General features: G+C 33.1%; 17 protein-coding genes, 1 long non-coding RNA gene and 5 other non-coding genes across 24 annotated transcripts; 14 read left to right on the plus strand and 9 right to left on the minus strand.

Annotated features, from left to right (window-relative positions):
- Positions 1 to 1684: 1684 nt before the first annotated feature.
- Positions 1685 to 4216, plus strand: LOC108831593 (septum-promoting GTP-binding protein 1). The gene is made up of 6 exons (XM_018605114.2): positions 1685 to 2351; positions 2680 to 2803; positions 2916 to 3012; positions 3106 to 3145; positions 3546 to 3629; positions 3737 to 4216. The coding sequence occupies exons 1-6, from the start codon at positions 2001 to 2003 to the stop codon at positions 3899 to 3901; spliced, it is 861 nt and encodes a 286-aa protein (XP_018460616.2). The 5' UTR covers positions 1685 to 2000; the 3' UTR covers positions 3902 to 4216.
- Positions 4217 to 13877: 9661 nt separating this feature from the next.
- LOC130494833 (secreted RxLR effector protein 161-like) lies at positions 13878 to 14657 on the minus strand. Its single transcript, XM_056985638.1, has one exon. It carries the CDS (start codon positions 14655 to 14657, stop codon positions 13878 to 13880), a length of 780 nt encoding a protein of 259 aa, XP_056841618.1.
- A 3043-nt stretch (positions 14658 to 17700) lies between these two features.
- Positions 17701 to 18767, minus strand: LOC130512674 (uncharacterized). Its single transcript, XM_057010888.1, has one exon. The coding sequence runs from the start codon at positions 18765 to 18767 to the stop codon at positions 17733 to 17735; it is 1035 nt and encodes a 344-aa protein (XP_056866868.1). The 3' UTR covers positions 17701 to 17732.
- A 5253-nt stretch (positions 18768 to 24020) lies between these two features.
- LOC108860098 (isocitrate lyase) lies at positions 24021 to 29220 on the minus strand. Its single transcript, XM_057010277.1, has 5 exons — positions 29088 to 29220; positions 28556 to 28962; positions 27273 to 27875; positions 24506 to 25098; positions 24021 to 24386 (listed from the first exon to the last, which is right to left on the minus strand). The coding sequence occupies exons 1-5, from the start codon at positions 29115 to 29117 to the stop codon at positions 24289 to 24291; spliced, it is 1731 nt and encodes a 576-aa protein (XP_056866257.1). The 5' UTR covers positions 29118 to 29220; the 3' UTR covers positions 24021 to 24288.
- Positions 29221 to 32732: 3512 nt separating this feature from the next.
- On the minus strand, positions 32733 to 34320 carry LOC108857345 (APO protein 4, mitochondrial). Its single transcript, XM_018631325.2, has 3 exons — positions 34170 to 34320; positions 33705 to 33982; positions 32733 to 33640 (listed from the first exon to the last, which is right to left on the minus strand). The coding sequence occupies exons 2-3, from the start codon at positions 33968 to 33970 to the stop codon at positions 32890 to 32892; spliced, it is 1017 nt and encodes a 338-aa protein (XP_018486827.2). The 5' UTR covers positions 33971 to 33982; positions 34170 to 34320; the 3' UTR covers positions 32733 to 32889.
- Positions 34321 to 45154: 10834 nt separating this feature from the next.
- Positions 45155 to 46894, plus strand: LOC108837470 (UDP-glycosyltransferase 71B1). Its single transcript, XM_018610511.2, has one exon. It carries the CDS (start codon positions 45370 to 45372, stop codon positions 46783 to 46785), a length of 1416 nt encoding a protein of 471 aa, XP_018466013.1. The 5' UTR covers positions 45155 to 45369; the 3' UTR covers positions 46786 to 46894.
- Positions 46895 to 56446: 9552 nt separating this feature from the next.
- Positions 56447 to 58216, plus strand: LOC108856832 (UDP-glycosyltransferase 71B2). Its single transcript, XM_018630725.2, has one exon. It carries the CDS (start codon positions 56570 to 56572, stop codon positions 58028 to 58030), a length of 1461 nt encoding a protein of 486 aa, XP_018486227.2. The 5' UTR covers positions 56447 to 56569; the 3' UTR covers positions 58031 to 58216.
- Positions 58217 to 61160: 2944 nt separating this feature from the next.
- On the minus strand, positions 61161 to 61353 carry LOC130495395 (U2 spliceosomal RNA). The gene has a single exon (XR_008934666.1). It is a non-coding gene; the product is annotated as a U2 spliceosomal RNA (small nuclear RNA).
- Positions 61354 to 75687: 14334 nt separating this feature from the next.
- Positions 75688 to 77384, plus strand: LOC108862038 (peroxidase 30). Its single transcript, XM_056986738.1, has 4 exons — positions 75688 to 76012; positions 76239 to 76427; positions 76512 to 76674; positions 76761 to 77384. The coding sequence occupies exons 1-4, from the start codon at positions 75779 to 75781 to the stop codon at positions 77174 to 77176; spliced, it is 1002 nt and encodes a 333-aa protein (XP_056842718.1). The 5' UTR covers positions 75688 to 75778; the 3' UTR covers positions 77177 to 77384.
- Positions 77385 to 77569: 185 nt separating this feature from the next.
- On the minus strand, positions 77570 to 79429 carry LOC108833164 (UDP-glycosyltransferase 71B6). Its single transcript, XM_018606596.2, has 2 exons — positions 78565 to 79429; positions 77570 to 78354 (listed from the first exon to the last, which is right to left on the minus strand). Exons 1-2 carry the CDS (start codon positions 79294 to 79296, stop codon positions 77608 to 77610), a joined length of 1479 nt encoding a protein of 492 aa, XP_018462098.1. The 5' UTR covers positions 79297 to 79429; the 3' UTR covers positions 77570 to 77607.
- Positions 79430 to 80206: 777 nt separating this feature from the next.
- LOC130495352 (small nucleolar RNA Z157/R69/R10) lies at positions 80207 to 80309 on the plus strand. The gene has a single exon (XR_008934623.1). It is a non-coding gene; the product is annotated as a small nucleolar RNA Z157/R69/R10 (small nucleolar RNA).
- Positions 80310 to 80374: 65 nt separating this feature from the next.
- Positions 80375 to 80463, plus strand: LOC130495355 (small nucleolar RNA R11/Z151). Its single transcript, XR_008934626.1, has one exon. It is a non-coding gene; the product is annotated as a small nucleolar RNA R11/Z151 (small nucleolar RNA).
- A 47-nt stretch (positions 80464 to 80510) lies between these two features.
- On the plus strand, positions 80511 to 80623 carry LOC130495358 (small nucleolar RNA Z152/R70/R12). Its single transcript, XR_008934629.1, has one exon. It is a non-coding gene; the product is annotated as a small nucleolar RNA Z152/R70/R12 (small nucleolar RNA).
- A 77-nt stretch (positions 80624 to 80700) lies between these two features.
- LOC130495370 (small nucleolar RNA snoR80) lies at positions 80701 to 80826 on the plus strand. The gene has a single exon (XR_008934641.1). It is a non-coding gene; the product is annotated as a small nucleolar RNA snoR80 (small nucleolar RNA).
- Positions 80827 to 82818: 1992 nt separating this feature from the next.
- On the minus strand, positions 82819 to 85878 carry LOC108862037 (histone-lysine N-methyltransferase ATXR2). Its single transcript, XM_018636057.2, has 14 exons — positions 85706 to 85878; positions 85508 to 85583; positions 85341 to 85426; positions 84958 to 85271; positions 84752 to 84864; positions 84640 to 84671; positions 84348 to 84481; positions 84068 to 84155; positions 83879 to 83927; positions 83728 to 83782; positions 83508 to 83647; positions 83343 to 83419; positions 83164 to 83220; positions 82819 to 83078 (listed from the first exon to the last, which is right to left on the minus strand). The coding sequence occupies exons 1-14, from the start codon at positions 85787 to 85789 to the stop codon at positions 82962 to 82964; spliced, it is 1422 nt and encodes a 473-aa protein (XP_018491559.1). The 5' UTR covers positions 85790 to 85878; the 3' UTR covers positions 82819 to 82961.
- A 2358-nt stretch (positions 85879 to 88236) lies between these two features.
- On the minus strand, positions 88237 to 90565 carry LOC108805293 (peroxisome biogenesis protein 22-like). The gene is made up of 8 exons (XM_018577302.2): positions 90274 to 90565; positions 89820 to 90029; positions 89686 to 89733; positions 89454 to 89510; positions 89265 to 89366; positions 88861 to 88926; positions 88672 to 88773; positions 88237 to 88579 (listed from the first exon to the last, which is right to left on the minus strand). Exons 1-8 carry the CDS (start codon positions 90388 to 90390, stop codon positions 88475 to 88477), a joined length of 807 nt encoding a protein of 268 aa, XP_018432804.2. The 5' UTR covers positions 90391 to 90565; the 3' UTR covers positions 88237 to 88474.
- A 1281-nt stretch (positions 90566 to 91846) lies between these two features.
- On the minus strand, positions 91847 to 92950 carry LOC108859821 (cyclin-U1-1). The gene is made up of 2 exons (XM_018633733.2): positions 92449 to 92950; positions 91847 to 92224 (listed from the first exon to the last, which is right to left on the minus strand). The coding sequence occupies exons 1-2, from the start codon at positions 92832 to 92834 to the stop codon at positions 91978 to 91980; spliced, it is 633 nt and encodes a 210-aa protein (XP_018489235.2). The 5' UTR covers positions 92835 to 92950; the 3' UTR covers positions 91847 to 91977.
- A 17276-nt stretch (positions 92951 to 110226) lies between these two features.
- Positions 110227 to 111493, plus strand: LOC130512545 (putative cysteine-rich repeat secretory protein 17). Its single transcript, XM_057010643.1, has 2 exons — positions 110227 to 110739; positions 110927 to 111493. Exons 1-2 carry the CDS (start codon positions 110422 to 110424, stop codon positions 111377 to 111379), a joined length of 771 nt encoding a protein of 256 aa, XP_056866623.1. The 5' UTR covers positions 110227 to 110421; the 3' UTR covers positions 111380 to 111493.
- A 2363-nt stretch (positions 111494 to 113856) lies between these two features.
- LOC108858169 (putative cysteine-rich repeat secretory protein 17) lies at positions 113857 to 115043 on the plus strand. Its single transcript, XM_057010584.1, has 2 exons — positions 113857 to 114359; positions 114553 to 115043. Exons 1-2 carry the CDS (start codon positions 114036 to 114038, stop codon positions 115021 to 115023), a joined length of 795 nt encoding a protein of 264 aa, XP_056866564.1. The 5' UTR covers positions 113857 to 114035; the 3' UTR covers positions 115024 to 115043.
- Positions 115044 to 121114: 6071 nt separating this feature from the next.
- LOC108856988 (sterol 3-beta-glucosyltransferase UGT80B1) lies at positions 121115 to 125022 on the plus strand. 2 transcript variants are annotated; one of them, XM_018630905.2, is made up of 14 exons: positions 121118 to 121459; positions 121543 to 121694; positions 121781 to 122026; positions 122235 to 122346; positions 122452 to 122622; positions 122748 to 122811; positions 122893 to 122950; positions 123030 to 123207; positions 123414 to 123544; positions 123831 to 123933; positions 124023 to 124099; positions 124199 to 124246; positions 124362 to 124511; positions 124660 to 125022. In XM_018630905.2, exons 1-14 carry the CDS (start codon positions 121351 to 121353, stop codon positions 124870 to 124872), a joined length of 1812 nt encoding a protein of 603 aa, XP_018486407.2. In that variant the 5' UTR covers positions 121118 to 121350; the 3' UTR covers positions 124873 to 125022. The 2 variants fall into 2 exon arrangements, with proteins under 2 accessions (XP_056842432.1, XP_018486407.2); XM_056986452.1 differs by lacking the exon at positions 124660 to 125022 and having other exon boundaries at positions 121115 to 121459; positions 124199 to 124281; positions 124362 to 124510.
- Positions 125023 to 126502: 1480 nt separating this feature from the next.
- Positions 126503 to 127625, plus strand: LOC108831599 (putative cysteine-rich repeat secretory protein 17). Its single transcript, XM_018605120.2, has 2 exons — positions 126503 to 126962; positions 127120 to 127625. The coding sequence occupies exons 1-2, from the start codon at positions 126639 to 126641 to the stop codon at positions 127579 to 127581; spliced, it is 786 nt and encodes a 261-aa protein (XP_018460622.2). The 5' UTR covers positions 126503 to 126638; the 3' UTR covers positions 127582 to 127625.
- A 2726-nt stretch (positions 127626 to 130351) lies between these two features.
- On the plus strand, positions 130352 to 131670 carry LOC108831598 (putative cysteine-rich repeat secretory protein 17). Its single transcript, XM_018605119.2, has 2 exons — positions 130352 to 130805; positions 131081 to 131670. Exons 1-2 carry the CDS (start codon positions 130488 to 130490, stop codon positions 131525 to 131527), a joined length of 765 nt encoding a protein of 254 aa, XP_018460621.2. The 5' UTR covers positions 130352 to 130487; the 3' UTR covers positions 131528 to 131670.
- Positions 131671 to 132103: 433 nt separating this feature from the next.
- On the plus strand, positions 132104 to 133276 carry LOC108831596 (uncharacterized). The gene is made up of 3 exons (XR_001946403.2): positions 132104 to 132461; positions 132739 to 132816; positions 133056 to 133276. It is a non-coding gene; the product is annotated as an uncharacterized LOC108831596 (long non-coding RNA).
- Positions 133277 to 142601: the final 9325 nt, after the last annotated feature.

Raw genomic sequence — 142601 nt, forward strand, 5'->3', positions numbered from 1 at the left:
TTTTCTTTTCTTTTTGTCAACTGCTCTTCTTCTTCAAAAATCGTTTTACTTTTCATCATCAATTGGGAATAGAATTTATTATTTTGTAAAAGATTAAATGTTTTACATGATGCATAAAGAAAGAAGAGCAATAACTATTAGTTTACCAATCCGCTATGTTAATGTTCTTCTTTCTTTATGCATCATGTAAAACGTTTAATCTTCTATAAAATAATAAATTTTATTCCCAATTGATGATGAAGAGTAAAACGATTTTTGAAGAATAGCAGTTGACAAAAAGAAAAGAAAAAGTACAAAACGATGTATTATCCTTTTTTATCAACCTAAAAATTAAACCGGCTATCCACTTATCATAAACTAAGTTAATGTTTAAATAACACAATTTACGATTTTAAGGGAATTAGCTTAAAATTGATAGTTTGTGTATGTAATTCAAAAAATAGCGTAGTTCATGTGGTTTTTGGCAAAGTTTAAAAATTTATGTGTGAAAAAGCTGGAAATAATTAGTTCATAAGGGAATAAGTAATATTTTCATTGTTCGTGTGGTTTTTGGCATGGCTTAAAAGTTCATGTGTGAAAAAACCGAGAACAACTAGTTCGTAAGGGAATAAGCCATTTTCCCGTGGTCGGAGGCATGTCTTTGAGTTGGCTATTTTGTTATTAACGTGGCTTTTAAATCCACGTGGGTCTCAATTATTAACCAAAACTTCATCATTTGAAAGAACACTTTTAAAACCGAATTAAATCAACAGCTTTTGATTTCTTCAATATCATATGGTTTGTTTATTCTTATAGTATATTGATCATGTCGAGAGAATCTTGAAACTTGTTTTATAAATCACTTCAACTTGTGATTCAATATATCGAAATTATAGGAGGAAACCCACAATTGTGTAATCATCCAAGAACATTACTCACATGTGGTGGGTACATAAAGACAAGTTAAAGACACATCATTGCATGTTTTGTTGCCATATCTGAAATAAACTCACCACATTAGTCTAATATTTTAAATAATTTAAAATGTTAACAAAGTTATTGCATAACTTTGTTGATATTATATTTTTCAAAAAAAAACTTTGATGATATTATAGATGAATGAAAAAATAACATTTCCAGTTTCAAAAAAAAAAAACATTTAATCTTCAAACTTTGGGGTTCCCCATTTCAATCGTTCTCTAAACCATTAAAAAGCTTGTTAAGAACATTAAAAAGCAATGATTAAAATATATGTTCAATAACATAGAATCTGTTTTCTCTAAATGATTAAATCAACAACTAGTATCTCAACAAATTTATAAGATATCATTTTGTTCTTAAGAAAACTTTTAATAAAAACAATATAATCAAGTTTACAAAAAAAAAAAAACAATATAATCGAATTCTGCATTATAGTGCTATATATTTTAAATGATAGAACTAGGTTATGCCTTCTCTCAGAAAAGACGATTGAAGTAGGTTGCAGTTTTTCAATTTGTCAAAGTAATCAGGCTAAAAAAGATGTAGAAATATCAGCAGAGAATTTGCAAAGCACGTAAGATCTGACTGATTGTTAGGTCGTTTTCGTTCGTTACATAAATTAAAAGGTCAACGTAGGCCCAGAAAATTATGTATGTGGTCGTCACATCCGAAAAATCTCCCCACATCCCTTTCTCAGTTTCTCATTCTCACCAGAAAAGTTCGTTGCCTACCAAAAATATTCAAAACACCCCAATAATTAATTAAAGTAACATTCAATTAAAATGCTAACAATTATAATTAAAAAAAGCTTTAAGTGTCGTCCGCTCCGAGAAAAGATGAGAAAATACTCAGAAACCTAAAAAGCTTTCACGTAAGTATATTGCTTCTCTCTCTCCATCCATTTCTATGGCCAAATATGGAACCAATTAGCTTCTCTCTGGCCATCATCAGATCTTTTTGAAACTGCCTTCCTCTTCTTCTCTTCTCGTTTCTTTCTTTTTTGGTAATCCTCCGTTATATTCTTGTAATCAATCTCAAGAATGGCTCAGTCATGCCTTAAGATCGTTCGACTCAACAACCTCAAGAACAGAGTGAACCGTAGGATTTTGATTCTCCGTCGATACACTCGGCTTCTCTGGAGCAGAATCGTCGCTTTCGCTCCCAGAAAATCACGGAGATATCTGTTGCTGTCACGCGCCGCCACCCCGTCTCCATCCGTCTCTCGTCCTCAGCCTCCCCCGATCCCCGCCGTGGAAACTGGTGGCGGTGAGTTCGTTCGCCGCATATCGGTACACGAACAAGATAACAGCCACCGGAGATCTGATTCTGATCTGGTTTCTCTGAAGATCAGTCTCTTAGGAGATCCCGAGATCGGAAAAACTTGCTTCCTGGTTAGTTTACACACAACCAAAAAAAATTATAATCATATAAATTTCCCAAAAAATTTAAGACATTCGATCTCTCATATCAATCAAACCAAAGTGTTGGTTGTCAGAATAGTAATGTAAGAGCTTGGACTGTAATATAACAGTTTGGTCTGTACAAAATATTATTTTAAAGATTAACAGGGAAATATATTTGATTTAACAAAAAATATTTGAGATAATTTTAGATATCTCAAAATAATATTAAACAATCACTCTCGATTTTGAATTTGCTGGTAAATAGATCAGATCGGGAATTTTAAATAATAATAATGAGTTCTTTTCTATTATGAAGGCGAAATATGTTGGTGAGGAGAAAGAATTTGAAATGAGGGAACTGGAGAAAGGGATTAATTGCACGGACAAGATGTTATCCATGGGAGGTGCTCGCATTTCCTATAGTATCTGGGAATTAGAAGGTACTACTATTATTCTTTTTAAATAAATTATTTAAGTAATGTTACTAATGTTAGTGCCATAGAATTGGAGGATTAGTTAGCTTAATTAGAAAGTTAATTAACATTTTTACAGGAGCTGAGAAATCACGGGATCTGATCCCCATGGCTTGCAAGGACTCTGTAGCTATTCTCTTCATGTTCGATTTGACTAGTCGTTGCACACTTAACAAGTATAGTTACTGTTTAGGTGTTGAAACATTAAATTTAGATAAATTTTTGCAAATTTGAAGCTAAACTCGTCCTTTATCTTTATCACTTTGCAGTGTGATCAGCTGGTATCAAGAAGCTAGAAAGTCTAATCAGGTGAGATTTCAAACATATCACTAATATTACCACATTGGTCTCTTTGTAACTAGTCTTGTTATGTGGAATTTGAATTGTTAATTGAACAAAATATAAAACTCAAGAGTTTTAAATCCATATCAAATTATAAAACTGATATGTAAGATTCAAATGTTTACTTGCAGGATCGGTCCTAGGTTTAGTGATGATAAACATTTCAAACCAAATTTTAATAAAAATATTTTTACAACTTAGGGATAGAAAATATGTATATTAGCTTTTTAAATTGAAAAAAAAAATTGTTTTTAGGCAAAAAAAACACCTACATTGTCCCAATAGGGAATGTTTTATTGTGAGTTGTCCAAAAGGTCTTGCGGCATAGCAAAACATTAATGTGATTTTATATTTCTCATTTATGCAGACTGCGATCCCAGTTATGGTAGGAACCAAGTTTGATGAGTTTATCCAGCTTCCTATTGATCTTCAGTGGACTATTGCTAGCCAGGTAACGTTTTTCATATGAGATGATCGCAAGAGAGCTTATGAATCTCAACAAATCTATAATTTGAACTCATATTCATCTGAAAACTCACTGTGAATGTGTTTGAACAGGCGAGAACCTACGCAAAGGCGCTAAACGCGACGCTCTTCTTCTCGAGTGCTTCGTACAACATAAACGTAAATAAGATCTTTAAGTTTGTCACGGCGAAGCTCTTTGACTTACCATGGACGGTGGAGCGGAATCTCACCATCGGAGAACCACTCATCGACTTCTAGCATCTTCCACGACGTATATTTAGCTATACATATTTTTCATTCATTATCGCCGTGTGATTGGTCGGACCAGCCGGCCGTCTAGTAAACGAACTGGAGACATGATGAGGCGGAGATTTCGCCCGCGTTCTTCACTATTATATGTTTCTTTTTCAAACAAACATCAAAACAAAAATGTATCGAGAGAAAAGTTGCACGAGAAAAAAAAGAAGAGAAGATCGTGATTTTTTTCTTATTCTTTTTATAATGTTTCCGATTTCGATAACAACTGGAGAATTTTGGTCCTAGTAAATTCTAAATAGTAAATACCATTTTGCTTTTGAATTTTCTTAAACCTGAGACTGAAGATTACTCCCATCTATAGACTAGAGAGAGTTCAAGCTCTCAAGTGAGGAGCTGGAGAATATGTGTCGACTTTAAGTCGTGATTTCAATTTTTGATTCTAAGATGGGATGTAATCAAAACGAAAATTACTTAGCAAAAAAAAAAAGAAATCAAAACGAAAATTCAGATTTCTCAAATTTTCAGTATCGAAATTTCTGGAGACAAAGTTATAAAACAATCCCCTTAGTATTAAAATGGAAGCAAAAAAAGAGAATAACCTTTAAAGAGTACTATATTTTCGAGTTTGCCATTTTGATGACGTGTCGGCACGAGGTTCCTTCTCAGACCCTTTATCAAAGAAGGCTTACTCATCTTAGGATATTACGGATATTGCCATTCGACAGACATGCATATTCGTATGAAAATGATACATAGTTTCATGTCCGCATTTGTACAAAAGGAAAGTCGTCAATTACGTGATTTGAATGTATGGTCGACGAGATTTTTTCTTTCCTTCCCACCTTCTATAATTTGAAATGATATTTAATAAGATTGTATAATTTTGTTTTGCATATGGAAACCTAATTAAGACTTATATTAAATAGATAGTGGAAAGAACTTATTTTTTTGGCAATTGAAATCGAATTATGAGCCATATGGAAGTAGCCGTTTATGACTCATATTAAATGGCGAGTGACTTATGATTGTTTTAATTCGTCATCAATGCTGATTATTTTCTTCCTTTCCACCTTCCATTTTTTGAAATACAATTTACGAAGATTTTCCAAATTGGTTTTGTATATGGAAACTAAACCAAGTCAAATTTTAAATAGTGAGTGAATTAGGAAGTAACAAGATTCGTTTCTCCATGATTTGCAATCAAAATTTACTGCATTATTTACACTTTCTTTATATTTTGTTATAAGATCAGTGATTGAGAATTCCAGTTATCCAAATATCGATTTCAAATCTAAATAACACATATATATACAAATATCACACTTTCATATAGTTGTCCAAATATCGATTTGACATATTCTGTTTTGAAAATCTAATATTTACTTGCTATATGTGTTCAATACGCATTAACTACTAAATGAATGTTCTATTCACTATATAATCAAGTTTACTTCTTCGTTTTATACCACACCAATCTAAGTTTCAATAATATTATTTGTCAAGTAAGAAGCAAAAGTTTATCAGATTTTACTATGGTAGGTTTTGACATGATCGCCGATCTAAAGCCTAAGAAAAACATGTGGAAGATCAGGGTTAAGATCATCCGACTTTGTAAGCAATACTCGGTGGTTGGTGGAGAGAGTATTGAAATGGTTTTGGTCGATTCAAATGTAATCTTCGTCCTCGATTTTTTTTTTGCAAATGTTATCCGTTTGTTATAAAACGTTTCTTTTATACTAACTTTTGTTTGTTACAATTGTTTTTTTTAGGGTGATAAGATTCATGGTTGTTCTAGATGATAAACTCTGTATATTGATTGATTCTAATCGATGGATGAGAATATATTACCGATTAAATATTAATGTACTTAATAACTACTACATAATCAGTATTGATTACCAGAGCTAAATAATGATATTTTTAAAAACACACGACATTCCTATTTTGGATATTATTTATGTCCCGATTTTTACAATAGAATCTATGGTAATTAGGGAACTATATATATATTGATTGATTCTAATCGATGACATCAATATATTACCTATTGTATATTAATGTCTGGGTATCTATTACATAATCAATATTGATTGATTACAAGAGCTAAATAATGGTAACTATATATCGTGTATTCAAATCACATGCCATGCAATGTCGTTAATTGTGTCGACCATATCAATGAAATATTCTTTATTATGGGATTTAAATAGACTTTCTCCTTCCAAAGATGCTCATAGCAAACGTAAACGGTCATTTTAGCTATACTCTCTTGCAATGGGTACTCACACAAACTTCTCCAACTTCTTTTAATTTTAAACTTTTATTTATAACTTGGTTTTTCCCCATAATTACTTTTTAAATCAAATAAATCTGAAATTATATATATATATATTTCAATAACATTTATAATTGACCGAACAAGTATAATATTAAACATAAAAACAGTGGAAGTATACCGTGCTATATTAGAGGCTATTATCCAATTAAGTGTAACATGATTTTTTTTACACTGAAAAAAATATTTATTCATAATTTTAGACAATTGTGAATTAAGTCACAACAAAACATAATTATTATATAAACCAAATTCTTCTAAATATAAACCAATATATACAAGAATGATAATAATGGCAATAAGACCCAATATATCATGTATATAGAGACCTGCACATTTTCTAAAAATCTGTATTTCTAGATTCTAGATAATTCCCTATAATATATTCAGAGTAGGAAAATAACATTTAATATTTCTCAAAAAAAAATCAATATCTTATGTACTGCCCGTTTATATTACATTTTTTAGACTTTAATACTTCAGCTCCTGAATTCTTTTAATTTTATGAAATACATAATGTTGGAACATAAAACCTCAAACTTTAATTTCTTTTTAAAGGGCTAAACTCACTCCGCGCAGGGCGCGGATCTCACCCTAGTTTTAATATTATTTCTGTTGGTTATCAACTCGATAAATTTCTGTTTCCCTTTTATTTCTTTGTATACTATATGGAACTTTGGGTTTGATAGTATCAACTAGCAAACTTAACTTTCGTTCACGACTAATTGCATAACTATTAATCTTGTTTTTTTTAAAGTAATAATTATTAAAAAAATAATAATAACAATAACTGTAAATTTTAAAATAATTTATTTTAATTAAATTACTATTATTTTATCCTTATTGCAATTAATAACCATATACCATAATACATTTATGATAACTATTAATATATTTTTATTATATATGAAAATACAAATAATATGTCAATATGAAATAAAATGAATATAACACTTATATTTATTACACAAAATTTGGAAGTCACTCACTGATTTTTACCACTAAAATAGTTATTACACAAATATCCCCTATAAAAGTGCTATCTTTAAGCCGACGACATTTCTGCACATCACACATCCAATAGTTTCAAGTGTCATCATTCTTTAACCGCTAAACGTCATAACAAAAAGGTCAACTTTATTCGAAGTTGTCATTCTCCTCAACATCAAAGTTCAAGTTTTTTTTTGAGAAATTGCCACTAATACCACTTTCATGATACAATTTTTCAAAAATATACTAATCAACTTTACCTTTAAAATTTTAATAGGTAAAATACCATTGTACCCCTAACTAAATAAATCTAAAATAACTTCTTTTCCTACGATTTCTTTAGATCTCAGATCCATGAAACTTAATTTATCCGATGATCAGATATGGCGAGATTGGCCAATTCCGACGAGTACTCCGACGAGATTTAATGATGCTGTCGAGTTCTTCGGCGAGATTTGACGATGTTGACGACGAGTTATCTGTTATCCAGCGAGATTTGACGAGGATTCCAACCTCAAATTGTCTTCTGAATCTATCATCATCGTCGATCAATCCGTTCAGGTACTATGCCGTTTATCAGACTCCATTCTGGACCTCTTTCGCGGTTTGCTCGAGTTCGAAGGATGCAACTCTAAATTGGTTCCAGTTTTTGTGAAAAGCTTCGGGTTTTTGATTCGTGGGAATTGGAAGTTCAATTCAACTGAGAATCATCCGTTTGTGAGGGTATAGTATGTGATACACATAGTCGTTCCTGATCATAGCCATTCAAATTGATTAAGAAAAAATATAATGTTGTAGGTTTGTGTTATAGGTGATGATGATGCGTCTAGTGAGCCAAACTGGGGAATTGATCATTCTACTGTTGTTAATGTTAAGGAACTGAATATTAGCCCTCCTATCTTGGCTGCTAAAAGCCTTTTCTTCTACAAGGTTTTTTTTAACTCATTTGTTTCTTCTTCTTCTTCTTTTATAGTCTTGTTGGTTTGTTTCTGTTTATGTCACATGTAACACTATCCTTTTGCCTTCTTGTTGTAGCTGTTCTCTAACGGAATGAGGGAATCAGAACAAAGACATGTAACCCTTAGAATTAGTGCACAAGGTATGGCAATTTCATGTCATGCTTTTCTCATTCTCGTCTTGTTGGCTTGGTTCTTTATTCTTTTTTTTTGTCCATGAAAGATTGTCATCGTAAAGAGACTTCACAATGTTAATTTATCATGCTATGTTTTAATGTTTATGGCAGAGGAAGGTGCTTTGATGGAGCTTTTGAACTTTGTGTACAGAAATTCTCTAACTGTCACAACGCACCTGCTTTGTTAGATGTGCTTATGGCTGCTGACAAGTTTGAGGTTGCTTCCTGCATGAGGTATTGCAGTAGACTTCTCCGCAATATGCCTATGACTCCCGATTCCGCTTTGCTCTATCTCGAGCTCCCCTCCAGTGTCTTAATGGCCGAAGCTGTTGAGCCTCTAACTGATGCAGCAAAACAATTCCTTGCCTCCAGCTTTGTAAGAGTTTATAACTTATTTTATAAAGATTTATAAATTAGTTATAAAAATTTATAATGGATTATAAATTATTTATAAGAGCTTTTAATCATTTAAAAGATTTTACTACTCAGCTATAAATGTTTATACATCATTTGTAATGATTTATAAATCAATTATAAAGATTTAAAATGAGTCTTATAAATAATTTACAAGCCTTTAAAAAAATCATAATGATCTAGTAAGTCTTATAAATCATTTACAAGTGCTCATTGATAATTTTATAAGCGTTTAAAAATAATATTATAAGAGTTTGAAAAATGTTTATAATTAATTTATAAGAGTTTATAAATTAATTATGGAAGTTTAGAATCAATCAGGAGAATCATATTAAGATGATCTTGAAAAGAAAATATACCCATGCATAGGAATAATATGTGACTGGCTTGTGTCAAGATTTTGAAGATTGACGAGATTGGTGAGCTGTTTGAAGAAGCAAGAGAGACTCTGAACAAGAACGTGGTTTGTGAGATCCAAGAAATACCGATTTATAAAGCTTTATAAAATTTGCAGAGTTAACTTCTTAACACCATCTTTTCTCTCATCTTCTTCATATATCTCTTAACACAACATCAAAAATTTGATCCATTTAACAGAAAGACCCAAGCATAGTTATTCACCTTTGAAGAAAAAGGTAATATGACCAAATTATCAAGTGGCCATGCAATTGATGAACCACGTGCATCTTTCAATGTCTCGATTTCTTCAGACTTCCTCCAAAAGACGGCATCATCTACCATCACTGCATCAACCCACACTCTAGCTGCATTCGGACCCAATCGTAGAAAGTGGACATTTTGATTTGGGTCTGTTGAATGCACCTGTCCTTCGGCAACTACATGTTTCTTTCCACCAATGTCCAGCAGTTTGCATTTCTGATCCACTTGTATAGTTTCAGATACATGTTTTGGCTGTCATGTTTAAGATACACATATTCATTTCAATGTCAAACTGTAACAAGAACAATATTACTACATTTTATAAGGCATTATAAATAGTTAATTTTCCTTAGAATCATTGTTATTCACGTTAGAAAACGAAGAAAAATCTATATTTTATAAGCAGTTATAAATTGGGATAATTACCTTTTGCACATGCTTCTCGACTTCAACATCAGCTTCTTCTTATTCCTATTTAATCATCATATCAAAAATTGGATCAATTAAACAAAAAATACCCAATGCATTGCTGTAACAAGAACAATATTACTACATTTTATAAGACATTATAAATAGTTACTTTTCCTTAGAAGCATAAGTTATTCACGTTAGAAAACGAAGAAGAATCTATATTTTATAAGAATTTATAACTTCTTATTTATAGGAAGACTTATAAAGTGAAAAGAATAAAAATCAATATTTTATAAGTTTTTATAAATTGAGCTAACTACCTTTTGAACATGCTTCTGGACCTCAACTTCCTTCTGCACTTCATCTTCTTCTTGTTCCTATTTTATCATCATATAAAAAATTGGATCCATTAAAAAAAACATATCCAAACCATTCTTTAAACATATTTATAAAGACTTATAAATTTATAGAGACTTATAAAGTTAGAAGAATAAGAATCAATATTTTATAATTATTTATAAATTGAGCTTCCTACCTTTTGAACAGGCTCTCGACCTCAGCATCAACTTCCAATCTGCCCTTCATCTTCTTCTTGTTCATATTTTATCATCATATAAAAATTTTGATCCATGGAGAATCTACATTTTATAAGTCGTTATAAATAGAGTTATTTACCTTTTTCCCTCTTCCTCGTTTTTCCTTTAACTTGCTCGGGCTTCTTGACTTCAGCATCAACTTCAACATTGTTGGAATTAGTCTGTGAAATTTATAAATAACATTTCACAAATTTTTGGAATTAGTCTGTGAAATTCCAAAGACAATTTTATAAGACGTTATAAATCAGTTTATAAAGGCTTGTAAATTATCTTACCTCATTGACTTCGCCATCAGCTTCCACATGCTCGTTTTCTTCATGTTGCGGCTGCTTCTATGTTCCAAAAAAATCAGTAACAGAAATGCTGATGCTAAGTATACATCTTTACCTTTTTCAATTTTATAAACCACTATAAAGAACTACATGTGAAGCTTATAAAGGCTTATAAATTATCTTACCTCATTGACTTCACCACCAGCTTTCACATGCTCGTCTTCTTCTTCATGTTGCAGCTGCTCCTGAAAAAATCAGTAACAGAAATGCTGATGCTAAGTATACATCTTTACCTTTTTCAATTTTATAAACCACTATAAAAAACTATATGGGAAGCTTATAAAGGTTTATAAATTATCTTACCTCATTGACTTTGCCACAACTTTCACATGCTCGTCTTCTTCTTCATGTTGCAGCTGCTCCTGGAAAAATCAGTAACAGAAATGCTGATGCTAAGTAACAATCTGATGAAGAACTCTTGTATAACAAGCTTCCTTTATAAAGCCTTGTAAATCCTTGATCAGTTATATTACAAACAAATCATGAAACTCGGATTTATAAGGTATTATAATTACTCAATATGCACTGTTAACCATCAGAACATCTCTTTCCCTTAGCTGGAATGATTAAAATGACAAGTAGAAATCAACCTATTCTATAATCTCACCTCTATTGAGTAGTAGAAAGATGAACAAAAGGGACATGGTCATGACAATATCACTCTTTGAATACATTCAGTGAAAAAGAAGCTATCACATTTGGATTTTTCTTGTACTCCAAATGCAATACCAATTCAAATAGAGATACCAATACCAAATGTAACTATCTCCATCACAAACAACAACGAACTACTTCCAATAAAAATTAAAGACTAGCAAGTACGAATAGGCAATTGAAAGGAGATAGAGAAAATTGACAAAATTAAAAGGAAATATATGCATACCATCAGAGAAAATTGAACCGGAGAAGGATTCGACATTGTCGGCGTGTGAGAGAGACGACGTGTGAGAGAGAGAGGAATTGTGAAAGAGAGACGGCGGCGAATCTTCGGCGTGTGAGAGAGAGACGAGGTGTGAGAGAGAGATGACAGCGGATCTTCGGCGTGTGAGAGAGAGACGACGTGTGAGATAGAGACGATGGCGGATCTTCGGCGTGTGAGAGAGAGACGGCGGATCTCAGCTGATCTCCGGCGAACGATGAGCTGAGGGAGAGATTAGAGAATAATATTAATGTTTGAGGAGATAAAGGAAGGTTAATTTGGTCATTTGGCTATTAATAAAAAGGGTATTTATAAAAATGTCTCCCTCCTAAATGCATATTTGCAAAGTGGTACTACCAAAGTCGTAGTTTTAAAATTCTCCCTTTTTTTATATATATTTTCAATTTTTTTTTTTGAGAATTTATCAAAGTGCTCAAGTTCAACGAACATAACTTACATCCTCCCCTATATTGGTTTGTATTAGGGTTACAAGTTAGTAAAAGAAACATCAGATTATTTTTCTTTTAACAATTCGAATTTTGAACTATTTCTTTGAAGTAGCAAGCAAGGCCAAAAAAATCAGATGGCAACATCAGGAAAACATTTCTAGAAGACCATTTGTCACAGTGAAATCGAGTATATTACTTTCACACTGACCAACCCTTTATGGATTTTGATTTGATTTATAAAATTAGTGTTTGCATTCATCGTGGTTTAGTGTTTTTTTTCCTTTTATGCACGTTTGATTTGACATCATAAAATATGTCTGGAGATTGCCAACAATAACTCAAAACTAGATTTTGAATACAAATATACATCCCAAATTTAATCAAATGCAAAAGTAATTTAAAAGGTCAGTGAAACTACAACAATTTCTTTTTTGTAACGCTGGATAATTATGTTATTACAAACTACGAGAAAATTACAGACGATTACAACAATCTTTATGATCAAACAAAAAACCATATATTGAATTTTACCTTTATAACCTTCCGTACAAAATACAAATAAATTTTTGTCTTTGTAAGTCTGTTTGTTCCGTAGATCTTTAAAATAATTTAAATATTTTATTAAAAAAAATTAATGGAGAAAATTAAAATCATATAATAATAAACATTTTAAATGACGTAAATTAAGTTTTACTAAAATTGAATTATTTCTAATATAGATGAGTGAATGTGGATTGAGTCATAGTAATTTCTGGTTTAGGGCTTGGTAATATATGGTATAATACTGTTAGTATTTTTAGGGTTAGATATATATTGAAATCTTATCCTTTTAAAAAAGTTGATCTATATGTGTTTAGTGATTATCTAATAACTTGAATTCAATATATAGATATTGAATAAATATATTATTAATATATAATATTTATATATACTAAATATATATATTAAATACTTTTTAAGATTTTTTAAGTTTAAAGAAGTGTTTTATGCTTAGTTATTTGATTATAAGATCTGGAAGACTCACATAAGATTTCCCAAGAAGTCTTGTGACATATTTACCTAAATTAAATAAAATTTAGGGTTTCCGCCTAATTTTTAGAAGAATTTAGGCTTTCCGCCTAAATCAAAGTCTTCCAGAGAAGTCTTCTCATGTATTAGATCTTAAAACTAATTAATAAATTTTATAAAAAAAATTGAAAAGAAAAAATTGGAATCATATATTAATAAACATTTCTCAATGATGGATGTTTAGTTTTACTAAAATTGAATTATTTTTAACATAGATGACTGAGTGTAGACTGAGTCATGATAATCTTTGGTTTAGCGTTTGGTAACATATGTTATAGTATTGTTGATATTTTTAGGGTTAAATTTTGAAATCTTATCTTTTTTTATTTGACTTACATGTGTTTAGTAACTATCTAATAACTTGATTTATGATATGTGAGAAATAGAAAAGCGTTACTTTATTGTCGACCAAATATCTCATATATATACATGGGACTTGTAGTTATCAAAAACTATAAGATAAGCACTAGAAAAGTGATAAATATCATAACAGATTATGTTGATCATATATTCTCGGATCACAACACTCCCCCTTGATCGACATTTCCGGTTCAGGGTTCATTCATGCTTTTGATGTTGCCTCATTAAAACCTTTCCAGGAAAACCCAGTGGGACAAAACCGTGGATAAGGAAAAAGAGTACAACACATGAACTCCCCCTGATGAATGCATCACCGTAGATCCTTCAGTCGACGCATGCCTATCTGATGCACGAGCTTCTTGAACACTGATGTGGCTAAGGACTTGGTGAAGAGATCGGCTGAATTCTCACTTGAACTGACTTGTAACACTTGGACTTCTCCTGCCTTCTGGAGCTCGTGGGTAAAGAAGAACTTTGGAAGAATGTGCTTCGTCCGGTCTCCTTTGATATATCCATCTTTAAGCTGAGCAATGCAGGCTGTGGTATCTTCGTATAGGATGGTAGGTGGATCCTTTCCTTTGGTTATACCACAAGTGGTACTGATGTGTTGTGTCATAGATCTCAACCATACACTCTCTCGACTGGCCTCATGCATCGCCAATATTTCTGCATGATTTGAGGAAGTAGCTGCCATGGTCTGTTTCATGGACCGCCAAGATATTGCTGTCCCTCCATGTGTAAAAACATATCCAGTCTGAGATCTACCAAAATGTGGATCAGATAGGTAACCTGCATCAGCAAAACCAACTAGACCTTCCTTAGATTGGTTAGTAAACATAAGACCCAAATCCTTCGTTCCTTGTAAATAACGAAGTACATGTTTTATCCCATTCCAGTGCCTTTGGGTTGGACATGAGCTGAACCTAGATAGTAAGTTCACAGCAAAACTGATGTCTGGTCGTGTATGGCCAGCTAAGTACATCAGAGCTCCTATGGCACTGAGATATGGCACCTCTGGACCAAGAATCTCTTCATCGTCCCTCTTTGGACCAAATGGATCCGTGTCCGGACCAAGGCTTCTCACGACCATGGGGCTGTTTAATGGGTGAGATTTGTCCATATTAAATTTCTTGAGTATCTTTTCTGTATATGTTTCTTGATGCACAAGGATTCCATCTTTTACATACTCAAATTGTAAACCCAAACAAAACTTTGTTTTCCCGAGATCTTTCATCTCGAATTCTTTCTTGAGATATTCAACAGTTTGGGAAATTTCTCCAGATGTTCCTAGGATATTTAAATCATCTACATATACTGCAATGATTACAAAACCCTTATTGAACTTCTTTATGAAAATACATGGGCAAACCTGGTCGTTTTTGTATCCTTCTTTCAGAAGATACTCAGATAGTCTATTATACCACATTCGACCCGATTGCTTTAATCCATAAAGAGACTTGTTCAATTTGATACAATGTTGTTCTCGAGAACTCTCTTTGTTTTTCATTTCAATACCATCTGGAATTTTCATGTATATCTCATTATCCAGTGGACCATACAAGTAGGCAGTTACAACATCCATTAACCGCATATCTAGACCTTCTCTTATAGCCAGACTTATTAAAAATCTCAAGGTCGTAGCATCCACCACAGGGGAATAAGTTTCCTCATAATCTATTCCTGGTCTTTGTGAGAATCCTTGTGCAACAAGTCGTGCTTTGTATCTCACAACTTCACCTTTCTCATTTCTTTTTCTCACAAAAACCCATTTGTATCCCACTGGTTTTATATCATGAGGTGTCCGGATGATCAGTCCAAATACACCTCTCTTTTTCAATGATTCTAACTCCACATTAATGGCTTCTTTCCATTTTAACCAATCTGGTCGTTGCATGCATTCATATATAGATGTGGGTTCTAGATCCTCATTTTCCATCAATTCAAGTGCTACATTGTATGCAAATATATCATCCATGTCGACATGTTTTCTGTTCCATTTCCTTCCAGACATGACATAATTTATTGAGATCTCATTATTGTCAGGAACCTCAGTACCTTGATCCTTGGCGTCCCAAGTTTCTTTTGATGGTACATGAGTTCCCTTTTCCATGTCTAGGGTTTCAAAGGATTCGGATTTCTTTGCACCTTTTCTTTTCCGAACTTCTTTGTCTTTGGAACCTGATGGTCTACCACGTTTTAACTGTGGTTTAGACGTAGTAGCAGCTTGATTATGTCCCTCATGGACATCAAGTCTTATTGGTGCATTGGCAGCTGGTATATATGACTTGGTTACTCTATTTGGGTCAGCAAAGGAATCTGGCAATTTATTAGCTAGCTCTTGCAAATGTATTATTTTCTGGACTTCTAGATCACAATCTCTAGTCCGAGGATCCTGCCATGTTAAGGATGTTTGATTCCATTTTATATCTTTTTCCAGCTTACCAAAATATCCCCCTAATGCTGGATACTTAGATTCATCAAAATGACAATCCGCAAACCTGGCCTTAAATAAATCACCAGTTGTTGGCTCTAGGTATTTAATAATAGTGGGGGAATCGTATCCAACATATACTCCCATCCTCCTTTGAGGTCCCATCTTTGTTCTCTGTGGTGGTGCTATAGGCACTTGGACTGCACATCCAAAAACTCTTAGATGGGAAATATCTGGCTCATGACCCGTAATTAGTTGGGATGGCGAGTATTTATGTTCACTTGATGGCCTGAGTCTAATTAACTCGGCTGCATGTAGCACAACATGTCCCCAAGCTGATATTGGGAGTTTGGTATTCATTAAAAGTGGTCGGGCAATCCACTGAATTCTCTTTATAAAAGATTCAGCCAGACCATTCTGAGTATGGACATGTGCTACAGAATGTTCCACACTTACCCCCATGGACATACAGTAGTCATTAAAAGCCTGGGAAGTGAATTCACTAGCATTGTCAAGGCGTATAGTCTTTAAAGGAAAATCTGGAAAGTGTGCTCTAAGTCTTATAATCTGAGCCAGCAACCTCGCAAGTGCTAGATTACGAGTTGATAAGAGACAGACGTGTGACCATCTTGTAGATGCATCAATTAAGACCATAAAATATCTGAAAGTCCCACAGGGTGGGTGTATCGGTCCGCAAATATCAACTTGTATTCTTTCCAGAAAATTTATCATTTCCTTATTTACTTTGGCTGGTGATGGCCTAGTGATTAATTTCCCTTGTGAACATGCTTCACATGTGTTGTATTTAGGAATAACTCTTTTATTTTTCCAATTGTGGCCATTTGAGTTTGTTATGATTTTTCTCATCATCGCTGATCCGGGGTGACCCAACCTGTCATGCCAAAGAGTGAACTCTTCTTTGAGTTCTTTGTTCATCACGGCATTAGCCTCAACCAGACTAGTCTTAACATAGTAAAGTCCAGTCCCACATGCTGGTATAGTCTCAAGGACTCTTTTATTGCCTTGGGTGATATTATAAATCTGAAGAAATTCTTTATTTCCTTCACCCTTGGTTTCAATATGAAAACCATTGAGTCTTATGTCTTTGAAACTTAACAAGCTCCTATTAGAGCTAGGTGAATACAATGCATCATCTATCTCTAGATGTGTACCATTAGGCAATAAAATGCATGCTTGGCCGCAGCCTTCGATTAGATTAGCTGTACCAGCTATGGTTGTGATGTCGGCTGTTTTATTAATCAGGTTTATGAAGTATCGTTTGTCTCTCAGGATGGTATGGCTGGTGCCACTGTCTACCACAAATGAGTCCATTCCACTTTTCATTCTTCAAAAACAATACATATAATTAATAATAATTTTTATGTATGGTATAAATATATATATATATATATATATATATATATTTTTCGTATATACTTTTATATATTTATAATTCTGAAGAATAATTATATAATCGTTTTATATATATATATATATATTTTTTTTTATACGATTATATATATTTTTATGTTATACGATTATAGGCATTTATTTTTATGTATTGTTGGTTTTTTTTTCTTTTTTTTTCTTTTTTTTTCTTTTTAGGCATATGAATATATATATAAAAAAATTTATTAATGCATAATATAATGTTTAACACCAAAACCAAACATAAAAAATAAGAAAAACACCAAAACCGGGGGAAAATAAAAAAAACTATGGAATTTTAATTCCTTATTTCAGAATGTCTGAAGTCTGAAACTCCATCTCGGTATCTTGGTTTGATCCTTCCTCTTTGTTCTGGACATATTCTGTGTCCTCTTCGTCATCATCTCCTTCATATCCTGAGTCTCGAACCATATGAGCTTCCGGTTTCTCTGTTAGACTTTTGATATAAAGTTCACATAGGTGCTTAGGAGTACGGCAGTTCTTTGCCCAATGGTTCCCCATACCACAACGATGGCACAGATCAGTCTTGATCTGAGGTTTAAACGACACACTACGGCCACGACCACGACCACGGCTGAAGCCTGGTGTGTTCCCGCGACCACGTCCTCGCCTGTGTGCGTTAAACGTGCCACCTCGTCCCCTACCTCTACCACGGAATGAGCCGGGTTGGTTATTATGGTGGACAAGGTTACTCTCTTTCTTTTGCTCTATAGCAAGTTTAGAGATGTCAGGTAATGGAGCCGTTCCTGGAGGCCTCATCTCACTGTTTTTCATTAACAGTTCATTATTGGCTTCAGCCAACAAAAGACATTCGATCAACTCAGTGTATGTGGTGAACTTTCTTTCTCTGTATTGCTGTTGCAATACCATGTTACTGGAATGCATCGTCGAGAAAGTCTTATTAAGCATCTCGAGCTCAGTAACTTTTTCACCACATAATTCCATCATGGAAACAATTTTAAACAGGACAGAGTTGTACTCGTCAACTGTTTTATAGTCCTGGAACCTCAAGTGTTTCCAGTCATATTGAGCCCTTGGAAGCATCACCGTTTTCTGGTGGTCATAACGTCGCTGTAAAGCGTTCCAAAGGTCCAATGGATTTTCCATGGTTCTGTACTGAGTTTTCAAACTCTCTTGGAGATGATGGCGTATTATGTAAATAGCACTGTATCGATCTTTATCACTGGACTTATTGTCACTTATGATCGTATCACCAAATCCCTTTGATCGTAGCATGATCCTTGCATCAAGTGCCCAATCAAGGAAATTTTCACCATTGCTTTTCAAAGCAGGGAAGTCGAGATTTGCCAATTTAGACATCTGAAAAATTTATTTCCCCCATTAGATATAATCATACAATATCATATATATATATATATATATATATATTAAAATTTCAGTTTATATTAAACATAAACAAGCTATGCATGATTTAGATATACGAAGCTATGTATGATTCAAACGACTTATGTATGATCAAAAACGAGCTATGCACCTTTAATTATTTAAATAGGTCAAACGAGCTATGCATGGTATACGAAAAAAAACAGAGCAATGATTATATATGCAAACGGTAACAGAGCAATATGTATGTTGTTCGGTACGTATCAAACGAAACAAAATAAATTATGCATGAGAAAACAGAGCACGTAAACAGATTAAAACGAACAAGACGATATATGTATACGAACATGACAAACGGACAGAACAGTATATACACAAAAACAGAGTAAGCGATCATGTATGTGAAACAGAGCAAGCGAGCAAATATGTATTCGGTTCGGAACAACAAAAAAAAACAGGCGGATGAGCTTTGCATTAATACTTATCAGACGAGTTCATTCGGAACAGGGCAAGACAAAAAAAACAGAACATGATATAGGACGTACGGTTTGAGACAGGGTAAACAAATCAAACGCAAACGAAACAGGACGATGTATTTTATACGAAACCAGAGCAAACAAACAAGGTGATGACATTATGCGAAATAGGTCAAGCTTTTAAATGAAGGTAAAGGTTCTGGTTTTTTTTTTCGATCTCGTGCAAGACATGTTGCTAATAGTAGCTACATGTTTGCGGGTAGAGGTTTCAGTTTTGCGGATAGGGGTTTCCGATGATACCTTTGATCTCGGAAGGGTTGATCGGTCTCGTCGGAGCAGGACTGGTTCATCGCAAGCAGCTTCTTCTCGTCCCAAGCAGCTTCTTCTCGTCACAAGCGGCTTCTTCTCGTAGCTAGGGTTTCACAGAGCAAACGAGCTGATAACGTGATATGTGAGAAATAGAAAAGCGTTACTTTATTGTCGACCAAATATCTCATATATATACATGGGACTTGTAGTTATCAAAAACTATAAGATAAGCACTAGAAAAGTGATAAATATCATAACAGATTATGTTGATCATATATTCTCGGATCACAACAATTTAAACACTTTCTAAGTATCTTTTATGTTTAAAGATGTGTTTTTGCTAAGTTATTTGATTATAGGGTCTCAAAGACTCACAGGCATATCATGCCTTAGTTTTAGTATAATTTAGGGTTTTCGCCTAAATTTTAGAAGAATTTAGATTCTCCGCCCAAATCAAAGTCTTCCAGAAGTCTTCCAAAAGTCTTTGAAGAGAAGTCTACTCATTTATTAGAACTTAAAAGTAATTAATATTTTTATAAAAAGTATTTTGAAAGGGAAAAATCGAAATCTTGTATTAATAAACATTTTTAAATGATGGAAATTACTTTTACTAAAATTGAATTATTTCCAACTAGATGAGTGAATGTAGGCTCAGTCATTATAGTATTTGGTTTAGGATTTGGTAATATATGTTATAGTATTGTTGACTGCAATAAAAATATAATGTTTCTCACTCTAAAACTCTCTAACCTCTCTCTAATCTCTTTGAACTTGAAAAAAATAAACTCTATATCTATTTTTTTTTTCATTTTTTCTTATGTCTTTCTCAATAATTTGTCATGTTTTGAAGGTTTTTCGTTACATGGTTCTCATCTTTCACTATTTTAAAAGTAGATCTATAAATTTTGAATATGTATTTCTGTTTTTTTATATGTTAGATTCTTAAGAGTTATAAATTCAACATAATATGACTGTTTTGTTTATTATTTAAACATACAAAAACTTATTTTTGCAGTTTTTCTCTGTTTTGATGTCATTTGAACGTTTTTGAATTTGTAGTTTTTTCCACATCTAAGTCCCTTCGGAAGACTTACTGGAAAGTCTTCCCAAGTTTTCTGAAGTTTTCCGAAGTCTTTTGAAGTAGTTTAAAATCTTACGAAGTATTCCGAGATTTACGAAGTGTTCCAAATTCTTCTGAAGTCATTTTTGGAAATTCCGAAACTATATCTATTTCCAAATTTTCTGATGTATCTCTCACTAATCTTTTTTTGCAATTTTTTCATTACATGATTCTTATCTTTCACTACGTTAAAGGTAAATCTATAAATTTTAAGATATGTATTTTGTGTGTTTTATATGTTAGATTCTAAAAAGTTGTACATTCAACAAAATTTGTGTTTTATTTATTATTTAAGCATACAAAACATTAGTTTAGAATTTTTTCTCTATTTTGATGTCATTTGAATATTTTTGAATATGCAGATTTTTCAGATCTGAGTCAGATTTTGGAAGACTTCTCGGAAGACTTACTGGGAAGTTTTACGAAGTTGTCTGAAGTCTTTCGAAGTCTTCTGAAATCTTTTGAAGTTTTTTGAAATCTTACGAAGTCTTATAAAAAAATTTGTCACTTAATTGGAGTCCAAGCTTATCTATATCGAGGAATAGTCTCAAGATCTAATTGTAATAGTTTTGTTTATGGTATGTTTTGCTATGTGTATTCTTTTAGTTGTGAATTCTTTTGTAAAAACTTAAAAAGATATTAATAAAAATAATTTGGTAAATATGTTGATGTTTGCCTAATAGGTGGGTCGAAACTGAAACATGTTTGCATCTTAATCCCGACTCCTTATTACCCGACCACAATATCCCGAACAATTTATTTATTTTTGTTTGTTTGATTTATCTAAGAGAGAAAACCAAGTAACATAAGTGCTGTTTTTCTTCTTACATTTTATATTTTTTAGGGAAATTTGATCAAGTTTATACATAACAAAGACGAAAACTAAGTTTATACCCATAACAACTAACATGCTATGCTATGATACTTATATAATAATTACTATTTTATCATTTCCCACTTTCACCTCTTCTTTTCAATTGATTTTATAATTTTAAAAACTACTTATTCTAATTTTATCTTTACTTATAAAAACCATAGGTTTTTTATATATGATATGTTTTGAATTTTCTAAAACTAAAATATATTTATAAAATTGAATATGTTTAGCTATTTTAAAATTTTGTTCTATTCTATTCTATTTACAAAACATATAATAAAATTGTAATTATGCCCTCCCTCCCTCTCTCCCTCCCTCTTTCTTTTTTATATACTTCCACGTATTATACTTTTTTTTTTGTCGACAAGATTACATACCCATGTGGACTCTGTAAACCAAACTGGTTGCTTTATATCTATATGGATAGTAAACGACGTCTGTTGCCTCACACCATGTATTATACTATATGGCAAATATAGAATAACAATTTTTTAAATTTGTCTTATATCAAATCAAATATAGTGTTTTATATGTTATACTATACACTTAGACATATGTTCTACGAATAAGTATGCTCTTTATATTAGACAATATTTAAACTACGTTGAACGCTACAAAAGAAATAATACTAAAGAAATTAAAGTTTTTTCTATCGTTGTATTTCTGTTAAGACGATCAATTCTATATCGATATTGTAAATAGAATAGTATTTAATTAGTGTGTGTAACTTACAAACGCTCACGCGCTATGTTGGACAATAATGTCCATTTCTATGATAAATTGACACAATTCTCAGATTACGAGTATACTCTTAATTTTTTTATGTATTATGGTTATACCAAAAATTCTCCCTACTTTTTAATCGGAAATTAGAAAACCAAAATATGTTTTTTTTTTGGCAAAATATGTTATCCTTCGATAAATTAGTGGAGTCAGCTTCGTTTCATGTCAAATATTATAAAGAAATGATAATAAATATTAAAAATACAAGTCAACAAACAGTCATGAAATATAGAAAATTGACATAGAACAATTAATCACAAACATCAAATGACAAATAGTCTTTCTTTCGCGTTTCTAATTCAGAATCGCGAGTTTCTAAAACTAAATTTAAAAATATGTTTTTAATTTGTTTCCATGAGTTCTTTAAAAAAATTGATTCCGAAACGTTTAGAAAAAAACGGAAGTTGAATATAGTTTCCATGCAACCTTGACTTCGAGACATTGTGGTAGTTGGACTATCTGGTTTGATCAAACAAATGGCAGTGCCTTTCTAGTGCTGAAAACATCCCTTATCTGTAGGAGTGGATGAAAGCCAAGTACTTGCTAATTTTTGAATGTTTGGTACTTGGCTTGGCTCGTTCGAGTAATTATATTTTAGGCTTGAATTTGACTTGTTTAAAATAAGTATTTGCTATATCAAGTACTCGAGAGAAAAATCAGTACTTGCGCGTTAGTTGATCTGATTTGTTACTTGATAAAATCAAGTACTTATTTCTAAAATACTTATTACTTAAAAATTATAAATAATTAAAATATAATATAATTTCATGCAAATAATATTTTTCCTATATTTTTATCAATTTTTATTGAAATCTAATATATTTATCTGATTTCAGTTAGTATATAAATAAAAGACAAAATATGTTAGATATATAATAAGAAAAATTTAAAATGAGTAGAGAATAACAGGTAAAAACAAGTAATGAGACAAATATTGAAAGATATAAAGATATTTGATATTTGAATATGCAATAAAATATATTTGGTTATTATTAAATTTAACAATGTTGAAAACTTGATTTTAAGACGAAACAAAACAAATGAACCAAATTAAAAGAATTATGGCTCATATAATTTTAAAATTTAAAAAGATCAAGATTTTGAAACTATAAAATTTATGTCAATGTTACGTAAACAAATAAATAAATGAGTAAGAAGTACAAACGAATCAAATAGTTAAATTTTTAAAAAGATTTGGTACTTGGTTTGTAGTTGTAAGAGCATCCGCAGCACTGAACCGATAAAAGGGGTTCATAGATCGAATTTTTTATTATTATTTTTTTACTTTTTATTATTTTTATTTTTTTAAAAAAAATTAAAGGGACCAATTGCGGGCCACCACGTGGCATGGAGCCCGTTAAACAGTCACGACCCCGATTCATGCAGAAGGGGCGTGGAGAGGCAAAGTCTTCCCTGTTCTTTATTTTAATCATTTATTTGACTCGATTTGCGTGTGAACTTTTGTGTGAACCCCCGTCAATGCGGTTGGCCTAAGGTTTAGGGTTAAAGTATTTGTTTCTTGGTTTGATCAATGGAAGTACTCGGATTTACGGGCAAGTACGAGTCGAGTAGCGGATACAAACCGAGTATCGAGTATCTGTGCCCAACTCTTTACAACGAAACTGAATCACAAATATATTAAGAATATTAATCGTTGTGTAACAAACAAAAGCCAATAACACCAAACTCCAAATATTCATACAAAGAAGCAAATCCCATAAAATATTGCATCAAACTTTTGAATCCAATTATTACGTAGAAGAAAGCAAACACAATAAAAAAAAAAAGATACATTTATTATCCGTCTTTTTGTCTCTTTTTTTCTTTCTTTTACTCGGGTGTCCGAAGATATACTAAAGATAGGATGGTTTCCAAGTTTTTCTGCAAAGATGCCGAACCGCCTTGGCCGCACCACCGCAATAAACGTCTGTCTTACATTCTGGACTTGGCGACCACAAGGCTAGTTCCTTCGCCCATTCCAGCAGCTCCTGGCCTAGTCCAGGTCTCTTTGAACTGTTCCTCAGTTACACCTACATGCCAAAACCCACATTTTGAGGGGAAAAAGAAGGAAAAAGTAAGATTTTTCATCACAGACTCTATTTCGTTAATTTTTTTTTTCAAACTCTATTTCGTTAGTATCAAGTATTACCTTTTCCCATGGCTGCAGTGGATGAGATTCCACCTTGGACGGTCTTAAGATAACGATCATAGTAATTAGCCCCTGACCATTTCTGATGAGCCAATGTGTCAACCCCATTGCTCCTCTCTTCTCTCTGTATCCTCTCGACATAAGCTAGCATTCCTCTCCTCGCGTAATCCTTTGCAAACGTATCGACCACAAGAGCATCCGCATGGAAACCCGCAAGTGTTATGAACTGCCAGCAATAACCTAGCCTAGCGATCCTCGGAATGAACTCCATCATCTGCTGATCCGTCATACCAGAAGCGTCCCAGTTGAAGGATGGGGAGAGGTTGTAGGCGAGCATTACCTCTGGTGTCTTGGACTTGACTCCTTCTGCAAATTGGGTGCATTCGTTGAGGTCAGGGCTTGCGGTTTCCATCCAGATGAGATCAGCTATCTGTGCAAAGGCCCAGCCACGGACCACAGCTGCTGTGACCGAGCCTTGGAACCGGTAGAATCCTTCTCTGGTTCTGGGCAAGTCCCAGTCCCAGAAAAGATCAGTCACACCGAGTTTTGCTGCTAGTTCTCGGCCTTGCTCGTTTGACAGGCAGTTCTCGTACCTGATTAGTCCAATGGGTTTCCATTTGCATTAGCTAGACTAAGACTGTAATGCTATTGATAAACATCAACATTGTAAAGTTTCTTTATAAATATGAATAAGATTTGCCCATTAGACACGAATATTGTTTGTAAAAAAAAGAATATTATTTGTAACAGTTAGTGCTAAAATAAAACAGTACCTCGAATAAACTTCAATGGAACTAGCACACCAAGATAATTAGTTCATTGGTTAAACTTAAATCTAACAAAATGTTGTATTCCAGATCAAAAGCTACAGCTTCATCTATATTATTAAAATAGAAGTATAAAATTAAATTAGTCCTGAATTTTTTATCTTATTTACAATGGTATACCACTGAAGTATAAAATGAAATTATATTTAAAGATATTTTTTCCTTATTTAAATAAAAGATTTAAGTATTTATTTTTTTCCAAATTTTAATAATAGATTTCTTTAATCGAATCTTAACCAAAATAAATTTTTTAATAGATTTTGTATTAATAAAATAAAAATCACACATCAAAATCAATTTATATAACATATAAATAAAATATAAAATAATTTATTCATAAATTATTATTATAATGCTTTCATATATAAGTTCAATTAGATATAAATATTATATTTTTATATGCTACACTATGATATAATAGATGATTAAAATTACAAAATATAATTATTCAAATTAATAAATAAAACTGTTGTTTTAAAATGTTATATAAACAATTATGTAGTACATATTAATTTACATATATATATAGTACAAATAAAAATAATTTATTCATAAATTATTAGTATAACACTTTCATAATATAAGTCTAATTAGTTATAAATATTGGATTTTTATATGTTACATTGTGATATATTAGATGATTAAAATTACAAAATATAATTATTCAAAGTAATAAATAATATTGTTGTTTTAAAATGTTATACTAACAATTATGTAATACAAATTAATTTACATATATATATATATATATATATATATTATCATTAGTACAAAGAAAACATTTAAAGTGAAAGCAAATATTTATACGGCCACGGGTCAAGTTATAGAAATAAACAACAACAACGAAAGATTATTTTTACTTAAAATTTATTTTAATTTTAAATGTGTTTATATATTTTATGTTTTTACAAATTTATTTTATTTATTTTTAAGGGATGGTAATATTTTGGAACTGGAAAATTTATTACTCAATTCTATATTGTTTTAATTAGAAAATTGAAAATTTATATCAAAATATTTTATTAAACTTTTAATTTTAATTATAATTATAAATATTAATTTTCAATCTAAAATTATGTTTATTACAAATATATCATTTAGTATAAACAGAAAAAAAAACTAAAAACATAGTTTTTTTTTTTGACAAAAAAAAAATACCCGCCCAAGATCTAGTTATTTGATTATTATCATAACTAGCCAAATTCTTAATTTGGGTAGAAATGTTAATTTTGATAAATAGTTCCAAACTATTAAGGGCCTGACTGGTGTAACCGCAGCGGTTGCGGTTGCGGTTGCGGGAGTTTGCGGGTGCGGATGGTTGTGGTTTTAAGCGTTTTTTAGAAATTTGTACGACTAGTACAGCTGTTAGAAATTGTTGCGTTTGCGGGACTCTTATGACTGGTAAACTACCAAACGCAATATCTGTTAAATAATAATTTAACAATATTTACATTCTATGTAATTATAAAAATATTAAAAATCATAATAATATGATAAATATAAAATTTATATTTATAAAATCATATTATTCAATTTTAAAAATTTATAGAAAATATTTTAGTTTTGAATTTTTATAATATAAATTGAAATATAATATGAATACATTTTACAATTTCTATTATTTCAATTGAAAATTTTTATTGGATATTTTTAGTATTATTTTTATTTATTCTGTTTTTAAAGAAAAAAAATTTACCCTCCCGCAACCGCCCGCAACCGCAAACGCTAGCTGGAACCAGCTTTTGATTTTAAGAGGTTCGGAGCGGTTTGAAGCGATTTGTAGCGTTTTCTGTGATTGTATCGAAACGCCAACAACCGCTATGAACCACAAAAGCTGCGTTTGCGGGTGGTAGCGGGAAAACCAGTCAGCACCTAAGTCTATAACAATTAACCAAAGATATGATGTTTTGGGATATACTACTAAAATTCTTATCCATTACCTTGCATGGTTTAGCCACTCGTTCACTCTCCGGCTTTTCTCATTCTCACTTAGGTTCATGCGCTTGAGAGCCTCCACGACAGCGTCCGAGAAAGTCATGAGACGGGCTGAGCTAAGCCATTGATCCTCAATCGATTGCAACGCTGGACCGTTCTTGCCTACAGCCATTCCCTCGGCCAGAAGCGAGGACAAACTCTTGCCTCGAAGGCTTGGGTTAGTGACACCGAGGATGAACTGATGGTCCCTCGAGTCGATGTTCGACTGGATCAAAGTAGCCGCCACCGCGTCAGTTCTAGCGACCAGAACGGTCTCTGTGCCCATCACATCGAACTGGAGCCGAGCCGCGACAAGGCGGTTGATGTGTTCACTGACTGCCACGAGGACTTTTCCGGCCATGTGGCCACACTTCTTAGTGACGGAGGACTGGTCCTCTATGTGTACCCCAGCGGCGCCTCTCTCGACGAAGAGCTTGCAGAGTTTGACGGTGGCGGTAGTGCCTCCGAAACCTGTGTCCCCATCGGCGATGATGGGCTTCAAGTAGTCCACGAACGGAGTTTTTGCTCTTTCTTCTCTACTCATGCTCATTCTCGCCTCCCTCTGTTTTCTGCGAGAGGAGACCCATTTGATGTTGTAATTAGATAACTACTATCCTAGTGTAATCAAACATTACTAAAATGTCTCACATGATCCATGATTGTCTTTTGGTCTAAAAGCGTACTTTTGGGATTAAAATCGTCTGCATGCAACGTTACAAACCTAACTATCAAAGCTCCTCTCATTAACCATAATTGATTTAGCTAATGGTATCTAAACAAAAAAATTGGATGCTAAATAGTTGGATTAGTTCAAGTTTAGTTTTAAGCTTACCGAAAAGAATTCTATTATTTTATTTCGGGGAATTCATTACAAATTTGGCATCAATTAGAACGTGTAGAAACTATAGTTTGACAGACTATCCAATTATCTTAATACGTGGCAACGTAAATCCCCGAAAGAAGCATTTTCAGGATCAAGACACCGACGAAAGCCACAATAATATATAATTACTCTGACTATTTTTGACACGAGGTATTTGCGACCAAAGTTCACATTACATTAACCCAAAATAAAGTAAAAAGTTCACACTATTTTTAGTTCAAAACTTATTTTCATAGCAGGCAGCCAATATCAAGGTTTTAGTAATTAAGAAAAGTTATACCATTAGCCATAACATAACTGCAATTCACTTTCTGATTATATAAAATTATAAATGCAATTTAACAATGTATTAGTAACTAAAATTACCTGTCATGGTACTGCTGAGCGAAGAAGAGATGTTCGACCTTGTTAGGAACGGTATCGTATGGATAGTCAGCAAGATCCGGACCAGGCTCGTTTGTGGAGGTGTGAGTAGACGAGCACTGCCAACCAGAGACATAAATGGTGTCCAAATGTTTAGCCATCATTGTCACCTGAACAGGGTCCAAGGCACCGAACGTTCGAGACGCCGTGCCGTTGGCTTGGTGACTCTTGAGCGTTCTCCACAGCTTCTTAGCCATCTCGTTCGAAGCATAACCTTGCTTCAGATGGCCACGTAGAGCCACCACGTCACGGGCCGTGTAAGGACGCCTTGTTAGCTTGAACCTCTCTGAGCTCCACCAAGTCTGCACTTCCGCAACTTCCGCCTCGAATCTCCCTTCCTCTTCCATTATCTGATATATCATTCGACATATAAATTTTATTTAGTAATGGACTTAGCCAATGTTGTAACCTACATAATTAAATAACTAAGAATATCTTAACGGAACATTGATGAAATGATTTAGTGTTGCTATACCATAGAGGGGACAGAGAAAGATGCAGCCATGGCTTCAACGTTAATGAATTGGAAATGATTTTGGTTTCTAAGGACTTATGAAAGTAGAGAAGATTCAAGCATATTGCTCTTCTTGCCTTTCTTCCCCTTATATACTAGTTTCTGAATTAAAAAGTTACCACTATTTTATGAGAAAATACAAACATATATTTTAAAATAGTATTTAAATGATCTATTTTACTGAAAAAGTTACTTGTGCTGGTGTATATGTCTTTCTCTAGTTGGCCTAAATTTTGGTTTTCTCAAACTTGAATAATTGTGACACGTACGAGTGAATTATGGCAGAACCGAATTATCATTAGACATCCTTTATCATCTCTTTCTTTCGATCTCATTCTAGAAAACAAATCTGAGGTGTATATAGTTTGGTGCGGACCAGAGTTGCGCAAGGATTTATGATACAGTTACAGCCAGATATATGTGCTGGTCCATGTAAGTACGCATTGGAGATCTTGTTGCTATATGATCTAATAACAAGTTAAGTAATAATCACAAACTTCATCCGAAAGAGTAGATCTGTCGGCAAAGTGGGTGTAATTAACTAAGGAAGAACACAAATTTCTTACGCTATATTAGTCTTCCAGAGAATTCGATATATGCACAATTGTTTCAAACGTGTCGTCTTACCAACCTCACACGTTTGATCAATAAACTTGCAAAATGTAGATCAGTAAACTATTGATCATAGTCATTACCAAGACATGATAGATGAGCAATAGGCTTCTATAGCAATAGTAAATTACTAACACACTAATTAGTTTTGGTAATCACTTATTATACATTTCAGCTGTCGTATGTAACTACTGAACATTAATTAGTTATTGCAGCATCAAAGCGGTACAACTTTACTCTGTCTTCCTTTTCCCTTTTTCTTAACAAAAGAACTACGTAAGATCAAATCCAATACTACTTGTCATTAGCATGCTAATTTTTTTTCTTCTTTTGTTACTGGCATGCTAATTAACATACAAATTACTTTTGTAGAAAAAGACTGAATTCTTTGGTGGTGTTTTTTTAGCTAGTTCCAAAATCGAAACAGAAAAATATCTTCCCATTTTCGCATTGAGCACATTATATTTCATCTTTGTGAAATCCGTAAGTTCAATATCTTAGATCCATGCACTATTTGGACTAACCATTGGTAGTACATGCTGCTAGGTCTCAATAAATTCGATAGTAATGTTTGAAGATATGAACTAAACATTCTTATTCGGTTAATAATTTCTTTGGTTATTTTTCTTTGTCAATAGTGGTACTTGTTTTACACCCAAAAAAACAGTTGTACTTGTATAAATGGGTAAAGTTTTGAAAATCCTACCTTCAACGTGGGAAAAAGTTTCAAAACAAATAGTTATGTTTCCCGAGGAAAAAAGATAAACCCTATCTTGCTTTGAATGGATTTGCACATTGCATGCGACTTGGCAATCCTATCTTTCCAATTTGGATGTTGGCCTTTTCTGGTATTTGCTTATAAAAATAATAAGTAACTAATTATACAGTTTGACTTGACTTAATAGAAACGGATTATTGAAAATTGAAATGACAAACAGAAACTGGAAATCCTGATCTTAACTTAAACTAGACTCGAGTATAGTAAATTGGTTCTTAAAAAAAAAACTAGACTCGAGTATTTGTAACAAAACTGCAACGTTTTGTTCATAATTTATAAATATGATGTTTTGATCACAAAACAAATTGTGCGTTTTTCGTTTAGTAAACATAAAATTATTATATAATTCAAACACATATATAAAACTGATAATGTTATTTCATGTGTTTCTATAAATCAAAATAACTGGCCGTGAACATATCATCATGTATAATATACATATTTTCAACCTGATGTTTATTACATATACCTCCTAAAGAATTATGGCTGTTTTAGTCAAATTATATGAATCTTTCGCATTAGATACCCATATCTAACTCATTTAGATCAATTTTCGTCTCAAAACCAACTAAGTATTAAAAAATTATGTCACTGGTACTTTAAACCTCTTTTTTTTTTAAACTTGGTATTTTGGCCATGAGATCAGATATATCTTATTAATGGGAGGAAGTAGTATGTTAGAGCGATTTAATTACTTAGGACCGGTCGTTGATGAAATCTAAACGCTACTTGGACGCGGCGGGCACTACGTCACTATAAACAGATAAAACTATTTTCTTAAGGGAAATGAATTTATATATGATAACAGTTTTTATATTGTAACTTGAACATTGGAAGGTGTGCCACAGGATGGGCTTTAGGATTAGTACTCTCTCAATGATATTAGCTCAAGCCAACATGTATCAGTAACATACCTATTCAAATATTTCACGAGATTGGGAATACATTTCAGTTACTTTGAGATTTTAATTATCAATAGATGTTCTTATAAATTTTTCTTTTAGGCATCTATGCTTTGGAATTGTTATATAATGCTTTTTTGTTGCTGCCTTCTTTTCTTTTTTTTCTGGGGGATCAAAACAGTCGCCTGCTCATGATAATATCTTATCAGTGCAACTATGATAAAAGATGATCATCCAGCAAAAATTTGGGCCATGAAGTAACGAGTTAATGGTGGACAAAATAACCAGAACAAAAATCGACCTTTGGGCTTCAAACTTAATAATAGGCAAATTATACAACGGTTGGGACCAATGGGCCTATTGAATGATCGCAAAGACTGGAAGCTTACAAAGGCACAAATATGAAACCAAGTGATTCCGACAGCAGAGACTAAAAGTCAACGACATGTAAATCGAACTCGTCTTCATCCCTTCGCCGGGTATCAACCACGTCCGAGCGACGGCTTCGATGGTAAAGCTCCTCGTCAACAGCGACGGCCGTTTCTCCTCCGGTCACCCTCGTCACCCTCGTCGTGATCCCAGACCGTTTCTCCTCCGGTGACATCTCCTCCGTCTACCCTGAGTCCGAAAGCCGTCTCCGCTACTACCACCTCCACCCCGGAGGCCCCGGAGATCAATCCAATCATGATCAGGATCAGACATACATGTCCTACATTGAGAGCCAGAAACCGCGTGTCAAAACAGAAACGCCGTCTCGAAACTCTCCCACGAGGTGTCAACACATCCCGACTCGCCACGGCGGCTCGCTGGGATGGTGGTGGAGTTTTTCTGCACGCCGATGATAGATGTGGAGAACGAGTTTGGCCTCCTGGCTTATACTTACTTCACCTCTAATGCTTCGTATCTCGGGCTCATGTTCTACGTTCAATACCGTCACGACCAAGAAAACTTTGAGGTCACCACGTTGAGAGACTCGGACTCCAATGCCAAGTTAGAAGTTCCTTGTCTAACACGGCGTCTCCCCCACGGCGTTGTTGGACAGTGGATCTTCAAGGTTGCTGTGAGGATGTTTGTTAAGGACGAGGTCCAAAACATTCCTAAAAAGGTATATAAATGGACTCATGGGAGGAATAAGGACATATCAATGTCATGGTTAAGTGTTTCTTGTGACCCAAGAAACAGAAATTCTGGAAAGGTTTCTTGAATAAATGTAAATTGTCAATTGATAATGTCGTTAAGAGTTTCCATGGGAGTCAAAAAAAATGTTACCAACAAATAAACAATGCTTAGACAAAGGCATCAACACGCCAAATATATCATGTGGAGTTAAAACGAGTCGATGCTATAGACTACAGGATATCAATATTCAATAGACATGCGACGTATAAAGATGGTTTAGTTTGGCAAAACCCAACAAGAAAACCAGACGAGAATCAGCTGGTTCCAGCTAAAATACACACAAGACTTTTCTCTACGTTTCATGATTTGGAATTGAATTATTAAGAGGATAAGATAAACCTTGGGGCTTCATCTCGCAAGCATATCTAGTGTTGCTAACAAGTGCACCTGCATGGCTACAAAGGCTCACTACAGCAGGGGCATGTCCGTAATAATTCCTCCCTTCATTCACAAGAACCACCGGGTCCTGAGGCCTCCGGTGCCACACGACTTTCTCAGGTACCAAATCGTTCACACCAGCCTTTTCCCAGTAATGAGTCCCCTGATAGCTCTCATACTTGAACACACCACACAGACGAGCTTTGTGACCGCTCGGTCCCACGTGAACCTCTTTGCACCGTTTGCAAACTTTCGAAGGATAAACAAGCAACAGTTTCTTCACACCAGCTCTCACTTCCTCCCACGCCGTTAGAGCGTTTGCCCCAACGTATTTGAGATCTTCAGTGGGTATACTCCTGATGTCTTCATCTGAGATCTGCGGGTTATCGTGAACTTTCGCATATTCCAAGATTTCTTCGGGATGGATGGCTCCTGCTTGACAACATAGCTCCAAGATGGCGGGAACACGGTCATAATCAAACCTCTGTTGGTGTCTGATAACACCTTGAGACATGTTGTGTAAGTGAAAGGACTCGACAGGGACAAGTACATCGTTTACAGAACCTGGAACCCATTCGTGTAGCCTGTTGTTGCCACGGCGTATATAACTACGGCAGGTCTGAATCAAATGTCCTTCTTTGCCAACAAACACTTCTGAGCAGAACCTGAAAGTTTAAGTTTTTTTATCAAACAAAGTTCTTGATTCAATAGAGCAGAAGAAAGACTTACTTGCATCTCAAGACAGGAAACGTTTTAAGAAGAACAGTGACGTCAGTGAGTAGATTTTGTCTGGCTTTGAGGATGTCTTTAGCCACAGGAACAATCTCTTGAATCGGGTATTCTTTTGCTCGATTCTGGATTCTTCTTTGGATCATTGGCCGGATTCTTCTAAGGTCGTTGAGCATTGTTTTGTTGATTCTTGAAGGTCTAGTCGAGTAGCTAGCTCCATGAAATGAGCTCAACTGTCTCCACACTTTGTGTCTCCAATGCGACATAGCGAGATTAATCTAAAAAATGAATCAGTAATGTAAGACAAAACTTTGAAGAAGTTCGATGGGTCACAAACAAGGGAAGACATTTCGTCGAACAACTTATGATCAATATCAACGGCGAGACAACATCATTGAGCATAACACGGATTCGTATAGTACATATAACAAAAGGGATGTAACTAGATTTAGCTCTACATCGTACCTGATAAATCGAAACCTAGTATTCTTAAATAGTTTTCCGACAAATCGAAGCCGACCGAGCGACGGCGACTAAGAAGATCAACTTGTCGGAACAGACGGGATCTGGTTATTCGATCGTAAATCTATAATACCCATTCATTTACCATATATGGGCCTTACTGTGTATGGGCCGTAGCGTTTAGAAGAAAGGGTCCTTGGACAAATAGATTTGTTTAAACTCTCTCTTTAATAAAGTAGATTAGTTTATCTAGATTTGATAATTTCCCCATAATTGTTTGTTCTGAGACCTAACTATTAACTAGGAGTATTAGTTAATACTTAGGCTTCGAATGGTAAACGGCGTCTGACCCGCACCGCAATTAACAGTAACAAAAATATCTAAATATACCATATGTTTATACGTTTTTATAACTGTTAGAACCGCACCACAGTTAAACCGTTTGTCCCGAACCGCTCAATCTGCTCTGCAATCATCATTCAGAGCCTTAATACTACTCATATTATTTAATAATATTGTAAATATTTGAAATATTAAAATATTTATTTTACCATTAAGTCAGTAACTTCTTTTGTCAGTAATGACACTAACTCAACCAAAAACTGGATAAGGAGATCCTAATCAATGGAATAGAATCTTTAAATAATAAAACAAAAGGTGTACTTCAAACATCACATGTGAGCATATCCACTATTTAATTTTGTGATTTTAGTTAAACAAAAGTACGTTAAGCCAAATTAAATAATTCAGTTCAATTTCGTACAGTTCATTAATTTTTTTAAATCGCTATAAGAGTATCCTTAAAAAATTATAACTTTAACTATAGAGTTTTTTACTTTCCATAAACAAACTTCAGTATTTCAAATTTAGAGTCACTATTCAAAACTTTAAATTTTAGAATTTCATTTTTATTTGTATTTTAGTCTCTATAATTAATTACACATCACAATTAAAAATTTTAAATATTTTTATTGATCGGTTTAATCTTTAATGTTTTATATCTCATAATTATTTCAGATTTTTTTTATAAATTCAAGTTTTACACATAAAAATAAATAAAAGTATATTTAAAATAGAATTTATATTATTTTAAAACTAGAATTAGACAACAAGAATATTGCAAAAGAAACCTAGTTAAAAACTTTTTAGAAGGTACATGAAGACAAAATTATCACACACATTTATTTAAAAATTACAAAAACAATAATGGTATGGTATATTTGCTCTGAAACATTCAAAATCTTTAAAATATTGTCCAAAAATATTTTGTGCAACCGAAGATAGAACATTAGGGAATAATGTAATATTTTCTTATATTTTAATATTTAATTATGTATTTCTATTTATACTTTTATATATGTATTATAAGATTTTATCAATTAATATCGTTGTAGTATTTTTTTTATATATGCTCTAGTTATTTATAAAAGTTTTATGGATTTACATTAATTATGACAAATATAAAACTATAGAGTAATATTATAAATAATTTTGAATTTTTTATTTGGATAATAACATCTTGAGACTTCAAAATATAGAATTTTGTAAGCTCTAAAATAGATAGTTTTTTTGGAGATACTCTGAGAAAATTGGACATATAATGTAGCACTATACAGTTCGAAACAAAACAGCTTATTTAATGGGCTGAACTATAAAATTTAGAAGTATTACAATTATTGTTCTTTAGCTTTGATGATTTTTCCGTACTTGTTACTTTGTTCTCAGGCTCAGATTATTCATTAGTATTAAGTATTAACTATATTTTGATCCGCACTTTAGACTAATTTTTGTTGACATATTTATTAACATGTTTGTCGGTTCGCTAATAGATTTAGACATAGGTGTTCGGTTTTTGGTTTAGTTCCATTTTTCTCTTTTAGTTTTGGTTCAGTTCTGGTTTGATTGTGGTTTTTGTTTTTGGGTTCAATAGATATAAGAACCGTTAGTTTTTTATGAATTTATATTTGGTTATTTTGATTTTCAGTTTGGTTCGGATAAATTATTAAGAATCCAATAAAATTTTTGAGTTCAGTTAGGTTCAGGTTTGGTTCCCATTTTCAGATAATTTTGAATAATTCAGAAAAAAATGTTTTAGTTTTTTTTTTGATAAATACTGGATAAGTTCAAATATTTTAGATGAAAATATTTTGGTGATTCGGCTCTATCGGAGAATTGGGAAAATTTCAAATATTTTGGATAAAACGTAATAGGATAATCCAAAATTTTTGGTAGTTTGCTTTATAAATAATATTTTATAATATTTGATAATTTTGAAACTAAATATAATTATTATTTTAGGTATATAAATTTTGTTTTGGATAGTTCGGTTCTCGATTTTCTTCCGGTATGGTTTCAGTTTTTGTTTTACAAAAAGGAAAATTCCATAAAAATACCCGAACTAAAATTTCGTTAAGCTTTTTAATACCCAACTTTTTCACTACTCAGTTTAATACCTCAACTAATTATTTTGTTCAGATTAATACCCAAACTTAAATCTGTGGCCACTTTAATACTCAAACTTTATTTATTTTAATAAAAATACTACTAAGTTTCAAATAAAATTTTAAAAAATCTCTAGAATTTACAAAACAAACTCAGAAAATTCTAAATTTTTTGGCGTTTGAGAAATAAAAGTAACTAAATAGTTTAAAATATTAAATTTTGTAATAAATTTTCCAAGTTTTAAATATTGTATTTAGTTTGTTTTCTGAAATAAAAAAATGAAATTTATTTTTATCATTCAAATTCATTTATTAAAAAAAAAATCCATTGTTTATCTACCTTCTTTCCTAAATCTTAAAATAAAATTAGAATTTTTAATATTTTTTTCTTATATTTTTGAGATTTTTTAAAGTTTTGTTTGAAACTTATTAGTATTTTATTAAAATAAATAAAGTTTGGGTATTAAAGTGAGCACAGTGTTAAAAGTTTGGGTATTAAAATGAGCAAAATAATTAGTTGGGGTATTAAACTGTGTAGTGAAAAAGTTTGGGTATTAAAAAGCTTAACAAAATAGTTCGGGTATTTTTATGGAATTTTCCCTTTACAAAATATAGGTAGCGTTATAAATTTGGTTTCGTTTCATTTTCTTTTGTTTGGTTTCATTCCAAATATTTGTGAAAATAAACCAAATGGATATTAAAAAGGACTATCATAAATGGGCAATTTAATGGGTTATGATTGATTCATTATATATAATAAAGTTGCAAATACTATGGAAGTTGATATATAATGTGTGATATCTTTTTTATAATCATTATTTTATATATATTTTGGATCCAATTTCAAATTTTAAACTGCTGGTTCATATATATTAATAGATAATATAATCATAAATTTTTATATTTATATATTGTAATCAATACAAAAATATTAGAGTTATTATTCTCTTATATATTAATTGAGAAACATTACAACATTTTTTTGTAGCTATGTCACCATGAGAATGAAATTCAGAATTCTTAGAAAAATAGGTTGGTTCATCTTAATTTATATTATATATCTTATTAAACTAACAATCAAATCGATAAATAGTGTACAAAGAATATTCTCGCACTTTTATTAAAATAAAAGCTACGGAATTACCTAATATGATTAACATATATATGACAATTAATGATTACGAATAATAAATATTTGAAAACATTTTTGTATCTTAGATATTTTTGTTTGATTTTATATTATTAAAAGATATTAAACAATCACATTAACCATATAATAAAAAATATTAGATTTTTTCTTATATGTTATCTTTTGAATTTTTTCAAACGACTATAAATTATTAGAAATTTTAAAATACCACTTTGAATTTTTTTGATCGATGACTTGATTTTTTTTGTTATAAAAAGATACAAATGATCATAAAATTATATTAATATAACTTTTTTTAATAAATATTCAAATTATATATTAATTGAGAAACATTACAACATTTTTTTGTAGCCATATGTTACCATGAGAATGAAATTTAGAATGCTAAGAAAAATAGGTTGGTTCATCTTAATTTATATTATATTTTTATTAAATTAGCTATCAAATTGATAAATAGTGTACAAAAGAATATTCTCGCACTTTGAATATTTTTGTGATCAATGGCTTAATTTGTTTTGTTATAACAAGATACAAATGATCATAAAATTTTATTAATATGGATTTTTATTTAATAAATATTCCAATTATACATATATATATATATATATATATATATATATATATATTCAGCTAATGACTTAAAACAAGAAAATGTGTTGCATCAATTTAGTCGTCCAGTTGAAACTCTTCAAAACTATGTGGAAGACTAAGTGATAAAACTTTAAAATGATTATCAGTGATGTTAAAATAAAGTATTAAAAATTGTAGAACATGTTTTTGTAATAAAAATTCATTGATAACCACATTACAGTTTTTATAGGTATAAATATGGTGATAAAAAATTTAAGCTCAACTCGATCAAGCTCATCGTAAATTCAAAATAGATTTCGGTCCACAATTACAATTACAAATGTTCAACTCAATACATAGATGATTATATAAAGAAAAGATGAATGTATGCATATTAAAAAAAATTCAAACACATATACATATTTAGTTTGTCAATACTATATATTTCTAATTTTTATTATATAAGCTCACCATACGCAAAGCGCATGTTTTATTAAAATATTTAGTATTGCACAAGTTATTTTGGGGAATATCTTCTTACAAATTAAGGATCTTATATATGCAAAATCTCTCACTAAATATTTTCAAATTATGGAATTTCTATACATCAAATTTAAGGAAGTAATTTCTTCCAATATATTTCTATTTTCAATTTTGGAAGCACATAATATTTTTAAAAAATAAAGCGTAATATACACATATTTTGTAAATTAAAGATTAAAATTGTGTATGATAAAAATACTCAAATATTTTAAAATGAAAGAACAAATCTTTTCTAAAGAAATCACAAGTTATTCTTATGGATAGCCTCACACAATATTCAAATATTTTATGAATTATAGAGTAAAAACTCAAATGAGTCAATACTTAAATTTGTTACAATTTATTTAGATGATTATACAAATACAGTTAGCATACAATAATATCTCGTAAACAAAAAAATCATTTTGTTAAAGATATCAGTTGAAAAAACATAATACTGTTATCCAACAATATTTTAACTCTTTTTTAGCAACTCAATATTTTAATTCTAAACCATGTAAAAAGAGTTGTTAAATATATTATAGCATTTTAGTTTTTAACGCATTTCCTGAATTAAGTTAAGAATTCAGTTAATGGAAATTTTTTTTGGTCAAGATAGTTAATAAAAATTTTGTAATATGAAAATTTATACTAATAAAGTTGACTAGAAAGATTCCACAATGCGCCATCTCACCTCTCATATCCTCATTTAGGACACACGTGACAGACAAAAGGGTGAGCTTATTTTTTTGTCTTTTGCTTCAAATTCGCAGATCTTCTTCCTTTTTTTTTGTGTGTTTCAAACTCGAGCATAGATAGGCTTTCTGACTATTCATTGGGCTATAATCAATAACAAATTTTGTTTACATCATTTAGACTGATTATGTCATTCTGCATTTCATATTTAATATTTACATTATCAACTTCAAATAAAATTCCTTTTAACCAGTGTTTTTTAAAACCGGACCGGCGAGCGAACCGGAAATATTTGGGTCACGGGTCATTGTGGTTCGACCTGGTTCGACCGGGGTCGATTAGATTAAACTGAATTTATTATTTTATAAATATTATATATATTTTTTTCAAAAAATAGTCATAAATGTTTAGAAAACTTTCAAAATAACAAATTGAAATGTGATAAAATAATAAAAAAATTAATAGTTCAAATCTAAAGTCAATAGAAAAAAAAACATTTAAAGTTTATTCTCCAAATCTTTGTCCTTCTAAATCTTCATCACCTATAAAAATTATATACACATTAGTTACAAAACTCTATTTTGGTTGCAATTTGTGACAAACAAAATATATATGTTAAACAGGGAGAAAAAATAATTATTTTATTAACAAAATTTTGATTTTTATACGAACCAGGGTTTCGTCGGTTCGTTGGGTCACTCGGTTCCCGGGTTTTTAGCGGTTCAACATGGGTTTTTAACCGTTCAACTTTAGTTGGGTTTTGACATTAAACCAACCCGGATAGGTGTCCGGTTCGCGGTTGAACCCGGTCCGACCGCCGGTCCGGTCCGGGTTTAACAACACTGCTTTTAACCCATCTCACAATCGCATGAAAAGTTAGTTACTACATATGACTATACAAAAATGCTTCTACAATTACACAAAATAAAATTTATTACTCAGCACTTTCCGTCGATGTTAAAAAGAATATTATAAATCTACATCAACTATAGAAGACAAATTTACATTACCAAACTCATATACAAATGTCATTCTTATAACTCCCTTTCGTATTAGTCTCCAATTTTCATTAAACCACAATATATGACAATAAATAACGCTCATATAATTACATATCATTACGTTACTACGTATAACAAAACAACAGTCCATATATCACTCAGCTTCTGCATAAATAAAACAAAACTAATTCCCAACAAAAATAAATTATATTAAATAAAATAAAACCATATAATAAAACTCATACGAAGCTAATCCATAATTCCAATTGTTTTAAGACACCGCTCCATATATAAACTTAACTTTTTAGTAGAAGATTGAGCACAACATTAAAAACTCATTAATAATGAGTTTGAACCAGTGTTGTTAAACCCGGACCGGACCGGCGGTCGGACCGGGTTCAACCGCGAACCGGACACCTATCCGGGTTGGTTTAATGTCAAACCCAACTAAAGTTGAACCGGTTAAAAACCCATGTTGAACCGCTAAAAACCCGGGAACCGAGTGACCCAACGAACCGACGAAACCCTGGTTCGTATAAAAATCAAAATTTTGTTAATAAAATAATTATTTTTTCTCCCTGTTTAACATATATACTATTTTGTTTGTCACAAATTGCAACCAAAATAGAGTTTTGTAACTAATGTGTATATAATTTTTATAGGTGATGAAGATTTAGAAGGACAAAGATTTGGAGAATAAACTTTAAATGTTTTTTTTTCTATTGACTTTAGATTTGAACTATTAATTTTTTTTTTTTTTTTTATCACATTTCAATTTGTTATTTTTGAAAGTTTTCTAAACATTATGACTATTTTTTGAAAAAAATATATATAATATTTATAAAATAATAAATTCAGTTTAATCTAATCGACCCCGGTCGAACCAGGTCGAACCACAATGACCCGTGACCCAAAATATTTCCGGTTCGCTCGCCGGTCCGGTTTTAAAAACACTGGTTTGAACACAACATAAAACACTTATATAATATAAAACTCTCTACAGATTAGTCTCGATCAAAAGTAACAACTAATCATAAACCAAAACAGTCAATTCAACACAAACCATTAACTCTAAGCATTTAATACCTCTGAATAAATAATCCTTTAAACAAAACACTAGAACAAGTGAAAAAAATAATATACTAAAATCCACCCTTATGCTCCCACAATGTAACCAAAAATGAATCTTGAACCACTTCTCTCTCATCACTTCTCCCACCAAACAATAACTTCAGGAGAAAATCAATGGCAAACACTCCAAATCTACATTCACCGTCCCAACACACAACAATTCATTATTGACTTTCAGCTACTATCTATTATCGACAATCAAAGTAATTTTAATGACTCAACAACTGAAGCCATGAAATTTATGTTAACATACAATAACATTTACCACCCAAACTCAACGTTCTTTATTCAAGAAAATATCTAATATGTGTGAATGTACTAAAAATAGTGACAATATATTAACTAATGACAAGTTACTTTTACTATCAAAGACTACAATCAAAACACAACTGCAAAACTTGACATCGATCTTATCATCACAGATCTAGAGGGAGCTAATAGGTCTCCAACTACAGAAGAGAAAAACAATCTATGCACAATATGTTTCGGAAATTGTGACTACGGAAACAATTTTAACTCTCTTACTTCGACCATAAATTTCATTTCCCTTGCATTGGTCAATGGCTTAGAACAAACATGAGTTGTCCTGTATGTAAGGAAAAATAATTTATGATTCCAAATTTAATACAATCAATAAATGGGGTTAATCATGTTTAATCTCCAATATCATTTTCGTAGTATTTTCTACTTCATTTATAATTAACACCCAAAATCAACAAGTCTTTTTCCTCACTATGAATATTTCCATCCCGCCACTACTTTCTCATAAAAAACAAATCACAACAACAAAAAAAAATACTTAATTTCAGCCAAAAAACCAATATCATATTTGTACTTCATTTTTAACCACTTATATACATTACAAATAAAACAATATATACACCAATAAATTTATATAAAAATAGCACAAATAGACAAGACAAACCCATCATAATCATGGATATCAACATGATGGCTGCTAATTTCATGAAGAATTAATCACAAACTAGCTTTTGACCCGCCCTTAAAAGAGCGGGTATATTTTTTGTTTTAATTTAATTTTTGATATTTTTTCTTTCTTATTATATTTTTTTGGTAATCATATTTTTGTATAAATTTTAATCAAAATATATTTTATTAAACAATAGCAATTTAAAAATTGATTCAGTATCGCACGATTAAGGCTGGATTACGGATTGAACTCGTCCGCTGACCCGCCAACCCGCCAACCCGCGGGTTTTTAATTTTGTTTTGGTTATAAAATATGATCCGCACAACCTGCAAACAAATAATTTTGTACCCGCATCCGTTCCGCTTAATTTTAAGGTTATCCGGGGTTATATATTTTTTTAAATCATTATTTAATTTAATTTTTATAAAAATATATTTATAATAAAAAATTATACATGATTTAAATAAGGGTGAGTGTAGTTATAGCTTCCCCTCGAATTTATATTTACCAGTTATCATTCTTAACCATTTACTTTATAATATTACTCAAACTCTTTTATCAGTTATATTAATATGCAGATAAGCAGTTATATATAGTTTTTTTAAAGTAGACACAACTATTATCAAGAGGGAATTATCCTATTTTAATGGTATTAATCATAAATACCGCCTTAAAAACGTGATAACTGATTTTGGTAGAAGAAAATTATAATATGGTCAGCGTTTTGATATAGTTATAAATGCAGTTAAATTCAACTTTTTAATTGGACTTAACTAATATCAACAGGACATGTTCATATTTTAATAATATAGATATGTTACTTTATTTTCAAATAGTAATTTTTTAGAAAAAATAACAAAGTATTGTTACAATTTTGATTGATAACAAAATAGTAATTAAATAGATATATTAAATAGATAAAACAATATAAGTTTTTTCACAAAATAGATCTTCTAAACTAACGTTATATATTATTAGGAAATTTAAATGTTCTTATTACTCGCATATTTATTTAACTTAGAAAAAGTTCTTTGCAATTAGTAGGCAATTTAAATGATTGTTAGATCCAGAAAATATATTTTATATGTTCCAGATTATAAGGAAATCTAATGAAAAAAGCAACTTATTTTGTAGTTGTATTATAAACATTCACATCTATATTTAATTTCTGTATACTGCTAACTTGATTAAAGACAAAATATATTGATGCAGTTATGGGGGTGATCACGTGGTGGTTTTTTTTTTGTTTTTTTTGAACACAGATCACGTGGTGGTTATTAGGCGAATTTGATGGTTATAAAATTCGCTTACAAAAGGTAATTATATTTGAATGGTATGTATTTTTGTTATATTGATGCAGTTATCATATCAAAAGGTAGTTATGGTTAAAATAATTGTTGGACTCAACATGATATCAACTGGTCATGCTGAAGAATTAATAAAATAGATATTAACATCCATAATAAAAATAGTACAACATAAACAAAATATTTATAAACAAAATATACAACTGTTTTGCGCAAAACGCGGACAAACCATTAGATGCAGGATTGCCGTGGAAATGATGTTTGATTCTCCCAAAGTTAATAAAATACCTTTTGAAACAGAAATGTAACGCCACATAGTAATGATGCTACCAAACTTGTCTTTTATGTCTGATGAAAGAATACCATGCATGACTAAGGAAATGACACAGAGAACAAAACTTCAAGCAAATGGCAAGAACTCACTTTTTCACAATTAGGTAATGCCACGGTGATGGCTAATCCCATGTGACAGCTAGAAGAAATGTTGGTCTTCTGACCCTGATGCAGCTACATTCTAGACCACAACTTTTAGAATCTAATTTCACAATCTAATTAATTTTTTTTAAAAAATCTAATTAAACATCAGCATTTTTATTTTGTCGAAGGATTTGCGTGGTTTTAACTATAAGCTGATAAACAAAAGAGCTAGCTTTACAGTTGAAGTATATTTTTTAAAGAAAAGACAGTTGAAGTAGTTTATATTTTTTAAAGAAAAGAAACATTGAAACCATCAAGGACTCAAGAATAACACGGGCTCAACATATCAAAAGATGCCATCAAATACTTATACAACTCAGCCACAGATTTACAAAATACCTTGCGGACAATTACAGAAGAAACTCTAGAGGAGTAAACAGTGCAGCAGAAACGATAGCTAAAGAAAGAGTCTACGCCGTCGTGATTGGTGCTGGAGTCACTGGTTTAGCTGTGCCTCGTGAGCTCAGTCTCCAAAATCAAGCTTAAATTTCTTGCTGAATTTTTCCACAGGATTGTTATCGTCAAGAAATAATACATATATTATTTGTTGGAAGTGAAAGATTTTGTGGAATAATAATATAATTAAAAGTATAATTTTTAAATAAGGTAATAACATAGTTATGTAAATATTGTTGAAACAGAATGATATTTCAGAAAAAAGATGTTTTATGTTTTAATAGTTTAGATTAATATTATTACTTAAATATTTAATAATATCATAAATGTTTCAAGTAAAATTTATTTTACCATCAATACAATAACTTTAAAATATAGATTCACTAATTAAACAAAAGTACGTTTTCTTTTGGACATTTTAAACAAAAGTACGTTAATACAAGTTTCATAAAGTGCTATAGACTATAACCAAATGGGACGGGATCACGGGACCATAGAAACCACAAACCTTCAATAAAAGCCACAAATTTCATTACCACAAAACTTATCATATCCAGAACTCGAAACTCAAAGTAGACGCCATGGAACTCGAGCTGGTGTTTATACCTTCCCCTGGCATCGGCCACTTCCGATCAACGACGGCAGTAGCAAAGCTTATTGTAGACAGCGACGAACGCATATCCGTCACTCTCATCGTCATCCCTCCACGATTCTCCAACCATGCTTCTTCCTCTTACCCAGAGTCCCAAAACCGCCTCAGCTATTGTCTCCTCCCTCCCGGAGATCAATCATCAACCGGACATACTTTCATATCTTACATCAACAGCTATAAACCACAAGTCAGAACCGCAGTGTCCGAGCTCTCCCGACGGCGGCAGGTCGCTGGGATTGTCGTGGACATGTTCTGCACGTCCATGACAGACATAGCCAACGAGTTCGGCCTCCCGACGTATACCTTCTACACGTCGAACGCTTCGTATCTTGGACTACAGTTCCACGTTCAGTCTCTTTACGATGAGAAGAAACTCGACCTAAGTGAGCTGAATAACTCAGAGGCTGAGTTTGAGTTTGACGTTCCAACTTTGACTCGGCCTTTTCCGGCGAAATGTTTGCCTTCCTTTATGCTAAGCAAAGATTGGTTTCCTTACATTATGAGTCGAGCTAGGACTTTTAGAGAGTCAAAGGGTATTCTCGTAAATTCTGTAGCGGAGATGGAACCTCAAGCGTTGAAGTTCTTTTCCGACAGTAACTCTACTCCTCCCGTCTACGCGGTGGGACCTATCTTGGACCTCAAAACTGATGGTAACGATACTAAAGATGAGAAGAGAACAGAGATTCTGAGTTGGTTAGATAAGCAACCGCCAAGATCGGTGGTGTTCCTATGTTTCGGAAGCATGGGAGGCTTCAGCGAAGATCAAACGAGAGAAACCGCTGTGGCTCTTGAGCGAAGTGGCCACCGGTTCCTCTGGTCGGTCCGTCGTGCTTCACCGGTGGATAAGACGAAAGCGTCTCCTCCAGAAGATTTCACGAACTTGGAGGAGATTCTCCCCGAGGGGTTTCTTGAACGAACGGCGGAGATTGGAAAGATCATTAGTTGGGCTCCACAGATTGATGTGCTTAAGAGTGATGCGGTAGGAGGGTTCGTGACGCACTGTGGATGGAACTCAACTCTTGAGAGTCTTTGGTTTGGCGTTCCGACAGCTGCTTGGCCTATCTATGCAGAACAACAGTTTAACGCGTTTCATATGGTGGAGGAGCTTGGTTTGGCGGCGGAGATACGTAAAGATTACCGGGGAGATAATATGTTGGGGAAGTCGGAGATGGTGACGGCTAAGGAGATAGAGAGTGGGATTAACTGCGTGATGGATCAGGGTAGCGAGATGCGGAAGAAGGTGAAAAAGATGAGCGATAAGCTCCACGTGGCGTGGATGGATGGTGGATCTTCGAACACCAATCTGAAGAAGTTTGTCCAAGACGTAGTTGAAAATGTGCCATAGGAATTCAGAAGTGACTAGCTATTACAAAGATGTTTTCGCCTTTATCTGTACTATTAAAACAAAGACTCTTTTTTTAGGTACCTTTCTGTTTCAACAGTATTTACTATTTCATGCCATTTAATTATTTATAAGTTATGTTTTTATTTAATGATCTTTTAATTAAACAAAAAAAACAATTTTTTTAAATATATGTTACTGTAATTCAGGTAGAACAGTTCTACTCAATATAATTTAAACTAAAGTATATCCACGTACTAAACTATGTAAACCTACAACACGCAAACTATCATTATATGAACCAAGATTTGAATGTCAACAACTGAACCCACCAAATCTAAACATAAACCATCATGTATAAGTATTTAAAACTAATATTTATTCATCAACATCAAACATAGTTCTCGAATTAACCCATGTCGATACAATTAAATTGTATATCTTAAAACATATATTAAATATATACGTATATCATCAAACATGTTATATGTAGAAATCATCATATCACATCAAACACTAGCTTATATATAATAATCGAACATGTTATATGTTTAAAATTATTTTTCTAACAAGATAAGCAACAAAAAATGAAAAACAAGATATTATATTATTGTTATAGATATCCAATGGAAAAAATCTCGGGATTTGTTAATATTAGTTACAATTAAAATAATTTTGGTTAAAAAGTCCATGTCAAAAATAATACAATTTTTAATTATTGTTAGTGGGAATGAAAAGGAATCAAAAAGTTAGGAATACACCAATAAAATATTTTTGCAAATTCGAAATATATTAACTTCATCAGATCATGTTTTTAGAAAATATTTTGTGTATTTAACAAACAAAAAATATCTGTAAATATATTATATGCTCTAGAATATTCTTCATATATTCAGTTTACTACTTGGCATATTGAGAAACCTAATATACCTTCGACCAAATCCTATAAATATAGACCAAACCATATCGACTAACCATCCTAAAACAAAACTTCTTAGCATGATTCACCAGAGCTGTAGGTTCAAGAGAGCATAGGTCGTGAAAAACTACATATATTAATTTTCTATGAAAGAATATATTACATAAGCACTCACCTTATCTTTTTTTTTTAAACACAAGCACTCACCTTATCTAAACTCTCTTTATTTACAGATGTAAATGGTGACGTCCTCGATACGGGTGAAATCGACATCATGCAATGTCTTGGAAACAAAAAGAAAAGAGTGAAGTTTATGTTAAGGGACATGATCGTGTTTTAGTATTATATGTGTATTGTTAGTTAAACTAACTTCATGTGTATCTAGACTTTGCAGGTTTTTGTAGCGTTAGAGATGTTCCTCTCATGGGTGATTTACAAGAAGATATCAAGTGGTTAACTTAAGACGAGATTTCGTATTGGTAATTTCTAAACTTTTCTAATGTAAAATAGATTGTGACAAGTTATATTTTTTGACACGCTATATTTTCATGAAAGAATATCTTACCTTATTTTTAAAATAATATTTTATTTATATAGAAAACAAAATTATCTTGCATAATTCTACTCATTACTTATTAAAAACATAATTCAAAATTAGGAAATTTAACTACACTAAAATATAAAAAATTTGAACATAATCTCGCACCATAATATATTATGCAAGTATAATGAGATACGTAAAATAATTAAAATCTCTTTTATAGATATCAAACTGAAATTTTAAAGTTCAAATGTTATTTCACACTTTTACATTAAAAGTAGAATGTTCTTTACCTAACAAGTTATTTTTGAGTAGTTCTTTTCAATGTAGAGTTTTAAAATAACAATAAATGTTAGTATATTGTAGTTAACAAATAACAATTATTATTCTGTTCGAATATAAATTATAAATCCTAATCATGACTCTAAACTAAAGTCTAAACCCTAAAACATATCTCCAAACCCTCTAAAATTTTTGTTAAATAATAAATAGTAATAAAATTATAATATTTTAGACAACTACTTACTTTAAGGTTTTAAAATAACAATATTTGTTAGTTACAATATTTTTCACCTAATACCTTAAACAAAATCTATTTTGTTATTGGATTACAAGATTTACTTTTAGGCTAACCATATTTTGCATAATTATCCTAACAAAATTCTAATAAAACGAGTAAACAATTTAAATTTCAGTTACCCAAATCAGATTTCTATCTTCTATTCATTTCAAAAAGATATTGTACATGGTAAAAAGGGGAAAATCAAAACTTCTTTCAAATACAGAAACCTCATTTATTTAAAAATAAATGGAAAACCTTACATAATTTTCATTAAATTAGTTACAGATTTTGCATGTATCAAAATTTGAATATAAAATGAATAACTCATGCTAACAATCAATTCTATTAAAACAACAGTGTGCATAATTGATATATGTTGTGTCCACTTTTTAAATTTTATAAGCGCCTTTTAATACACTTTATTAAAATTTAGATAACTGCCTTTTAATACATCTTATTTAAATTTAACTAACCGCAATCTTTATTAATCGCCTAACCATTACGTAAGTTTTATGTTTCGGGATAAATCAGTTACTAAAGTGGGCTTTGTATCAAGATTTTTACATAGCTCAAATGTATTATTAGTAATTTGTTTTGTGTTAGATTTGTTATCGGTTTTGTAAAGTCAACCTTGCAAAACGTTTTGCATATTGGCTGTCAGTTTTATAAATGCTTCTATTCTTAAAACTATTTTAGCTATTAGAATATTATTTTTTCTTTACAATTTGGTGGACAATAGTTTTTCCCAAAAATAAAAGCCGCACATACAAAAATATTTGAAATGTTGATTTTGTTGGATATAATCTGTATATCTATTTTATTAAAGTTATGAACATGATCTATTAATATAGATTTAATCCAACTATTTTAGTAGAATAGATTAAAATCTCTTATTAATTATTTAAGATTTACATAAATATTTTCCTACATGATTAATAACATAAATATAAAAATTAAATTTTACAAAAAATAGCCGCCCTTTAAAGGGCTGTCAAAAATGATATATATATTATTTTTTTAACATATAAGAAAAAATTACACAAAAATATTACATATTTACACAAAAAACTAAAAAATTACAAACCAACATTATACATGCAGGTCAAGATCTCGAAAAGACGGCTATGATTACAAAAAAAATTGATATACTGGCATATGATTACAAACAATTGATCGTATGTCGGATCAATTTTTAAATTGCTATTATTTTATAAAATAGATTTTAATTAAAATTTATACACAAATATGATTACAAAGAAGAACACAAATTTGTAAAGAAAAATATAAATATGAAATTAATCCCTAAAAAAATTAAAACAAAAATATATCCACCCTCTGAAAAGATAGTCAGAATCTATTAAAACAAGAACATGACATATTAATATAGGTTCCCTTTATCGCGTACATTGATAATGGTTTAGTCCAACCATTTTGATAGAATTTATTAAAATCTCTTATAAATCAATTAAAAATAGTTCACAAACAAATACACAAATATAATCAAAAACACATATAAAAATTAAACTTCTAATAAAACTAAAAAATAAAATATACCCGCCCTCTCAAGGGCGGGTCAAAATCTAGTTTCTCTATTAAAATGTTCGATAGTAAGCTAAAATTGCAGTTTATCAAAGCCTAAAATCTCATATTCTGAATCGTCGTGGAAGTTAGGGATTCTGTTTATGACTTCAAAAAGAAATCTTTTAAGTGTGTACTTAATTTTGAACCCACCTTTAAGTTGGATGTTGACAAAACATCATGAGCCACACACACACAAAAATAACTACATCATGTTTAGAAGTTAAAACTTAAGAGACGGTTCGAGCGGATTTTTAGTTTTTTTAGTTAAAAGTTAAGAGACAATTTCTTATATTCTTTTAAGAATTTCATCCTAAGAACTCCCTATTAATCATGCTCTAATATTATATGCCCTTCCTTTACATTCACCGGTCAAAATGAAATGTTAAGTTTAAAATCAGGTGATGTTAAGTTTGGGAGCATTGTGAAACTAATTTTGTTATATCTATTCTATTAAAACATGAACTATTGATATAGATGTGGTCCAACTATTTTAATATAATTATTAAAAAAATAATTAATTATTTAAGAAAAATATTATACAAAGAAAAACACAAATATAACTAAAACACACACAAATAATGTCAAAAAAAACTAAAGAACACAAATATAAAAATTAAATTTCTAAAATTGATTTATATATTTTTATTGATTTAGAAATCCGTGTAGTATTTATAAATTCAAGTAACATATACAAATTTTCAAATTCTTTCATGTTAGTATTTACAAATCTGGAGGTTTTCCTTCGGATTTGAGTCTTTGTATGTCTAACAAAGAACTTCATACAAATCTGTTCAAATCTATTATAAAATCAAATTCATTAATAAATTCGTAAGATTGAATAACACTTGATTTGAATTAGAATTTATGAATCACTAAACCAATAACACATGATTCAATACAAATTTAAAAATCATAAAACCAATAACGCTAGATTTAGTTTTGGTTTTCAAATCCATTAAAATACACCAAACAATAATCCCTCTAAAAAAAAAATATATCCGCCCTTAAAATATTAAAAATTTGATCAAATAAGAGAGCATCAACCAAGAATATTTCCATTATCAAATTGCCAATTAATTTTGATATCTCACAAATAGAGAAAACATATTATTTTATTAAATAGGTATTTTAAATATTAAAAACTCCACTAATAACATTCAAAAGAGATATTTTAAAATAATTGAATGAGACCATCAAGATTTGAGTACTAATTTAATAAAATTATATTTTAATATTGTTCTTTATTTATGAAATATCTTAATCTAGAACTTTCAAAAATGCTTTAAGAATAAGTAGATGTTAAAAGAAAAGTCGATATAGCATAAGAGTGGTATTTTCTTGGACAGTCTCTGTTATGTGGACAAGAAGAAAGGTCTACGATATAGTTTTTGCTATATTCACACAAATAACTGATAAAGTAACACTAAGATGATAAAACGATGGAGACCGTCACGTAAGAGGAGTAAACGTTAAAAGAAAAATCGATATAGCTGAAGAGTAGTATACGTTTCTTGGACGGGTCATTATGTGGTCATAAGACATAAGTGGTTTCTTTTCCATCGTCAATTTGTCATCCCATGCTTGTATTATAAGTGAAACTAAAATAATAATGCCAAAAAACCAAGTAACTACATGTTTTCTTAAATGTTTTTTGGTCAATGATAATGCAACTGGATCTGATATGTCTACCATAGACAACTTTTTCATTTGTCGACAAAAGCAAAAACCACTTTAGCAAAGCATAGCAAGGCAAAGCAAACTAATATCGTCCATGCGTGTTAGACCATTTTGGCAGAGAAGTTTGTGATGATATGGCCTGTAACCAAAGTAAGAAAAAAAACGCCAGTTGATGTCCATGCGATACGTGTTTTGTATGCGTAAGAAAAAGACTTATCGCTTGAAACGTTGAACGGTTTCAATTCAAAAACCACATTTAGTTTATTATAATCAATTGAAAATAATTAAACATTTGGAATTACGTAAATTGAGCTGGTCTTCATACGGTCAGACTCAAATTAATTTTGGGCCTTGTGGAAAGTTTAACCTTTTTCAAACTAGCTATTATTTGCACAGTTTGTAAACTAAAGTAAACTATATGTATTTTAATAAATCAGGACTTTACTTAAAGAAAATTGTAAAATAAAAAATGGACCCTGTGCATAAACCGTGAGCACATGCTCAAAGCCGGTCCTGACCCTAGACCGTGACCATTACCTCTGGCACCATCATTATCTTCCCTTAATTGGATGGCTTCAGTAACAGCAGCTCCTCCTCCTACGTTCGCTTCTCTCTTCACCTTTTAGTTAAGTGTTAAATTAAAGAAGAAAGATTAAGTAGTGTCTGACAGTAATTACAAAGATACTTGCCTGAGACTCTCTATTTGGTGGTAACTCCTGTATGATCCATTAAGCAAATAAATGTAGTTTTACCTCTTAATAATCTTTCAAGTAAATATCTTCATCGTGATCTAACAGACAGAAAATTATCTTTAGTTGTCCAATACTTTTTGGTAATCCTTTTTATATAGCCAAGAATTGTTTGAGAATCTTAATAGGTCGTGGAAGTGATTTTCTACAACTTAAAAAGATCCTTTAATTCATTACATACAAAAGTTTTAACCCACCTTTAAGTTCAGTGCGGACAATACATCTGTGCCACTCAAAATAAGAAGATATAACTACACCATGCTTTGATGTCGGAAGCGCTAGCGTTGCGTGAAGTTCTTAAGAAAGCAAAGGAGTTGAATCTTCAAAGTCTTCAAGTGTTTTCGGACTCTCAAGTCCTTATTCTAACCCTGTGCTCAGGGAGAGACATGAACGAGATTGCAGAAGTCCTACAGGACATCAAAGTCCTTGCCACTCTCTTCTGTCCGGTTTCTTTCTGTTATATTCCTCGGATTGATAATGTTCAGGCTGATACTCTCGCTCGTTCAGGCCTTGGTAGATTTCTTAATGCTGTGTGATCTTTTGAAGTTTGTAACCGGATGATTTTAATTAATGCAAGTATCTGTTTGACAAAAAAAACCTACACCATGCTTTCTTATAAAGAAATTAAATACCTTGCACATTGTAAATAGTTTTACAAAGGGAAAATTACGGTTGCTTACTTCACAGACTAAAAGTAAAATTTAAGTTATAGAATTAGGTGATATATATTATAAAAGTTTTGGAGGAAAATGTGAAATTGGTTTTGCTATTTTCACCAAATAAATATATAACAAGAAACCGTAAAGAAAAAAGAAAGGGATATTATATAACAGAGAAGTAGTGTACGTTTCTTGGACATGTGGTGTGGGCCAAAACAAGTTTCGTATAGTACTAGAGATAGAACGGATCGGATATCCGGGATATTCTAAGGTATCTGGATCATTATCTAGTGAATGCATATTTTAATATCTTTATCCAGATCTAGAGTTTCTCAGGTATCTGAGTGTCAGATATCTTACTAAAAATTATAATATCCGACGGATATGTAGATCCGAATTTAGATCCTTAAATTAAATAACAATAATATAAAAATATATAAAATATTAACAATAATTTAAAAATAAAAGTATATATAATATTTTTAGTTATATCTATGTTTACTATTACAAAATTTATATAAATTTATATAAATATTAGTATAGAAATAAAAATATAATAAACAAAATTAGTTATATATATACTTTTGAAATAATTATATATAACTAATTTTGTTTATTATATTTTTATTTCTATACTAATATTTATATAAATTTATATAAATTTTGTAATAGTAAACATAGATATAACTAAAAGTATTATATATACTTTTGAAATAATTATATATATATTTCTATTTTTGAAATAATTATCACTAAAAATTACGGATCCAGATATCCAGAATAAAAAATCAAGATATAGAGATTTGAATTTGGTTTGGACGGATCCAACATTTTACTATCCGGATTCGGTTCAGACTCCTTCGGTTATCCGGATTTCAGAGCGGATCTGGATCGAATCCGAATCTCGGATAATAAGTCTTAGATCTATCTGGTACTAGTACAAATTCTGCTTTGCCTATTATATTTTTTCATAATATTAAATTTTATTATGTAATATTAAATTATTTGGGTTTAAAATTAACTTCTTCCATGCGATTACATACATTCATAATTTTACCAATATATATTATGTTATTTATTTTATTCTATTTTATTTGTATTTAGGTTTATATTTGAGTTTAGTTTTTACTGATTAAGATTTATGGTTAAGTAATTAGGAATTAAGTTGGTGTTCGGATAAAATTTAGCATCTATACTTTATGAATTGAGATAGAGTTGGTATTTTATATTATTTTGATGATATGAAATATAATATTTAAACCTTCTATTATCTAACTTTCTTCACTGTGTGGTTCTCTACATATGAATTTACATGGTTGGTAAATAAATAAACTACAGTGAAACCTATATAAATTAATAATGTTGGGACTACACCAAAATAATATTTTTTTATTAATTTATAGAAATTATTAATTTATCGAGATAATAACTGAAGCAAAAATTCAATTTGAAACTTAAAAATTATATTAATTTATAGATTATTAATTTAAAGAGATCGTACTGTATTTGTTCCACGCAGGCTCGTATTTTACACCACTTGTTGTTTCATTCCTTATAGTAAAAATATCTTCAATAAATAGCATGGTGATGTGGCTGCCTTCTCTTCGTTCATATATAACAATTTCTACTTGATATGCACCATATGTTTTATAGCCTATATCATTCTATATAATTCACGGTTACCGAATATTTATAAGAGGGATAAATAAAATCGGATAGTTATTGACCTAAATGATAGATTATATCTTATGTCAAAATCAATGAGATCTACTTAATTTATTTTCAAAATATGACTAAATAAACCCATTTTTCATATTTTCTTCATTTCAAAAGAAAATTCATTTATTCATCGAAGTATTCTTTTTTCTTTTTTTGATAAATATATTATTTATTCATCAAAGTATTCTTTCAAACCCTATATTACAATTTCTTCTGACGATTTAAAATTATGATGACAACATCACGAGCTTCGACAATAATATCAAAATATCCAACGTTGACATCACAAGCTCACAAACAACATCTCAAGCTCCAATAAGACATCGCAAGCTCCAGCCACGATATTACAAGCTCCTCATAGTCTTATGTTTCCACAATTCCAAACCCCCTTTTCCGTCAACCACCTCTAAATCACCAGCAACATAATTTCAGTTTGATTTCATTGGCTGCAAGCTCATGTTCAACCTTCACCGTCGTATCAGCACCGCTATATCACGCTTCAGTGTTTTTGTCCAAAACGTGTTATAGCTTTAGCCTTTAGGCTATGAGCTTGTAACTAGTTTTCTTCTGAATTTCATTCACATCTAGAAACTTGCACACATTTCTTGGTCAGCTATTTTGGTTTAAGATCTGGAAAATTCATATTATTAAGCTAAGGCCTGCTCGTTTGCATGTCACGACGATATTGTAGGTTACAGTTCAATAAACTACTTTACTCCACAACTATTTAAAACTAAAATTTAAAATTCATAAATTGACGATAAAAATTAATTCTAAAACTAAATTTAATTATACAAATTAAAGGCATATCTTTTAAAAGAACTTTCAAATGTTTTTTTAGCCAAACACACAAGGAAAAAATGACAAAAATGTTTTATTAAAGAAAGAAATGATAATTATATTCATATTATATATATACATATATATATCAATATTTCAATAAATAATAAATATTGTTTTTATTTTCAAAAATCTTTATTCAATATTCGAAACTTTTTTCAAATTCTTTTGTAGTGCTATGTTATAGTATAAAGTATTTATCAAATAATAATTTAATAATGCTAAATTATCGAATTACTTATTTTTAACTTTTTACAGTAAAATATGCTTTAACAAAATAAAAAGATAACTTATATTTGGAGGACAGAAACGAAAACCACGTAAATGCGTCGTTTTTGACGGCGCATGAAAGCTCAATTAGTTAAGACAACATCAAAGATCAGTATTGCGCTGTGTACCCACCACTTGTATAATTGTATTGTATGCATAAGACATATACTTTATTATATATTGCTTCTTCGTCAAGGGGCTTCAATAGCAAAAACACTTGCTATTCTTAAAAACGAATTGACAAAAAAACTACTTTTAATTTTAGAAAAAATGAAACTGGAGCTGGTTTTCATACCATCACCTGGTGACGGCCACATCAAACCACTAGTGGAGGTTGCTAGGCTTCTTGTCGACCGTGATGACCGTATCTCCGTTACCATCCTTATCATCCCTCAGATTCAAGGTTTCAGTAGCGGAAGCTCTGACTCCTACATCGCTTCCCTCTCCACCGCATCTGAAGACCGCCTCCACTACAACGTTCTCTCCGTCCCCGATGGATCAAACTCTGATGCCCCCAAACCCAATTTCTTCACCTACATCAACAGCTTCAAGCCACAGGTGAAGGCCACAGCTGAAAAACTCATCACTGACCCAACTCAATCCGAGTCCTCGCCGTCGCGGCTTGCTGGATTCGTGGTGGACATGTTCTGCACGGATATGATTGATGTGGCCAACGAGTTTGACGTACCGAGTTACCTGTTGTACACCTCCAACGCCATGTTTCTAGGGATACAATTCCACTTTCAGCATCTTTATGATGTTGAGAAATATGACGTCAGCGACTTGAAGGATTCAGACATAACCGAGTTAGAGGTTCCGTGTTTGTCTCGTCCTTTACCGGTCAAGTGTTTACCATCTGCTATGTTAAACAAGGACTGGTTCCCGGTTATCTTAGGACAAGTGAGAAGATTCAGAGAAACCAAGGGTATTTTGGTAAATACGTTTGCTGAGCTGGAGCCTTATGCTATGAAGTTTTTCTCCGGGGAAGATAATACTCTTCCTACGGTTTATCCGGTTGGACCGGTTATAAATCTCAAAACCAACGGTCCGGATTCAACTGACGACAAGCAGACAGAGATCCTAAGCTGGTTGGACGAGCAGCCTCGTGAATCAGTTGTGTTCCTCTGTTTTGGAAGCATGGGAGGGTTCCGTGAGGACCAAGCAAAGGAAATAGCTATAGCCCTTGAGCGAAGTGGTCATCGTTTTCTTTGGTCTCTTCGCCGTGCTCGGCCTAAGGGAACAATGGGACATCCCCAAGACTTTACAAACCTTGAAGAGATCCTCCCGGAGGGGTTCTTAGACCGGACGGCGAAGATAGGAAAGATTATCGGTTGGGCTCCACAGAACGCCGTACTAGCAAACCCTGCGGTCAGAGGATTTGTGTCGCACTGTGGATGGAACTCAACACTTGAGAGTCTCTGGTTTGGTGTTCCGATAGCCACGTGGCCTCTTTACGCAGAGCAACAGCTTAACGCGTTTGAGTTTGTGGAGGAGCTAGGGCTAGCGGTGGAAGTCCGGAACTCTTTCCGGGCCGATATTATGGCGGAGGAGTCGGAGTTAATGACGGCGGAGGAGATAGAGAGGGGGATACGGTGTTTAATGGAGCAGGATAAGGTGAGGGATAGAGTGAAGGAGATGAGTGAGAAGAGCCACGTGGCTTTAATGGAAGGTGGGTCTTCACACGCTTCTCTTCTGAAGTTCATTGAAGACGTCACTACGAATATCTCTTGATTGTTCGCAAGTGTTAGGGAATCTTTCATGATTCTGTGGCTATCATTAGTTTACCCATTTCGTTGGTGAAGGTCTTATGTGACCATGGTTTGTCCTTTGTTTTATCTCTCATTATTATTTTTATTTTGAGTTTTGACTATTAAAACAAATAAAAGAGATTTGAAAAATGACTGAATATTAATATTAGATTGTTTTTAGCAATCCCCTAGTTATTAATAGAAAAACAATTTAGAGGAATAACATTTATTTGAAAAAATGCTGCAATTATGCTGATGTTTTAGTTTGATAGCTCTCCTCCGAAAATCATTTGGAATTGATCATTCTATAGGATTCCGTAAATTAGTTACCAGTTATTATGAAAATTTTCAAAACCCAATTTCACGTATTCCAGTTTTGGAATGAAAAAAAAAAATCCTTTGTAAAAGTTATTTCTTTTGTTCATGATTCTAAACCTTCGTGAATGAATGGAATGTATAGAATCTCTATTCCATTTATAATTTCAGTTTTTATTCCATTTCTAGCATCATTCCATTTTTTTGTGTTCCACAAATAATCATTCTTTTTATTCATAATATTCCTATTAGGAATAACCAGTTACACCCTTAGAAACAAATTTATCCTCTCACAACTAGAACAACTACAAAGAGATGCTAATTCATATAATAATATGACTACAATATTAATTCCGAATTTGATATTCAACATGGTCTCTACCACGCATGGTTACAAGCTTTTCCAAATTATGAAAAAACATTTAAATTCATAATTAATGACCATGGTTACAAGCTTTTCCAAATTTCAAATTTCATCAAAAAAAAAATTATGAAACATGTAGAAGAAATTCATAATTAAGCATTAAAATATCACTATTGATTCACTACATAACTTGACATTGTACAAAAACATTTATACAAATAAATGTCTATAATGATGATATGAATATTCGAACCTACAATACATTCGTTGTACCATATTCTCATATAAATTCATGGCTGTATAACATGCTTTAAACAATTACAGAACATTGGTTTTTACCAGTATATTATTCCATGTATGCTTGCAAATACTCTAAAATCTTGCAAACAATGTTTTCCTTTTGTTTAGAATACTAACCCGCGTTCATTGCGTAAAATAATGTTTTAAAGACCCTTTGCTTATATATACTATTTGTTTATAATCGTATAATCACTTCATTTTCATGTATGCTTAGCTATATGAAATGTGTTGTTATAAGCTATTCCATATTCTGAAGCCATATATGAATGGTCGCCATAAATTGAATCAATCTTGAAAACAAATGGGATTTTTTGATGTTCATGTACGCTTACAAATGTACTTTCTAAGAGTATTTTAAATTTCTTTGTGAAGCTTATAAATATTTATGTGTAGATTATCATACTACTTTATAATTGAGTCCACCAATTGGAATCCCTTATTATAATATAAATGTATTGAAAGGTGGAAATTCATAATAAGCTATCATAAATGTATACAAGTTTCATACTCCTATATATACATAAATGTATTGATTCACATGATAACACTCTTGCATTGCAGATCAAGAAAGTTTACACTTGTAAAAACTCATAAAGCACATTCAATAAAAATTTATATAATACATTATATTGGATATTTCGATAATTATAAAATATAGTCAATCATGCAATTTGAATAAGAATACTGTATCTTGCTATGCAAATCTTTGACTAAGATTTGGAATTTTTTCTAATAATAAAACAATATTACCTTATATCAAGTATGAGCTAAGGAATGTATTCAAAACAATTTTCATTCCAAACTTAAACAATATTCCCTACAATCTTGATACATCTAAGTTCAATATATAGACATTCCCTTACTAATTATTGATTACAAACTTCTGTTTACATATGGCTCCTTTTGTTATATTAGCGACTGGGCCCAAAAATTGAATCAGCTAATCCAATTAACAAGGGAATTGTTACAGTAAAACCTCTATAAATTAATAATGTTGGGACTTTGAAATTTTATTAATTTATAGAGATATTAATTTACAAAAGTTTTCTTATTTAGATTTTTTATATTTTTTCTATTTTTATTTATATAAAAAAGAAAATATTTTATTTTACCATATGTACATTATTTAAATTTTATAAATTTGACTTCAATATTGTTTTATTATCTTATTTTATGTATAATTTTATGTTTCATAAAATTGTTAAGTTGTTTTCGGTATAATTTTACTAAATGTTATCAAAATATATTGAAATGTTAAGAAAAATAAAGAATTTTCATTGTGAATATAAAACCAACAATATAATATTTAACTTATATAAAAATTATATATAGATAAATTATTAATTTATGATTTTAAGGAGACTATATATTTACATAGAAATTTTTAAAAATATTATTATCTTATTATTTTATCGATTTGTGTTATATTTAACACCGGCCCAACTTGGGACCGCTAAAATTTATTAATTTATAGAGATTATTAATTTATAGATTATTAATTTATAGAGGTTCTACTGTATATGGTAAAGAGAATGACCAGATCCCATTACGGTTGGTGATTTTTAGATTAATGAAAAGTTATCTACCTATTTATACTGCGTATTTTTTGTTAAAAAGTGACTGAAGATTTCTTAATTGTCAGTAAAAATGCAAATCTTTTGTCTGTTACAAATATTATTTCATGAAATATAATGTGACAAACAATTTTATATTAGTTTCACTCTGCGCAAGACGCGGATGGTAAACTAGTGCTATGTATTTAAGAATTGTTGCATATTTATGTTATGTTAAAGATGTCCACTGGTTAGTGGTTACATAGACAGTATTCAATTTTTTTTTGTTTACGTTATTACATGTGTCTTATTTTGGTACACAAATGGACCAACATCCGTCAAACTTAGTTTCCTGAAATTCGGTTCTGAAATTTTGGAAGCTCAAAACAAAATAGAAAATATGACTAATACATTACATCACAAAAAAGTAAAAAACTCATAAAAATATTTCTAAATATAAACTATTAAAAATTCACAAAATACAAGTTTTCTCACAAAATAAAATTCAAAAGTGTATATTTTTTATTTATGTTTTAGTCTTATGGATTTTTTACTTTACTACGCCGCTCAATTTTTCTTTTGTGGATTGAGCCAGTCTATGCACTAGTACAAGACATAGTAGACTCTAAAAACTTAGATAGCAAGCTATTTTAATAGGTTTTTTTCATTAAAAAATAGAGTTAATATCGGACGAGCTAATGCTCACATATCAAATATTAAACTGATAAAGCTATATACTACACTTTATCTTACCCAAAAGGCTGAAAAATGTATACTAGACCACTAACTTGTTCTATTTTTTTACACCATTAAACTCAGTTTAAATAATAAAACAAATATAAACTTTATATAATCACTGAAAAAATATTTTTATATATAATATAATTAGATTTTTGACTTATAAGAATCTACAAAAGTGGAGACATGTAGCAATATCTCATCACGGCATGTTTTAGAGCCGGCACTTGACTCCTCTTCAACTAAGACCGGCCATGACCCTTAGCTACAAAAGGGTGAAGCATTTACTAATTTGAACACATGAATGCTTCAAATTTGTAGAGATGACAACTAAATTAGTGGATTAGTCAGTTTTTTGCACTTCAATAAGTTTATAAGGAAAAAAACATTAGTTATCTATTTTCATTTTAGATATTTTGAAACTGAGATCTGAAATCAGATAATTTAACACAAAAACACTAAATAGTATATATGGTATCTATATTATTAAAACTAAAGTACATTTGAGATTTGTTTGGAAATATGGATAGCAGTATAAAACGACTATAATGTTGTTTGAAAACATGAATAACAATATACATATCTATACTATTAAAACAAAATGCTATTTTAAAAATTTAGGATTCTGCCCTTGCGTTTTTATGATATTTACGAGACTATTTTCCATTTACTAATTTTAATAAATGAATTTACAAAAACATGGTAAATATGAGTTTCCTTATAAATCATAGGTATTGCATTAAATTACCTACAATTTAGCTAATTTAAAAGATTGCAATCTTTCTATTATTTAATACTAACAATAATGATTTTATAAATATCACATATATATATATATATATATATATATATCCATGTACAATCATATCTAATTTTAAATTTATTGAATATTCACAAATATAGGTTAGAAATTATTGTGTATAATTTTTGATTTCGTTTGATCTATGTAGAGGACGGTTCACTTTCACAATTTAAATTTCCACGTGTATCAATTTTTTACTAATTTTTTTTATATGGTTTTTAACTAAATTTACATTATTTTGAACACACTAAGCATATCAACCGTAGATACTAAGATTTTATACACGAATTACATTGATTTAAATTTTCATTTTTCTCAAAATAATAAATCTAAACATTGTTTTCAATCTTTAGAAATGAATTAAACATTTTTAAGAAAAAATAAAATACAAATATATTTTTGTAAAAATTAAATGATTTTTAGTCACTCAAAATAAACTCAAACCGGTCTAAATAGATGACCAATACAATTACATGGGTTTAAATGGATAAAATTATTGAGAACTTAAAAGTAAATGAGTTCAAAAGTTCGAGACATAAATGTGTTCGCCAAAAATGAAATGGATTTAAATAAGGTGGATCTACAATTTTATCATCCTTAACAAAGCATTTGATGAATTTTTTTATTAGATTTTTACAATGTATAATATCCCGCGTTTTAAAAGTGTCGGTCAAAATCTAGTCTATAATATTAAAACTAAAGTATATTTGAGAATTGTTTGGAAATATCGATAGCAGTACTAAACGAGTATAATATTGTTTGAAAACATGAATAGCAGTATATTAAAAAAAAGTAATGGACTTACATTATTAAGAAAAATTAAAAGTCTATTAAATTAGAAGCTAGTTTTAAAATATATGAAAATGACACAATCTAATTACCTAAAAGCACCTTTTATATAAAATAATCATAAAATAAAATTTAAACTTTATACACATATTTCAAAACAGAATAATAATTAAAAATTGACTTATATCAAAAATTGATTCTAAAATATAAATATATTCAAATTTTGATTTGTACTAAAATATTTTCTAATAACAATTATAAAAATGCTTTCAATATATATATATATATATATATATATATATATATATAAGAAAAATACATTACAAAGTATTGTATTGTATTTTACCAAGTTTATGTATAATATATTGTTAAACACCAACTTGGAGAACTATAACACCGTATGGGGTTAACAAAATATAACTTGGCAAATTTTTATTATTTTATTTCCTTTTAAAAAGAATATGAAATATGAAGTAATAAAATAATATTGGTTAGTGAACCTAAACTAATTTTGGATGAAACATAATACAATTAGTTTTAGGGGGGTGTATTCAACTGAGAATTTCAGGTGATTTGTATTAAAATGACAAATCCACTGTTATTCAAACATGAATTTTAAAAACTCATTTAAAATCCACTGTTATTGAATTTGACATTTCGTAAAGTACTCTGAAATCCACTGTTATTGAAAATATTTTAAGTTGTGGGATTTTAAAATTTTGAGGTGATTTTAGGGTGTTTGGGTGGAGTTTATTAGTTAAAAAAAAATAAAACTCAAATCCCATTGTTTTAGGTGATATTCTAGAGTAGTTTAACAAAAATCATCTAAATCTCTGCAACTTATTAAAATCATCTAAAACTCCATTAAAAATCAAATCACATCAAATGCTAAATTGAATACATCCCCCTTAGTTAGTCGTTTTAAAAGTAACTCATATGGTGGTTAGGTGGGCTATGCGATTTGAGAAAGTCGTATATGGGCTATGTAATTCATTCAGTAGGAAGTGGAAGCAAAGAACAAGTAAAGATCGCAACATGAGCAAAATTGTGGGGCTGTAATCAGAAGTGAACAATTAGATCAATGATCTTTGAATTCCGCCATGTAATAACTTAAGAAAGTTTTGTTTATATTGACTCACTTACATGACTATTTATATAATTACGAATCCTAATTTAATACAAAATATATTTAAAACAGTTATGTAGATTATATCAAGTACAGAAAAATATTATATTGAATAGGTTATATTTGCATTATTTCATAACAAGAAAGCTAGTCTTATATAGAGTGAACAAGCGAGCCTTTGAAGTCTTAGGGAGTTACATGTAGCATCTCCAAAAGATATTTTATAACTTTAAATATGAAAGTTTTTATTTTCGAAAATGAAAATTAACTTTAAAGTTTTTAATAGTAAAATTTTACATTTAGAGTATCGTTATTCAAAACTTTACAATTTGAAATTTTACTTTTTTATTTGCATTTTGATCCTTACTATTACATTTTATATTTTATGATTTTTAGATATTTTGTTGTTTATCATTTTAATCTTTAAAAAATATATCTCATAATATTTCATAAAATTTATGTTTTACACATAAAACTAAATAAAAACCTTAAAATATTTTAAAATTAGATTCATACAACAACAATCTTACAAAATAAACTTAACAAATGCACAAATTCATCATAGATTTACTCATAATTTAATATTTAGCTATGTATTTTATGTAAAATTTTATGTTTTGTAACTTTTTATTAATAATATTGATGTACTATTTTTATATATGTGCTAATTATTTATAAAGTTTTATGAATCTAAATTAATTATGATAAATAGAAGGACCATAATATAAAATATAAATATTTTTATAGTTCAGTTTGAAGTTTTAATTTCGGAGAAAAACATCTTTAAATTTCAAATATATAATTTTGTAAACTTAAAAATAGAGTGTTTTTTTAGAGATGACCTTAACTCCCAAACAACGCACGATTTATTTAATTGCGTATTACAACTTAGATTTGGAATAGTCTAGTGCCTAAAACTGATAAATCTAAATTAGAACATGAGAGTTAATTGCAAGTGGACCGCAGAATAACCTAAGCCCGATCAATTAATATTCTTCAGAGGTCTAATTTCGAAGAAATTCATGTCTGCTAAAACTGATAAATCCAAATTAGAACATGAGCGTTAATTGCAAGTGGGCCACAGAATAACCTAAGCCCGATCAATTAATATTCTTCAGAGGTCTAGTTTTGAAGAAATTCATATCATGTCTGCTTAAAAGTACTGCTCAGCAGTCGGAACTGAAGCTAAAGCTTTACTAAAATTATATGGAATCATGAGAACTTTAAATTTTATAATAGCCTATCACATAACTAGTCTCTTATACTTAGTGGGAAAGTTATAGTACTCTTAGCTAGACTTATAATTGTTCCCTTTAATTTTATTTGTATATTGTAAGAACAATGTATAATTTAAAACGCAAAAGTAAAGGCAGTGAACTATTAAAAGAGATGAATCAAAAGTCTCACAAGACTCTCAAGCCAAGCGAAAGATTATTGTACGCCAACACACGTGAAAAATGTTATCGCACAGTTGTTAAGACATTCATTGGTTTTTATATGAATGATCATTTCGTTTTTTTTTTGTTAGTTAAAGGAATGATCATTTCGTTAACTTCCGTGAATTACTACTGAAAATGGTCCCTTTTTAACTCTTTTGTTAAGAAAATGGACCCACTAAAACTTTACTCAAAACATAAACCTCCAGGTTAATCATATACCCGGAATACTCTCACATTAATCAAAAAAAAAAAAAGAAAACAAAAACAAAAACCCTTGATTTTTTTTAACACACACAACCATTGATCATATTCAAGAAATTATAGAATAAGTTCTCTTTATTTTATCTAAAAAAGTTCTAAGGATAACATTCGAATATTCTGCTCAGTTTTATATTGTTCCATTTCTTAATTTTTAATCATCAGTGGATCGATTTTAATCACCAAACTAGATTCGGATGTGCGGGTATTTATTTTCAAGTTTATGTGTATATATAAATTTGTTTTATATAATTAGTATATATTTTTAAGGTTACTTATATATTCAAATATAAATGTAATTTTTTCAAATACAATAATTTTATATTTTTCATGCTGTAAATTAATTAATTATTTCAAATCATCACACATATATATTGTTTTTATTATATATTTGTCCTATTGAATTTGCGTTTGATTATAAATCAACAATTTTATGCACGAAAAAATATTTAAAATTTATTCTCTATTTAATTTATTATGATTCTGACCTGTAATTCAAAGCGTTGGATCTTTTTATAATAATTTTTTATGTTTATTCATTTTAGATAATAAATTACTGTATATAAAATTTAAGATAATTAAATTTTATACATGTATTATATAGTTTACTAATGTTAAACCGTTCTAACAACATATTATATGTTTAGCACATCTGTTTTATATTTACGAAAATAAAATATATTAACTTATCAATTTAAAATAATTTTATCATATTTGGTTCAATATTATGGTTTTCTTTTAAAATGGTAGATATTATTATAAATAGATAAAATAAGATATTATTTGATTTTTTCATTTAATAAAAGATAATTGTATATATATTAATGTATAATAACATTTTACTAATTACGAAATTAATGTAAATATTTATTTACAATTTTTGACAGTTAAGATCTTGTTATAATATTTTTGAACAGATTTGTTAGAATTTTTTAATATAGATATTTATGTTTTAATTTAAAATATATCAATAGATATTATTATTTAAGTAATTAGAAATATTATATTATATTAGTATTAAAGAAATACATTTAATAATATTTTTAAATGATGGTCCAAATAAAAATATCACAAATGAAAAAAGTCGTAAATTCTATTTTAATAGATAAAATTATTATACAATACATTTAATAATATTTCTGTTAATAATTTTTTTTTCTTTTTTAAAAATAATTCATGATTTACAAATTTTAACTCGTTTTAACAGCAGTTTATACTTATTTATTTATTTAAATTAAAGAAATTTTGAAAAAGAAATTATGTTACCTTTTACTAATATATACAATTTTGTTATATTTATTTATATAGCATATCTAATTTAATACAATATAAACTATAATAATTTTATAAAAGATAACATATAATTTTATTTAAATTAACATTAATTTATAATAAAATTATATTGCTAATCACGAAATTAGTTAATGTATTATTTATAAAAAAAATATTTAAACTTTTTTGGTAAGATCTTGTTAGATTTTCTCAACAGATTTTCTTTGAAAATATATAATGTTATAATAAATCATAATAAAAATGATAAGATTAGAGAATAAATGTAACATGACTTTCTAGAAATATGTCCAAATTAAAAAATCATACATGAAAGAAGTCATGACTTCTGTTTTAATATATAAGATGTACAACATAACTCATTACACACAATCACAGGGAATAAACAAATATAGATTGATCAACAAAACAAAATTTAACTAAAATAAATTGGAAATTAAGCTAAGCCGGGTGACCCCGTCCAAAAGCCATATATACAACCCGCCAGCTTTAAAACCAGAACCAAACTATAAACTTGAAAAGACACAAACTTCGCCTATGTTCAAATTCATCCCTTAGAATTATCGAATCCACCATCGAAGCTAAAAGCAAACGTCCCCATTTATGAAAATCAAAGCCGAAGCTAGTACTTGAAACGGCGACACACGGAAAAGCGGCTATTCATACCGAACATATCGTGATATTTTTAAATTCATATCTGACTTATATGACAGCGTAAAAATATGTATGAACTTTTGAAAGTTTCAAATAGCATACATGATATTTATTTTTGGCGAAATCGTACACTAGTTGCAATATCAGCTATCACGTCATCTTATTTTGATGATATAGATGTTACACGTCAGCTAATTTTGTTGATAAATATACCACGCGTACAAAAAATAAATAAAAACAAAATAATTGTTTTCTAAAAATAATTGTTTAGAAAATGCAAATTTTATAAATTTTATTATTTAGTAAAATTAACAAAAAATAATTAAAAAGTTAAATTCAAATCTTATACAAGAGATATATTTTTAAATGTTTAGATCATATCACAATACCTAATTGCTTAGAGCATCTCCAATGTCAAATTTTACTATTCTCTCTTAATGAAGTAAAATGGAATATGTAGTAAAAATGTTCTAACCTTACATCATTTCTCATTCTATAATAGAGTAATGAACAAACAAAAAATAGATTACTCTATTTATGGAGTAGACTCCATTATGCAGTGAGGTTTGGAGTTCGATTGGAGCATTTTCTACTTCATACTCCATTTTGCTCCATTTTGCTCCATTTTACAATAAAATTTGGAGTGAGGTTGAAAATGCATTTACAAAAGTTATATATATATGCTGTAATAATTCAAATTCAACGATAGTGCTGCATTTGTGTTAATCTTGATTAATCATGGATGTGTTATTTACATTTAAAGATTTTAGATTAACATATTATAAATTCTTTAAATGTAAACACAACTATGATTAATAGAAAGTAACATAACTGTAACATTAGCATTGAATTTGAATTATTACAATATATATATATATATGTAACTCTTATAAGAACGGTATTGTGATAGGAACAAAACATTTAGAAATATATCTCTTATATAAGATTAAAATTTAATTATTTTTGTTAACTTTATTAAATAAAATAAATTTAGATTTTTTATATTTTATAAATTTTATTACTATTCGTTTAAAAAATTGTATATGTGGCATTTTCATTAGCAAAATTAGATTGATTGATCAATAAAACAAACCTTAACTAGAATAAATCTTCTCAATTAAAAGAGAAGTACAATTTTATCTACTATAAAAAGTCATAGTTAGACCATCTAATTAGTAGTCTAATAAACTGAATTAATATTAACATATCCTTCTTATTAACAATGAAACCTAAACAACTTCCCCTATTTATAATACTTAATGGAAAGTTTATTAATTGTTATTTAATTTAGTTTAAAATATATTGACTAGATCTGATAATTGATTTATTATACATATATATGATTCATATACTTATTCATTTACTACATTTTAAAACTTTATTTAAACTAAAATGTATACACGTGAAATTAAAATATCTTTATAACTTTATTTAGTCTCATTGACTTCATATAATTTGCACCTATATGTTTACTTCACTGTAAATATATTTCAATATTAAATATTTAATTGATATTAATATTGACTAATAAGTATATATCACCAAACATGAAAATATTTATAGAATTTTATGCAAATATACATATAAAATAAAAATGCCCTAAAAGTAATTTTTGGTGCTATGTTACTCAAATCTAAATATTAATTTTAGTTTATATAACACAATTATTTATTTTTATATATATTTAAATTTATTACTAAATTAATACAATACCCACACATTTGAGTCTAGTTGGAAACTAAGTCGGATGACCCCTGAACCCAAAGCGCCACATATACAACCGCCAGCTTTAAAACCAGAACCAAACAATAAACTTGGAAAGACACAAAATTTTGCATTCGTTCAAATTCATCCCATAGAATTATCAAATCTGATGCAGCGGACAAATAGGTTGAAATGAACTTTTAGGGTTCTAAAGACATGTTCTTGGATCGATCAAAGAGTTTCTTGCGATAGATTCTTTGAGACCAACTTTTTTTTCAACAACATTTTGAGACCAGCTTCTTGATAGAAGAATTCAATCGAATCTCACAAGAAATAAGCAAAAACTCTATTTTAATAATAAAAATATGAATACAACTTTAGCCTTCAATACCTATTTATAATAGATTATTAAGTCTAAAAAAACCCTAATTTAATTAAAATAGGAAAAGCACTAAAATATATAAAATACAAATAAAATGTAATTATATAAATTTATTCCAAATAATAAAATAAATAATAAGATATTTGGATATATTCCAAATACTTATATGCATCATTCTCTCAGGATTGGAAAAGATTCGTCCTCGAATCTCGAATCGGTTTTTTGTAGCTGAAATCTTCAAAATTTTATTTTTAAATCGGAGTTTTGCGCAAAGCCGAATCTTCTGACCTTACCCAAAATTTTCACAATTTGAATCTGGCCCGAAATTTGCATGATTCGAATATCCCAAATTTTGCACAATCTGTACCTGACCCGAAATTTGCACGAACAAAAATTTTCAGTAAATGTGATGTCTGCACATTCCTGATCTTGTTTGATTTTTGCATGGAACTCGTCGAGCACGAACTTGCACGAATTTCATGCTGCACGATTTTTGCACAGACGAGATTTGCAAAAAAAAAAATCGTCAACAACGCGGATCTCATATTCGTAGACGTCGTAGATCGGATCACCATAGATATCTCGATAAATCTCATATTTATCTTTTCTCTCAATAAAAGAACTTTCGTCCTGGATAGGATAGATGTTCGCACTCACCATTACATCCAAAATCGTCTTTGATAAAGAAATCAAAGAAATGCAACTCTTATACCAACTGATGCAGCGGACAAATAGGTTGATCTGTCAATCAAGAAACCTTTAGGATTCTAGAGACATATTTTTGGATTGATCAAATAATTTCTTGCGATAACTTTTTTGAGATCAACTTCTTAATAGATGAATTTAATCGAATCTCACAAGAAATAAGCAAAAGCTCTATTTTCAATAACCAAGTTTGAATATAGCTTTTCAATGCATATTTATAATAAATTATTAAGTCTAAAAACCTAATTTAATTAAAATAGAAAAAAACACTAAAATATATAAATACAAATAAAACCTTATTAAACGAGAGTTTCATTCATAGATAATAATTTTTTATTCAGAATCAAATTATAATTTGAGTTTGTCTGCTTTGAATCTATTGTGTTAAGAAAATAACTCTTATCCAAAATAAAATAATATTTCGATTGAGTTCTGACAGTAAATTATTTATGTATATATATATATTTTAAAAATTAGTTTGCAATTTTAATCATAGTTTAGTTTCTTACATAGATGGTGTATCTAGTGTTTGGTATATAATTTTTATTTTAATAAGGTTTTTATAGTTATGCGCATGTTAAATTTAACGGTTTTGATTTGGTTGGAAATTTTTGTCTAAATTTATAGACATTGCTACTTCCTGTGTTAATGGGTTATCTTAATTAAGAAGAAGGATTTTACAAAGTTTACAATAGACCATGTTGAGTGGAACTGATCAATTTCGGTAGTCTATAAAGGAGACCTGCCAACAAGTATCTGCCAAACGACAATGAGAAGATATGGAAGCTTTATTTGGTATTATATTAGGTCAAATTTCTCTACAGCCCTTTGAATTTATTTGATCAATCAAAACTATATTATGTCCTAAACAACACAATGCACATGTTAAGTATATAAACCAGTATATGATGCTTGAAACCTTATTAAAAACCTTATAAACCAGTATAATGCACATGTTAAGTATATAATCATAAGTTAAGTATATAAACCAGCAGGGTCGGCTCAACATCCAAGTAGGCCCTTGGGCAAAAACAAAAATTTTGGACCCTATTAATATTAATTTTTAATATTTTAATTATTATCAAATTTATTTTTAAAACAAAAGTAAAAATTCATATGTTTTTCTTTTTTTTTGATTACAATGTTAAGTATTATTATATTTTGTAACACTATTTAAATTTAGTTCTAATACATATATGTTGATAAAAGAAAAAAAAACAAAAAAAAATTAAAGTTGGGGTGGGTCCTGGGGCGGTCGCACTGACCGCCCGGTATACTAAGCCGGTATTGTAAACCAGTATATTGTGCTCTAAGAACATCTCCAAAAAACACTCTATGACTTCAAATATCAAGTTTTTTTTTCTTCAAAAAGGAACTTCAAAACTTCAAATAGTAGTGAAACTTCAAATATAGAATGTCACTATTCAAATTTTCAAATTTGAAGTTTCATCTTTTTCATTGCATTTTGGTATTTACATCTACATATTATATTTATAGTTCTAAAATATTTTGTCCTTTAATTTTTTAATCCTTCAAAATTTAATAACTCATAAATGTTTCAAATTTACTTTTATAATTTTATTTTCTACAAATAAAATTAAATAAAAACTTTAAAATATTTTTTTTCAAAACTAGATTTAGATAACAACAGTATTAGAAAATAAAATTAACAAATGTATTAGTTTATAGAATAATGTAGTAATTTATTTGTAATTTAATATTTAATTATGTATTACTATGTAAAATTATATATTTTATTGTATCATTTTGTTAATTAATATTTCTATAGTATTTTTATATATGTGCTATTTATTTATAAAGTTTTATGAATTTAAATTAAGTATAAAAAAAATAAAGTCCATAAACATAAAATATAATTTTTTTTTTGAAATTAAGTTTGAATTTTTGATTTTGGAGAAAACCAGTTTAAAACTTTAAATATAAAATTTTGCAGACTTTAAAATATAATGTCTTTTTAGAGATGCTGTTAAGGCATCCAAAAACATTAGACCGACACCGCATGAAAGCTTCATAGTGGTACCTCGGGGAGGTGAGAAAGAGAACAAAACATATATATTAAGAGCTAACTAGATTTTGATCCGCGCTTTCAAAGCGCGGGTTTATGTTTGGTAAAATTTTTATATAATCACATTTATATAATCCGTCTTGTATATGCATTTATATAACCCGTCTCATATATGTGTTTTATCTCCGGGTTTATGTTCGGTTAAAACTATATTGTACATGTATTTTTAGGTTTTTGATTTTGAATTAGATATTTTAAATATAAATCAATATAACAGTTTTATAGTTTTGATCAGTGTTTTGAAACCCGACTCGGACCTGCGGTTGAACGAATTACCGGTTGGTAACCCGGTATTTTTAATATTGTGATTTTTTTCTAATGATAAGACAAATTCGGTGATCATAAGTTGGAAATTTGTTTAAAATATATTTATATTTTTCAAAATCGTTTTAAATGATAATGATTGTTGTCAAAATTAATAATTTTAGAATTAGAAAACCGGTGGTTAATGACAGTATCAAACATGGAAATAATCGATACAATATCAAACAGAGAAATAATCGCAGACCGAAATTAAATTAGGAAACCGGTGATTAATGACAAACCAAAAAATAATTAAGAAGAAACTGGCGTAAAACGTCCAGAATACCCTTAATGAATACAAAGGAAAGACTCCTTAGTAGTGGTAAAAAGAGTAAAAATCCAAATGTGCTTATACTTTAATAATATAAATAATCGATGCAGTATCAAACAGAGAAATAATCATAGACCGAAATTAAATTAGGAAACCGGTGATTAATGACAAACCAAAAAATAATTAAGAAGAAACTGGCGTAAAACGTCCAGAATACCCTTAATGAATACAAATGAAATGTTCTTTAGTAGGGGTAAAAAGAGTAAAAATCCAAATGCGCTTGTACTTTAATAGTATAGATTTTCCATGTGTCATATCTTTCATGTATATTATAATTTCTCTTATATGTTTGCTATCATTATTTTTATTATACGTTATGTTCGGATAAACAAATATTGATTCGTAGACTTATTTGTGTAAGTGGGTTTTAGGTGATTATGCGTTGGTATCTTTCCTTTTCATTGTTCCTTCTTATTTTATTTTCTCGTCTTTTGGCTTTTGCCAATAATTTTGTTGCTTTAATCAAGGTAAAAAGTGCTTTTGGTAATTTAAATATAAAACGATACTATTAAAAAGTGTTCTGATCCGATCGCTTTTCTTCTTACGCTTTTATTTTTGACGCTTCTTCTTATTACAGATTTTCAGCTAATAATAATAAAAACCACGCATCAAATGGTGCAAAATAATCATAAGTTTCCTAACCATGTGCCTAATTGCCTAGCAGCATTGAACTTCCGAGCCGGAAAAATAATTTGTAGTATCGGTTTTGTAGAAAGTAAAATGTAAAAGATATATGGTTTAAAAGGCTATGCTTTATATTCTGTTTAATAACACCACAAATGTGTGTCTATATATTATATTTGATTTTATTACTGTGTGGTATAAAATTTTGAAACTTTGAAGCAATTATGAATCAGAGATTAAATAATCAATATATAGTTAATTTGAAAACAGAATGATTTATATATATTTAATATATCTTTTGAAACGGAGATCTAGATAATTTGTTTTGATATACCTAAAACCTGTCATGTAAAAAACATATACGATTAAGGTTTTGATTGGTAACATCTGTAATTTTTTTTTGTCATCTGATTTTTATTTTAGATTAACGTGAAGTTCCAGTTCCAATTACACAATTCCAAACTACGAAGACAATGGTAGCTAAAATCCTACACGGGTTACAACCTAAGAGGGGATTATAACGGACTTTCTCAAAAAAATACACGAAAGTCAGACTAATCCCAGACAACAGACAATGTCTGTAGATGTTGTGCACAAAGTCTATAGCCTTAAATTTCATATTTTAATATTTCTATAAGTAAAATAAAAATTTAATAAAAGTTAATCATATTTTTAAATCTCTCTCCTGTCAACAAAAAAAAATCTTAAATATTAAAAGAGAACTCACAATCTTTTTTTATATGTGATTCTTTTTAAAAATAATAATCCTTAGACATTCATTATTGAAAACTTACCTATCATTTAATATAATATTATTACAAGAATATAAGCAAATAAAAAGATATTCTAATTTTTTTTCCGAGACATTCATTATTGAAAACATACCTATCATTTAATATAATATTATTACAAGAATATAAACAAATAAAAAGATATTTTAAATTTTTTTCTAAGATTGTAATTTAATAAAATCTTACTATATCTTTTAAAAGAATATAAATACTACTAAAAGAGGAAAACCGTTCTGAAGCTAATCTTATTTACATGGTATATTATAATTTGTGTAACTAAGATTTAATTGCTTTCTGAATCATGGCCTATGCCAAAACAATAAATTAATTTTATATATTACAAACATAATAAGCCGTGTTTTATGTAACAAACTACGACTACTATAATTTATGACCTATTTCATTTCACACTTTATCAAATTACGAACATTAACTATGCAAATGAAAAATTTATACACATAATACATTATCATTCAGTTTAGAACAAAATTCATTGAAAATGAAAATAGTTTTCATGTTTATGAAATTTTATATATATATTATAACGTCTAATAATAAAAGAAAGATCTAACAAAATAAAACATAATGAATATTACAAATATAATTGACGGTTTGAAACAACAAGCAACTAAAATATAACACTATTGTATTTAAATAAGTCATATACATTTTTTGAAAATATGCTTAATGTTTATATTATATATCACTAATGGTGTAAACACAAAAAAAAATGTAAATATAAAGAAAAATATATATTCGCGCAGTTGCACGGATCGAGGTCTAGTACTAGATTAAAATAAATGGATAAAGTATCGGTATCACTTCAAACTTTTCAACGTTTTTGTTTGATTATCTCACCTAATTTCCCTTATTTTTGTGGAATAAATCTTTTATGTTAACAACTTAGTTAAAACTTAAAAAGCACAAAATTATAGAGTATTCGTTTATTTTGCCTGTTTCTCTAAGCTTCTATTTGATTTATGTAAAAACATAAAATATGATCTAGTTTGGCTTTTACATAATTGTATCGGTTAGTTCATCTTTTCAGAAGTTATTTACTTTTATTACCATATAATGATCGACCATTCCTATTATAAATAGACCTTCCATTTTTGCTCTATATCTTGTCTCTACCTCAGTGACACAAACCCAAAGAGTATTGAGAAAAACAAGATCGATGAACTCAACAAAGACGATGAAGCTATTAAATGTCATGGCTGCCTTTGCAGGGATGGTTCTTGTGGGAATGGTTGTGTCATCAGATGCTCAGCTTCAAATGAATTTCTACGCCAAAAGCTGTCCAAAAGCAGAGAAAATAATTTCGGATCACATTGAAAAGCATATCCATAGTGGTCCTTCTTCTCTTGCAGCTCCTCTCATCAGAATGCACTTCCATGATTGCTTCGTCAGGGTATTTATTCTTCAATCTGTTTCATTTATTTATATATGTTTTGTATTTTCCTATTTACGTATATGAATAAATATCCACACACATCAAGTTCAATAGCTTAACAAAAATGATGAATATCAAATATACAAATTGGTAATTTGATAGTAGTAAAATTTGAGATAGAGGAGAATATTTGAGATAACAAATATTTGTTTAGCACTGACATTGATTTTGAACAACAATGAAGGGATGTGATGGATCAGTGTTGATAAATTCAACATCTGGGAACGCAGAGAAAGATGCACCACCAAATCTAACACTTAGAGGATTCGGTTTCGTAGAGAGAATAAAGACTATTCTTGAAGCAGAGTGTCCTAAGACTGTATCCTGCGCTGATATCATCGCTTTGACCGCTAGAGACGCAGTTGTTGCCACCGTAAGCAGATACTTCACAAAATTTGCAGCTCACTTTGTAAGTTAAACAATACTGAAGTTATAACTATAATTTTTTTTTGTACAGGGAGGTCCTTGGTGGAGTGTTCCGACCGGAAGAAGAGACGGTAGGATCTCAAATTTGACCGAGGCTACGAACAACATTCCCCCGCCAACTAGTAACTTCACCACGTTACAACGACTTTTCGGTAACCAAGGCCTTAGTCTCAAAGACCTTGTCCTACTCTCCGGTAAGTTTCAAATAACCGGAAATAACCAAATTGCTTAGTGGTCTCGGTAGGGGGCTCACACTTTCCTGTGTTTGTTTTTGTTTTAGGGGCTCACACTATTGGTGTCTCGCATTGTTCTTCCATGAATACTCGTCTCTACAACTTCTCGACGACGGTCAAACAAGATCCAGCTCTGGACAGCGCGTACGCAGCGAACCTAAAGGCCAACAAATGCAAGAGCCTCAACGACAACACCACCATCATCGAGATGGATCCAGGTAGCCGTAAAAGCTTTGATCTCAGTTACTACAGGCTTGTCCTGAAGAGGAGAGGTCTCTTTCAGTCTGATTCTGCTTTGACCACGAACTCAGCCACGTTAAAGATGATCAACGACTTGGTCAACGGTTCTGAAGAGAAGTTTTACAAGGCTTTCGCTAAGTCAATGGAGAAGATGGGGACAGTTAAAGTGAAGACGGGCTCAGCCGGTGTGATCAGGACAGTTTGTTCTGTTGCCGGAAGTTAACTAGCCTTGTCGGAAAGCGGTTTTATGTTCTGTTTTACAAATTGTTCATTGTTGTTATATTTTGACTCTTGAGTGTAAAAGTGTTGTTTTTTTTTTTTGAGAAAAAGTGTTGTTAATTTGATTTCAATGTTTGATTTGGGTTTATGGCATGCACCCAAAAAAAATTTCTGTTTGTGGTTCAATTAAAATGAAATTTTTAATAAATATCTTCAATAGTTGCAATGAACTGTATACAAATATCAAATATGACTCTTTTGAGGCATAGGAACTGATAAAATTACTTTGGTGTCTCCTTACAAGACTACCTTTATATTTCAACCCTAAGTCACAAACTAACGTCTTGAGAACAACCTTTTAGAACACAAAGCCTCAAAGTGCTCCATGTTCTTTTAGAACACACCAACTTGAAAATACATGTCATGTTATTCCAGTTAAGCGATATTATCCATCACGTCTTGAACAAACTTTTGTAAAGCAATGCGTGATGATCCACCCTCCATCAAGGCGACATGGCATTTCTCGCTGGTCTCCTTCACTCTCTTCCTAACGTCACTACCCTGCTCCATCAGAACCCTTATCCCTCTCTCGATTTCCTCGGCCTCCACGAGTTCCATCTCCGTCCTCCCCAACAACAGATCTCCTCGCCAGTACTTCCTAATCTCCACCGACAATCCAAGCTCCTCCACCATCTCGAAGGCGTTGAACTTCTGTTCCGCGTAAAGCGGCCAGATGGCCGTGGGAACTCCGAACCACAGACTCTCCAGCGTCGAGTTCCACCCGCCGTGAGAGATGAAACCTCCGATGGCCGGCTTCTCCAGCACGGCCGCTTGTGGCGCCCAGCCAATCACCTTCCCTCTCGCCTCCGTTCGATCAATAAACCCTTCCGGGAGAATCTCCTCCAAGTTGGAGAATTCACGAGGAGGTTCCTTCATTACGTTTGGAGATGCACGTCGGAGAGACCAGATAAACCGGTGGCCGGTTCTCTCCAGCGCGGTGGCGATTTCTCTCGCTTGTTCCTCGCCGAAGCCTCCCATGCTCCCGAAGCAGAGGAACACTACCGAACCAGCCGGTTGCTCATCAAGCCATTCCAAAATCTCCGCTTCTTTTACGTCCGTGTCGTTTCTGAGGTGCAACACTGGCCCCACTGGACGGGATGAGGTAGCACAAGTGGTAAGGACCTTGGGGGCCAATGGTCATGCTCCTGGGTTCGAACCACCTGGAGGGGAACTACCTCTTCCATGTCACCAAATGCGGTACTGGGTGTTGGGCCTTGTCCTCAGCCCAGGTATAACCCTCCCGGGTGAAGTGGACCGCTGCCTGACCGGGCCCGGGGGAATGATCCGCGTAAGTGGAGAACCCCGGATTATCAAAAAAAAAAAAAAAAACACTGGCCCCACTGAGTAGGCGGGAGGAGTGTCACCATCACCGTTGGAGAGAAACTTCAACGCATGAGGCTCAAGCTCAGCGAGGGTATTTACTAAAATACCCTTAGTCTCTCTGAATCTTCTCGCTTGAGTTCGGAAGAATGAGAACCACTCTTTTGATTTGAATATGTAAGGAAGACATTTCAACGGATACGGACGAGTCAAAATCGGAACCACCAACTCAGCGTCCGAGTCTTCGAACTCGCTCGTGTCGTACTTATTCTCCTCGGGGGAGTCGTACATGAACTGCATGTGAAGCAAAAGTCCGAGAAACCCAGCGTTGGATGTGTAAAACAAGTAACTAGGAACCCCTAGTTCGTTGGCTACGTCTATCATGCACGTGCAGTACATGTCGACCACAAATCCAGCGAGACGAGGCGTGTCAGAGTCAGGTCGAGTCGGTTCAAGGAGTTTTGCAACCGCGTCTTTGACTAGTGGCTTCAGTTTTTGGACGTGGCAATCGGTCGCCTTTAGCTCGGTGGGTTGGTTTTCGCCGGAGATTACTTCGTAGCGGAGACGGGTATTGGATGCGGCGGTGAGAGAGGCGATCGTAGAGGTGGTTTTGGAGTCGAAAGATATGATGATTACGGTGATGGAGAGGCGGTTGTTTTCATCGAGTAGTCGCTCCGCCATCTCCACGGTAGCCATTAGATGACCGGTTGCCGGAGAAGGAATGAATACCAGCTCCATTTTCATTTTGTTATTGCTATTTTGGTGTGTTGTTGTATTGTTGTATTGCCTAGAGGAGGAGATAAGAAGATAAGAAAATAATTAACGATGAGAAATTTTAATGTAGTTTTATTTGTAGTCTATCGTCAGAGATGTGTTGATTGGTGAATAATTTTCAAACTCATGTGAGACATGTTTGTTTCTATATAAAATTTTACTTTCATATATGGTTTCTTCCTACACGTTAATTTCGATAGTCTTTTTCATGGTTAGAGAGGTAAGGTGGATATTGGTCCCATACCACGTTAGATCTTCACGTTGTGTTCAATTCTGTTCATAAACATGAAAAAGGTGCTTGTACTATACATGAACCTATCTCCAGTTGAAAGTATAGCAAAAAGATAGCAACGAAAAGAAAAAGAAAAGATAGACAGCACAAGACATTATATCCTCTGGTTAACTTAGACAGTATGTCTGTTTTATATCCTCTGGTCTAAACGAGGAAAAACAAACAAGTCACAACATATGTATATTCCGCTAAGAAAAGAACCCCCCATTAATCATGTTCTTAGCCAAAATAACTATTGGTTTCACATCAAGAAGTGTCAGCCGCCTAGAGGAGGTCAATTTCACACAAAAATCTAACTATATGGGCTATTATTTGGGCCTAATACTAAAGGGCTAGGTTTTTAACTATTGGGCTGTCCTGGAAGCAAAACCCTACAAAGATGTTGTAACCGCTAGTCGGTAGGTAAAACCCTAATGCGCCTGTGTCGTATATATATGGTTTGTCTTCTATATTGAAAAGAAACACCATAGCTACTTGCTTCTATATCGCTTCTGTCTACTTAGCTTTAGAATGAATTTATAGGATCTTTTTTTGTTGTCTTTAGGGTAATTATTGATTTTGGTTTTGAATTGGTGGCGGGTGTGAAGATGGGATATGGTGATGAAACGAATAATTTCGTGGACTAGAGTTTCAGATCTGGGCTCTTCACCCAGTAGTTGAAGATACAACCCTTGGCTGTCTGAGTATCCTCCTTTTTGTTCTCCCCTCCACCACAATCGTATAGTTTTTTTTTAAATCTGATTTTCTTTTTAAATATAGCCGATGAGGATAAAAACAATTATCTTAGCGGATTTCAGTGAGGTTTTTTAAAGCAATGATCTGAATTGTTACACACACTGAGGCTATTTTATTTCGACATAACTAATTTGAGTTTTCTCCTGTTGATTGTTTTGATGCGATGATGATAAAACCGCACGGAGGTGCATGAAGGGCAGTGGACAAAACATTAATATGTTTTGCCGTGAGCTCTCTTTAACTAAACGACTTCTCCTTCCACTGAGCATCAACAATTAGATTTTTCACCTTCATTAATTTCATTTTGTTCTTTATATACGGTATTTGAATGAAAGGAGGCGTCTTTTACCAATTCTGAGGGATAAAAACAGTTCCTTTAGGTATAATGGCATTGACGCAATATTGATTTGTGCTATATCCTGATCATCTGACCTTTTTTATGTTATTTGATCCTGGAAATGCCTCGCATATTACTTCTTTTACTTTAATATCAACTTTATTCTTCTAAATCAATCTGCGGAGGTCCTTCATGATCAGTGTATCTAAAGATGCGATGGATAGATTTAATTTGATGGTACAAAATATTAAACCTAAGTTTCACGGCAAATGTTCATAGTGCCAGAAAGTTGAAATGTGCTAGACCCCCTGTGTGTGCATCATAAAATATGAATGTTGAATATAATTCTCAGTTTTATTATTATGTGAGGAAGAAATTTATCATCTTTCTTGTTTACACTTTTATTGTAATTTCTAAATTCACGTCCTTGATTCGTTTACCATGCTGCCTGATCAAAGTGAATGTAACTGAGAATACATTGCAATTGGTTAACTTACATCACACTGTATGATTAAATTGAGTATTACTGAGCCTGTTCATTACGCACCTGTCAGTAGGAATAGCATCTTCTTGTGGATATTTTATTGAGACGAGCACATTTTATTGTGGATGTATTAACAGAATCATTTCACACGCATCAGGGAAATATGCTACTTTACCTGTCAATGGTCATCGGTACATACTCTAGTGATGGACATGTGATCTGCAATCTATTTAAAATGTTAGGAAAAATTAGTCAAGTCCGAGTTCTACTGTTGGAAACACAGGCCGGCATCCGAGGCTAAACTGTGGTTTGTCGTGAGCTTTGAGAACCACTCTAATTGGTAATAGGTGAGCTCAGTAAGCTAGAATCAACAATGCACTTGAGAAGAGGATGAATGAAGTTATGGAAAGCTAATCAATTTGATGAGAGGTACCTGCGTACACTTGGTCGAAGGTTTTGAGCTGAAAGGGAGCTTCGCAATTGAAATGATCGAATTCTTCTCCATTTTGTTATCATCAGCAACAAGGTTGATCTGATCTTCTCAATCAGAATCCATGTCTATTGTAAAGGTTGAACAACACTTTATTCTGTTATTGTCATGACTCTATTCTCGCAACAATTAGTAAATACTCCCTCCGTTTCATAATACTTGATGTTTTACTCTAGTGCACAAAGATTAAGAAAACTATATTTCTTTAATAAAAAATATATTTCTTTAATAAAAAATATTTTAAAGATATAATTTTAAAATCAATTAACCAATAACAAAAAAAAGTGTAAAACCTAATTGGTTGAACAGTTTTCAATAAAGTTAAAGTAACCTTAAAATTTCAAAACTTCATCTAATTTGAAACAAAATTATCCTTCTAAAACATCAACTATTATGAAACGGAGGGAGTACCATATAAGCATTGTAAGAGTGAATATAGAATTTAAAATTAACAAATATTTGGAGTATGGTTTAGCGCAGTATGTACTAATTGAAACCGTTGGCATGTGTTAAAAAATAAGAAACTAGTCGATTTCCTGCAAACATTAGAGAAACCGTTTGTATGTGATCTCTGTTCTTAAATAGATCACATTTTCCAAAAGGAAATCAATCATGTATATACATGAAGCTAAACCTTGCAGAAATCAGCAGAGAACACTTGGGAGAAACCAACTTTTTTAAACAGTCCGCGTAAAACGCTTTAGCATCACCTCGGAATATTATACCCCAGCAGAAGAATCTTTTGACTTCTCACAATGAAACGCATATGAACGTTTTAACTTCCCTTTGTAACATCCATGTCTTGAAGTGCGTATTCTGCCTTTGTCGCTTTTCTTTACTTCTTATCATAAGCATTTGAGCCAGCCATTAACTTCCATTCTTGTATCATGAACTTGAAATCAGGAGTAGAAATACGGAGAAGATCCTGTTTAACCAAACGGCAAAAGCCTCTAAAACTGTTAGTCTTCAGCCTTGTCTTGCCACATCAGCTTTAATCAACACAAGTACTGAGGTCCTCTCCATTTGTTTCTTACTCCTACTGTCCTACATCATCACTCTCCGTTTACTTTCTCATGCAGATGACTGTGGATAGAGAGTATACATAATAAGTGTTTTCGTAAACGTAAACAACCCTTACAAGTTGAGTTCTGATATTTGCGTAAAGAAGCTTTTTTTAAAAATAGAAGTGTATATAGTAAACAAACACTTGTTCCTTAACCGGGAAAATTTCCCTAATCAGGGTTTAGATAGGCAAAACTGGGAAGGTTCATGTTCTTATGACCTCAAAAACATAAAATTAGGCAACTGATGAATCTTCCAGACATTTAGGGCAGTTGCAGGTGAAACCGTAATCTGCAAGTAATGCTTGTCTCTCTTTGTACGGAAGCTCCTCGTCTATATATGAAATTGTCACCTGATTTCATATGAAAACAAAATTACCTACTGTTTTTACAAAACCATTCCATTACAATGGTAAGAGAGAAGACAAGATGTTGTACCTCTTCGTTCTTGCTGATGCGTCTTAATGCAATAATAACTGCTTGTCCGTCTCTGTCCTGCAAAACCAAACCACAAGTAAAAACAGATCCGCATGGAAGAATCTGACTTCAGTACAAAACTGTAGATAGAACTCTTAAGAGAGAATAGAGACAAGAGGACAACAATGCAAGAAAGTTACCTCTTCTCTTTTGAAGGCTTTTGCATTGGGGCAACATGAATGGTTCATACAGCTCTGCAGAGGGAAGAAGGCCGTTCCTGACACAAATACGGACGATGTAATGATGTCAGACCGCGGTTACAAGTTACATAACTCCTCTTTTTTTTAGTTCAGATCATTTCTAACCTTGGCAACAGTCTGAATACTCATCACCAAGAGCATCTAGAAAGGGTCTTGTGATTTCCTCAGCTTCGTCCTTTTCAGCGTCTGGAAGATCATCTATATACAAGAAATAGTCCTCTACTGGTGATGCTACCACCAAGTCTCTGCCAAAGATTGGTAATCATCTCTGAGTTATATATACTCTACTGTAAGAACATAGAAAGAGGAAGTTGGTGACTCTTACAGGTTATTAAGCTCAAACATGCCGATGATGTTCCCATATATTTCAAGCGAGAATACTTTCTGGCGTCAAGGAATGACTCTCTCTGTAAGTAAATTATAATACAAAGGAAACAATGGCATAGATTATATATCAAACTGATGAAGGCGGATACGTGGTTCACATTCTTTGTCAAATATGGCTGTCTTCAGAAGCTCCAAAGACTGTGGAGATAAATAGAATATTAATTCAGTTAGCAAAACAGTAGCTAATGGAACTGATATTGTGATCTCTACATACAACATGGCAAGCAAACTAATCCTTTTAAAACAATATATACATTGAGAACAGATGAAACCCATACCGTGGATGCAAGATCCTTTATCTGCATTCTGAAGGCACCTTCATCTGACGGATCAACATCATCTGGCAATGCGATACAGTCCCACCACCTACCAAAGAATTAGAATTGTACATAAATTATATTCGGTGTAATAGACATATCACAAGAGGAGTCTGTTCTTCTATCAACATGAGTTACCCTTATGTGATTTTGATCACACTCAGAAACATAGTAAAAGCAAGCAATTTCCGTTCATTAAGCGTCAAGACTATCAAATGGCAACATTAGCCTATGTGTATACCTTCTTTTGTATCCAACAGATACTGGTTTCCATGCCTCCAAGAGTAGTGATTGCTTTGAAACACTCTGCTTCGCTTGTTTGTTCACATGTTCTGCCTTAAGTTTCCTGTACCTCAGAATGGTAAAGGCAATCGCCTAGCCATGATAATCCATTGTCCAGAACTTGTTAGTTTCTTTTTCTTTTTTAAATACTATAGAAAAGAAAAGGTCACAAACTCTATAATAAGCACAATATCCAAGATAGTCTAGAGGCAGACATAACAACTGATATATTATATTATATATCTATATACCTTTGCAGCCAGGAGAAAGATATCATTTGTCTCTGAAAATTAAGAAACGAAATAAAGAGAGTCAAGTTCAAGGAAGAGACTATCTAGAACCAGCACAGAATTGATAATATACCATTAGAATGTTTAATAAACTCTCCAAGAGCCTCTCTGGATACTGATTTAGACCTCTCACCAGTGCAGAGTAAAGAATGAGAACTTTCCCAATCTGCCTCTGCGCATGATCCACTATGTCGGTATCCAAACGAACACATTAGTAAACAGCAGACATAATCTAACACATGTGGAAAACTTTACAAAAGTTGAAAGACATGATCAAACCTGCAGTAAAAAGCCTCCTGACATCCTCCGGGACACGAAAGAGGAGAAGGCAAAGGGTAGTTATCAGTATGGGGCAGTGCCATTTCACCGTTCATCAGAGAACTAACGACTCCTTGTGGAATAGAACTATGATTTGAACTGCTGCTTGCATTTCCATTGTACTTGAGGCATTCATCTTCCTCGCTTTCAGATGAATCATCAGCACCACCACAACAACCAGAGAGACCCATGTTCTTGAAATAGAGCTTCCTCCCGATCTGTTTCTCTATTGATCCGATGAACCGGAAACAAAAACTGCAAACCAAACAGTCCACCTGGGGTGGAGGAAAGTGATTAAGAAAAGTGAAGGAGACAAGTTTGAGAAAAGGACAAGTTGAAGTCACCTTGTTTGATGAGTGTTGGATACCGACGAGAATCTGATCTTTCAGAATGAGTTCATCTTCTTGAAACTCTGTATTTGCATAGACACCTATACTACCCAAAGGAAGAAGACAGAGTCTGTTACTTTTGAGCGAAAACAGAGAGAGATTTTGAGAATCAGGAGAAAGACCTTTTCCGAAGGTGCCGTTGTGTTTCACTTGGATGCCATTGCATCTTCTACTGCTTATTAGCTGATTGAAATACTCCTGGTACATAGAATAATAGGGCACAAAACACACATATAGAGATATCAGATTCGAGCTCAGTCGCTATTAAGCTTGGTCTTGAGAAAAAAGAAAAGAAAAGAAGATCTTGGTGGAGATTTTGCCTGGAGTTGGAGAGTTGGAAGCGGAGCAAGAAGACTGGCGACTTCAGCGGCGGTTTTGTCGTTCATATCGCCAAGAGAAGCCATTTGGAAGCAAGTGACGGAGATTATCTCAGACGACGCTTTGCTTTGTTTTGTTACAGTTTGGGGCTTTACTTCCCGACTCGACGGCGCGTCTGATGTAGTAATCCAAAAACTAGGACTGTCAAATAGCTAGTCTAGAGTCCATTTGGGCATGACCAATTGGACCATTTCAGTTTTAGATATTAGTGGGTGGTCTATACTGGGCAATGGTCCACAAAAAGCCCAAGACCAGTAAAGACCAAACACCCAAAAAAATTTTTAAGTAAAGCCCAAGATTTCTTGGATAAGCCCATGGACACCCAAGAAAATTTTTAAGTAAATTTTTTAAGTAAAGCCCAAGATCTACTAAAGATCAATACACATAATGATCAAGAGAGTTTAAAACAATGTGTAAAATGGGAAACAATGAGTTTAATGAGTAGAAAAGTTAGCACAAATAGATAGCACAAGACTTTGAACAAAAAAAAAAATAGATAGCACAAGACATCTTCATTACTTTGCGAGAGACGAAAGTGATGCCAAACAGCTTCACAGAAACTTGATCATCCTGCATTACAAACAAGACATCAAGTCATATAACAAGACATCAAACACTTATACACATATTCAAGATAAACACTTGTACACAGACACATAATATCATGCAAAACTCAAGATAAAAACATTTCCTTTACATTGCATCAATGAAGCTATATCATCCTAGACTCAGCTACATAGATTCAAACATATCATCCTATATAGTGCATCAACGAAGCTACCTACTTGTACACAGACACTTAATATCATGCAAAACTCAAGAGCAGCGATCTAAAAATGTATTCCTTTCTGAAGATCTATAAACGGTTTATGATACATACCTCTTTCTCTTACTAAGAGCTAAGCTCAACCTCATCACCTATCTCTTGAAATCCACGGAACCAGTTTCTTGCGCAGATAAGAGCTTGAACGTTTGTAGGTAGGAGACATCTTCATTACTTGTTGAGGACTCTGTTGCTGATGCTAAAGGATGATTCCGACGCCACCGTTGTGAGAGGGATGCTCAGCACTTCACAGGCCATTGAAGACAGCTCTTTGAAGCGGCCTGCATTATCTTTCCAGTATGATATAGCATCCAAACTTAGAAAGCTTTCCATATCAACAACGGGCTAATGGTGATTTCCCACTACCACCAGTCTTTTGAGAGAGTAAACATAAAAGCTCTGTAAACAACAACAAACCAACAATCAGATTCTATCAAGAGTAAACATCTTCCTACGTTAATAAACAGCAACAAACCAACGAGTCTACAAGTCTTAAGTTGCAAGCATGTCTACGAGTCATACATTGGAAGTAATATACTTAAGAGGTCAAGAAACTTACATCATATCCTGAAGGGATGTTGTGTCGAGGAGCATGTGAAGTAGATGCTCTAGTGGCGCTTGTGTCTTTCTTATATTCTCCAAAAAGCTTGACCAGCGTGCCACGTATATACACCAAGTTCCATTTGCAAGTGTCTGGATCTAAAATATTGTAACAATACTCTAGAAAAGCAAACTTCAGCCGAGGATCAAGAACTGCCGCAATTGGTAATATGTCACTGAGCTCTTCCCAGTATTTGTTAAATTTTTCTTTCATAGCTTCCACCATTTCACAGACGACTCGATCCTCTGAATCTTCATGACGTCTCAACCAACACTTAATCGACCACACTTGCATGAAGTATACGTTTGCTGTCGGGTAAGATGAACCATAAATGAATTTTGTGACTTCAGCAAATGGTTTCAGTAGCTTGTAGATCCGTTCTGATCTGTCCCACTCTAGCTCAGATGGAAAGCTCTTGTAGGTTCTATCAACTTCTCTAAGATTTCTCAAAGCGTCCTTAAAAACAATAGCCATTGATAAAACAAGTGTGTGAAGTTTCAGCGTGTAGTCACATCTGAAACCAGACACGTTTAGGTCATTTCAGCTGGAAGTCCAACTGTTTTAATACAGTTTTGATAATAAAAAAACCAACAAATACATATTTTAATTATGAAAAGCATTTCCATAAAAAAAATTGAATATCAAATAAGTTAACAGTGTCATTTTTTCACCAATCTTAAAATAAAATATGGACGATCAATTAATTAAAAAATGCACAATATTTACTTAAACAAATATTAGTCAGTAACTTATGTAGAATTGAAATTAGTATACATAAACTCCTTTGCCCAAAAAAGTATATATAAACTCCTTTTTCCTTTACACCAAATGGAATAAAACTCGTTTCCCTTCTTGACTAAAAGATAGTCATTTTCACAGTTACTAAGATTACAACACCACCTTGGGTTTATCAGTCATTTTGACCAATATTGATCCAAAACTGCAAACTTCGAATTTATGGAGGTTTACAACAAGATCTTCCTCATTGACAAGTAAACCGGATAATTTAAAGCTTGCCGGAGTCCCCAGAGTAAAAAGAGACGCAGACAAGTACAAGTGACTTTTCTGCTAAGTTGATATTACAAATACATCCACAAGGAACTCTCCCAGCGTATTCTAAATATCAAACTTCTTTTAAATTTCGGGACAAATACAAAAAAAAAGAGTAACTTTTCAACTTCAGTCTAAGAAAGACTTAGACGAGACAATTTATGCATCTAGTGCGTGCTTCTGTTAGGAAAGTGAGTCTCTGTTTTGTTGCGTATCTTTCACCTCCTTGTCTTGGCATTAAGCACTTCCAAAGAACTGTTCTATTGACTGTGAGCAGAAAACGTTGGGAGCCGTTCGTTCTGGTTTCGTCTCAGAGACGTGAAGCTGATATTTTATGAACCTCTGCAATTACGACATAACAGAGACAAAAAAAACAATTTTACTAATATGCGTATAAAAATGTAAAAATCAAATAAACAAGGAATGGACTTTACAGCTAGTTGTGTGCTGATTTCTGGGTTTGTGTCGATATGCCAATCAGGTTCTAGTTGTCTAACAAACGAAGTTCTTCCCATCTCTGTACTACAAAATAGGACCTGCAATAATTTGTTCATGTCACAAATACTGGAAGTCTTTATCTTGCTGCAAATCTTTCTGAGAATCATAAGTTTGAATGAGAGTACCTTATCTTTGACCAAACCACCAGATGTGAAAACGCCTGCAGTCTCTAAAGCCTGTAGAACTTTGGCCTGCATATTAGTGCTCAAAATGTGAATCTCAGAACCACTGTTAATAAACATGCTTGCTTAGCCAGCCACAGAAACAGAATATATGCAGGAATGCACACACATCTCCGGAATTTAGATTTGCCAATGAACTTGGCCTCTTCATCTAACAATGTAAATACATGTGCTTAACAACTCTTCTTATCAGACATTATCCAGTTTTTTAACTCTACTAGAAAAAATAACCACGTTATGACCCCACACTGCCCAGGTTTTTAAGCTCATCATGGTTAATGATTGACAACAAACATGAATGATAATTGAGAAGGAACATTAAATATAGAAAAGAAGTTGTTACTCACTTCGCTTTCGTCGTCAACAACTCTTTCCATGAGATACAAATCAGAATACTTTGTAATCTCTAGAAGAACTTCCAGGACAGATGACCTCACTGTTGCTTGTTTCTACATTAAAAAATGCTCTAGTCAGGTACATACAGACGCATAAAATTCAAAGAAATTTACATGAATATCAAAAGGAAATATCACTACTTGGAGCTCTTCTGGACTTGATTCCTCAAGAATGACTCCAAGAAGACGGCATGTTACCTACAAATGCATATTAGACAAGAGTGTGAAGCTCAATACAATAACCAGGCTCTGACCAAGTGCTTCCATTTATGATTGTCGATGATTTAATATGATCAAAGAAAAAAACATAAGAAGAGCTCAAACCATAAAACATGAAATCCACAACATAATCAAATAATGAGATACAATTTACCTTCCTGCCTTCACTAAGCTTCTGCCTAACGATCTGCCCCAGTGTAGGCTACAAAAAAAAAAAAAAGGAAGTCCATTTATAACAATATAAACTCAATACTGGCGTAAATGAAAACAAAAAAAAAAGAATGTTACTTTGACAGGCTGAAAGAAGTGATCAACGACATCTTGCACTGCGTTATCCTCATCAGCTGGGTTCGAAGGTAGATTAGAGTGAGAGGTTTCAGGTGGCTGCATCCTGGGTTTTGGCTGCCTTCTTTGAGGTTCCCCTGTTGTTCTCAACGCCCTCCATGTGAATATCACAGCTATTGCAAGCCCAGCGATTGCACCAACAGATCTTGAATCCTAATTACAAAACCCAGTAATAGCTAACACGAATCAAAACTACATAACACTAAGCAAAGGAGTTCTAAATAAAGTTTAGATTTTTTCTTTCTTTCTCAAGTCGTTAAGTAACAGCTAGTTTTGAGCTGAATCAATTCAATTTCACTAATAGTCTCGGGTTTCAGATTAAACCGGCCCGAGCAGGAACTCGAACCGGAGTTAGATTCCAGATCCGATTGCAGAGAGAAAGAGATAGAAAAAGAACCAGATTGCGAAGAGATGTAGACAAGAGGCTAGACATCTTGAAAGTGACGTAAGCGCTTAATCGTTTGATTAATCGAACGATCTCTTCCGTAGGCGACGAAGAAGACGATTCCGACATAGTTTCCCCGCTTTTCCCACTTCCAAACCAAACCAAATCCAAAATCGTCGTCGTTGTCAGAACGAGAAATCGAACAAACAGATTATTTTAAAGCATTTTAAGCTTTCGGTAGAAAATCGAGAGAAGGAAGGGCACAATTCTCGAGACGGTGACTTAAGACGGAGAAAGAGACAACGATGAACTGTACTTTTCCCGTAGAACTAACAATCTTGGGGATAGTCCCCCCCAATCAAAACGACACGTGTCTATTCTCATGCGTGGCAATAGATAAGCGTGTGAGACCACGATTTATACCCTGGGATGCGGAAGATGGGATCTTCGGCGATCCTAGAAGGAATGAAAACGATGAGTTTTGTGTTTGTTTTGTCGTCTGAGGAAGTTATTTTACATGAATAATAGCTTGTTCGGGTTTCAAATTTTCGGATTCATTTGTTTCGGTCCTATTCAAATATTATAAAATTTCAGGTTAGATTAGGTTCGAGTTTAGTTCGATCCAGATTTTAGTTACATGTCCAAAATCCGATTGAATCTAAAACAGTTTATACTATTTCTAAATATTAGTTTATACTTAATTAAATTCAATATATTTATTTATCTGGTTTCCTAAAACCATATTTTTTTCTTTCAAATAAATTTTGGGAAATTAGTCTGACAAACCAAAACCTTATATGAATGAAAATCATACATAATAAAATATAATCATATTTAAATTTAACAACTACCAACTCTATAAATCTAGAAAACACTAATTAATTACACTTCAAAAACAAACTTAATCATAATTGAATTTCAAATGCAATTCTCAGAATATAAAACATTAATATTAACCAAATACCAAAAATATATATTGGAGTAAATATTTAAGTTAATTATTCATGTAATATATAAGTATTTTAGATGTACAACAATATCTTATATCTTAGTATATTTTGGATATATATTAGGAATTGACATCATATTTTGTATAAGTTCTTTTTTAAGATTTTGAATGTTTTGCATTCTATCAGATATTCATTTAGATACCGGTTTAGTTCGACCTATAATCCGAAATACCGTAAAATAAGACATATTCAATATTTATATCAAACTCGGATCAGTTCATATTCATTTTTGTCGAATGGATTCGGTTCGAATTTTCGCGCTCGGTTTATTTGCCTATGCCATACCATAGACAGTACAACTAAAATCCCAATTGTGAGAAAATTTAGGAAACAAGGTTTTTTATTTCAATTTGGTTTCCTTTGCTACTTGAGCTATCACTGCGTATCTATACGTGAAAAGGACACAGAGAGATGAATATGCAGTACAAAGCTACATGAAAAAAATGTTGAAATAAAAACTTAAAGGAAAGAAATAAAAACGATATCTTTGTTGAAAAGTACAGCTATTTAAATCATTATACTTAACATGATAAACTGCAATAACAGTCTGCTAAACAAAAATAGATGATATTTGGTTCTCTTTCATAAATAAATTTGAATTATACTTTTGAAAATTTAATTTTTTCACATTAATATATCGATCGATTGATAAATTTTTCTGTAAACGCACACAGTTCAAAAACAGAGAAAACGTGTGTGGTAACGGCTAAACATATAAAGATGCCAAAGAAGATGCATCTGATAGAGTTTCTTGCACTGGTCCATTATCTTGGAGAGAAGAAGTATGGCCATTTAATAGCATCTCTTTCTCAAGGTGAAAGCAATAGCTCTCGAAAGCTCTAAAACTCACTGTAACTCTGAAGTCAAGGAGGAACAGAAGTTCCAACTCCATTCGGTTCAAGTCTGCATTGCTCACACCTCCCACCCGTGCATAGAATTCGTTGTTGTAGTGCCTGTATATGTAGGAATCTCAAAAATTCAAAATCAAGAGACTGTAAAATTGGTTATACAACAAGAAACTTGATATAATTGGTTATAAAGCCAAACTCATTTTATATTGGTTAATCATAAAAGGTATTTTCAGTTTTCAAAAAATCAATTAACAATCACAACTATATATAGTTTTATAATCAGTCTAGTTAATTCATAATATATGAGAAAATAAAGAAAGGCTTACACGTCGTCTAGCATCTTGGAAGCAATCATGACACAAGTGACAAGAAGTCTATGAACATTCAAGGAGAGAACCAGAGAACCAGGATGCTTATGAGCCAACCGGTCTATGTACGCATACCCGACCACGAAACACGACGGGCTACATTTTGTGTACTTATATATCCTCTCAAGGTACTTGCCTATACTTATGCTAGGCGCTCTTACGCCGTGAAACGCCTCCAAACTCTTCCCGAATCCCTTAGTTTGCTTAGCTAACCACTCATTCCGAGCGACTAGCTTCTCCATCACGTGGGAGATTATAGTCAGCACCCTTGGAGTGGCGGCCTCCGTTGGTAGATCTTGTCCCACGACCAGGTCCGGTTCATCGTCCCCGGTTGAGGCTAGCATGGTGGGTTCTCGTTCTCGTTAATGGCCCATGTCGTTCGCTTTTGATGTGTCTTAGCTTGTAATTGGGTGGTGGAGATACGATTAGTTTAAGGAGCTTACGTGTGGATGTTATCATGTCTCGTCTGACTTTTGAGCAGCTTGTGAGATGAATTTGACACGTGTCGTCACTTGGCGAGAAGATAAGATTCTGATAGTTTGGTACTTACCGAACAAGACAAATCCATCTGACCATGTCTTTTAGCATCTCCAACATCACAGGTGATTGAAAGCAGTGCAGCAGATTACCAGGAAAGTGGTATGCCTACAAGATTTGTAGTGAGCGATTTTAGCCATGGGAATCGAATCCTGAAGTGTATTCTCTACAAGCAAGGAACGAAGCTAAGTTGAGTAATAAAGAGAAACTGAAGCGCACGTGAGCGTTTTTCTGTTCTATTTTTTTTTAAATTGTTACAAGATAAGAGTTTTGATCAAAAAAAAAAAAAAGATTCGACATGCATCTCGCAAATTAAGCAAGAGCTGGCGACAACTATGAGTCTATGACTATGAGTCTATGACCCATTACCATCACCAACGACGAATCACTGAGTTTTTTTTATTTTCCCTAAAACAGTTTCTTGTCGGAAAAGTTAGAAAACTTTTTATGTTTGTGTTTACAGTTCTTTTTTTTTCTTATAAGTGAATAGGGAAAATCAACATGTTGCAGCATGGCCGCATGCCGGGAACATTGGAGAACTGCTCGAAGAATCTTAGAAGTAATGAAAATGAAGAAATAGGGTGGAAAGACATGGTGAAAACGTGAATTTCTTGCTGCAAACTATGGTTACTTTGAAATGTAGCATGAAGATTTATGGAACGGTAATCTCTTTGACTCTACTAATTGAGCAAAATAGAGTTGTCTTATTTCGGTGGTTTCTACTGGAGTAATAAAAAGAGAATGACAATCGTTCTCAACTCACTCTGAAGCGTGGTGCTTTTGGATTAATATGAAGATTATCTCATTTGAGATTCATCTATTCCAGAAGCAAATATGAAGTTTTTATATGAAAAATCTTTAGTCATTCATACGCAAAATAGATGTGTTAGTTTATTTTGGATCTGTACTGGTGTATCCTTTTTCTATACTATTTTGTTGGTTCTCATTATTTAGAACTTTTTGTCTTGAATGATTAATAATACAATTCAGCGACAAGAAGAAAGACATGGTGAAAATATAGTAACTTTACTTCCTTTTTAACATGTTTAAAAATAAAATTTCTAGCTATTCTTTTTATAAATAAAGTAACAATGGTTACAATATTTCTTCATTCTCTGTCTGTCAAACTTTAACTAGTACGAGATCTTTTGGAATGGAAACCAAAAGTAAATCCATACGGACTTACCTTTTAGGTCAAAAGTGGATAATATCATAGTAATCAGATAATAAAGAGTTGGACATGGGCTTACACAATCTCAACAATATGATTATTAAAGAAACTGATTCTTCCTGGTTTGTAAGTTGTAACAAGAAAATTCGAGTCTTTTGCCTGTAGTTCTTCAGACCAAAGATTGCAGACACAAGTTAAAGTATTCATCTCTGTCTTATCATAGAATAATTATATTTCCTAAATTTATTAGATTAGTGAGTAAACTTTTGCCTATACACTAATAACGTTTTAGCATTGCATGAAGATGTTCAAAATATATGAAAATTTTAGAAGTTATTCTGATATATAGTTAACAAAAATGGTATGTGTGAAAGACAGAAAAAGAAATAAAATGCAAATAAAAAAGACAGTTTCACCTTTTTGTTGCTAATCCAAACAATGTAAATAGTCTTTTCCAACGTAAATTGACTTCAGGTAACTAAATGCCTTCTATACATTTTTTATCATTAGACCAATATATAATTCGTTGGTAAAGAAAGTAGTTTCATTTTTTTACCGGAAACCTAAACAATGTAAATAGTTTTTCCTAACAAAAATTGAACATGAGCAACGGAATACCTATTAGACACTATTTTACCACTAGATTAACAACTTGTTCGTGAAAATAAACCATCGAAAAAAACAGCAAAGAGGCTATTAATTGAAGAGTTGAATATAATTTCAGTTGAGTTTGGATTTTGAGTTTGGTGGTCTGATTTAGTATTTCAGACATATTAATTGAAGAGTTGAATATAATTTCAAATTTAAAGAATAAACCTTCTTTCTTTAGTTTCAGTTGCAGAACAGTTTTTATTTGGATTTTTAACACTAACCCCTCAACTAAGTTTATTTTGGGTAAAACCCCTCAAACTAAGTATTTAACGAAATAACTCTCAAACTAACTTTATTTAATGAATTAAACACTCTCAGGTCATAACTACCAGTACTACTGGTAAATCTTTAATTTAGGGGTTTTTACAATAAGTAAACATAGTTGGGGGATTTTACCATTAAAAAAATCCAAAATATAATAAAGTTACTAAAAATTAGTAACTTTAATTTTCAAAATTAGCATTTTTAAAAACTTTATATAGATATATAAGTCTGATTTTTTTTAAAAAAATCAACATTATATATGTATAAATTAAAAATGTAAAAACCCAAAAATATAAAAAATATCTAAAGCTTTACCTGTATTAAAAATTATCTAAAAATTAAAAAAGAATTGTGAAAGACAAGTAAATATAATAAAAAATTATATCTTATTTAGTAACTTTAATTTTCAAAATTAGCATTTTTAAAAATTTCTATAAATATTTGAGTCTGTTCTTTTTTTAAATCAACATTATATATGTATAAAGAAAAAATGTATAATTAAACTTATACATATATAATGTTGATTTTATAAAAAAAATCAGACTCATATATTTATAGAAATTTTTAAAAAATGCTAATTTTGAAAATTAAAGTTACTAGAGAATATATAATTTTTGGTATATTTTCTTGTCTTTTACATTTTTAGTTTTTAGATAATTTTTATTACATGTAAAGCTTTAGATAAATTTTTTTCTATTTTGGGGTTTTTACATTTTTTAATTTATACATATATAGTGTTGATTAAAAAAATAAGACTCACATATCTATATAAATATATGAGTCTGATTTTTTGTTTTAAATCAAAATTATTTATGTATAAGTTTAATTATACATTTTTTCTTTATACATATATAATGTTGATGTAAAAAAAGATCAGACTCATATATTTATAGAAATTTCTAAAAATGCTAATTTTGAAAATTAAAGTTACTAGATAAGATATAATTTTTTATTATATTTACTTGTATTTCACAATTTTTGTTTAATTTTTAGATAATTTTTAATACACGTAAAGCTTTAGATATTTTTTATATTTTTTGGGTTTTTACATTTTTAATTTATACTTATACATATATAATGTTGATTTTTTTTTAAAAAATCAGACTTATATATCTATATAAAATTTTTAAAAATGCTAATTTTGAAAACTAAAGTTACTAAGTTTTAGTAATGTTATTACTTTTTGGATTTTTTAATGGTAAAACCCCCCAACTATGTTTACTTATTGTAAAAACCCCTAAATTAAAGATTTACTAGTAGTACTGGTAGTTATGACCTGAGAAGGTTTAATTCATTAAATAAAGTTAGTTTGGAGGTTATTTCGTTAAATACTTAGTTTGAGGGTTTTTACCCAAAATAAACTTAGCTGAGAGAGTTTAGTGTTAAAAATCCTTTTGTTTTTGATATATATACCCATTTCTTAAAGTTCTAGTTATGAGCTTCATAAATTATGTTTTGTTATAAAACCGAAGTTATGAAAATATGTAAACTATACCGTAAAGTATTGTGATAACAGTTTCTTGTAGTTTTGTTGTAATATCTCAGAAATTGGGTCCATGGACCATGGACTAAATGTAAATAGGTTAAGTACAACCAACACGGGTTGGCCTAGAGGCGAGTTGAGGTAACAACCAATACGCTCTTCGCAGGTTCGATTCGCGTTGGCCACCGGGGTTTCACATGGTCCCTCCGAGCCTCCGGGAAGCCGCCGCTGCTGTAAAACCCTCCGGACCCTTAGTGGTTCAGATTGTGGGAGCGGTGGTCGGCGATAGTCGGGTTCCTACGGGAATCCGGACACCCGGATTAACAAAAAAAAAAAGGTTAAGTACTCCAGCTGCCAAGCAACATCATAAAGTTTCAACCAAAGAGAAGTGAGATTGGAACATCGACGGTGGCAAGAGTTATTGCTTCTTGTTACTGGTAGAGCAACCTCATAGGAATTTCAATCCCAAATGATCAATTCAACATCTTCGTTTTATCGTTTTTAGTGGCGAAAACTAATATTTTACTTATTATACTAGGATAAGACCTGCGCTTTGCGTATGGTGAATTTATATGAAAATTTGTATAAAAAATAAAATTTATATTCCTAATCGAATTAATATTTTTGGCCCTTAGAATTTTTTTTTTATTTTTTTGTTAATTACATAAGTTGTTTACTGATGAGCTGATCCTAGTTTTAAAAAATATTTTAGGTCAAAAATTCACTTATCGCATAAGAACCTAACGTTTAGGCCAAAGAATCTCATGCCTACTATTTGGTTTTAATGAAACTATGTCATTTCGGTTTTATATCATAATTTAGCAACTTAAAAATTAGTTATGGTTATAAGAAGTTTACGTTCACGTGCTAATCATATCTATCTTCAATTTTTTTTTTCATTTTTGTTATTGCTCGATATAAATATTGATTTTGAAGTTTATTCTCATTTTGTTCTTTTGTTTTGGCATGAGATAGAAATGTTTAAGATTTAAAATTATTAAAAAATACATACTTAGGTTAAGATCTGCAACTTGTGCATAATATTTTATATTTATTACTTATTATATATTTTTCTGCATATTATGAAATAATAAAATAATAATATAACAATTATATATTAAATAACTAAGAAATCAGTTACAATTATGTAATAAACCGGCGTGAGCATATAAATCAAACAATCACTCTTGTTTGTTCGCAATAATTTTTGGGTAAATATATCAAAATAATCAATCTTATCTATGTATATGATGTATAATTAAATTTAAATCATATTAACATAGATATATAGTATACTTTTAATATTATTTATTAAATGAGGTTTCTACTTATATGATTTTATGATTATTTGCATATTTGTGTCCCAAAATTTTACACCAACGAATTATTTTTTAATGTGGGATATTTAGTGGTTTCAATAATTTATAATCATTTAGAAAAAATAATAAAGATTTCAAAATTAAAATATTAACTTTTCAATATATGTTCAATGCAGATATCAAAATATAAGTATGCATTTCCATATGATGTATAGTTTAATTTAAACGATATGAAATATATATGTATATATATATATATATATATATATATTAACACAAGAACCTATTAAAATAAAATTATTTATTCATAAGGTTTTATAATCATTGTATCTTATTACATAAAAATTTAGACCTTGATCACAAAATTTTATGTGATACTTTTAACAGTTTTAGTAATTTATACTCGTTTTGAAAAATTCAAAATACAACATCTACAAAAAAACTAAATTTTTATTATATGATTAATATAATTGTGTAATTTATTTTAATAATAAATAATTTAAAAATGATAAAAATATACACATTGTTAGCAAATATTTATTATTTAAATTCATTAATTTCCATATATATATATATATATATATATATATATATATATATATATTAATCGCATTAGATAATTTGTAGGTTTTATTTAAGAAAATAATAGATAATAAATTTCAATTTGATAAATAGATGGTCTATAGTGAACATACTATATAATATAATATTACATAGCAGTTTAATTTTAGACTAACAAAATTCTCAATTTATTCTCAAGCCGTTACGTAAGCAAAATTAGCATTCTAATTACGTGATAACTTAGCATGTCACTTTTTTAATTAGTATAAACTACAAGATATAACTTTTTAAATGTTTCTATATTAATATATAGGGAATTCCAATTTAATATTATTATTGATGGGCCTTGTAATACTCATTGGCTTCATACATTTATGTTTATGAGACCATTCATCATGATAACAAAAGTTTGGTGCTTAATGTCCAATACTCTTATGAATACTCTTTATTAAAATATGTATGTTTATTTTTAACTAAAAAGCATAAGAAACATATAAACCCTTACTGAATCTAAGAAATTACAAATTTAACAAAAATATAATCGAACTAATCATAAACTTTGAACCAAATATGAATTCTAGCATTGTCCAATCTAATCTATTATAAAACTCTCAAAAATCCGTACTTTTTTCATTGTTTCAAATGGGTGACGCCAATTAAAAATACAGATCAAAGAGAACAAATGCAGGTCAAGTAAATTATACAGAACAAATGAATATCAAAAACTTATCTATAATTAACAGAATCATCATATTTGATTGAATGTTATAAATTTTAAATATAATGTAAGTTAACCATATAAAAAATACTGATTCTAATTAAAAAGAAAGAAAATGAAATAAAAATACATACATATGTTATAATATATATGTTGAAAAATAAAGTTTTATTGAATATTATTAATCATAAACTTTTAACTTATTTGTAAAATGTTATTTTTAATATTAATTGAAAAATAATTAAAAATATTTTAATTTCTTTTAAACATATTAAATGAACTACTAATCAAATACATGGATTAATAAAATAAATGACATAAATATTAAATTAATTAGTAGTTTATATCAAAATTGAACTCTTGCTTGAATGTGTTATATATATATGTATACTAGTGATACTCCGGCACATAGCGCCGGATTAGTATCTTTTTTTCTATAGTAAGTTGAAATTTTTATTTTTGATCTATTTGTGTATTAACATATTTTAAAGTTTCTTAGGTAAAAAAAGAATTGTATAAGTCATTTTCAGTGATCGACTCAATAAAATAGAATAAATACTTGATAGTTGCACTAACGTATCATATATTGTGTAATTCTTTGAATTTATCGCAATTTTTTAAAAAATATAGGATTTAAATTTTAGTATTATATATTTGTAATTCTATAATTTTACTGGTTAAGTTTTTTATTTTAAATTATTTATATATAATGATTTATTTTATAGTTTTACTTTTTTATTAATTGTTATTACATACAAATATATTTTCGAGTTCAATACAATTAATTTACAATAGGAAATAATCAAATAGAGAATCTCCTTCAAAATATATAAATATATATTTTTAATTTCTACATTTTGCATACAATCCATTTTAAAACTTAATTTATAGATAAAATAAACATTAAATCTTGTAATTAAAATTGATTTTATTATTATCTTTAATGGATCATTAAAATTTCAAAAGTTTTTAAATAGCACCCTTTGTAAATAACAATTAAACTAAAGATTATTTATATACTTTTATATTTTATATATAATCATTTTTAGATATTTTTCTGTTTTGATTTTAAAAATAAATAAATAGAAATATATAGCTGTAGATAGAAAATTTTAGCAAATGTTAAATATTTTATTTATGTATAAAATATTACATGATTTACGTATTTTAATCTTTTTAACTCTGAATGATATTTTAAAATTTTTAAATAGCGAGTGATATATGAGTCTGTATGTTTGATGACAAAAAAAAAAAAAATAGCGAGTGATATTTTATTTATTTATTTAAATGAAAGTAATTCTTTTAAAGTATATCAATTTGCCAATTTAATATAATTTTCATATTTAATTCATATATTACTTATGTTTTTATATAGCATAGACTATAATTATAAAATTTATAAAATGACTTCAAATTTTATTTTATTTTTGTTTTATCATTAAATTTTATTTAAAGTTAATTTATAACAATATTATATTACTAATTACGAAATCACTCAAAGCATTCAATTTTTTAAAATTAAAAATTTTAGTAAAATTTTTCTCAACTGATATTGTTATAACTAAAAGTAAAATTTAAATTTACAATTAAAAATTGATTTATTATTAATATCCTTATAAATATTAAGATTTTTGTAAATATTTATATATTTAATAGATTAATGCAAATAACCAAATATAATAGAATGAAAAAGTTGATCATTCTATATGATAGAATCTTCTCTATTAACACTACAACAAATATAGGTATTAATAGCACATTATAATAGCACAATTTTTGTAACTGCTATGGAAAGGTAATTGGAAGCCTGAATAACAAATACATAGCATTTTACTTATGCTATGCCGAAAAAAAATTAAGCGGGATTAAAACCTCACTAATCACCCGAGTTTTTACACTAAGCGCCAACACTTAAGAAAAAAAGTGGTTTTCGCGGCCAAATCATTACTTTTCATAGCATTAGGAAAAAAAAAAAAGGGGGATTTCGTTCTTCTCCTTCTTCTCTTCTTCTCTACATCGAGCTCAACGCTCTCTCCACCATCTCCGACTCGATTCCTCGTCGCTCACCAACATTAATCTCGTCGCTCATCGATTCCTCGTCGCTCAACAATTCGATTCAGCCTTCATCATCTCCGATTTCAAATCCGAGATTCTAATTCAAAGTGAATCCTAAATGCTGTGATTAGTTAGGTTTTTATTTTCTCGATTGATTCAAGTTGTGAAAGTAGATAGGTTTTGTATCCTCAATGCTCTGATTAGTTATGGTTTGATTTTCTCGATTGATTCAAGTTCTGAAACTAGATAGGTTTTAGTTCCTCAATTCTGTGATTAGTTAGGGTTTGATCTTGTCGATTGATTCTAGTTCTGCAAGTAGATAGTTTTGGGTCGTCATTGCTGTGATTACTTATGTTTTCGGTTCATATTTGTTTCCATTAATCACAGAATTTTTTTTTTCGCAGGTCTGGGTTCGTATCTTCATAGTCTTGCGTCTTCTATATCTGTGGAGGTTAGACACATCTATTTCTTCTAATTTTGTAATCATTTGTAGACTTTAATTTGTAGACATTGCATTTGTTGTTTGCGGTTAACACTTCGACTAGTAATTTATATTGTCAATTGTTGCTTGAACCATGTACGCTTGTTTGAACTGTGGCAAGGGTCTTAACAATGTTGGACAAGTCATGGGTCCATTTATGTAGGTATGTAAATTTGTTTAAGTGTTCAGTTTATGCATTTCGACACTTCTTGTCATAACTTTTTTTTTTGTTTGACATGAACTTAAGAGTTGATTCTGCATATGAGAGAGGTGCGAGGAGTTTTGTCAATGATGTTACTGCTAAGTTAGGAGTTAATGGGAAGATTGTATGTCCATGCGCCCGATGCCGTAATCTAAATCGCCATACAAGTGAGGAGGTCGTCTCTCATTTGGTTATAAATGGAATGGATGATGCTTACAAGGTACGCTCGGATTGGTTTCACCATGGAGATGGTAACTCAGTTGATGTGGTGGGAGTTAAAGATATATGCTGGAATGCTGAGATCCTTAGTTTATATGAAGCCGCAAACTGCTTAGATGACGATTTAGCCATTAGGGGGTCAGAGTTACGTGAGTCAGTTGAGGGTGAGGATAGGAAAGAAGATGAGTTTTTAGCAAAACTTGCAGAGGCTGAAACCCCCTTGTATCCGACGTGTTCGAGTCATAGCAAGCTATCAGCTGTAGTTTCATTGTTCAGGATTAAGTCTCAGAATGGGTGGTCAGACAAGAGTTTTGATGACTTACTGCAAACATTGCCGAACATGTTACCTGAAAACAATGTCCTGCACACATCAACTTATGATGTCAAGAAGTTTTTGAAATCTTTTGATATGGGATATCAAAAGATTCATGCTTGTGTGAACGACTGCTGCTTATTTAGAAAGAAGCTCACGACGGCTGAGAGTTGCCCAAAATGCAAGGCGTCTAGATGGAAGACCAACATGCATACTGGTGAAATCAAGAAGGGTGTTCCACAGAAGGTTTTGAGATACTTTCCAGTCATACCTCGCCTGAAAAGGATGTTCAGATCGGAGCAACTTGCAATGGATTTACGATGGCATTTCAATAACAAGAGCACAGATGGGAAACTGCGCCATCCAGTAGATTCAGTTACTTGGCAGTCAATGAATGACAAGTATCCGGCGTTCGGAGCGGAGGAGAGGAACTTGCGACTTGGGCTTTCAACAGATGGGTTTAATCCCTTCAGTATGAAGAACAGCCGATACAGTTGTTGGCCTGTGTTACTGGTGAATTACAACATGGCTCCTCACCTATGTATGAAGGAGGAGAACATAATGCTCACTCTGCTGATTCCAGGACCCCATCAACCGGGTAATAGTATAGATGTTTACTTAGAACCTCTGATAGAAGATTTAAAACATCTGTGGTGCAAAGGCGAGTTAACATACGATGCAGTTAGTAAGACAACCTTTAATCTTAAGGCAATGCTTCTTTGGACTATTAGTGATTTCCCGGCATACGGGAATCTTGCTGGTTGTAAAGTGAAGGGTAAAATGGGTTGTCCTATATGCGGGAAGCACACAGATAGTTTGTGGCTGAGTAATAGTAGGAAATTCGTATTTATGGGCCACCGGAAAAGTTTGCCTCCCTTACATAGTTTCAGAGGAAAGAAGACTTGGTTTGATGGGAAAACTGAACATGGGACAAAGGGAAGGATACTGACGGGTAGGAATGTCTCATTTGTGCTGAGAAATTACAAGAATGTGTTTGGTAATATAAAACAGTCTGCGAGAAAGAGAGCTGCTCGAGTTGATGACATAGCATCTGATAACGAGGAGGAACTAAGTGAAACTGATGAAGAAGAAGATATAGGAGAGAAAGACGAAGAGGAATTGTCTAGATGGAAGAAATGTTCTGTTTTTTTCTCATTGCCTTATTGGGAGGTATGTATAAAATTTCGATTGATTTCTGATTGATTTCTTTATTTGCTTTCACATGAGCAGGAGCTCCCTATTCGACATAATCTAGACGTTATGCATGTGGAGAGGAATGTGGCTGCAAGCTTGATTGCCACATTGTTACATTGTGGCAATTCAAAGGATGGTCTAAAGGTTAGAAAGGATCTTGAAAGTCTTGGTATCAGGAAGGATTTGCATCCAAAAGCTCAGGGTAAAAGGACATTACTCCCAGCAGCTCCATGGTCTTTGTCAAAGTCAGAGAAACACACATTCTGTAAGCGTCTGTTTGATTTTAAAGGACCTGATGGCTACTGTGCTAATATATCTAGTTGTATATCATTAGAGGAGTGTAAGGTGATGGGACTCAAATCTCATGATTACCACGTCCTAATGCAACAACTGCTGCCAGTAGCAATTAGGGGCTTACTACGGAAGGGTCCTAGGGTCGCCATTTTCCGCTTATGCGCTTTCTTCAACCTTCTATGCCAACGAGAACTTGACGTGGAACAACTCCAGCGAATGGAAACTGAAATTGTGGAGACTCTTTGCATTTTTGAAAGATTTTGGCCACCTAGTTTCTTCGACATCATGGTTCACTTGTGTGTGCATCTAGGCAGAGAAGCACGACTTGGTGGTCCTGTCCATTTCCGATGGATGTATCCTTTTGAAAGGTATGTTTTCTTGTGAATTTTTTTTTAAATTTATCTTCTTAATGGACTTACTATTAAAATTTTATGTTCACTTAAAACAGGTACATGAAAGTTTTGAAAGACTATGTAAGAAACACAGCAAGACGAGAGGGGTGTATAGCTGAGTCTTATCTTGCAGACGAGTGCATGAAGTTCTGCTCGGCTTTCTTGAAGACTACAACTAATGTAGAAGAAAAAGCGGATAGAAACACTGAGTACGAGAGCAATTCCATCCTTGAAGGTCGTCCTATATCAGCTGCCCGCTCATTCCAATTTTCAGATACAGAGTTGAAAATAGCTCATCTTGCTGTAATACAAAACACGGCTATGGTGGATCCATATGTTGAGTAAGTTTCTCTTCCTACTTAGAATAGTATTCATTGAAAGTTATATTAGATTCCAGTTTTGAGGTTTTTTTTTTTCATATGCAAGTGCTCATTTGCAACATCTACAAGACTCAAATAGTAGATGTCAACGGGATGCAACTTATTTATGGCGTATGCATACTGAAAAATTCGCGGCGTGGCTAAAGCAACAAGTCTCTTAGTACTGTAAATTTTTTAATTGGATTTTATACCCATGTAGTTTCGCTGACAGTTTTTTATTTTTATAAATTTTAGAAACCTATTGATTCAGCTGATGAGGAAGAGACACTGAAGTGGCTGGCTTATGGTCCTCGTAGTATAGCCAGATCTTACACAGGCTACATTGTGAATGGGCTACGGTTTCATACGAAGGCAGTGCATAGGCTAAGTCAGAATAGTGGGGTTTACTATGAGGCAACAGCAATGTGTAGATCAAGTGCAAGGGACACATCGCAGGTGGTAGACGTTGTATCCTACTATGGGAGAGTAGTTGATATTATACTACTGGATTACAATGCCTTCTACGTGCCAATATTCAGGTGTGAGTGGGCAGTTAAAGGTAACGGTATGAAGGTAGAGGATGGCTTTACACTGGTTAATTTCAATCACAGCCACATATCCTTTGCAAAGGATCCATTCATTTTAGCATCTCAGGCGAGACAGATATTTTACTCAAGGGAAAATGATGAATCGAATTGGTATGTAGTAATGAAGGGTCCAAGTAGAAGATACAGTGATGAGAAAGTGGATGACCTACAAGGAGAAGTAGGTCCATTGCCTTCGGATATGGATATGAGTATAGAAGACATATCAGATGAAGCTGATGATGTCAGAGATGATAGTGAAGGAATATATGTTTGATTTCGTTGATTAGTTATTCTTGGGTTTGCATTACATTCTTTGGTTGATTACCTATTATGGAATAAATGATTGCTTGCATTGATTAACTATTTAGGATTCAAGTTTGAGTTGATTTGAGTATGAGTTAATTGTTGAGTTTCCCTTGAGTTTTAGTGTAGGATTGTCATGGCCGGTAAAGGGAGAAAGAAATCGGGTAAAAGGAAGACCCAAGTACGAGATGATGACCCTGAATTCATCGGCACCCGCTACCATGGGATTGAGGAATCACTACCTCTATACAAAGAGAACCCGACACAGCCACAGCTTGATGAACCACTTGGAGGTAATGACGGTTTAGAAGAACTCAACCAAGATGCCGAAGGTGCTAATGCTCATGAAGAAGAACCCATGGTAGATTCTGAAGCTGCTAATGATGGTGGAGTAGAAATGAACAAAGATTCTGAAGCTGCTACGGTTCGTGATGAGGATAGTGATACTGTACAGCCCCGCACTAAGAAACACAGAGGACCAACGAAGATGAAAGACATTGCCAGAGATCCTAATGCACGAATAAAAGTGGAGTTCACCGAGTTTGGAGAACCTTGTGGAGAAGGATCAGTTAAGCTTTCTTCTTACTTAGGTCCCTTGGTAAGGGAACATGTTCCTGTCGTCATAGATGATTGGAGAAAAATTGGTGAGGAGCGGAAGACTGTTCTGTGGAAATCTGTTAAGGTATTTCTATTAATGCTCATTGTAAATTATGCTTCTCTTCATTTATTCTTGTTACTCTTCAATTTTTATTGTTGCTGTAGTTACGGTTCGAACTCGATGGAGAGTTTGAGAAAGCGGCAGTAATGAAACAGATGGGATGCTTATGGAGGGCCTCTAAATCACGATTGGTTAATCAGATTATTAAAGCTGATAACAACGCAGAGCGAATGAATTTGCGTCCAGATAATGTTCCAGTGGCTGAGTGGAGGAAGTTTGTGAAAGCGAAGACTAGTAAAGAGTTCAAGGTATGAACTTTGTACTTATAGTTTTATTTTTCATATTCAGCATTGTAACACTTCTATATAGGCTGTTAGCGATGCATACAAGGAAAGAAGACGTAAGCAGATTCCCCATACATGTAGCCGTAAAGGAATGGTTAGATTGGCAGAAGATTTAGTAAGTTTTTTACTTCTAATGATCTTTTTTTTTAACTTCTAATGATCTTTAATCATATAAAAATGTGCATATATTTGACATTGGTTTTTAATAAGATAGCTTGAATCATAATGCAGAAAAAAGAGAGCTCAGGTGTCGGTGAAGTAAGCAGACTGAATGTATGGGTCAAGTCACGAACTAAAAAGGATGGGACAGCAGTAAACATGGATGCTGCTGAAAAAATAGTAATTTCTTGTTTCATTAGCTTATTTGACTATGAGATTCACAGTAGAGTTAAACTACACAACAGTTTTATCATATATAACTTCAACATGTTTCAGGAAAAGGCCAATGAGTTTATTCGGTCTGATGATCCAGGAGCATCATCTTCAAACCCAAGAGAAGACACTCTTAGTCAGCTCTTAGGACCTGACAATCCTGGACGCTTGAGGGCAATGGGTAGAGGAATGAGTGTGACCAAACTTGCTTTGTTCGGCATGCAGAGCAAGCATATGACTGAAATGCAACAGACACAATTTCAGTTGAAGCAGCAGGTCCACAACTTAGAAGAGGCCCTTGCAAAAATGAATAGTAGAGGAAGTGTTACAGATTAACTGTCCTTTGGTTATTGTTTTTTTTTTTTGCAAAATGGTAACCTAATTTGTATGTCTATTTGCAGCGGTCAGACTCGGAAGTGGGTGAAAATTCACCACCATCAGTAAGTTCTTCTGTATTAAGTTTTTTCGTGAACTAGAATTGATTGATAACAGTTCTGTTGATGAATATTTGTAGAGTGTAAACAAAAGGTTTCCACAGCCTAAGTGTATTCTATACGATTGGTGTGACAAGGAATCCAAAGTAGCAGAGGGTCGTTTTCTGTCTTCTGATGTGATGGAGTTTGTTAACAATGTACCCTTGGGCCCTAATTCAGCTAAGGTGGTTGTTGAGACGGCTTTTGAAAAAGATGCATTTCTTTGGAGACCGGCGCCAAAAATGTATACTATTGGTCATGCTGTAGGAGAAACAGTAGCGTGGCCTCAGGATGCGGTTCTAGTTCTTGACGAGGAGTTCTCTCCAAATGACAATCCAAGTAATGTAAGGTTTTCATTACTGATAATCTCATTTTGATCTTAAGTTTCTGTCTCTAATATCTATTAATGTGTTTCCTATGATGGATTTATTTGTTTGTCAGAGCCCAGAGACAAAAGAAATGAACAAGTGCAAACTGCTACATTGGCTAACAGATGATGATGAAACAGTTGCGGAAGGTCGTTGGGAGAGTCGTGATCCCAAAGCCTTGGTGGATGGCCTTCCTCTTGGACCAAATGCTGTTAAAGTATATGTGGATGTGGTAACGGTAACAGAGACATTTCTTTGGCGGCCAACAGAAAAACACTCAAACCTTCGCGACTGTTTGAAGACGTTTGTAGCATGGCCAGTGAGCAGAGTTTTATTCGAGAATTCAGACACAGAGTCACCAACTACAACTACTCCTCATACGCACTCACAAGTTCACACTCCACCAGCTCCTGCTAAGATTTCAAAAACATTTTCACAACCTCCTTCAAGCTCTCAGAAGGTAAGCTCTCAGACCGTTGACCTGATAAAGTTGATAATGGTTACATATTACTTACACTATTCGACATTGTTCTTTTATATAGACTGTGAAAGAGGGTCAGAAGTGCAGACTGTTGGATATTACTGGTGAAAAAGTAGTTGTTGCAGAAGGACGCTGGTCTTCGAACAACCCTGAACAGTTAGTCCATTTCGTTCCATTGGGCAATAATGCAGTTCGTGTGTGGGTTGATGTAGTGAAGGTGAATGATGCCAAGGTTTGGAGGCCAACATCTGCAATTGAGTGTATGGAGGATGCTATCGGCAGCACTGTAGCATGGCCTGAAGATAAAGTTGTGATCCTTTGAGGTGGAATAAGAACTGTATGGTCTTCTACTTTCATTCCTTTAGTATTAATGAACCTATGGTATTTGTGTTTTTTCTTTGAAACTTAATTATGACATTGTATTTCTATTATGGAGAAATGAAATGGATTCAGACTTTGTTTGTTTCTATTTTTGTTTATCTGCTGTAACATGTGACGGATTTATTGTGTGAAACTGTATCCAAAATAGAAGCTACAATTCAAATATACATAAATCAAAACCACATCACCAACAGCATATATGCAGAGCTACTACAATGTAAATTATGGCTACATAATATAGCTATTTTACAAATATACATAGCAGCCAAAAAATGTTATAATACAATTTTATATAACACGAACTAAATGTTATTATTAAGTTTAATACAGCTAAGGAGAACAGCTGTTATATAATTTCCTATAACACGAATAAAGTGTTATAAATAAAATTAATACAGCATTAGAGAAGAACTGTTATATAATTTCCTATAACACAAGTATTGTGTCATAAATATAATTAATACAGCATACCGGTAATGTTATTATAGGCCACTCTACAATAGCGTCTTTTGAAAACGCTATCGTATATAGGTATCCTATTATAGCGTCAACTATAATAGCATTTATAAAATCGCTATAAAAACCATATAATAGCGTAAACCGTATGCTATGAAAAGCCATATTTGTTGTAGTGCCACAAAAGAGAAGATTCTATTATATAGAATGATCAACTTCTTCTAACATATATGTTACTGTCTTACTGACAAACAACTTCACGGTTGTTCGATGAAAATCTCTCTTTACATTTGGATCGACCAACAGTTCTGCATGTAAGAGATCCTCAATGTACATTGTCTCTCTATTGTAGATGACCAAACTGAAAAGGTCCGTGTGCAGTACTCTGAAACCTCAGAGAAGCTTTGCATTCTATAATCTTCAAAAAATTAAATTGTTCACGAATCAAACTTCTGATTTGGATTTAGAAACCTTTAAACTTTTGATTTGGATTTAGAAGTCTTTAAACCTTATATTTGCTAGTTATTTGTTAGGTTTAATTTTTGTCTTGGTCTCGAATCCAGCATCTGTTAAAATCTTGATGTCAAAGAGAAAAGAAAAACTACGTTATCTACATAGAATTATAGATTTAAAATATTTATGAATGCAGAGGAGAAGGTTGGGTGAAAACTGAAAAGAGATAGTGGATTCGATTAGTTATTAATTGGACTAATCGCTTCACAAAATATTTTAAATTTACTACGATAAATTTTATGGTTTTTATGAAATATTGAAGTGTAATATTATCATAAATATATGAATCTCAAATTTGAATAACTTTTATGGTTTTCAATAAATGATTAAATGGTAATATTATCATAAATACAAGAGTGGTAAACTTGTAATATATATAGCAAATCCCTGGATGTCAAAAGAAAATTGTTATTTAATAATATAGATTTTTATTTAAAAACGAATAACAAAGAAAAAGAAATTAACAATGAATTCCTTCATTTCTGGTTTGCTGTTTGCACCTTACGAATCGTGTGAACTAATGTCACACCTCTCAGGTTTTACATTTTTGTCGGCCCTCTTGTCGCCAAATAAGTCTCAACCTTCAACTCTTCTCTCCTGTCCTTACAAAGTGTAACATTTTTTTTCTAACAAACTGACCTTTTCAAACAAATTTCGTATTGGATAACCAAAAAATAGCCATATATCAATTCAGTATCCAAATCCGTCTGAGGCTCGTCCGTGAACATCAATCTCAACTAACCATCTATAGAAAAGAACCTTTGACAAAAATAATTCAAGTAATGTACTCTTCATCGTCTGTATCAAGACACCTCATTTTGATCTATATCTTTGCCATACAACTACTCCTTATAAACAGCGAATTGTCCGTAAACACAACCAATGAGTATCTCAGCCACACATGTTTGGTTAGTCAGGGAAAATACAAGACGGGAAGTGAGTACGAGAAACGTTTAAAAAGTATCATGAAAATGTTCTATAAAAACAGTATTATAGGTTACGACTTTTTTGGCGATTCTACTTTTACCGCTGTCCTCCAGTGCCGCGGCGACTCTTACGGGCCCAAGTGCCACGACTGCTTTGTCACCGCCCTCGCTGCGGTAATGTCACATCATTATTATTGATTAGTTATTTTTTAATTTGTGTAAAGGATAAAGCTGCGCACGTACAGCCTTTGATTACGTTTTAGCATATGACAAAAAATTACTTTATTATATACTATAATTAGTCTCGTTTGCAATCCCGTGTTGTTGATTGTGCCGCCGATATTTAATATGTATATTACAGCTTCGTAGGAGATGTCCGTGGTACAAGGGGAGAATAATATGGTATGACCAATGTCTTCTCTCGATGGATTCCAAATATTCTATTGGGCAGATCGATTACGACAATAACTTTTGTATTTCCAACGCGAAGAAGGTGGTAGACAATGGAGTCCCCCTCGGATTTATAAAAGTTTGGAATATTCTCGTTGACGATCTGACGGAATTAGCCACCACTGGAGATAATTCTACATTGTACTCTGTGGGGGAGAAGCGGTACAAGGGTGAGATGGTATACGGAATGGTGCAGTGTGCGAGAGACTTATCGCAAAAAGCTTGTAAGGAGTGTGTGTGGTATAAAACCTTTCATTTTCACCATTGCGTGGATAATTTTCGAGGAGCGAGGGTTGTAGGTAGGAGCTGTACTTTTAGGCTTGAATTTTACCCTTTTATTACCAAGTCGGTCCGTAATATTTAAAAGAACTAAAAGTATAAAAAATCAATTTATGTAAAATTAAGTCAATCATAAGGTTTCTTTTCTTTTTGCTGGATAAATTCACTTTTATTAAATAAAAATTACAAATTTATTACAGAAACTACTGTTGAATCAAATTTTTACATATGCACATATTATATATGCGATGTGTTCAAAGACAATTTAAACAAATCACTAAATTATCGATGCTTTTTATGAAAGCCTTAGGCAAAAGTTGTGCTTGGTGTTCTTTTCTTCGTTGAGACTTCTAATTGCACATTGCATTACAAAACCATTGATTCCATCAATACTTTTGAAAAGTAGACAAGTTGATAACAATCAATCTGTAATAATGTCTTTTCGCAAATTATGAATTTGAATTTCTTCAGTTTGTAATCTTCCCCAATATATTGGTTCCATGGTGGTTTTCTTGATCAGGACGTCATTTTGACAACAAATTCAACAAGATTTGAACAAAGCGATTGTGGTTTACTTAGCATGTACGACGACCACCGGACACTATCCCAAAACTGGAGAAAGAAGAAACACTAGCAGACCTTCACCAGCAATAATGCTAGAATTTTTACTTTCGTAAGACAAGAAAAACAACCAAAAGAAATCTAATACATGATGACCACGGAGAGCCAAAAGAAAAGGATGCCAATCAAGTTTGAGTCAAAGCATATCGATAAACGTTACCGGAACCACCAAATGACGATCAGCACCATTGTTAGAGAAATATCACCATCAATAATGATAATGGTGAAGATGATAAATTGCATATGTATTCATCCATTCCCCTCGCAACTTAGTGTCTCTCCCATCTGTATGTGTCAAATAAGATAAGTACAGTAAAATGAATCAAAGAACACGACCGACTTCGCCTACATTACGGAAATCGCAATAAAACGGTACTGCACGAACAGTTACTCTTTTTGAGGGGACGGGGAGAGAAAGAAATGGTTATGTTATGTCAATCAAAAGTTTGTAGATGATGAAGTTTCGAGAGCTTGAGTCGTTTAGAAAGGAGATATATAGGTTTAAGGTCCGATATGTGGTTTTTAGAACGAGGTTATGCACAATGTGCGGTTTATGGGGTTCTCTACAGGAGTCGAAATGTTCAGATGGTGACGATGGGAAGATTCGATCGGAAGGGGATTAATGAATTTGAGGGAGCATCGAAGTGTCTTACATAACAATTTTAAATAATAATTTTGAAAATATTATAAAGTCTCTTAGGATAAGGTGTTTCTGAATTTCTGGTTTCAGTCAGCTCAGCTATTTATATATATATTCTCTTTATCTCGGTATGATGCTAGGAAGGGTTGTAGGTCTTGAGGAATTGTTTTTTAGAGGAGATTGGTTTTTACAGGGAAATAACTCAAATAGTGGAAAGAGAAGCGGAGTGCAAGTATTCACGAAATATATGGATCCTCTGTAACACTGAGGGGCTATTTGAATACAAAGTGTGTACGGCCCTGGCTGGAATGAACCATAGTTTGTTATCGGAAATCTCAATAATATAACCGGTAATCATAAAAAAACAGGGTGGAACTCTGTTAACATGATTGAGAATTGTTGATTAATTGAGTTCCTAATCCTAGGAAATACTTTTTCATGGAGTGGGCAAAGAGGGGGACAAGTTGTGAGATGTCAATTCGATTAAGTTTTTGGGAATAATGATTTGCATAACCTATTCCATTTTCATATGTCGAATATTTAGGTATGATTTCCGATTGTAGCTTTGATTGATAATATAGTTATAAGGTTAAAAAAACAGTTCCGGTTTGATAAAAGATGGATTGGTCAGGAGGGCGTCATGGAATCAATATCGAGAAATATTTTTCAAGGGATACAATGCTTAATGCTGTAACAATAAACTTCGAGCAGGAGAAATTGGACTACCATACTGAGAACATAAAAATAAGAATATGTGGCATACAAAAAGAAATAGAAATATAAAATTTTAAGGGCATCTTTATTCGGAGATTTTAGAGGGGTTTTTAGGAGAAAATGGTGTGGATTCCACCAAAAAGGAAAAAAAAAAACGTTTTTTCTCGTCGCAAAATAAAAGACATTTGTTGTAAGTTTTTACACTGTTCACGGGCCCTATCGATATGTAACGGCCCGCAATTGATGTGTTTTATTTTTTTTTTCAAGACAAAAAAAAAATTAAAGAAACCCTTTAATGGGTTAGTGGGATAAAGATGGCCTAAGCACTAACAAGTGACAAAACAAAGATGCATTCAAAATAGAATCATTGGGTTCTATGATAATGAGGATAATAATACATTAAGTCACACCTATGTTAATAATAAATTAACAAATGAATTCCTTCATTTCAGGTTGGCACCGTACGAATTGCGTGAATTAAGTCACACCTTTGAACTTTTACATTGTAGTCGGCCTTCTTGTCGCCACAAATAAGTTTCAACCTTCAACTCTTCTCTCCTCTCCGACAAAGTGTAAACTTTATTTTCTACAAACTGACCTTTTCAAACAACTTCTTTTCTATTGGGTAACCAAAAACAATAAACCATCTATATATACGGCATATATCAATTCAGTATCCAAATCACTAAGAGTCTCTTACATAAACATCAAATCCCAACAACTGATCTACTATAAAACCCCACCTTGAGAAAAATAATCCAAAACAATGTACTCTTCATCGTCTGTATCAAAATGCGTCATTTTGATCCATGTCTTCGCCATGCAACTTCTCCTTATAAACAGCGAATTGCCCTTAAACACGACCAATGCGTATCTCAACCACAAATGCGTGGTTAGTCAAGGAAAGTACAAGCCTGGAAGTAAGTACGAGAAACAGTTAAAATTGACCATCAAAAATTTTTATTCTAGCAGTGAAAATAAAGAAGGTTTAGACCTTTTAGGCGGTGACGGTTTTTCCGCTATCCTCCAGTGCCGCGGCGACTCCTACGGGCGCAAGTGCCGCGACTGCTATGCCACCGCCGTCGCTGCGGTAATGTCTCATATATATTATAGAATATCTTTTTTTTTAGTTTGTATAAATCTGTGCACAGTGTTTGATACATTTTTGCATCAGACCAAAAAACTATTTTTTTCTTTTCAAAAAACTACTTTATTATATGTTAATTAGTCTCGTGCAATCCCGTTACTGATTATAACGCCGATATTTAATATGAATATTACAGCTTCATAGGAAATGTCCGTGGTACAAGGCGAAAATAATATGGTATGACCAATGTCTTCTCTCGTTTGATACAAAATATTCTACTGGGATGATCGACTACGACAATAATTTTTGTATGTCAAACGCTAAGAAGTTGGGAGGAGATAAACTCTCGTTTATGAGGACTTGGAATACTTTCATGGACAATCTGATGGCTTTAGCCACGCATGCTGATAATGACACAACATATCCACCATTGTACTCTGTGGGGAAGACGAGGTTCAACGGTGATACGATGTATGGAATGGTGCAGTGTACAAAAGACATACCCCCTAAAGCTTGTAAGGAGTGTCTGGTGTTTTATAGCATTCATTTTCAAGATTGCTTGAATGATAAACGAGGAGCGAGATTTATGAGTAGAAGCTGTACTTTTAGGTTTGAGTTTTACCCTTTTATTGCCAAGCAGGTCAGGAATATTTTAAGAGTCAAATAAATATTTATTTTTTTCAAAAATATTTTCAGTCAGAAGTTTATGTAACATCAAGTGCAACTCTTTTTTTGATGAATGTTTGAAGAATAAAACAACAAAATAATGACTGAATAAGAGAATGCTCGTCTATTTTGTTGCTTTCTGCTTTAATAAAATGTTTTCTCTCCCTTCTCTCTTATTTTTTTTTGAATGCAATGTTACATTTATTCAAAAATGCTTTTATACATCATGTGTAACGTGTTTATGGTAGGAACTAAAACTTTTTTCTAATGCTTAACATAAGACACTTTAAGAAAACTTAAATCTTGGGAAGCAAACCATTGCTGCAGAAGAGCTCCATTCTCTTGATGATTTCCATCCTCTGATATGGACAGGCACTTGTTCTTGACCTAACGATCAATTAACCAGACTAGTGGTGGCAGGAACAGAGCCATGACGTTTCTCGTTCCTTTCTCTCCAGAGCGACTGCAAGGATGTTTGGAACTTGGAAGCCATACCGCACCCGTAATCTGATCCTGCACTCCAATGTGTTACTCACAAGAAGCTGAATGATATTATCCCAGACCTTAGTGAAGTGTGTTCTAAGAAGTGCCCTTGCCAACTTGGTCCATACTGCTGCTGAATAGTCACACTCGGAAAAGAGATGTTTACGAGATTCCATCTTTTGTTGACAGAAGATACACGATGGATGTACACGATGGATAGGTACTTTCTTTCTGTTTCCAAAAAGAGACATCCTCTGAATCAACAAGCTTAAGACGTTGGTTCTCAACAATAGTCCCAATCTGGGGTTAAGGATCTCGATCGACCAGATGCCTCCTCTTGCGTCTGCTAAACACAGATATCACTGATGCCATAGCTCGAACATGTCTATACATCTGCTTAGCCAACGTAAGTCAAACAGGCATCCCATATCAATTCGATGGAAAGACCAAAAAGACGTAGAACAACCATCTTTCACCTCCATTCGATGGAATAGCTAGCTTTATCCATGTACTTTTAACAATTTTCGCCACATCCAAGAGCCAAGTGATGTGTTTTCTTTGACGACCAGAAATTACCTTGACGTATATTTTGTAGAGAATATGTATATAAGGATATTTTAGTCTTTGTATTATACCTAGTATTCTCCTTGTACACAGTATAAATACTGTATTCTATTATCTAATAATAATCATCTTAGCCAATACTCCTATATGGTATCAGAGCTGTGATACCTAAGGGATCTCAGTTCTTTCTTTTCACGCCGTCAAAAATACTCAAAACACAAAACCCTATTTTTCACTGTTCATCTTCTTCTTCCCCACGCCAATCGCCATGGCTGCCTCTCCTGCGTCGAACAGTGAAACAATCCAGGTCTCGGATTCTCAGAACCTCTTTAACGTGAACATGACCAATGTGACGAAGCTCACGGCTTCAAACTTCTTGATGTGGAGCCGTCAAGTCCACGCCTTGCTTGATGGGTATGATTTAGCGGGGTACATCGATGGATCCACGGTTCAGCCCTCTCCGACTGTCACGATCGAGGGCGAGCTCGCTACCAATCCGGCGTACACACTTTGGAAGCGCCAGGATCGCTTGATTTACAGCTCACTCCTTGGAGCCATCACCGTCACAATCCAACCCATCCTCTCCACGACAACAACATCAGCACAGATCTGGGAAACGTTGTCGGCGACCTATGCGAAGCCCAGTCGGGCTCATATTCAGCAGCTACGCCAGCAAGTGAAGCATTGGACAAAAGGCACAATGTCCATTGATGCCTATGTTCAAGGATTCACAACACGCTTTGATCAACTTGCCTTGCTTGGCAAGCCCTTTGATATCGAAGATCAAGTCGAGTTTGTTCTTGACGGCTTACCCGAGGAGTACAAGCAAATCGTTGATCAGATTGAGAGTTGGGAAGTGGCGCCCTCTCTCACTGAGATACACGAAAAATTGCTCAACCATGAGGTGAAGCTTCAGACCAAGACCCCAGCTGTCTCTGCTCCTCCGGTTACCGCAAATGCTGCTCAGTTCAGGAACTCTTCCAATGCCAGTCGCAACAACCAGCACCAGAGTCGCAACTCCTACGCGAAGGGCTCGCAGAACCAGACATGGCAGCAACAGCAGTTCAGCCAGCGTTCCGATCAGTCGTCTCGCGGATATCAGGGGCGTTGTCAGCTTTGTGGCACCTATGGGCACAGCGCGCGCCGGTGTACTCAAGGACAAGCTCCACACTACCAGCAGAACTCCGGTCCGCGCAGCAACACTCCTCCGCCGACCTCCTGGCAGCCGCGAGCTAATGCGGCAATGACGCAAGCCTACAACCCGAACAGCTGGATATTGGACAGTGGGGCGACGCACCATCTCACCACTGATCTGAACAATCTGTCACTTCACCAGCCATACACTGGCGGTGAAGAAGTCACCATTGCCGATGGCTCTACAATTCCAATCTCGCATACTGGTTTCTCTTCCTTATCCACCCCATCTCGATCTTTTTCCTTAAATAATATCCTTTATGTGCCAAATTTACAGAAAAATCTAATATCTGTTTATCGGTTATGCAATTCTAACAATGTGTCCGTTGAATTCTTTCCTGCCCACTTTCAGGTGAAGGATCTCAGCACGGGGGTCCGGTTGCTCCAAGGCAAAACTAAAAACGAGTTGTACGAGTGGCCAGTAACCTCCCATAATACCATCAGCCTCTTTGCTTCACCAACCTCGAAAACCTCCTTTACCTATTGGCACTCACGCTTGGGACATCCGTCTTTTTCTACTTTGCAAACTGTTGTTTCTCAATTTTCGTTACCTGTTTCTACTTCTTCTCCAAAACAATTACCTTGTTCTCATTGCCTTATTAATAAAAGCCACAAACTTCCTTTTCACTCAAATACTATCTCTTCAAACCATCCCCTTGAATACATCTATACTGATGTCTGGACTTCTCCTATAATTTCTATTGATCACTACAAATATTACCTTGTCTTTGTGGATCATTTTACCCGATACACATGGCTATATCCACTCAAAAAAAAGTCCCAAGTGCTGGAAACCTTTACCCTATTCAAACAGATAGTTGAGAAACACTTTGCAAAACCTATCCGGAATCTCTACTCTGACAATGGAGGAGAATTCATTGTGATGAGACAGTTCTTGGCGTCCCATGGCATCTCCCATTTCACCTCTCCACCCCACACCCCGGAGCACAATGGTATAGCTGAACGCAAACACCGGCATGTTGTAGAAACGGGTCTCACCCTGATCCATCAAGCCGCCATGCCTGTTGAGTACTGGACATATGCCTTCGCTGTCGCAGTATATCTCATCAATCGCCAACCTTCGTCGGTGCTCCAACAAGTCTCTCCATACGCCAAACTGTTCAATAAGCCGCCAAACTATCTCAAGCTCAGGATTTTTGGGTGCGCCTGCTTTCCTTGGCTTCGCCCTTATGCTCCCAACAAACTGGAGACACGCTCTTTAAAGTGCGTTTTCATTGGGTATTCCTTGACGCAAAGCGCCTATCTCTGTCTTCATGAGCCTACTGGACGCATTTATACTTCCAGACATGTTACATTTACGGAATCGGAGTTCCCATTTCAAACTCCTAAACCACCTCCGGTTCAAACTCAGGCTCCCGAACAATCTCAACCTTCCTTCTCCCCACCAACTGTGATACCCGTCCCTGCTCCGTCACTCGTACACTCGTCGCCGTTACCTCCCCCGAGCCAGGATCCTCACCCATCGACGACGCTACCAGCGTTGTCACAGAGTTCTGTTTCGGCAGAACATCGTAATGAAAGTGGCTCGGAACAGAGTTCACCGGCTACATCGACTGAGTCTGCATCGCCAGGTAACACATGTATCTCAAACACTCAATCTCTCACTTCACCATCTCTCTCACACCCACCAGCATCGCCACCAACACCACCCACTTCACAACCTCAACCTTCGTCTCCCCCAATACCCGCACCAGTCTCCCAAATACCTCCACCACCGCAACCTGAACCACAAAATGCCCATCCCATGCGCACTCGTGCGAAGAACAATATCATCAAACCCGCTAAAAAGCTTACCCTCTTAGCTCAAACAACCACTCCTCAAATTCCCACTACCCTGAGCCAGGCCATGCGAGATGAGAATTGGAGACGTTCTATGAGTGTTGAGTATGATGCTCAAATTGCTAACCATACTTTTGAATTGGTTCCTCCTATGCCAACTCAACATGTTATTGGTTCTCGGTGGATACATACTATCAAATATCTTGCTAATGGTTCTATTGACAGGTATAAATCTCGCTGGGTTGCTCGTGGGTACACACAACAATACGGAGTGGACTATGCCGAGACATTTAGTCATGTCGTCAAGTCTGTTACAATCCGTTTGGTCCTGCAACTTGCGGTCACCCGAGCTTGGCCTCTCAAACAGCTTGACGTAAACAATGCGTTCCTCCAAGGCACTCTCCCGAGGAAGTATATGTCTCCCAGCCACCTGGGTTTGTTGATCCAGATCGCCCGAACCACGTTTGTCGCTTAAAGAAAGCCTTGTATGGTCTTAAACAAGCGCCGCGAGCATGGTATCAGGAACTCAAGACTTTCTTGTGTCAAATGGGATGCTGCAACTCCACAGCCGACACTTCCGTGTTCATCTACATTCGTGAGCCTCATGTCCTCTACATTCTTGTATACGTAGACGACATCATCATCACCGGAAGCAGTCCCACCATGGTCTCCGCCTGTATCAATGTCCTTTCCTCGAGATTCTCGTTAAAAGACCCCTCAGACTTGCATTACTTCTTAGGTCTTGAAGTCACACGCACAAGGACTGGTCTTCATCTCATGCAGCGAAAGTATATCATCGATCTACTGACGAAGATGAAAATGCTTGATGCCAAGCCTGTCTCAACACCACAAGCCACAACGCCGAAACTCACTCTTCTCTCTGGTTCACCGCTTGACGACGCCAAGGAGTACAGGATGCTTCTCGGCAGCCTTCAGTATTTAACATATACAAGGCCAGATATTGCGTATAGCGTCAATCGCCTCTCACAGTTCATGCATCGACCTACAGAGCTTCACTGGCAAGCAGCTAAGCGTATCCTTCGGTACCTTGCGGGCTCTCTATCGCATGGTATCTATTTCAGCAAGCAGTCACCACTCCATCTTCATGCCTTCTCCGATGCTGACTGGGCTGGTGACACTGATGATTTCATTTCCACTAATGCATACATTGTGTATCTTGGATCAACACCGATTGCCTGGTCCAGCAAGAAGCAAAATGGCGTGGCACGATCATCTACCGAGGCGGAGTACAGGTCTGTTGCCAACACTGCAGCTGAGCTTTGTTGGATTTCATCTCTTCTTCACGAGCTTGGAGTTCAACAGCCGACTACGCCTACGATTTATTGTGACAATGTTGGAGCGACGTACCTCAGCGCAAATCCTGTGTTTCACTCCAAGATGAAGCATTTGGCCCTTGACTTCCACTTCGTCCGAAACAACGTCCAGTCAGGAGCACTACGCGTCACCCATGTCTCAACGCGAGATCAACTAGCCGACGCACTGACGAAACCATTGGCGAGAGCACGTTTTCAAGAACTTATGTCCAAGATTGGAGTGATCAAACTCTCTCCATCTTGAGGGGGTGTGTAGAGAATATGTATATAAGGATACTTTAGTCTTTGTATTATACCTAGTATTCTCCTTGTACACAGTATAAATACTGTATTCTATTATCTAATAATAATCATCTTAGCCAATACTCCTATATATTTACGTATGGATCCATTTTGCCCATACGGTGTTTTTCTGAGATATCAGACGCCAAATGAGTTTCAGACCGCTTACCACATTTGCATCTTTTAAATGTCTGAGACCTAATCCTCCCTCTCAGTTTTGGTAAACAGACGTACGATGTCCCAAGACATTTTTAGCTTTTTCCGATCCAAGTACAGGGGCTGTTGATCTCTTTGATACAAGCAGCCGGTAATATAAAGCATTGAGCCCACTGGGCCGTACAAAACATACTTTAGGCTGTTAATTTTTAACGGGCCTTAGCTGAGTTATGAACCCAAAACAAGGAAATATCATGAAGCTTGTAATAGATTTGCAGATTTGTCCAATAAACGACATGAAACGCAGAGAAGAAGACGAAGGCCGTCAAACCTTGTATAGATCATCATCGCAGTAGTGGCTGAAAATCGCGTGATTTCATTGGAGTTAGAGAGGAAAGGCTGAACCAGAAGGAGGAGCATCTGAGAGGAAGCGCTAGGGTTTGAGCTTCTGTTTGAGGCAAATTCTATTTCTAAACTAGAGAATCCGTTTCTGTGGATTCGAATATTCCGTTCTTATGGCGAGTAATGAAGTTACTCATCCATTGCAAGAATTAAACGATGGGATCATTTCTTGGAAGGATGATGAGGAAACATCTGGTGGTGGTTCTTCTGATTGGCCTAGGGGTTAGTCCTCTTTAATTATCTTTTTTTCCATTCTTGATTTTTGTCTGGTTCTAACACCTGATCACTATTGTATGTTCTTCAAGGACTGGACCACTGCACCACTGCACCTGTTGGTCTCTATGGAGACATGCTAATCGATGACAACGAGATTAAGTATTCTCGTTCTTTGACTGGGAAAGCCTCTCCTGTTAGTAGTCATAATTCCAAGTTAGATAGATTATCAGAGCGTGACAAGGTAGGAAACATAGATCATTCAACATAACAACTCTTTTTTTTTTTATTTCATTGAAATCATGATTGCATTCTTGTTGTTTGTTCCAGCAAAAACTCATTGTTGAGCTAGTCAGAATACAAAATGACGGGACAGTGGAAGTTGATATAAATAGAGGAACTCCAGTATCGGAGGAGCTATTGGAGTTTCAGCCAACCAAAGAGCAGTCCACTATCACATATGACAAGTCCTTGGCAGAATCCTTCAGATCCATTCCAAGGTTGAAAATTGTTATGCTTGTGGTTGGAACTCGAGGCGATGTGCAGCCTTTTCTAGCCATTGCAAAGCGCCTCCAGGTTGATCTCAAAATTTGTGAAACAAATATGTAAATTTTATCATATTTTCGAATCTGTTAACTGTAGTTTGATTTTCTTCATTATGTTCTTGTCTCTTTTTCCCCTAGAGCGAAGGATCCCCTAAGACTTGTTATCATTGTACTGAACGGATTGGTCATTGGCATTGACAAAAAGTTTTAAGTTAGATGTTGTTTTTCTTCGTTTTCAGGAATTTGGTCATCGTGTTAGGTTGGCAACTCATGCAAATTTCTCCTCTTTTGTACGGTCTGCTGGAGTAGAGTTCTATCCCTTGGGTGGTGATCCCCGAGAGTTAGCTGGGTGTAAGAAGTCCTCAATGAAAAGATACATTTACGTTTTAGTTTCTTAATGAGAGCCTAATGGTAACAGAGTTAAGCTTTTTCAGAAACCACTGTTTATGAATGTAGATATGGCGAGAAATAAAGGTCTTATTCCTTCTGGGCCTGGAGAAATCGCAAAGCAGAGAAAACAACTCAAGGCTATCATAGAGTCTCTTCTTCCGGCATGCACAGAGCCTGATATGCAAACTGGTGCCTCTTTCAGAGCTCAAGCAATAATTGCAAACCCTCCTGCATATGGTAATTTTTTTTTTTGATTCATCAGCACTGTATTGTTTCTATGCTTTCCTCAAGTATGTTTACTAGGTTGTTGTTTTAATTTCTCCTATGAAGCTAATGATGTGGTTTTTTGGCTCTAATTGCAGGACATGTGCATGTTGCTGAAGCTCTTGGAGTACCAATTCATATTTTTTTCACAATGCCTTGGACGTGAGTTGACTTCTGTAGTTTTCATCTTAAGGTCAGTGTTATATGTAGTCCTGTTTTCTTACAACCTCTTCCTCTAGGCAGGCCAACCCATGAATTTCCCCACCCTTTGGCCCGTGTTCCCCAAACTGCTGCGTATTGGGTATGTTATAATTTGATAGAGAATTTATATGATTTTTTTAGTGATCCCGATACATTGTAATAACATTTTCTTGTTTCAGCTATCATATATAATTGTTGATCTGATGGTGTGGTGGAGCATAAGGACATACATAAATGATTTTAGGAAGAGGAAGCTAGATCTTGCACCTATCGCTTATTTCAGTACATACCATGGCTCAATTTCTCACTTGCCTACTGCTTACATGTGGAGTCCCCACGTTGTGCCAAAACCAAGTGGTAAGAACATAGCTGCATCCCCGATACATGTATTCCATTGAGGTTTATCATGTGTCATTGGTTTCAAGGCCACGTTCGTCTTGCTTTCGCATGACCATAATACTTTTATCTGTTTTTTGATGTGTAATATTCTTTGATTGTGAGCTCTTTATCTTTTCTTTAAATATATATCTGAAAGATTTTGCTGTTGTTTGACTAACTTGCAGACTGGGGTCCTTTAGTAGATGTTGTTGGGTATTGTTTCATGAACCTTGGATCAAAGTACAAACCTCGGGAAGAGTTTATCCACTGGATAGAAAGAGGATCACCACCAATATATATTGGTTTTGGAAGCATGGTAAGCTCATTTTCTGACCCTTAACACTTGGAAAATGTGTTCGTTTCGTCTTTAAAATTCAGTGATAGTGCAAAGTGTTGACAATGGATCTTGCAAATAAACAAATAGCAATCAAATTGAAATCTTTGATTTGTATCAGTTTAATGTCAGGATGAAATACTTGTATTTAGTCGATATATTTATTTCAACAATTTATGTTCTTGGCCCCTCTAGTTTGTTGTTTAACTGGTGATGCACTAGTTTCAGCTCACAGTATTGTTGCTTTGTTGTTTCTTCTCCTTAACAGCCTCTTGATGATCCCAAAAAGACAATGGACATTATACTGGAAACATTGAGAGATACAGAACAAAGAGGGATAGTTGATCGAGGTTGGGGTGGCCTTGGAAACCGTAAGCATCTTCTGTACCATCTCTTTTGACGCTGCGTGATTTTCTTTTTCCTTTTCTTGATTCAAGAAAACATTATCGTCTTCTTTCAGTTGCTGATGTTCCTGAAAATGTATTCCTCTTAGAGGACTGTCCTCACGATTGGTTGTTTCCTCAATGTTCAGCTGTGGTAAGCCCTCTTTCTATTCCCAGTTTCTTATCTACATTCATGTCTTCGAAGATTTTTTCTGTTATAAATGAGGCTGTTTCTCGTGTTGTGGGTATGAAGATTCATCATGGCGGTGCTGGAACCACAGCGACTGGACTGAAAGCTGGGGTAAAACGTTATACTCATCACCAAAGTGTCCTGTGGTGAAACTATAGCAGTTTTCTTTACTACATGAAATATAACACTGCCTATATGCTTTTGAATGTTTCTTTTATGCCTGCAGTGTCCAACAACAATTGTACCGTTCTTCGGGGATCAGTTCTTCTGGGGTGACAGGGTCTGTGAGAAGGGGCTTGGGCCTGCGCCAATACCGATAGCTCAGCTCAATGTTGAGAACCTCTGTAGTGCCATAAGATTTATGCTTCAACCAGAGGTAAACAAACTTGGTTTCCCATTTTTCAATATATTCTTCCATGCCCATGTAGGATCTTATAGTAAAGAACTAAATAAAGTTCCGTGATCCAAGCCGTATTAATATTAGAAAGAATATTTATCAAAGAACACATACCGTGGCATTTCAGGTGAAATCACGAGTGATGGAGCTAGCGAAAGTACTGGAGAACGAGGATGGTGTAGCTGCAGCAGTTGATGCATTCCATAAGCATTTGCCACCGGAGCTACCACTGCCCGAGTCCGCACCTGAGAAAAAGGATGAAGATGATCAACCAGACCTGTTACAGCGGTTCTTCATCCAGATTGGCAGAAAGTGTTGCCTTCCATGTGGGGGCGTGTGATATCAAATGTTTTAGATGCTTTTTTAGTTGCGTAATCTTGTATCTGCAACTTCGATTCATTTCATTCAATGGTCAGGAATATTATTACTATTTTTTGTGTGCATTAGTACATAAATTGGATATAATAAAATGATAAGGAATTTGCTAAAATGGAACAGAGAAACAGCTCTATTGTCTTCTTGCTATAAATTATTTTTTGTCTATTTTGGACATTTGATATCTGAGTTACATAAAAATTCATAAAAAGAATTTACGATTCAGAAATTATGGAAAATATTAATAAAGAATATAAATTAAAAGCACTTACATGAACATATTAGTTTTGTGTAATTCAAACGTAATTCACACTAGATCTTGACCCGCCCAACCGGGCGGGTATTTATTTTATGTTTTTAGTTTTTTTAATTTATAAATGATATATTTTTAATATTTAAACATAAATTTAGATTGAAAATTAACATTTGTAGTTATAATAAAAATTAAAAGTTTTAAAAAATATTTTGATATAAATTTTAAATTCCTAACTAAAATAATATAGAGATGGGTCATAATTTTTCCAATTCCAAAATCTTAGCATTCTTAATGACAAATAAAATAATTTATAAATACATAAAATATATAAACATATTTGAAATTAAAATATTTAAAAAAAAAAAAAAATTACGCCATTGTTGTTTATTTCTATAGTTTGACCCGTGGCCGTATAAATATTTGCTTTCACTTCAATTTTTTTTCTTTGTTCTAATGATAATATATATATATATATATATATATATGTGTAAATTAATATGTATTACATAATTGTTAGTATAACATTTTAAAACAAAATTTTATATATTATTTTAAATAATTATATTATGTGATTTTAATCGTCTATTATATCACAGCGTATCATATAAAAATCTAATATTTATAACTAATTGGACTTATATTATAAAAGTGTTATACTAACAATTTATAAATAAAATATTTTATATTTTATCTATATGATATATAAATTGATTTTGATGTGTGATTTTTATTTTATTATTTTTATTAATAAATATTGAAAAATATTAAATGTTAACAAAAATCTATTAGAAATTTTATTTTGGTTAAGGTTCATTCTATTAAAGAAATCTATTATTTAAATTAGGAAAGACATTAAATACTTAAATCTATCATTTAAATAAGGAAATACAAAAATCTCTACTATCTTTGTTACCAAACAAAATTTAATTTTTTAAAGATTCATATCCCTGTTTCCAAACAAAAGCTTAAAGTACTTCTACTTTAATAAGATAGATATTACAAAATTCAGTCTACCTTATACGAATAAGTAAAATGTATTTTCAGATAATCTCCTATATGTGGGCAATGGTTAGGAATGACATGTTTCTATAGTATGAATGTACACGCGTATTGGAATCTTATCCTATGTTGTCTAAAAAAGCAAGAATCTAGTAGTAATAAATTAAGAAATGAATACCTTCATTTCAGGTTTGCACCGTATGAATCGTGTGAACTAAGTCACACCTCTTGAACTTTAACATTTTCGTCGGCCCACTTGTCGCCGCAATAATTCTCAACCTTCAACCATTCTCTCCTGTCCTTATAAAGTGTAAACATCTTATTCTACAAACTGTCCTTTCAAACAAATTGCGAACTGGGTAACCAGAAAAATATATTATATATATAAACATCACATACCTGTTGAGTCTTACATAAACATCAGTCCCAACGAATCATCTAGAAAAAATCCTCTTTGAGAAAAATAAATCAGAACTATGTACTCTTCATCATCTGTATCAAAACGCCTCATTTTGATTCATGTCTTAGCCATACAACTTCTCTTTATAAGCAGCAAATTGTCCTTAAACACTACAAATGCGTATCTCAACCTCAAATGCTTGGATAGTCAAGGAAAATACAAGCCGGGAAGCGATTACCAGGAACTTTTAAAAAAAGTCATAAAAATGTTCTATAAAAACAGTAACGATAAACCAGGTTTCGCTCTGCTCGGCTCTGATGACTTATCCGCTATCCTTCAGTGCCGTGGCGATTCCTATGGCCCCAAATGCCGCGACTGCTTTGCCACCTCCATGGCTGTGGTACTGTCACATCAATATTGTTTATTAGTTCTATAAATCTGCGCACAGCTCTTGACAATTTAGCATAAGACAAAAAAAAACTACTTATTATATGTTATTTAGTCTCGTGCAATCTCGTTGTTGATTGTGTTGTAGATATTTAAAATGTATATTACAGCTTCGTAAGAGATGTCCGTGGTATAGGGGGAGAATAGTATGGTATGACCAATGTCTTCTGTCGTTTTCGTCCACATATGCTACTGGAAAGATCGATTACGACAATATCTTTTGTATGTCCAACGCAAAGAAGTTGGGAGATAAACTCGGGTTTGCAAGTGTTTGGAATACTCTCATGGACAATCTGACGACGTTAGCCCTCAGTCAAGTTAACTACACTCAGCCAACAGCATTATACTCTGTGGGGGAGACTCGGTTCAAGGGTGATACAATTTATGGAATGGTGCAGTGTACCAAAGACATATCACCACAAGCTTGTGAAGAGTGTTTGGTTTTCAATAGGTTGCATTTTCAAGATTGCTTGAATGATAAACGAGGAGCGAGATTTGTGGGTACGAGCTGTACTTTTAGGTTTGAGTTTTATCCTTTTATTAACAAGCCGGTCGAGTATTTAAAAAGTTAAATAAATAATTAACTTTTTGTTTGTTTTTTTCAATCAAAAGCTTATGTAACATCAAGTACTACTTTTTTTTTTTTTTGGACAAACAAGTACTACTTTTTTAAAGAATGTTTAAAGAATAAAACAAAAGAATAATAATTGGATAAGATATTGCTCTCCTATTTTGTTGCTTTATGCTTCAACAAATGTCTTCTCTCCCATTTCTCTTACAGAGGTATTCTGTTTCCCATGATTTTTTCAAATGTCTTTTAAATTTTCTTCTCATAGTTTTCAATTTTATTTTAAATTGGGATATAGATACAAATGACCCAGGACCGGAGCCAACAACGAATTTAATACATCCATACAAAAAGAACTACATCACAATTCATATCATGATCGTGTGAACTAAGTCACATTTACATTTTCTTCGGCCAATCTTGTCGCCGCTAATAAGTCCAACCTTCAACTCTTCTCCTTACAAAGCTTAAGCGTTTTTTTCTACAAAATGACATTTTCAAACAAATTTCGTATTGGGTAAACAAAAACAATAAACTATAAATATAAACATTAATCCCAACGAATCATATATAAAAAACCTCTTCGATAGAAAACCATCCAATCCAAAGCAATGTACTCTTCAGCGTCTGTATCAAAACGCCTCACTTAGATCCATGTATTGGCCATACAACTTCTCCTTATAAGCAGCGAATTGACCCTAAATACGACCAATACGTATCTCAACCACAAATGCTTAAGGAAAATACAAGCCGCGAAGTAAGTACGAGGAACTTTTAAATTCTACCACCAAAATGTTATACTCGGACAGTATCAATAAAAGAGGTCACACCCTGCTTAGCGATTCTACTATCCGCTATCCTCCAGTGCCGTGGCGAACTACTACGGACCCAAGTGCCGCAACTGTTATATTCGGACAGTATCAATTATCTTTTTTTTTTTAAATTCTTATAAATCTTCGCACAGCTTTTGATTACATTTTAGCACAAAAGGCCTGAACAAATGTATTCTCTCCCATTTCTCTTATAGAACGTAGTCTACTTCTTATGACTATTAATTTTATTTTATATTCAAAATTCTACATGTTTTTTTAGTTTCTGTTCTCATAATTGTTCAACTTTATTTTAGATTGAGATTTACATTTCAAAACTTAAAACTAATTCAGTCATTTATATATTTACTCAATTCACTTACGTATTTTAGAAACCATAATTTTTTCTCCAACATGAATCTTACCCATATTTATTCCAAAAAAGAAAGTATCTTGTAATAAGAGCATCTCTAATGTATTATTTCATATTTTACTTCAAAATAGTGTAATACCAAAATGAAGTAAGATTTTACTTCAATATATTCTTCTATTTTTATTTCAAAGGTCATATATTTTATCAATAATTATTAATAATATCTTATATTTATAAAAATTTACCAATAAACCCAACTATTTTATGTTTACAAAAATTCCTTTAAATGTAATTTATTTGAATTAAACATTTAATATTAAAAATACAAGAAATCATAAAATAAAATAAAAGACAATATGTATATAAGTTGGTTCAATAATAAGCATTAGAATATTTTTTTCACAAATGATCAACTAATACATTTCGTAACAAAAAATGAGATTTTTTATTTTTGATATTCCTAAATCGAGAAAAATTTTTTGAAATCAGATATTTTCATCTTCTGCAGTTTTCGATAGATGTGGAGTTTCCCTTCCAAATTCAGTTGGTGCATCGAAATCATGTTCATCCCAATTATCATGCTATGTAAAATTATACATGTAGTTATGATGTCATGTAATACATTTTTTCCAAAAACAAAGATGTCTTTTCACAATAGCGAAATGCGACTATAAATCCTTTTTTATGTTATCTTTATTTTATATTATTTATGTTTTTATTTTATTATGTATTTTAATGTAAAATTATTAAATAATGGAATATCTTATCTATTTATGTAATTATATGATTCTAAAATATTATTTAAGTAAGAAATAAAAATATTAAAGATTTAAAAGACCATTTAACAAATAAAAATAAATTTACTCTAATATGATGTTTGGAACAGAAAATAGATCAGGATTAGAGATGTCCTAATAGATTAGCAATCAATACCTTTATTTTATGTTGCCACAGTACAAATCGTGTGATTGTAAGAGTTTGAACCCCTTTTTTTAGTCGACAGTTTTGTCACCGCAAATACCAACTCTCAGGTCCCAGCTTCTCCTCCCTCCTTTCTGTTACAAGCTGAAACATTTATTCTAGAAACTGAATTTCTCAATCAACTTCCGTATAAAGCAACCACAAGATGTGGATTATATTTATATATCCACATCCTTTCTTGCAGTCTCATACAAAACCATGTATCAAAATGCCTCATCTCGGTTCCTATATTGGCCATAAAACTGCTCACACAAAGCGTTTGTGCTTAGACATGATCTGGAATTGTGTACGAGAAAGACCTCATATATGTCGTCGATTCTAGATCCTTTGAATATTCCACGGTATAATATGGGCAATAGTTCGGAAAGACAGTGTTGTAAAATTAACAAATGAAACCCTGTGTGTTGGAATGTTATCTTAAGTTACCTAAAAAAGCAAGGATCTGGTAATAATAAATTAACAAATGAAACCCTCCATTTAAGGTTGGCATACGAATCGTGCGAACTAAGTCACACCTCTGAACTTCTTACATTTTCGGCCCTCTTGTCGCCGCAAATAAGTCTCAACCTTCAACTTTTCTCAAAGTGTAAACATTGTTTTCGAAAAACTGACATTTTCAAACGAACTTCGTATTGGGTAACCAGAAACAATTAAAAACTATATATATAAACATCATATATCTCGTCAGTATCTAAATCCCTCGGTGTCTCTCACACCATCAATCCCAACGAAAAACCATCCAAAACAATGTACTCAGCATCGTCTGTAATAAAACGCCTCATTTTGATCCACGTATTTGCCATACAACTACTTCCGACAAACAGCGACTTGTCCTTAAACACGACCAATGAGTATCTCAACCACAAATGCTTGGTTAATCAAGGAAAATACAAGCCGGGAAGTGAGTACGAGGACCGTTTAAAAAGAACCATCAAAATGATCTATTCAGGCAGTAACAAAGGTTATGACGGGATCGGCGATCCCACTTTTTCCGCTATCCTCCAGTGCCGCGGCGACTCCTACGGGCCCAAGTGCCATGACTGCTTTGCCACTGCACTCTCTGCGGTAATATCACATCAATATTAATGATTCGTTATCTTTTTTTTTATAGTTTGTTTAAATTTGTGCACAGCTTTTGATTACATTTTAGCATAAGACAACAGAAAACTACTTATATCCGGACAGGACTATATGTCGATATTGTGTCCCTGATAATTAGTTGAACTTCAACTCAACTACACCCCGGTCAACCCCAAAAAAAACCACATATTATATGTTAATTAGCCTTGTGCCATCTTATTGTTGATTGTGGCGTGGATACTTAAAAATGTATATTACAGCTTGGTAGGCGATGTCCTTGGTACAAGGGGAGGATAATATGGTATGATCAGTGTCTTCTCGCGATTTCAACCTTCAATACTATTGGGAAGATCGATTACGACAATAACTTTTGTATGTCCAACGCGAAGAAGGTGGGAGGAGATATAGGCTCGTTTATAATTGCTTGGAATAATCTTATTCAAGATCTGACGACTTTTGCCACCAGTGGAGATAATTACACACTGTACTCTGTGGGAGAGACTCGGTACAAGGGTGATATGCTGTATGGAATGGTGCAGTGTACGAAAGGCTTATCGCCAAAAGCTTGTGAGGAGTGTGTGTCGTTTAATAGCTTGCATTTTCAAGATTGCCTGAATACTAGACGAGGAGGGAGAGTTGTAGGTTTGAGCTGTAATTTTAGGCTTGAGTTTTACCCGTTTATTGCCGAGCCCGTCCGGAATATTTAATGAGCTAAAGAAATATTTAACTTTTTGCTTTCTTTTTTTTACAATCAAAAGTTTATGTAAAATCGAGTGCTACTTTACTCTTTTGAATGAATGTTTAAAGAATAAAACAACAAATTAGTGACAAATAAAAGAATAGTTTCCTATTTTGTAGTTTTATGCTTGAATTATTGTCTTCTCTCCTATATCCTTTATAGTAAGCAGACTTTTTCTTATGATTTTATCAATTTTATTTATAGTCAAAATTTTACATGCCTTTTAGATTCTTTCTCATACTAGATAGAGATTTATGTTGCAGATGATCCGGGATCAGAGCCAACAAGGCATTTAATTAATACATTCATACAAAACAATCACATGACAATTCACATTATCATGGTGTTTTCTGAGTTGTGACATTAAGCAATATAACGTCGAATTACTTAAGCGCAACTCCATATCACTGAACAAAAAACGTTTTTCTTTTTGACAAGAAAATAAAAAGAGAAAATTACATTGCAAGTCACTTTTCACATGTTAATAACTAAATAATTTGACCTCAATTGTCACCTACGGAAACTAAATGCACAGATATACATTATTAAAGGAGATCAAACTCCAACCGTTAATTTTATTAAAATCAACGGTCCTTGTACATCAACCACATATTACCTTTATCTTTCATCAAAACATTTTTTTTCTCCGTTCTTTGGTGGATCTCCGGCGGCGACCTAGCAAACATTCACAAGAAAAGAAAATAGGCAAATGGTTCCCACGACGACCTCACCGTGGGCTTGAACAAATAGAGAATGAGGGAGGTTCCCACGGCGACCATCACAATGGGTTAGTGTTTCCGACCACAACCCGATTCTCCTCCACGGCTCAATATTGCACCGACTTCGATGTTGCATGTATTCATTCCTATGCCCACGTCGGGGTTCACGAAGAGATGAACAAGGTACTTTCAATCTCTTTTTCTTTTTTTTACCACGTTCTCTCTATAGTTACTCTGTTATGAAAGTCTTGGAATTGAAAAGTAGAATTCAATTCTCTTTAGTTTTGATGTTAACCATTACTGCTCTATTGTCTTCTCGCACGAAAATTTCTAGAAAACTGTGGATGTTGCTGTTTTGTGGCCAGGGAACAAATACACCATTGAGATTGATTGCAATTTCAAATTTGATGGACTTGGGTTACTAATTGATAAAATAAACTGATAATTGGTATGTCCGCAGAGACGCTCCGTTTAATTTTTCCTCGATTGAATGAAAAAGGCTGAAAATTGAGCTTGCATGAATCTTCCCATTATTGAGGTATTCCTCTGTTTTTTTTGTTTGGTTTAGACACACATGATTCCTATAAATGATTCTTGTGGTTTAGAAAATTGAGCTGGAATCTTCTATTATTGAGGTAAGTGCTATATAATATTATGATTCGGCTTGATGAAGTGTGCATAATTTTAGTCTCTACTGAGTTATGCTTTTTATGTTTTTTTCGAAAAGGTTAACCAAGAGTTATGACAGTGTACTTAAACTTACCTTAATCACTGCAGGGAATAGCCAACAACTTTACAGCGGATATGAGGCATCATCCATAAGAATATCTTCAAGGTTAAGAAATTATTTAAGGATGAAGCTATCAAATGGCCTGCACTTGGATGTTATGAATTTTTATTAGAAACAAATGATTTAGTTGTCACTTAGTTCTTAGATGTTCGTTGAATAGCTAGTGTTGTGTCATTCGTTGATCTTTTGAATAAAAAGGGATTTGTGAGTTTGCAGTTTTACTAATCTAGATGTACATATGAACCAATGTACATGTGGATTTTAATGTCACTGTAGATGTGGAGAGTAAAATGTTATATTGTACATGTGGACACGCAATTAGCTGTACGAATTTGAAAACTCACAATTGTATGTTATAAATTGTAAATGTCTACTTGAGACTTAAAGACTGTTATATCATGATAAAGTGTACATGTTGATATTAGAGAATATATGTACACTCGGATATTATCGTACCAGATGGATAGTGTTAAACAATTCTTAGGTGTAAGGATGTCAAAATGAGTTAGCTCGCTCAGCTCAACTCATAATGAGCTCAACTCTTTCATGAGCTAGTTCAACTCAGCTCATTTATTATATGAGCTTCAATATGTAAGCTCGAACTCAGATCATCTAGATCATGAGTTAAATGAGCTAACTCGTGATCTAATACAAAATATTAATAATAAAACTAAAATAAATTAAATAGTGATAAAATAACTTCTATAATATTATTCAAAATTTAAATTTTAAAAAAAATCCAAAAATAAATATTAAATACTAAACAAAAACTAACCCATGAAAAAAAATAAAAAAAAATCAAACTCCTCGAATAAACTAAATTAAAGTAAAATGCCATAACTAATAGTCCAAATTTGGGATCAATAAAGTTTGTGAAAAAGATGATAGGTTTAACGTGGGTTTATATAGAAAATTTTGATAACTTCTAAACAGGATAGTTTTTTTTTTTCTTTCTTCGAAAAAAGTATAGATAACTTTTAAAAGTTTTATTCCTATATTAATTATATATATTTTACATTTTAATTTTAAAAGATAAATATGATAAATATAGAAATTATTTTTTTCCATAAAAAATAAAAGATATATATATATATATATATATATATATTTAATTACAAGGATAAAAATGAACAAGCTCATGAGTTAGTTCATGTTCATTAAAAATCGTTCATATAACTTGTGATATTTTTTTAAGCTCGATCAATAAACTTATTTATTAAATGAGCCTAAAATATAGAGATCATACTCATGAAAAAAATGAGCTGAGCTGAGCTAACTAGCTATAACTCATTTTGACACCCCTATTTAAGTGTGAATCTAACATAACAAGCTACAATCATGATACACTGAACTGACAATAAGAAACCTGCATAACATAACTATCATAAGACCAAGAACCAAAAGCAAAGAAGAATCTGATGACACTAAAGATTACCAAATTGTTTATGTTCATTAGACCTTCAAACTTGAAGATCTCTCACATATAGACATATTTTTCACACAGAGACCAAGACAAGGTACATAGTAACTCAACCGATGCTGAATGAGAGAGCCACAACGACGCTGCGATGTCTCTGGTGCGGTCTTTGAACGAATTGTTATTCTCTAAGATGAAAGGGAGATACAATTGAGGATTATCCTCTTGGATATGAGGCTCCAGACGGCAAAAGGGAGGAAGCCATGGTGGGGTTGACAAAGAAAGGAACAATACGGTGATGACTGTGACGCCGGATCGTGAATAGGGTGACAAATCGAATTGAGGAGAAATAGGATTGGGGTTCGAGGTTAGGGTTTATCTGACGAACTGCTCACATAAGAAGCCATTTTCTTAGCCGTGTGGGCTTGCTCCGGCGTGACATTCTTTCTCAGATAGTATCATTTCCTCGTTAGCGGCTCCGTTACCGCCGAGGAAGGAACTAAGGATACACGACAAGAAAGGACCAACCATCGTTAGGCTACGGTTGCTACTGCAGAGGAGGAGGCAACAAAAATAGTCTAGGAAAATCGAACAAAGTTTCAAAACGGTGGTTTGACAGCGGTGGTAGAAAAAGGAGAGATGTCGTTGATGTTTTATGTGGTGGTGACTTTTGTGTAATTTCAATTTCTTTTTAAGAAAAAGAAAAAGTAGAGGGAATAATAAAAAAAAAATCATTTAGTTACTTGTCTTTAGTATATACGAGTAGTTAGTCCTACGTTTTCTCCTCTCCCTTATCCTCTCGACTCTCTTCTTCATCTTTCAACCGAAATTTCTTTTTTCTCCAGTGACCGGCGCGTGGCGGCTCCGTTAGCGCCACTGCCGGTCCCGTTAGTTTCCCTTGCTCCGGCTCTAGTAGATCTCTTGGTTAATTTCGTTTAGGGCTCGTTTTTTTAGTCAAGCGGAGGGTGCTGTCTCGAGGAGCTCGCGTCGGGTCACGGTTTTGGTGGAGGTCGTGGGACTATGGTCAAGTCAGCCGCCGCTGAAGCTTGGTGGTTCCTTTTCGGGTCGTTTCTCAGGTCCTTTCCGTTTGTGGATTGAAGTTAAGTTTGGTGTGGTAGCGTTTTGTGTTAGCGGCAAGGTTGGGTTTGTTTGTTGGTGTTGGTTTTTATGGTTGCTGTCGTTGTCTTATTTGGTGGGGTAAGCTTAGTTTTCGATTTCTCTACCTTGGGGTTGACAATTGATTTAAGCAGATTGTGTTTCAAGTGGTGGTGGATACAGTGAATGCTTCTCTTCGTTTCCTTGCCGTGAGTGTCTCAGGAAGGTTTCGGTGAGCAAGGCCTTGGTTTTGCGTGGTTTTAGCTGGACTTCTATTTAGGGGTATGTGGGCGTAAGTGCGCTGCATCCATATCCGAAGGTGTGTGGACCGAGAAGTGATCTTTATTAGCGGATTGTGAAGTCTTGAGTTTCTTGGGCGTTATCGTTTGGCGGGCTTGTGCAGCAACGATAAGTCGTGGTGTATTGGGTTCTAGAGGTGGAGGTTATCGGGTGGCGATATGTGATTTGCAGCGATAATTCCCTTTCATTGGCATCTACTAAGTTTTATTATCTGCCGAGTCAATTGCTTCTCATCCTAGTGTAGTTGTTAATCGTTCTTCCTTGGTTTAGATGTGGTTCGAGTTATTATGCTTTTTATGTAAGTCTTAGTCGCCCCTGCGTGGGTATAAGTCGCCCCTTCGTGGGTTCTAGCGGCCGCCTCCTGTGGGTTCTTGAGTCTGGAAAAATGTTTGGTTGTCCGCCAGTTATTGTAGTAAGTCGAGTATCTAATGGAATGAATTTCAATTTGGGAAAAAAAAATACGAGTAGTTAGTAATTGGTAATGTTTAGTTAGTAGAAGTGTCTGAGTAATAATAAGTGACATGTGATGTAATCAAAAGTCATAAAGGGACTCTTAACGTAAATCTCTCAAAACAATAAAAATATAAATTATAATATCGAATATGAACAAAATCACTGAAATAAATATACTAAATATAATATAAAATACAAATTTAACTCTTTACAGTCACCCAAAACAGGATTTTATCATCTCTGGAATATCCAATGATCCTTCATATGAGTTCAAGGAGAAACAAACATCAAACAATCATCAACATGCCGAATGCCTCTCTGAAAAACTTAAGTACTAGATGATTTGTCAGGGATGTGAAAAATATAATCTGAACCACTTAGCTTCCTAATTGTGATTCTACACTTTCTTCCCCACAATTAGTTGAAAACAACATAAACTGACCACCTGGTGGAGGAGAGCATCCGTAGAATTTCACTATAATATACTGCTCCTGATTTGTAATTCCTTATAGCATATCCTTAGGAGAAATTGTTACATGTGGTATTACATCATCTAGATATTCAGGGTCTGAGGCTCGGTAGATAATCCTAAAAGCTGGATTCAACATTCAGACCTATCTGAGACTAAAGGGGGGGCAGGGGCTCGACTCCCGAACCGTACGTGAGCTGCCTTGCAACCCACGTGAAACATTGATTGTCCTCTACAAGTATTGGTTTGAAGCTTTGTAGTCCACATCCCTGTAGACTTAAAATAGTTTTGAGCATCCACCAGATCCAACTTATTCACCCAAACTCCTTTCAAAGAAGGAGCCTTAACTGTAGCATGAGTATCACTTTGAACTCAGCTCCAAAAAATCTATATGAGATTTTTTAAATTAAGTGCTCCGATCAACTCCATCTAGCAACAAGCGCTTTGGGTAAGGATCGCGACTCTCCTCAGTCACTTGATCGCCAGCTTCGATTGTTGGGATGAAATAGGATTTTGGGCTCCTCTTCACCGAATAGTAGAAGATGAAGAGCCGGGAGTTGGATTTTGAGGACCATCGTCTGAGATATGGGCATGGAGAATCCGGAGTTGTTGCTGGTTACAGATACAATCCGTCATCTGTGTCTACGTCGAAGGTCTAGGTATGCGTCTATTCACGACTTGGAAAAGCTTCGAAGACCATAGACGTGGATGAGAAACGATGTCGAGAGGGAGCTTCGTTGCTCCTGATCGCTTCAAATAATGAAGTGTTTCATGAGTAGTCATTATGTTATCGGATATAGCTCTGCTGCGAATAAATGCTGACTGGTTCTCCACAATGATTGAGTCTAGAACTGGCTGGAGACGTTGCATAAGGATCTTTGACAAGATCTTATAATAGACATTGTATAGGACAATTGGTTTATATTCTGCAACTGATTTTGGTACATTAACTTTCATGATGAGCTTGATATGTGTATGATTGGAGTTATGTGGAATAACTCCTGCTCTGAAAAAGGCGATAATAATTGTATTCCAGTTCGTGCGGAAGAAACCCGCGGAGAATCCATCCGGTACTGGGGCTTTGTGCGGGTGGATCGAGAGCAATGCTTCCTTGATCTCTTTAGGTGTCGGGATGGCTTTTAGGGTGTCATTGTCCTCGCTTCTTATTGAGTTCGTAATTGCCTCTTTGAAAAATGTATCTGGTGAGGAGCTCGATGATGAGAAGCATTGTTCTTCAAAGAAAACTACCCTGAGATTACCTCAAAGATTTCATGTTCTTCGTATACAGCCTCACCATCGGTATTTTCTATCACATAAATTTATTCAGAGCTCTACGTACTCTTGCCGAGGCGTGGAAGAAACCAGTGTTCTTATCGCCCAGATATATATATATATTTACGGTTAATATATGATAAACATTACATGTGTTTGCACAATCGTTATTGTGAATGTTGGTGTTTGGGGTAGCGCGAAGTTACAATTCAGAATATGTCATGCGTATAAAGCCTGTTACAACTAATCTTTAGTGACAAATTGGAATTTGTCTGTACCGGAGATGTAAATGAAGGTTAATGCCTTGTTATATTAGAATATATTGGAATAATATTTTTATGGGTCATTATAACCAGATATTAAATCGATATTCAAGATTAAATTTGTAATAACCAGCAATATCATTTTGTTGATTAAGATTTTCAATGTCGGGTTAGTTCATGTTTAACAGGTAATGATTACATTTTCAGATACAAAATACTTTGAGATGAATATAAAATTTAATAGCTAGATATTACACAGTTATGAAACTCAATTATCAGATATTACATAGTTTATCCGGATGACATAGTTACCGGAAAATGGTTTTTGTATTACAAAGTTAATCCAGATGGAGGCAGATTTGAGCAAGTGGCTATAGCTTCCTTTTACTTTGAAGAGCTGAGCAAAATGGTGCATGCTGTACAAGAATCATTCAAGAGACGCGTAGTTTGAAGGTGAGATTGGGCAGTCTCCGTGTGAGCACTTGAAGCAGATAAAGAAACATTTATACCAAAAAAGGGGAAGAGATTCAACACATTTATTTAGTTGAGATCACACTCGTCCCCTCATGACTCAAGCCATGAAAAGGCAAGATTACATGCCGCTGGTGGAGAAAGTAAGAGGTAGAATTAGTACTTGGACAAGTAAATATCTCTCATATGCAGGACGTCTTCAGTTGATAAGTGCAGTATTGCTGAGTATTGTTAACTTTTGGGCTGCGGTATTCAGGCTACCTAGCAATTGTATTAAGGAAGTTGAAAGTATTTGCGCTTCGTTTCTCTGTTCAGGTCCTGATTTGAGGTCTACGGGTGCAAAAGTTGCTTGGGAAGGTATCTGTAAACCAAGGATGGAGGGAGGATTGGGAATCGGACCGCTAAAAGAAGTGAATATTGTATATGGTTGATATTCGTGTTCACGCACACCAATTAACCTAATGTGCACACTACCACAATCGAATGGTATGTCGATGTAGCACTTTAGGATCGAATCCACAGAGACCAACTATTACACTTTATTTTTATGGGATCAATATCAAGCTAAAACAATATGGGGGTTTTGATTGAGGGTAATGTGCAAAGAAAGTAAAATAATATAAATGAGAATTCAATTTAAAGAGAAGCCAGCCTAGGGTTACTTCATCGGGTGCTAATACTTGTAAGCTAAACAATTATTCAAGTGCTAATAAGAACAGTCTAGAACTCGGATCACTCAAGTAGAACAGTCCACTGTCGTGGTACTGCTCCCTATGCTGATCGATCTCACCGTCTAACTGTCGTTGAGGTGAGAAGCGACAACAAGCAATAGAGATCAAGTCCGATAGGTTCACACAACACCCTAATATCTACTTTCGCTGATTAGGGATGCAATGCTCATTCAAAACAGATCTAGCAACCTAAGCACTTTTGATGATCAGATTAAACCTATGATCTAACATTAGGCGGCCAGTTTAATGCAAGCAATAAGAACAATTATGAATGAAGACAATCAATGGATTCACTTATCTATGTTTGGCTCACGAAATCAACACCCTAGAACCCTAGACAAGCTAGCCGACTACTCAGCCATGACACAAGAAAAGACAAGCATCAATACTGAATAATACTGCATAAAATAACAGAAACAAGAGATAGGGTTCAGAGGTTCTTCTCTATGGAGAGAGATAGCCTTCTCCCTTTACAAAGTAGCAAATCTCAATAATCTCAAAGTCTCCAATGGTTTCTTGTGTCTAGAATAGCGTAGAATAGTGTAGAAAAATAGAAAAAGAAGTTATATCAAAAGCCACATGCGGCCAGAGAGAAAAAGAGGATAATTAGGGCAAATCCCGAGATGTTGTATTTTCCTTATTCGTCGGGAACAACCGCGGGATCACTCCGTCTGCTTGTTCCGCTTGATCGGGAACAGTCATCAGACTGTTCTGCGTGAAAATCACCAAACTGCACTATTTTCTGCTTCTTTTGTTCCAGCAGGTCCATCTCCCATCCAGTGCAACTCCAGACCTGTAATGACTCGAAAAGGACTAGAAAGACTCGATAAAGACTTGAAAACCAATTAGAAAACATATATACAATGATGTATAAAACACCATATATCAATTCCCCCAGACTTAGATCCTTGTTTGTCCTCGAACAAGGCCAAGTATCAAGAACAAGGAGAAAGGTTTGAAAGTGTGGGAACTCTCCTATTCTCAGCAACCATACCTTAACCACGAATCTCTGAACCATACAAGCAGTAAACTAGGACAACACACCCTTACCAGAACCCCACTGACTGCTGTTCGAAAATCGGCTCCATACTCTACATCTCAAACCTGAAAAAGAAACACTATCGAGACAGAACTCCCTACATTCATTTAAGAGCAGCGTGAGCTTCTCATCACAGGCACTATTCAGGGTAGACGGGCTAGGTGTGGAACAGGCTAATTTTATGGTGGAGCTAAAGAGTGTTTAGGGGCTACCAACTTTTCGTAGTGGATGCAGGATATCGCGCAAAATAGTCGTGAGAGGACGGCTCCATTGATGTCCACAGCCCCTTACTCGTTTTGCTATCTCAGGAGCGATTGTTCTTCTCGTTCGGGAACAATCATCAGACTGCTCCGCTCATCTGTCTGCTCCTCATCCCTTCATATTGATACCTACTCTTCTGCTCGACCTCCCAATGGCTCATGTATCCTGAATTCTTCTCCTTCTCCATCACCATATGCTAAATAAAATGAAAGATAGATCTTTTTTTTTTTTTTTTTTTTTTTTTTTTTTTTTTTAACAAGACAAAAAGAGATGGTGAGGTGACGAAGAAGGAGGTAACATGTGATGTCAAGGATGCCACTGGTGGTTTTGATTCAAATCATTCTGGTTCTCCACCCATGTTCTTGAACAGCTCATTGGTTATGGAGTGGTTGCTCCCTTAATCTGCTTGTTCTCCTTCTGGCTGAATCTGCGCAGCAGTAACGAGTAAGAGGCTGCGTCGATCCTTTCCTCTCCGACCTTTTTGCACATATCTGCACATATAACACTGAAAAACAAATGCATGAAGGTGGAATAAAGGCTAAGGTTCAGGGTGGGAACTAGCTAAAGATGAGCTAGCCACTCAGGAACAACAAGATGGATAGAAAGAATAAGAAGTCCTGAGTGTAGTTCTCGTTTCCCTGATCTAGTGCCCATAACAAGAAGAATTTCAGTCAAGATTAGGTTCAAGTTATTTGGAGTTAAGTCTACCCAGTGTAACCTGATCGGCTGAGAACTTCTGGAGAATCAAGTGAGATATGTCAGGGTGTTCCGGGTCCACATGTGTGTCTTTCGCCCACTGCTAAGGTCACTGAATAAGACAACTAAAGCACGAGGTGGTTAGTGATCAACACAGAATAAGGTCCTAATTCCCACAAAATTTGACTGACTCGATCCTAAAAACTGACTCAAGACTGACTCAAAAGATAAACAAAAGAAAGAAACGAGTTAGTAAACGACGAAGACCCTCCCCCGACTTACTTCACAACGTCTCGGTGTGAAAATAAATCAGAGAGAAGGTGAAAACAAGAATTTACAATTTTTTGGTCGAGATACTTACCTGGAGCGGGTGCTCCGAAAAATTCTGGGTGTTCTGTCGCCAGATTTTCACCTGGCGGGTTGTTCTTGGCTCCTGCAGAACAGGGAGCTCCGTTTCTGCAACCCAGAATTTTTCGAAGTATCTCGAATTTTTCTGCTTTTTTGACCTGAAACTCAATAAACTAAAACGAAAATAAGCAAACAAAAACAAAACCAAGTTATATTTACACTTACCAGTGGGTTGCCTCCCACCAAGCGCTTGGTTAAAGTCACTAGCTTGACTTGGTGACAGGGATCAGTCGGGTTGAGCATGAGGGCTTGTTCCAAAACAAGCTCCACAATCAGACATGTTCAGCTTCAAAACTCTGCTCAACAACCCTTTCACAGCAGCTTCTCCTTTCTCTTTCAGCTCATCAGTGAGAATAACTCTGACTTTAGAGAAAGGTTTAGAGGTACCCTTGCACTTTACCTCATACTCAATGGATTTCTCATCACACCAGTGAGGTGTCAAAGTCATAGTAGGATCTCCTTTGACCCTTTTCTTCTGGACTTTCTCTTTCACCCTTGCATTCCCACTGAGTTTCTTGGTATCAGTGTGAGGATCTCCATCCAGGACTTCCTTGAACTCACTGTTTTTTCCAAGCTCCTTCCTTGGAACAACCTTCAGCTTTTCTCCACTGAACACTGAGATGCAAGAGGCGTGTAGTTTCTGAAATCTGGTGGGAAC

Source organism: Raphanus sativus, chromosome 5, assembly GCF_000801105.2.
Source record: "Raphanus sativus cultivar WK10039 chromosome 5, ASM80110v3, whole genome shotgun sequence".
In the NCBI taxonomy this organism is placed as follows: Eukaryota; Viridiplantae; Streptophyta; class Magnoliopsida; order Brassicales; family Brassicaceae; genus Raphanus; species Raphanus sativus.

What these genes read in the sequence shown, in the direction of transcription:
- LOC108862038 (XM_056986738.1), top strand. Translation starts at nt 75,779, where the DNA reads ATGAACTCAACAAAGACGATGAAGCTATTAAATGTCATGGCTGCCTTT. An exon ending in GAGACGCAGTTGTTGCCACC is followed by an intron (nt 76,428 to 76,511) that starts GTAAGCAGATAC and finishes TTTTTTGTACAG; the next exon opens with GGAGGTCCTTGGTGGAGTGT. An exon ending in AGACCTTGTCCTACTCTCCG is followed by an intron (nt 76,675 to 76,760) that starts GTAAGTTTCAAA and finishes TTTTTGTTTTAG; the next exon opens with GGGCTCACACTATTGGTGTC.
- LOC108831593 (XM_018605114.2), top strand. Translation starts at nt 2,001, where the DNA reads ATGGCTCAGTCATGCCTTAAGATCGTTCGACTCAACAACCTCAAGAAC. An exon ending in AGTCGTTGCACACTTAACAA is followed by an intron (nt 3,013 to 3,105) that starts GTATAGTTACTG and finishes ATCACTTTGCAG; the next exon opens with TGTGATCAGCTGGTATCAAG. An exon ending in AAGCTAGAAAGTCTAATCAG is followed by an intron (nt 3,146 to 3,545) that starts GTGAGATTTCAA and finishes TCATTTATGCAG; the next exon opens with ACTGCGATCCCAGTTATGGT.
- LOC108831599 (XM_018605120.2), top strand. Translation starts at nt 126,639, where the DNA reads ATGTACTCTTCATCATCTGTATCAAAACGCCTCATTTTGATTCATGTC. An exon ending in TTGCCACCTCCATGGCTGTG is followed by an intron (nt 126,963 to 127,119) that starts GTACTGTCACAT and finishes TGTATATTACAG; the next exon opens with CTTCGTAAGAGATGTCCGTG.
- LOC108805293 (XM_018577302.2), bottom strand. Translation starts at nt 90,390, where the DNA reads ATGTCGGAATCGTCTTCTTCGTCGCCTACGGAAGAGATCGTTCGATTA. An exon ending in CTACATCTCTTCGCAATCTG is followed by an intron (nt 90,030 to 90,273) that starts GTTCTTTTTCTA and finishes TTTTGTAATTAG; the next exon opens with GATTCAAGATCTGTTGGTGC. An exon ending in AGCTTAGTGAAGGCAGGAAG is followed by an intron (nt 89,511 to 89,685) that starts GTAAATTGTATC and finishes ATGCATTTGTAG; the next exon opens with GTAACATGCCGTCTTCTTGG.
- LOC108859821 (XM_018633733.2), bottom strand. Translation starts at nt 92,834, where the DNA reads ATGCTAGCCTCAACCGGGGACGATGAACCGGACCTGGTCGTGGGACAA. An exon ending in TCCAAGATGCTAGACGACGT is followed by an intron (nt 92,225 to 92,448) that starts GTAAGCCTTTCT and finishes CTACATATACAG; the next exon opens with GCACTACAACAACGAATTCT.
- LOC108862037 (XM_018636057.2), bottom strand. Translation starts at nt 85,789, where the DNA reads ATGGCTTCTCTTGGCGATATGAACGACAAAACCGCCGCTGAAGTCGCC. An exon ending in TCCAACACTCATCAAACAAG is followed by an intron (nt 85,272 to 85,340) that starts GTGACTTCAACT and finishes CCTCCACCCCAG; the next exon opens with GTGGACTGTTTGGTTTGCAG. An exon ending in CAGGAGGCTTTTTACTGCAG is followed by an intron (nt 84,865 to 84,957) that starts GTTTGATCATGT and finishes ATACCGACATAG; the next exon opens with TGGATCATGCGCAGAGGCAG.
- LOC108833164 (XM_018606596.2), bottom strand. Translation starts at nt 79,296, where the DNA reads ATGAAAATGGAGCTGGTATTCATTCCTTCTCCGGCAACCGGTCATCTA. An exon ending in CCGCCTACTCAGTGGGGCCA is followed by an intron (nt 78,355 to 78,564) that starts GTGTTTTTTTTT and finishes TTGGCCCCCAAG; the next exon opens with GTCCTTACCACTTGTGCTAC.
- LOC130494833 (XM_056985638.1), bottom strand. Translation starts at nt 14,657, where the DNA reads ATGGTCGTGAGAAGCCTTGGTCCGGACACGGATCCATTTGGTCCAAAG.
- LOC108858169 (XM_057010584.1), top strand. Translation starts at nt 114,036, where the DNA reads ATGTACTCTTCATCGTCTGTATCAAAATGCGTCATTTTGATCCATGTC. An exon ending in ATGCCACCGCCGTCGCTGCG is followed by an intron (nt 114,360 to 114,552) that starts GTAATGTCTCAT and finishes TGAATATTACAG; the next exon opens with CTTCATAGGAAATGTCCGTG.
- LOC108856988 (XM_018630905.2), top strand. Translation starts at nt 121,351, where the DNA reads ATGGCGAGTAATGAAGTTACTCATCCATTGCAAGAATTAAACGATGGG. An exon ending in TTTTTCACAATGCCTTGGAC is followed by an intron (nt 122,812 to 122,892) that starts GTGAGTTGACTT and finishes TCCTCTAGGCAG; the next exon opens with GCCAACCCATGAATTTCCCC. An exon ending in TTCCTCAATGTTCAGCTGTG is followed by an intron (nt 124,100 to 124,198) that starts GTAAGCCCTCTT and finishes GTGGGTATGAAG; the next exon opens with ATTCATCATGGCGGTGCTGG.
- LOC108831598 (XM_018605119.2), top strand. Translation starts at nt 130,488, where the DNA reads ATGTACTCAGCATCGTCTGTAATAAAACGCCTCATTTTGATCCACGTA. An exon ending in TTGCCACTGCACTCTCTGCG is followed by an intron (nt 130,806 to 131,080) that starts GTAATATCACAT and finishes TGTATATTACAG; the next exon opens with CTTGGTAGGCGATGTCCTTG.
- LOC108857345 (XM_018631325.2), bottom strand. Translation starts at nt 33,970, where the DNA reads ATGTCGCATTGGAGACACAAAGTGTGGAGACAGTTGAGCTCATTTCAT. An exon ending in TTTCCTGTCTTGAGATGCAA is followed by an intron (nt 33,641 to 33,704) that starts GTAAGTCTTTCT and finishes TTAAACTTTCAG; the next exon opens with GTTCTGCTCAGAAGTGTTTG.
- LOC130512674 (XM_057010888.1), bottom strand. Translation starts at nt 18,767, where the DNA reads ATGTCTAAATTGGCAAATCTCGACTTCCCTGCTTTGAAAAGCAATGGT.
- LOC108856832 (XM_018630725.2), top strand. Translation starts at nt 56,570, where the DNA reads ATGAAACTGGAGCTGGTTTTCATACCATCACCTGGTGACGGCCACATC.
- LOC108837470 (XM_018610511.2), top strand. Translation starts at nt 45,370, where the DNA reads ATGGAACTCGAGCTGGTGTTTATACCTTCCCCTGGCATCGGCCACTTC.
- LOC130512545 (XM_057010643.1), top strand. Translation starts at nt 110,422, where the DNA reads ATGTACTCTTCATCGTCTGTATCAAGACACCTCATTTTGATCTATATC. An exon ending in TTGTCACCGCCCTCGCTGCG is followed by an intron (nt 110,740 to 110,926) that starts GTAATGTCACAT and finishes TGTATATTACAG; the next exon opens with CTTCGTAGGAGATGTCCGTG.
- LOC108860098 (XM_057010277.1), bottom strand. Translation starts at nt 29,117, where the DNA reads ATGGCTGCATCTTTCTCTGTCCCCTCTATG. An exon ending in CTTTCTCTGTCCCCTCTATG is followed by an intron (nt 28,963 to 29,087) that starts GTATAGCAACAC and finishes ATGATATATCAG; the next exon opens with ATAATGGAAGAGGAAGGGAG. An exon ending in CACTGCAGCCATGGGAAAAG is followed by an intron (nt 24,387 to 24,505) that starts GTAATACTTGAT and finishes TTTGGCATGTAG; the next exon opens with GTGTAACTGAGGAACAGTTC.